The sequence below is a fragment of the Mustela putorius genome, unplaced genomic scaffold (assembly GCF_011764305.1).
Source record: "Mustela putorius furo isolate JIRA1106 unplaced genomic scaffold, ASM1176430v1.1 tig00000083_pilon_pilon_pilon, whole genome shotgun sequence".
Classification (NCBI taxonomy): domain Eukaryota; kingdom Metazoa; phylum Chordata; class Mammalia; order Carnivora; family Mustelidae; genus Mustela; species Mustela putorius.
In genome coordinates, this window is record NW_025421273.1 from 14,273,733 (window position 1) to 14,388,951 (window position 115,219).

Consider the following 115,219-nt stretch of genomic DNA (forward strand, 5'->3'; position numbering starts at 1 on the left):
ATAACAGGATGCTCGGGGCGCCCGGGTGGCTCAGGCAGGGCGTCTGCCTTCAGCTCAGGTCATGGTCTCAAGGCCCTGGAATCAAGCCCGGTGTCCCCGCGTTGGGCGCCCTGCTCAGTGGGGAGCCTGCTTCTTCCTCGCCTTCTGCCGTTCCCTGTGTTCTCTCAGATAAAATCTTTAAGAAAAAAATAACGTGATGTTCAAAATCAAATTGTCCCACACTTGAAGGTGAGAACTCCAGCTGTAAACCAAACTACAGTGAACGTAAGTAACAATTTTCCATGACTTTTATTTAATAAAACCACATTATTTACAATTCAAAAAGTCTTAATTTGATAGACTTTGCTAAATAAAATTAAAGGTTAACTGTACAAGCAGTTAAAACATGGTATGTAGCAAGTATTATCAGGACGTTTCTATCAGCAAACTGTTCAAATAGTCAAAAACTGAGCGGTTAAAAAGTACCTTTGAAAGTGAACATTGCTTCTAGATGGGCTTTCAGGGATAGGTGGGGACACGGCTTTCGACTCTAAAGGGCCAGACACACAAGGGGCCGAACCCCAAGTCTTAGCTCTGGATAGCCGGCAGCTGGGCCGGGAAAGTGCAGACACGCAGGGGGCGCAGCCTTCAAGTGGGCTCCCCGTTTTCCTAAACGATGGCGTCCGACAGAGCAGCCTGACCCCACAGATGGGCCACACAGACCGAGCTCCCGGCCTCTGGGGCAGACACGGCAAGGCCCCAGGCAGCCCCCAAACAGGCCACCAAAACCTCTGTGAGCTAGAGATTTGGTTAAGTATTCTGCATCGGCTGGGAACCCGTTTAAAAACATAATGCCTATGTGGTGCCACGAGTCCCGAGAGACGGACGTCAGCCTGTCCAACGGAGGAGGTTGAGGGCTGGGTCTGAAGGCGCAGATGAGCGGCAAGCACGCCCTGCAGCGGCGGTGCTTCCTGTCCCGACCGAGGAACATCTGTATGTACAGTAAGAAAATATATACACCTTTCAGAACAGAAAGCTCACATCCGGGAGCGACACTTGGCCTGTGCAGGCGGAGGCCCGGGGCTGGCAAGGTGACAGTCAGCAGCATGGTGGACGGCGGGCTACGTCTGGAAGTGTGAGCCCTCAGTGAAGATGGGACACTTCCCCCGAGAGGACAGCCAGGCCAGCACTTCCAGGGTGAGGCAGAGAGTGGGTCCGAGACGCTCCGCAACCTCCCTGGAGACTTCAGTTAAGAGGACAGGGGATGAAGGCAACTACTCCAGAAAACGGGACCCATGGCCATGGTGTGGCCCCTTGCCCCCGCTCCTGCCCATGCTGGCCATGAACATGGCAGACAGAAAAGGTCCCGGGGAGCCAGGCCACCTCGTGGCAGGCCTACTCTTGGAGCTTAGGGCGCTCCCCAGGGCCGCACTGAGGGCAGCCAGGGGGAGTGTGGCTGAGGGGGCAGTGGAGCCCTCGGACCCAGTCTCTCAAGCCCTCATGGACACCAGCATGCAGCCGGGTCCGCGTGAGGACCTGTCTCCACAGACCTGCCTGTCCTCTGGGCTCTTCTGTGTGAAAACCATCCCCGTCTTCGAATGTGCATGACCATGACCAAAGTGCTTTTAACAAAATTCTTAGTTAAGGAGAGGTTCCAGCAGGAAAGTTGCTGATGAACTTGGTTGGGGCGGGGGACCACCTATGTGGGGAGAGGCTGATGGGACAAACACTGGGAGCCCCTGCAAGGCCATCTGCGTGGGTCCGCGTCCCAGCCCTCACAACGCTCTAGCTTTCAGCCAGACGCACAAGGAGGGAAGCACTGGTACTCGGGACGATTCTGCTGCTCGGGGGACACAGGGAAGAGCAGCGTTCTGGGGGAGCAAGGGCGCAGGCTGACCCCGCCAGCCAGGCCTCTGCACCTCTGCACACAGGAGGTGTGGGTCTGAAGGCAGTCTCGGGCCTCCTGGGTGAGCAGCCCTTCCTGCTCAGGAGATGGAGGAAGCAATCTTAGGCGGGGAGAGCAGGGGTTCCCCAGAACCCAAGTGGCCCTTTTCAGCCCTCGTGCTGTGATTCTGTCAAGGTGACAGTGGAGAAAGGCCAACCTGGAAGTCAGGTCAAATCCCAGGTTGCTCACAGGCACACTGGGTGACCACCTGTGAGAGCCTGTTTTCCTTTCCTGCTGTCTTTGGTAGGTGGGCTTTAAAAGCAGGCCCTCCAGCCCTGGAACGGTCCTCTCGGTTAACTAGCTCCACAACTCCTTCCTCGCTCAAGTAGGTCAGTAGCCAGGAATGCCTCCGAGGCTACCTACGTACATTTCTCCCGCACCTTGGCTAAGGAAGACTGTAATGTATTTTCCATCAGTGGACATAAGAGCATGACCATTTAATTAACTTTTGTGAAATTGGGGGGGGGGATTAGCCACCATCTCATTTTTACACCATGCAGCATACGCAGCGTTGGCCGTGGTCAACACTAGCTCATCGCCCCACTGAGCTGCTTAAGGCTAAGCCTTGGCTGAGTTCTTTAAAAGTTGTTTGTTTTGTTTTAAGGCCAACTCCAGGGTTAGGATCAAACGTGCAAAGAGCCTGTTCATCTTGGCTGTCAGCGTGTCCATCAGAAACGCAGGTGCCACCTGGAGATCTGCTCCAGCGCCGAGCACTCAGTGTCTGAGAGACGGGCTGCCTTTCTCCGTGTCGCGGCTGTCCCTCTGTAAGGCGGTCAGCACCTGGGAATCACAGGGGAGACGTCCGTGGGTGATATGCGAACACACTGAACACAGGTCCCGCCAAGCACAGCGACAGGCTGTGCAGCCTCCTGGCCGGTGGCTCTGGCCCCCCACTTCCACCGCTCCCCCATTCTACCCCCTACGCCCGCACCACAGCCCTCCTACTCCTGTGGAGAGCAATCGTGCCATCTCTGGGCTAACATCCTACAACCACGTCCCTGCAGCCACAGTACTGTCAGGACACAGTTGTGGGGCTCTCTTTGCACCATCTGGCTCTGGCCCTGGCGCAGTCCACCCCCAAGCCAGGCTCTCTGCTCCCGGACACTAACAAGCACGCCTGGGCTCTCACGCCCTCCCAGGCTTTCCCAAAGTGACTGAGCTCCCAACTCCATGCTCTCCCAGCTTCTGGTTAACACCTTCATTTTCAGAGACACTACATTCCATTCTGACCACTTAGTACCAGCCGCAGGGGCTAACTAACAGAAGCCCCATTTACTGGCTGCCCGAGTGGAGCACGTCTCTGGGGACCTCTGGCACAGCAGCTATAAGGACAAACAAGCAGCTCAGGAAGGTCAAACCCCCACGGTGGGCACTCACAGGAGCGGCCATTCAAACAGCCTGTACCCATTCAGACCTAGACTGGTGGGAATTCAAAACCAGGGCCTAATTGACGGGTCAGGCACTATGTCACTTGAGCTGAATTACAAATGACGAGGAGCTAAGCAGAAACACTTTATGTCAGTTTCAAACGAACTGCACAGAAAAAAGCCTCCCCTCTCTACCTCTAAGTCGACAGGTCCGCTGAGCAAACAGACACATTTACGTGTTTGCGAGCTCTCCGGGGCCTAAAGTGGAGCATGTAGGAGGATGTGTACAGACTGCAGTTCCCGTGGAGCCTAGCACCATACGAACTCGACAATGCCCCCCGAGTTCCCCATCAGGCGGACTCCCATTGTGATCCCGTGATTAGAAAATACCCTAGTATCAAACAACTGACATAGTTTTGAGCAAACCTTTTTACTTTGTCTCTACAACACAAAAAGGGAAAAAACAGACGCGGTTTTACCCCTGCCCTCTGCGTGCCTGCATGGGGGCTGTGTGGGGCAGGTGGGGCACAAAGTCAGGCCTAACTGAGCTACGTGTGTGACAAAGACCATCAGGAAAGACCTGGGCTTTCCACAGGGACCTGAAAAACCCCGCCAGCCAGTGAGCCATGGAGACCAGTGTGCCCTCCCACACCGGCCATCACACTGGGTCCCCAATCAGAGAGGCCTACATAGCCAGACGGTCTGCAGTCCCCTTTCTGAAACTCTCAGTAATTCTGAACAGTGGTTGCAGATTTCCACTGTGCACTGTCCACTGACGTCCTAACCAGAAAAAGTCTCTTTCTCCCTCTTGGCAGATCCCGGATAATCACACAGCCAGTCCTGCTCGTGCATGAGCTGAGGGCATTCTCCAAGTTTTCCTGAGATATGATTCCTTACCATATAATTTGTCCCTTTAGAATGTATAGTTCAAGGGTTTTTAGTGTATCTGTGGATGTGTGCGATACTACCACGGTCTGTGTCAGGGAACCCCATACCATCCAGCTAACCCCGCCCACTGCCGGGGGCCCAGTCACTGACTTCCTGTCTCCACAGGGGACCCTGGACTTGCCTATAAGCAGAATCACAGAGCGTGCCATCCTTAGTGTCTGGCTTTGTCCCTTCACGTGACATTCTCAAGGGTCACACATTGTCGAGTTCGTAATGTGTGTCAGGACATCATTTCTTTTTATCAATAGAATGTATTTAACAATATTTCAGAAATGCAGATCCTATCACCCAAGCACAAAACAGTGCCCACCGGCCCCCAGTATTACCCCAAGTCCACAATGCAGCCACGCTTCTTCCCGAAAAACACACCCAGGGAGGGAGTCTGCCAGCCAAAGAGAGCATCATGTAACAGGCCAGGAAGGCCAAGAAGGACCAGCTCAAGGGCCAGAATGAAGGACCCAGGTGATTAGTAAATGCTCCAGTTAATAAATGCACAGAACTGTACACTTTCAAAGGGGTGAATTTTATGGTATGTGAATTACATCTCAATAAAACTACTACTGCTATAAAAACAAAGGCAGACAGCCTGGTTGCCCGTGAAGTCTTTAGCTCTAACAGTCACTTCAGGGGAAATACAGCTTTGAGAGTCGGGCTGAACACCACCACCAGGATATACCCAGCAAGATCCAGACTCTGGGAGATGCTGCAGGACACATAAACTCATTTCTTCAGCTGACAGAGGTCGAGGGATACAAAGAGAGGTGGGGTGACCTACGTATTAAAAAGACACTAAAAAGATCTTTCAACTAACGACAGTGTGAACCTTACTTGGATCTTGGTTCAAGCAAGCTAGAAAGGTGCCGACAGGTGAGACGGTTAGAAATGTAAAAACGCCTGCATATTTAACAAAAGCATAGGATCCGTTAACTACTTACTCTATTTTAGTATGCATTTGAAATCTCCCACTAATACAAAGGATCACAGGAGAGTAAGAACCTCTGCAGATAGTCTCCAACCATGATCTGTTGCTTGGACAAGCTAGGAGCCGACAGAGGGTCAAGAGGGAAGGCTTTATTTTTCCTTTCTGGTACTATCAGCACTCGGAGCCAGCTAACACTGGCCAGTCCCACTGGGGCCAAGGCCTACCTAGGCAGGACACCCAGAAGGGCCTAGAAAAATCCAGAAGGAGGTCCAGGCTGGACTCACCTGACTCAGCCACCAGAGGTCCAGTGTGACCCGTCCCAGGGGAACCATCCCTCAGCCCTCCTGTCCCCCACCCACCTCCTGTTTACCAGCGATGGGAGACAATCCCACCACCCAGGCCCCAGACCACCCGCGGAATGGGCAGGAGGCTTCTGTTATCCACCCGCCGTCTGACAGACTCTCGGGGACCAAAGGACTGTCCCAGACCCTGCACAGCAGAGCCAAGCCTCAAACCCAGGCTCCTCGGGTCCAGTCCAAGAAGAACTTTATTTAGAGAGGGCCATTTTCTCAGAAGGCAGCTGGAGTAACGACTTCCTCGGGGAGGCTGCTGAGCCAGGCTACCTGCAGGAAAAAAGAGAACAGAAGATCCGCTTACCTGAGCCCACTTCCTGTTCCGACTCTGCATCTGAATCGTAGCTATGGATGCAAACACCTCCTCTGCAGGCAGGTCCTCCGGCAGCCTCGTCAGGAACTGAGCTATGTGAATGAAGTCCATCTTGGTCAGGATGTCCTCAAACAGCTTCAGGATGCCCAGGGCTGTCCGGAACAGAAACCCTTCCCCGTCACGACAGAACACGTCCCAGACACGACAGGCCAGGTCCAAGGGCAAAGATTTACTATACAAGGTAAAAATCCTGGGGGAAAAAAGTTTTGAGTTTTTCAGATTTTGGATGGCACAAAGAAACAGCTCTGAATTCAGGTCAAATCCGCTAAAATGCTCCCTGACTCGGTCACTTTCATACTTAAAACACGATTGGGGATCGGTTGGGGAGGGGGTCAGTGACGGGCCCAAGGCCTGCATTCATTCCAAAGGCCAATGTTATAAGAAAACATCTCAGCTTTCACACAGAATCCCAAACACTGTACAGTTTCTGAATCGCTGATTCTGATTACATCCATGCGGGACAAATACTTATTGAGAATCCACTATGTGCTTCCTCTTAGGAGGTGCTGGACACAAGGTTAGTAAGGTGGATAGAGCTCAGAGTCTGAGGCGAATAGTAACAGTCAACAATATGTATATGTGTATACATATAATCCAGGCATACACATACTCCCCACTTCTGAAAAACACTGTATCCTTTTCTCCCACTAGAGGTCTGCACAGGAACAAAGAAAACTTTCGAAATAATCTGAATGTAGATAAGAAATGGAACTTATACTTAATGCAAACGATTAGATGAAAAAGTGAAATGCAGATATGCACAATCTTAAAATGACGTGATAATCGCCATCCAAACTACCCAACAAACACAACCTTGGGTGATCGACTACATTACCAGGTTGAAGCATTTCTGATCTGGAATGTGTCTGTGCTGTAGAGCGAGAGAAGCCAGGTTCGGACACAGGCCGAGTGGATTCTCTGTGACCCCATCTTCCTTCCTCGGCTCAGAGACCAAACCTGGGTGCCATCCCCGGGCATCTGCTGACCCCCAGGATGAGCCAGATGCTCCCCTGACCCTGATGTCTCTCAGAGCATGTGTTTGCTTCAGTCCTCCCCACAGAGAGGCCCGACAGCCGGGACCCTGCCTGATTCCCTCCCACCTGCCCCCTCGGCACCTAGCACAGCACGTGGAGATCTCTGCTGAGGAAGCAGATGGGCGGATGCCCCGCAGAGCTGCTCCAGGAGTCCTGGACATTGACGGTTCTACTACCTCCACACCGGTGTCAGCATTCATGAGAAGCAGGGATTCTCAGCAGCCGGGGGACAGCCCCATCCCTCCTGGAAAATCACCCGTCCAGTTCCAGCACTGCCTAGGGCCAGCCCCAGCTCTACAGACAGGTGTGAAGGCACCCGGCCTCAGCTGTCAGACCCCGACTAAAGGGATGAGTGTCCTCCCGCCTTCAAGAGCGGGACCCCCAGCTTCCCAGAAGAGATGTGACCAGAGTCCCCGCCACCCAGGCCGACGTGCTCACGAGGCTCCAGCGCACAGGCTTTCTTGCCTGCTGTGAGCTCCGAATGCTCACCGGGCAGCGTGCCCTGCCCCAGCCTTTCACCTAGGACGCAGAGGAATGGGTCACACAGTCAAGGGCATGTACTGATCACAGCAGCAGGCTGAGACCCCCACCCATGCAAGAGACTTTAGGAAGGCAAGCCGACTTAGATTCCATTCAGCTCAGATGATGACATGGGGAGATGGGCATCACAGAATGTTCCTACATCATGGAGGCGACAATGAGCTTCAACTAGGGCCCTACTATGCACTCTGCATGCCTCCCCGCCCCCACCGGCTGGGCACGCCAGGAGCCAGGGCAGCTGGCTTTGACATACATGGGAACCGAGGGAACTGAGCCCCAGGTCCTGCCACCCGCAAGAGGCAGAGCCAGGCTGTGACCCTGACTCCAAAGCCCAGGCCCCAAATGTAGGACCACTCTGAGGAGTTGGGGGACCCACCGCTATGACCCCGTTAGGACACTTTATCTCTACAAGTCACAACAAGCCTTCAGCCAGAGCCGCTTGCTATCTCACAGATGGAAAACCATTTATGTCATTATTTGGCCCAGAAAACACAGGTCAAGGGATCTGAGGGAGTTTTCTTAAAGTTTATTTTTATTTATTTGTAATCTCTATGCCCAGCTTGGGGCTCGAACTTCTGACCCTAAGATCACGAGCTGAGCCGATACCAAGAGTTGGACGTGTAACTGAATGTGCCAACCCAGCGCCCCACAAACCCAGAAAACAAACCCAGCTACAGGCAAAGGGAGAGATTTGTGTCTCCACAAATCACTCTAGGTGTCCTGAGCTTTGTAAAATTAAAAAAGAGTGTCAGTCTGTGCCTGTGACGCACTTCTGCTTGGCCCTCACAGCCATCGAGGCACCTACCACTTCTCCGTGAGACAACTGCCCAGGCTGGAGTCCCTCCAACGGCCCGCAGGTCAGTCTACCCACCGAAACCACCTGCGGAAGCCCACTACCATGGGCTTACCAGGCTGTGTGGTGGGACAGAGTCCCTGCCCTCCAGGGCAATGTGAACGGTAGGTCAGAGGGTGACAGACCATGAGCAGGGGTAGGAGACAGGGCCTGCGAGCCTGGGTGAGCAAGCACATGCACGTGCATACACACACTTCTAAACAGGACGGTCTAGGAATGGAGCACTGTGAAGTGGCATTTCCATAAGGCCCTGAAAAGAGGCTGCAGGCCAAAAGAAGGGGTCAGGATGGCATCTAGACGGAGGAGGCAAGGAGTTCCCAAGCTCCAAGGCAGCAGTGAACGGGACACAGCCGAGGAGGAACAAGGAGGTCACTAGGCTGAAGACAAGAAGAGAGAAGAACAGAACACACAAACGTGCCCGTGGAGACCGGGGCCCCACAAAGGCGGGCCTCACAGGCTGTCAGGTCTCTAGGTGGGGGGTCCTGCCCACCTCGCAGACACAGGCTTCCCTGGATGGCCACTGCGACAGGCCAGGCAAGGTCGGAGCAGGGAGGCCACAGTGGAGGCGGCCGGAGAGGGGAGGAACCCTGGACTCTGTGGTGGACTGATTTCAGGGACACTAGGTTGGATGGAGTGGTCATGTAAAGACATGTGGCATCTCTGGTTGGGACAGAGAAGTCCAGAGTTGAGTGTGAAGACCTGCTGTCTGAGAGCCAGACGTCCAAGTGGCTGCATGAACTCATCACTTGTGTGTGACTTGGAGATCAGGGAGGGCTCTGGGCTGGCGACAGTGTGGATGGTACTGAACAGAGGCCGTATCCCAGGATCAGAGAGGGAGAGAGGCAAATGCTGACCGGATCACCAACACATACTTCATCCCCGGGGACGGGGTGGGCTCCCACTGGAGCAGCAGGAACCAGAGAGCTCTGTTCTTTCCTGTTTCCAGCCCTTCAGGCGCTCTCACTGTGCCCAGTGCACTTGGCTGCCTCCTGCTCGGACAGTGAGTGTGGGAGGGGCAGGGCCCCAAGACCTGCCCAGGATGCTACAGGCTTCTCCCCGTGGTAGCAAGACAGAGTTCCAGGCCGCTCTTCCCTGGACCGCTGCACGTTATTGCACTGGATGTCAAAAATGATCACTTCAGGTACACATTCAACTAATGCAAAATACTCTATTTCCACACTGCAGAACTAAAGAAGCGGCCATGGGCTTATAGAAGGCATCACACACACCTTAGTGTGCCTCTGCTCCCCCTCGTGATGTGTATGGGAGGAGCAGGTCGGATTCTTCCCCGCAAGCACCCCCAACTTTCAGAAAACATCCCGACCAGCAATGTCTGCTCTAACTTCTGGTCTTGGCTTGTAGGCACATGAGGGGGTATGGGCAGGGGGAGAAGGGGCTCCACGGCTCCCAAAGCCTCCACAGAGGCCAAGGCTCACTCTCAGAAGCCAGCCCTTCCCCAGTCCACTACCGGAGCAGGTAACAGGGCTGCGGGGAGCACTGGCTCCATGCTGAGCACGGCTTCCTACCACCTGCCCAGTTTATTCCATTTCTCCCCACTGCAACTCCACGAGCACATACGCTCATCTATGCTTTATAAGCGAGGAAGGTGCAAACACAGGGAGGCTGTGGGAAGCGGGTTTGAGCCTGGGGTGCACGTGCCATCCAGCAGGCCCCCTGCAGAGAAGCCACAGCCAGATTTTCGGACGGGACCTTCAAGGCCTGATGCCACCGACCCCCAGCCATGCCCCACTTTTCCAGGGTTGCGAGCCTCTGTCCCCCAGAGCTGGTTTAGGAACTGTCCCCGAGCCCCCAACCTCACCAGGTGCTCCCTGTGTTCCCCACAAACTGAGATGAGCCATTAGAACAGATGCTGCTAAATGAGATGATGGGAAATTTTGTAAGAGCTATGAAAACATTAAATGTCAAATACAAACTGCATGTGTGCAAAGACTGGGAGGTAGCGGGGCACCTGGGGGGCCCAGTCAGCAAAGCGTTTGCCTTCAGCTGAGGTCATGCTCTCAGGGTCCTGGGATCAAGTCCTACACCCAGTTCCCTACTCAGCGGGGAGTCTGCTTCTCCCTCTGCCCCTCTCTCCCAACTCGTGCTTGCTTGCTCTTTCAAACAAATAAAACCTTAAAAAAAAAAAAAAAAGACAAAAGACAGGGAGGTAGTTATTTAAGACTCAGTTCCAACTCAGTTCCCAAGTCTAGCCCCTGCCCCAGGCCTGGAAGCAGTCAGATTCCACTCTATGCCCTCAGAGCTCAGAGCTCCCTCTCACTGGGCCCTCGTGCCAGAGCCCACAGCAGGGCCAGCAGATGGCAGGGACGGCTCAGGGCCCTGGCACTGCAGGATAGGCCCCAGGTGCAACCAAGCTGAGCAGGCCCTTCCTGCAAGGGGGCTTGCAACCCTCCCCGTCCCCCTGCAAAAAACAAGGGCCCCAGGGCATGCCAGCCACTAGCCCAGGTGCGTGGGAGCTCGGCAGGACAAGCCCCTGCTCCTGAGCAGCTCATAGACGGACCTGTCACCCCAACATTAAAACCCACAAATGGAATGAGCACAGGATGCAACAGAAACTAAAATCTGCCAACAACCTCACCCGGAACCTCTCCTCCAAGGTGGAGATTCAGCGAAGCAGTGGGATCCCAAGGACCTCCAACCTCACTTCAACAAACACCACTCACGCCGGGGAACATCCTGCCGGATTCTTTTACTAATCCCAGACTGTTTATTACAACATTCGTTCATGCCTCCAGACAATTCTGCCATTCCACAGCATCGGGCAGGAGTCCAAGGAGTCCAGCGAGCGCATCGATCCTCCCACAGGACATGATATCCAACTGAGCACCTGGAACTCTGCAGGGAGACCAACGCTGCCATGCTCTGGCCCTCATGTGTCCATGGCATGCAGAGAAGGGTGACATGCCACCCCAGGGAAGACCCCTCTTTCCAGGAAGGCAGCAGCAGCAGGTGAATCTGACTCTGCACCGTGAGCTCCTGTGCCAGTGTCCCGAGTGCACGTAGACAGACAAGCCCCACAGTGGGCCTCGGGCTGGGTTCTGGCACGGGCCCCTTGGGAGTAAACGTGAGCCCTGCTCTAGGATTCAAAGCCATCCACAGGGCTGGACACCAGGGACAGCAAGAAACAGAGCTGCCCGGGGAGTGGGTCAGTGCTGTGACAAAGACAAGCTCGCGCCACAAGGCGGAGAAGGACGAGCATATCAGGCCGGAATCTCTCTCCGACTATGCTAGGTAAGAACTGACAGCACACCCTGTCATCCTCCACGGGGCAGGGGAACTGTCCTGGGAATGAAGCAGGAACCATTCCCAGCCAGCCTCCAGTGGACAGAAGGCACAGCTGGAAAGGAGATGCTGTCATCTTTGTGCCCATGGAGCTCGCCCGGGACACTCAGCCAGCCAAGCCACAGGGATGCCTGTCGACCCTCGGACAGGACAGGGGGCAGGAACAAGACTTCATCCGGAGGCCACCAAGATCTGCCTCGTCTCCTGGCACACGGCCCCTCTGCGGCAGTGCCCTAATGAGGGTGTGGTCACAGCTTTGGGGAGGCCGGGGAAGCCCAGCGAGAAAGCCAGGGCTCTGGCGTCTGACCGGCCCAGCCGCTGGCTCTGGGTGTGACCGGGCAGTTGGCTCCTCGGTGAAGACAAAACTCTGTGTGGTCAGCTTCTAGGCTCTTTCCCAGCTTCCTCCCTGCCACCTGACTGCTCCCCGCCGGAGCCGTTCCCTAGGAGCACCCCACCAAGAACCCGAGTCAATGCAGCCCACCCCTAAACTGCAAGGAGTATGTTGGGAACACAGGGCTTGGCTGGGCCCAAGACATCTTCGCCGGCCGCCCACTGCTACTGTAAACGGAGATGACGTCCTCCTCGGTCCTTACTCCAGAGAGCAGAGGCCTCCGCAGAGCGCTGGGGGCAGCGTGCACGAGGCATCGGGGACCAGCCACGACCCACCATGAACCCTGGATCTTCCTTGTCCCATAGACACCCTGTACGCTGCATCAGTTTCCATCACGGACAAGTCTGGTCTGGGGTTCAGGCTCCCAGAAGCACCAATGGCGTGCAGACGCGACCTTTGGAGCCCGAGTCCTGGGAGGCAGCTTTCACCTACTCCCCCAGAAGGGCTCCGTGGGCAGGCCATATGAGCCCTGTGACCTCGGGAGAGCCACTAGAGGCCTCCCGAGCCTCAGTCTCACCATTTATGAGATGCAGGTGTCAGGGTTCATGCCAAGGGGTTGCTCTGAGGTTACAGGAGGTCCTGTGTGGCAGCACTGGAATCAATGAATGCAGGTGCCCTTGGCCTCTGCCCTCATCTGGACAGAAACTGTCTCCAGAAGAGAGCAGAGACGAGCTGGTCCTCTAGGACAGTGCTCTTGGTGCTGCCCCTTGCAACCCAGTCAAGACGACGGCACTGTGAAATCAATCCAAGTGGAGGACCACCGGTGGTTTTTAAGTAAGCAGAACAGAACAGGAAATTTCAGAATGCTTTACCACAAAGCAAGAGCTAGGTATTGTCTGAAACTTGCTCCGGTCAGGTACACAGAGGAAGTTTCTGCACATATGGCCACACACCGATGCCGACACAGAATCCCTTTCCTTTTGTGAGTTGGGGAAAGAGTCTGTATGATACCATTCCAGACAGTGTTCTCCACCCTCAGCTTTAGGCCAAAATCCTAAGAACCAGAGTTGGAGGCCTAATATGGGTGAGGTAGAAGCAAAGACTGTGGTACGATCTGACCCTCCCCTACCCCATGCAAAGTCATGGTCAGCACTGTGCAGAAGCCCAAACGGGGCTTCTGGCCGAATGACATCTTTTTTTCTGTAGAGCCCCTCTGTGAGCCAGGTGGCGGACACCGGGGCATCACCTCTTAAGGCCCAACAAGGTTCATCACTGCAGGTGACAGAGGAGAAAACGTATGGAGAGAGGGTTAATGCCCTTCCCCGAGGCCATGAAACAAGTAGCAGAGAGGCCAGACCCAGGTCTGAGGGCTCCAGAACCACACTCCTCCTGCCACAGCCTGCTCTCCTGCCCCCGAACACCGTGTTCTCAGGGGTGACATCCCACCCCTTGCTCCGACAACCACATCCACCTCTGCATAAAGATCTGCCTTGGCCTGCTGCTCCACTCCACCCAGAACTCTCTGGAGCCCCCCGTGTGTATGTCTACTTAGATGTCTAGCAGGTACCTCCAAAGCAGTGTCCAAAACCAAGTCCCTTAAGCACGACGTCAAACCTGATCCCAGCCAGGGGTACCCACAAGCCCCTCACTAGCTAGACGGTGGAGTGCAGATGATTCTGGGCCTTCCCTCACACACTCACAAACTCCTTCAGGGACCTGCAGGTCTCTCCCTCAGCCTCCCAGCCCTGCTGCCCGTCTACCAGCTCCCCACACCTCAGTCTTCTGGCCTTCACATGTCCCTGCCCCCAGGCTCCCTGGGCTCCCACAGAATCTAAAGCTCACTTCTGGATAGAACCCATCTCCTTTGGCACCCCGAGCAGAAGCCTGCAACCATTCCCTCTGGGTCCTGCTATCCTTCCCAACCTCCCTGGCACGGGACCGAAGTCCCACACAACCTCTCACCCCCTCACCACAGGCTCCAGCATCCCCAGGCCAACCACTACAGCCTGCCAATTCTGGGCCTCCATGTGCTTATATCATGCCTCAGCTCAAACTCGCAGATCCCCTCTGCATACTCTGACCCCTGAGCCGGGGTCCAGAGCTCTGTCCATCTTCCCTTCCTAAGAGACAACACATATGACACACCGTACAGCTGTCCGTGGATGCAGCTCTTCCCTTGGGACAGAGCTCTGGACAGGCAGGCACCGTGTCTTGCTCACCGCGGGTCACAAGACCCAAGCAGAGAGCCCCGCACAGACCAGGTGCTCAGTGACCTCCTGCTTAGTGCACGGATAAATGGCACTCTGAAAACAAGTAGGTCCAAGATGCCATTTCTCTTCTCAAGGGAATGAAGAAGGACAATTAGAGTCGCCGTAATCAAACAGATCTCCCAGCACCCGGCAGACGCAGAGCTTGAAAAGCCGAAGGCACCTCCGACGCAGGGCAGTGGGGAAGATGGTAAGATAAGACGTAGGACGATGGTAAGATAAGATGTAGGACGGTTTGGCTGAGCCCAGAAAGAAGCCGGCAGAGGGCAGTGGAAAGAGAGGCAGGGAGAGGAGAAAACACATAGAAAATTCAGTCTTACCAATCAATTAGGTAGATGTCTGGAGTTAAGTTGTTTTTCTTGAAATGAGCAAATAATTTCGGCAAATTTTCTTCAAAGAATACCTCAAATGCAGCAAAATAGGTCAACATCTGGGGAGATAATGTGAGACAGACCAATAAAGCAATTATCAGCACAGGTTTCCATTCTCCAGAAGAAAGGCCACATATGGATATTTGTAGGACAGGACAATAGTCATCGTCCGTAGTTGCTAACATGTCCTGACCAGCACCCCTCTCTGGGCTCAGGCACTTTCTACCAAAGCCCCTTCTCTGCTCCCCATACCAGCATCACCAGCTCCATCGTCCTATTTCCCCAGCTTATAAGGAAGACAGCAGAGGCCCACAGGAGTGCGGCAAGGCTGGGAGAGGAACCGTGCCTGACCCCCTCAGCAAAGGCTGAGTGTTGTGGGCTAGCTCTTCTCCAAGAACCAGGAAAGAAGAACCTGAGAAAGCACGCTCCACCCCCACCCCCATGCACAACCCTGGCTCTTCCCGAGGGAGTGCAACACTGACGGGTGGGGCACAGGCACACCAGGCTGGCTCAAGAATGCAGACCTTTTAATGCAGCCAAGGGAGCAGACGTCAAAGGTAAGCAAGCAGTCAGAGCCTTGTCCCCCGGCATGTGCTTTCCACCTCCTGGAGGGTTTAGAGGACAACAGCACACCCTGAGAGGGGGAGCACTTATGGAAGGGGACCAACAGCGAGGGCGGGATTAGCCATGACATGCATCAGAGAGGTGGCTCGCTTCTGGGCCACCCACCCCTGGCTACACGCAGGCAACCAGCCACTCTGACCCAATGAAGGGACATACTATAAACCAGGGGGTCTCAGTGGGGGTGTGGGGAGGACTCCACCCATTAGGGGGACACCTGACCACCTCAGAGGACGTTTCTGATGGGTCTGCTAATGGGGCGGTGCTATTCGCATTCAGGGGGTTAGAGGCGGTGGGCACTGCGGGCCTCCCCTGCGGCCATGGGCCCCCCACGTCCACAGTGCTACTGCCGGGAGACCCTGCTGTCAAGAAGGCCCTGTTCCACACTGTGATTCTCTGATCTCTCCTTAAAAATATACACAGAAATGCCCAAGCTCAGTTTTTATCATAGGCATCTAAAGAGAAGGGGAGGGGGGGTCTTATCTTCACCAATAGGAGATATGGAGATGGTGATCATTTTATTACATACAGCAGGTACTCTCCTGACTCTGGAAGCCTGTAGATGTTGCCTGTAGAACACTTAAGTAGTACAGAAACAAAACAGGTCATCTCTAAGTACTACTAATACTGTGCACTTCCTTTTATTGTTAAATATGGTAGCTGTTACGGAAAGTGGTCTGTTTCAGACTTTTGAAAAAATAATCAGCTTTTTGGGGCGCCTGGGTGGCTCAGTGGGTTAAGCCTCTACCTTCGGCTCAGGTCATGATCCCAGGGGCCTGGGATCGAGTCCCGCATAGGGCTCTCTGCTCAGCAGGGAGCCTGCTTCTCCTCATCTCTCTCTCTGTCTGTCTCTCTGCCTATTTGTGATCTCTCTCTCTCTGTCAAATAAATAAATAAAATCTTTAAAAAAAAAAAATCAGCTTTTTAATCTTAAATACTTTTCTAGGATATGATGCTTTGCAAACCTCAGGACTGCATCAGCTCTGCTCCCAAACGTTATTATTTCTTATTTTAACTGCAGTACATTAGCACGCAGCAATAACCTTATTTTCAGATGTACGATGTCATGAGGGATTCAGCAGTTCCACTTATCGCTTGGTGCTCAGTGTACTCCTCACCCCCAGCCCCTGGCCCGCCTACCCTGGGGAAACACCATCTTGTTTTCTAGAACCAGGAGTTTGTTGATTTGTCTCTTTTTTCCCTTTCATCGTTTGTTTTTTCAAGTCCACATATAAGAAAAATCATATGGTCTCTGTCTTCCTCTGACTGACTTATCTCACCTAGCACAATACTCCCTAACTTCATCCATGTTGTTGCAAATGGCAAGATTTCATTCCTTTTCATGGCTAAGTAATATTCCACTATAGGTGTCACACACACACCTTCCCCTTAACCGTTCATCAGTGGATGGACACGTGGGCTGCTTCCACAGTTCGGCTGTTGTAGCTAATGCCGCTGCGAACACCAGCGTACACACTGTCTTCTGAGTCAGCGCAATCTCGTTCTCTGGGTAAATACCCTGTAGCGCAAACTGGGTCGTAGGGCAGCTCTATTTTCAGGACCTTGAGGAACCTCCATACTCTTCTCCAGAGTGGCTGCAGCAACCTGCATTTCTACCAGCAGTGGAAGATGGTTCCCCTTTTCTCCACAACCTCACCAACACCCAACACGCCAACACCCGTTGTTTCTACTGCTGAATTTTAAGTAACCATTTGCCTCCCTGAAACACCCATTTTAAAATGTTTTCATCTTCACAATGAAAATATTTTTAAGTTATTACAGTTATAAATAATTACATAACAACCACCTCTGGGCATAATGTTTTGTCCACACCTCAGGATTGATCTGCACAAGCCGAGTTACATACCTGTGCCAGCTACCACTACTGACAGTTGAAACCAAACTGTCTTCCAAAAGGTCTCTGCCAACTCAGAACCCCCCAACAGCCACCATGTTCACAGCAGTATTAAAATGCTACTTTTTTTTTTTTTTTTTTTTTTTAATGTAAGTACTACCTAAGCAAGACATACTCTGGAGGCCTTAGGACAATTGGGAAGAAACATGCCCGAGATCCTGTATTACCGGTGACCATTATCAGCAAATCATCAGCAAATCTAGCCCCTGGGCCCCTGGGTGGATGGCTCTCAGGGTGTAGGGAGCCCGTGGACTTAGGGAGCAGAATAGGTTAGGCTTGCTGCTCTTCCATGCACCAGCTGTGTGTCTGGATGGGTCACATTATGTGGGCCTTGGTTCTTCACTGATGCCCTGCAGAAGACCAACCACTGGGAGCACATGAGGGGCTGCCCCAGGGCAACTCCTGTCTGCTCCTTGCATCTGGTCTGTGTCTAACCACATCCCCTGTCCTGTGTGGGGTGCACCACGTGAGGCAGAGCCCCAGAGTGACAGTGTGCAGCCACAGAGGTGGGCGATACCATGCTCTCCACGATAGGCCCAAACGTGGACAGCCCCCCTGAGCTTCTACTGGGACATAGGGCATGCATGCTCAGGTAGCAGCCGGCCCTCCACCTCTTCCCTCCTTGAAAAAGTGTTTGTTCAGAAATATTTCTGAAAGAATTGTTAAGAAATACATACAAATGGCTCTGAAACGTGTGTTTGGAAAACAGACTCCTTTTCCCTCTGAAAAGACAGCACGATCAGCTACCTGACTGTGTAATAAGACACATATACTGGGGATACTCACAAGGCCATGGTCCACTCGGAAAAACGCCATCTGGCAGGGTTTATTCAAAAGATTAGAAAAAGCAATGAAGGCATCTGCAGTATCTAGGTTCAAGATCAGCACGGCTGCGATAAATGACATGCCCTGGACCTGAGGGAGGAGAGAAGGGGAGTTAAACTCACGGCAGCCACCGTGGTCTGAACTGCTCTTTCACGGGTTCAAAGAGGCACCAAGACACCCCCAAGTTCATAGAGCCCCCCCACCCCCCCACCCACCTCCACCCACACTGATCTGAGAGCCTCGGCGGCACCCACCCACTCCCTCCGGCTGCTCAGCCACATGGGCCGTGCCTGCCTGCTCTCCCTCAGGCCCCGCGCCCCCACCCCGCTACATGGAAAACCATGAGCAGATCTGGCACCTGACAGCCCGCCCTCCAGCACGGATAATGTCGGGGCTGCAGAGCTGGGGTCTAACCCCATTAGTCTACGGTCACGTGCACACAGCTGTAAGCCATGGGGACAGCAGCACAGTGTATCAATGGTTATGCTTAAAGGCTTTTCTGATTTAATGCTAAGAAAAAAAGCAATCACATGCAAAAAATGAAAGTCCAATCGGTTATAATGTGATTAGTGCCGCAGAGCGGCCATGTCAGCTCAGCCCCTTTATGAGAAAGCGGAGGCGACTCACGGACCACAAAACTCTCCACGACCCTCCTACCCCTGACAACAACCAAAAAATGAAGGCACTCAACCTGACGTTTGCAGCTAAGTTGTGCTGGGCAATATTCTGACTTTCTCTTTAAATGGTAACATTATAAAATATTGAAAAGATTCACTTACATAACCCACATCCGGTCGGTAACAAGTATAAGCGCCCAAAATACTGTGCAACATGTCATGATACGGACCACCCTAAAAGGATCAACACACCAAAAAACAATACGTGCGTAAGTCTGGTTAGTACTCGGGATGACACAGAATGCTGCCACCGCTGGCCACACCAGCTGCTCTTGCGGGGAGGACCAGGGACCAAGCATTACGCTTGCAGCTCTATGCGTCCTGCGTGATTCGACGAGTTAACGGCCAATCCACGGTTAATCAGAGCCTGCAGCTCAACCCACAAAGCTGCTTGGGAAAAAGTGGATGGGTCAGGCGTTAACACCCTGCTCAGAAAGCATCCTCAGTCTGGCTCCTGCTGTGTGACTGTCTCCCCTTTAAGGTTCCACAAGCCAGCCAGCCACCCCTGGGCTCTTCAGAGCAGGTGACCCACCCGTCCCCCTGCCCCCCGCCCCAATGATCGTCTGTTTCTTCTGTGCGTTTCAGCATGGCGAGTTTAAGAAATACCCCGTGAGTGTCGAGTCCTGAGAGGAATCATTTAATTGATGCTCTCCCAGTCCTGTCCACCCAAGACCTGAGCTGGAATTTCCTGTTTTCTAAGAGGGCACAGTGTTAGGCACACAGGGCCTCTCACATGTCAGTATGTCTGTAGACACCATGAAAGGACCATCAGGGTCCAGACCCCATAGCCCGCAGCCACAGCTACTGTGTGGGCACAACCAACTTAGGAAAGCGTACATGATCCGTGTGATGTGGAAGACACTCTGCAGGTGACCACGTGTGACTTATGAAAGAATGCCACGGCCCAAACCGTCACATTCTGTTATGTCCGAGAAGCGAAAGAAGAAACACTCTATATCAGAGGGAAAAAGAAAGAAACCCCACATGGGAAAGTAAAAGAGACAGCATCCAGTGCCACGAGGGTAGGAGAAGGAGGGCAGGCAGGGAGCTCGGGGGCAGAGGGCCAGAGGCCCGCCTGAACACTACCGCTGACCGTCACGCAACAGGAAAGACAAGAGCATCAGGCTCTCTCAGCATCAACTTCTCTTAACGGTAAATGCTTCTAACCCCAAAGATGCTCCCAGCCTTCTATGTGCTGAATGTCTTTTCTCTGAAGAAAAGACGGTGCCAGTGGATGGCGGCCCCGTTTCAGAACTCTTGCTTCGGACGTCTCCCCACACTCTCCCCTCCCACTGTGCTGTTTCTTGGTACTACCCACTTAGGAAGTCAGCACTGAGGGCACCACAGACTGAGGGACACACCCAGAAGAACGTAGAGGGAAGAAGAAAGGCCAACTTCTCTGCCATCTGTCTCAAACCGCACCCGAGAGACCCCAAGAGCCCTCCTCTTCTTCTGAACACATCTCCCTGCGCCGAGATAACTGCCCAGTGAATCTCAAAGTCAACGAGGCTGAGTCCCTGGGAGAGACAGTACAGAGATCCCCCTGGGTCCCTGGTTTGGGAACACTGCTCGTCAGTGTCGGGAAGAGGCCAGCACCCTCTTGGGCCACGTTGCGGTTCCCAGACTGCCCTGGTCAGCTACACGGCAGGTGTACCTCGAAGCACATCCTGACGTTGTCCTTCCTCTAGAGCACGGCTGAAGCACACGGGACCCCAGGGCGGCCACCGTGGCCTGGGGGTGGTAAGCAGGGGACACAGTACTGAGCTCCACGCTCTCTGCTCGTTCCTTGAGGGAAGGGGGATCCCTTGCACCACCCACCGTCTGATGCTTCTGTTCCAGTCCTCCTTCCGCCTGGAGGGTCTTTCCCATCGTCTGGTCAGACTGTCACTCAAACCCAGTCCAACACAGTCTGAGGGCCCCTTCCTTAGTGACCCCATTCCCGACACCCCCCCACCCCTGCTGGACCCCCAGCACAGTGGCCACAGCTCCTCTATGCTGGGACACACCTATATTTCTGCCAAGCCCACGTGTGTCTAACATGTGCATCTGTATGCCTGGCTCCTTCCTTCTACGTGGCTGGTGAACTCTCTGTTCTGGTTCATTCCATTATCCTTTCACTGGTTATCCAGTGTGCACACCGCGTAACACCAGAAACACAGGCCTGACAGAATCAGGTCGGGGATCCCAAGGTTGCTTGGCAAGCGCCAAGGTAAGTGCACGGAGGAGGCCGGGGACCTGTGCGGGGGCTGGCATAGATCCACAAAAAGACGGGAATCTGAACCAAGTAAGGGCAATGGGAACAGGGCAAGGACAGGCTCAAGGGCACTTCTTCACAAGCAGACCTGGGAAAAACCGTTACAGACTGGATGCAGGAGGGGTCAAAGAAAACCCCCGGGGTAAACATCCGCTGCCAGAAGAGGTCTCCATACCCCTCTGCTCCGATGACTCCAAAATCCATGGCCAGCAGCCCTGAGCCCCTCCTGGGCCAGCTCAGAGCCCCACGGGAGAGGCCACATTTCTCTTTACTGCCATCCAATCTCCCATGGCTACTCCAACCCATCTCCCATGGCTGGTTCTGCACCCAGCGTGTCACCGCTCTCTCCTGGGCCATCTGCTCAGAAGCCCACTCTCATTCCAGCCCACAGCTGCCAAGGACTTCCGCACACCCTTTCCAGCACCCCAGGCTCCCCACCAAGATCGTCTTCTGAGGGAGGGCTGTGTGTGCAGCCCTGAACACGAAGCCGTGGCCAGGGATACCCAGTCAAGTGGAGCAGCACACGAGGCCCTTCCTGGGCCAGACCTACTGAGGCCTGGCTACATGCACCATAAGAGGGGCCAGAGCTGCCTGAGAGCAGAAGTGTGAGTTACCCTCGTCCATAAAGGTCTAAATGTGATGATGGAAGACTGCCCTCTGTAAAGGTCTAAATGTGATGACAGAAGACTGCCCTCTCCCACCCACACCCCCCAAATCCCAGTGCTTTTCAAACTTGGTTACAAACACAGGCAGCTTGGCACCTGTGATGTTTAGACAAAACACACTTAAAGCAACAAAGAACTCCCACCTACCTGCTGGAAAATGCAGAGATTAGGAAAGGTCCTAGAGATGTCCAGTTTAATAAGCTCCAAGCTGGCTTCTCGGTCTGCGGCGGAAAACCCGGCATCTATCAAAAGACAGGGAATCGGGAATCTCAGAGGTGGGCACGCACAACCACACCAAGGCTCTAAGTGTGACAGGGGTGGTCACGGGCCCGATTACACGGGAGCCAGCACGGTGCTCTGTGGGCTTCTGAAGAGCAAAACCTCAGAGCACCAGCTGAGGCCGGACTGTCATCAGGGATTTCCCAGCATCTAAAGTTCAAATGTCACCCGATGTTACCGGACAGCAGCAAGAGTCCGTGGAAGGGTGGACAAGGAAGGGAATATACATGAAACGCACCTTTCTTGGCTCGTAAACATTAGCGGTGTGAACTCAGAATGTGTGGCAGTTACCGCAGGGAAACAGTCCTGCATACTATTTCTGACAAATATTCACAAATAACTGGTTTTGAATTTTGGAATTCCAGTATGACACGGACAGTTTAAACACAGATCAGCAAACGCGACACCATTAAGCACCAGCAATAATCATTCCTGGGCATTGGGCCTTCTAAAAGCATCACTTAGCAAATGTGCAGGGCTCCTGTCTCCCTGCAGAAGTTCCCAAGCTCCTGTCAGAGCCAACATTCGACCAGTCCTGGGGGCTAGGCTGCTAAAATCACGGGAACCGTGAAATCACAGCAGTTACAACTGGCCCTCCGGCCTGTCTGCACACAAATGCATCTCAGGAATTGGTCTTTTTCATAAGCTTTTCTTCAACTGGTTTCTTCTAAGAAAAAAAAATCCGGTGCGCCTTGGTGGCTCAGCCATTAAGCATCTGTCTTCAGCTAGGGTCATGATTCTCAGGATACTGGGATCGAGTCCCGCATCAGGCTCCCTGTTCAGCAGGTAGTCTGCTTCTCCCTCTTCCACTCCCTTTCCCTCTGCCTGATGCTCCTCTGCTCATGTTCTCTCTCTCTGTCAAATAATAAATAAAATCTTTTTAAAAAAGAAAATAAATCCCTTTTCCCATGAACCTTTTTATAAATGTGCACCAACCACTATTTCAGTGCCAGAAAGTTGGCTGTGTCATAAACAGTGACACACGACAGACCCACGTAGCCTCCCAGGTTGAGCATGGTATGTACCTTCGTTCTCTGCCTCAGAGCCTCCTGTGCTGAAGGACCGCCACCTCTCCTTGGCTCGGGCAAGACAGATGTCGAAGAGCTCTGAAAGAGAAGCCTCAGGGTGAGTACCACAGGCATGTAGGAGTCTGTGTCCCCAAAGCCCGGGCAAGCAAATGACCAACTTGTTCCAATGGTTACAGGTTGGTCTCAAACTGCATACTCAGAAGGCCACGTGAGTAAGTCCCCAACACGGCTTCTGAGGACGTCAGCACATACTAAGGAAGAAGTCACAAAGTATTAGCACGATGCTGAGTGCAAGCTTCAACAACACAACACGCCCCTACCACACTTCTGTTCTGACTCGTGTCTGAGCTTACTGCCTCACTAGACTGTGAGCCCCTGGGCGGGGTGAGATGTAAAGGTTTCTCCCTCGCCTACGCAGCGAGGTCGATCGGCACGGGGACAACAGAGAGCAACACAATCAATGAACACCAGACGATGGACGATGGAGGGAAGCAGAGCCCAGCAGAGACCCATGTGGCTCCAGAGAAAGACAGGAGGTGGCCGCTAGCACGGGGGCCCAGCCTCCCTCAGCTCACTGCCAGACACAGGGAGGGGGCCAAGCACAGTGGGCAGAGGCTTCACAACACTGGGGCTCTTGCTGGCCGCCAATTCCCGGGAGGAGCCCCCAGAAGGATGGCTCCCAACTTCCCCCACCCCTACAACTTTCTTTTTCAGTAAGTCTTCTCTTTGAGGAGCTTAGAACAGTGAAGTAAGAGCTCATGCTCACAAATTCTGCTGTCATAGCCAGCCCTGTGTGGGTATGTCCACGCCTCACTCCTGAAGGAACCCCATGAGGGCTCTACCCACGGAGACCTCCCCAGCCCCCTGGCCGTTCACCCCAGCCCTGGGTCCCTCATCCACATCGGCGTCGCTATGAGCACTGATGGATGACAAAGACTTTAACTGCAGCTACCCAGAGAATTTCTGTCACTTTATTTTTCCCACCATTACTTCTGGAATATACAACAGAGCACCCTGCCTTCCAGAGAGTTCACGCTATTTTATTAAAACATAAGCCAAGTTGTAGGAACCGTACTGTGATCCAACAAGGGAAATCTTGATTAATTACTTTTTCCAGCCTTGTTAAAGATCTGAGTCACAACACGCAGGTCGGCCGGGGCAGAAGAGGGTACAACTGTGAAATGTAACTTCATACTATTATCCCTGAACAAAAAGGTCTGGGGAACCTCTGCCCACTCTCAACGTTCCAGGAGGTGGGCTTGGCTTGGAGATGGATGGAAACCACCACCTGGCCCCCAAACACTGGGAACCACTGGCCAGAAGAGGTATGAGATGGTTCAAGCACAGAAGCCAGCAGCCTCAGACAAAAACGAGTTGAAGCGTCAAGTCCCACAGGTGTCTCTGTCCTTTACTGTGGTGTCTGCTGTGATGAGGGGGCAGCAAACACACCTTCCTCTCAGACCTGGGTACAAAGCCCAAGGCTGACTTCCCTGAGAGCAAAGGCTCAGTAACGTACTACACCGACTTTCTAGAAGTTTCCAATCTTACAAGCATAACCTTCAAGAGCTAATCTCCAGGGGTTCCCAAGATGGAACACAGGCTTCCGACCCAGCCAAGGGTAGCAGAGAATCCTGACTCCAGCCTGCGCTAGGGTGTGGGGCAGTCCTGAACCTTCTCAGAAGGGCTGTTGATGTTAGAGAAGACATCTAAGTAAGCAACAGAACGTGATGCCCAGCCTCACATTCTTATGTTGGCTTAAATATTCAGTAAAACTGAGATTAAGGAGAACCCAAGAAGGTGGCACAGGCATGCACCCCATGGATACTTCCTGAGAGCCTGCCACATGCAGAGGGCTAGGCCGGGCCCAGTGACGGAGCGGAGAGCGTGACAGCTGGGAACGCAGCCTACAGGGCACGTGCTTTCGTGGAGGAAACGGACTCCAGGTAGCCAATCATACAAGAACGATGCGACGTAAATAAAATGAACCGATATCCGCATCGAGACAAACTTTCAAGATATGTAATCGGGGCTGCTGAGCCCCATCTACTCTGACATAGTCCACAGAAGATTCTAATTCTCCTAAAATCAACGCAGGCACCAGTGAGAACCACAGAGACACACCCAGTACCCAGCTCAGCTGTTGCTTGGCTGCTGCTAGAGTTTAGAACATTTTTAAGAACAAGGACTGGGGTAAATGCTCGGTGATTTCTCCAAACTTGTACAAACGATTTCAAAAGTTAAATGTTACATATAATCCTCTAAGGTAAAGAAATTAAAATGGAGCTTGGAGGCAGTCACTAGAAACAGAAACCAGGAACCATCCACACAACCAGCTGATCTTAATCAAGACAGAGAACGCTGCCTGGACAAGGCCACCATTGTGGGGTAAGGTCAAAGTCTTGTAAGATTAAGGAAAAAAAAAAAAAGTAACAGTAATAAAAACACGAACCCTACCTACAAAGAGAAGATACAAATCAGTTTTCCACTTGAATGCCTTCCGTGGGGCGAAAACTGCCACCACCCACAGCAGGAGCACGAAGGGCGGAAGGAAGAGGCTCCTGTCTCGGCAGCCGAGACTGCGGGCAGGCAGAGAAGTGTCTCAGCTCCTGGTGTCTAGCTCCCTCTGGGCACACAGCCTCGTGGGCTGCGGGGCGCAGAGTGGGAAGCCAGTCCAGGGTGCACAGCTGCTAGGGTACGACCACCTGCATGCCGCACGAGGCATCCGGGGAGACAAAGAGCCCAAAGAAAGAGGAATACCTACACATCTCCACCTCCCCCTGGATGGCAGCTACCAGGACTCAGGGACCCCGCCTGGCATGGGAGCTGTCCTTCTACGGTGCTTACAGATCAGCCGCCTGGAACAAAATGCTGCCAAAAACCCCACTGCACCCCAACCACAAGGCCTCCAGAAAGAACACCCGCCTCTCTTCCACTCCCACGTCCCCACCAAGCTGGATTTCCACAGCACCTGGAGGAAAGATACTGACATGACCCAGCCCACCACTGCTCTGCAAACTCTCTGTGCCCCCTTGTCTGTTCCGGGAAGAGGACAGGTATCAGGAGGAAGGCAGGCATCTGCTCAGAACTCCCGGGTAACAGAAGCAGGGAGGAGTGACCCTGGCTGCCCTGCTGTCTCTCCCTCCTGGAGGACCCAGTTACCAGGCCTCTCAAAGACACGACTTCAGGGCAGCAGCTGCCTCTCTTCCTCACGGGGCAGAGGGTACGGGGGAAGCCAGAGGACTGGGGCTGGAAGGTGGCAGGGGGGAAAGGATCCATTCTCCAAGCCTGGGATCAGGCAAGCTACTCACCATGGGTGATGTTTAACTCGTTGCCAATGGCTAAGCTCCAGACTTTGCCTCTCACACTGGGAGGGATCCCCTGCCACCAGAGATCTCGAACTTTCCTAGAGCACCACCTGCACAAAAACAGAAGCATGGATTTATGAGTTTTTTCTCAGTGAAGAAACATCCGACCACCCGTGCACCTAGCCCCAGACCAGAAAATCAGGGGACAGAGTTTTGCACGTACAGTCCCCACCCTCAGGGAGCCGCGGTCCCATGCTCCAGAGGCCAGGAGATCAACGACAACGGTTGTGACAGGGACACCAAGGGCCCCGTGTGAGCAGGGAGGGCGCTGTTCTGGAGCTGAATCCTATGTGACCAGCCCCAGTTTAAGCAGGTAAAGGGAAGGGCTTTCTGAGCAGAAGGCAGGGAATGAGAAACAGCCTGGGCCGCTGCAGGAACTGCAGACAGCTGGGCACAGTGCAGGGAGCCCCGAGAGCCCAGCAGCTGGCCACCACACCCCGCACGCAGGCTGGTCACTGGGAAGTAAGCCCCACCAGCAGTGGAGCCGCGGAGGCCTGAGGGCCACGAGGCACATGCATGGCCCACAGCGGGGACTGCCGCCAGCTGGGGCTAATGTAAAGGGGACGGGGCTCAGCTGGGGCTTCTCGGCACAGTGCCGGGGGGAGAGGGGGGCGTGGGGGGGCGGGAGGGAACAGCAGGGGCTGCTGCGACTGATTCTGCCCTTACCTGTGGAACCCAGAGCAGATTCCTTCTCCCTTCTGCCCTGCAGCTGCTGAGACCCTCCCCCGGGAGGCGTTGTGAAGGTCAAGTGGGACAGAGCACTGGGGCACCCAGCTGGAGCCCTGAACACGGGCTGCTGTGTAAGTGCCCACATCTAGCTCACACCAAGGATCGGGCAGGGCAGGAGGCACCAGGAGTGGAGGGGCAGGAGGCATTTTGTAGCCACACAGGGAGACAGCCCAGGGGTTCTGAGCACCCCCATTCTTTTCCTGGGTCCCCTTTGAGAGAAAATATTTCCTGAGAATGTCCAGCATATTAAAGACACCTAGAAAAGTGGGCTTCAGGAATAGCTTGTTTTCCCGTCAGAGAGCCTCAACAGGGCCGTCTGACCCCTGTAACAAGAGCTAGGAACACCAGAGCGAGGAAAGTGCCAGAAGCAAGTCCCCAACATCCTGACATCTGCTTTAGGTGGAAAGGGACAAGCCTACAGGGAAACTCCCATCCAAGCTCCCCGGTGGCGCCCGCTAACGGACCAAGACCCAGAAGAAGCCACTCGCCTCTGCACGTGGCCCTAGGGACTGCTGTCTGCACACTGCCCCTCCCCATTCTGAATGTGCAAGGACAGATCTCTTGTTGTAAATGGGTGTTAGGATGACAGCAGGTGTCAGGCTCTGCTGGGTACTGGCCACTGGGAAATGTCATCAAAGACCCCATCCCCAGCCTCAGACAGAAGACATCAGATGCTGGAGCAGATGGGTGCAGTGTACCCAGGGGTCAGCCACAGTCCCCTGGGCAGGAATGTCTTCCCCAAGGAAGTACGAGCTTTAAAGAACAAAGAGTTAGCTGGAGGAGGTATTACAGGACAAGGGCACTCTAAGCAGAGGGCATGGAACATGTAAAGGTCCTGCAGCTGCCTAAAGAGAGGGGTCATCAAGGCAGGAGAGCTAGAAGGTGAGCCTAGATGGGAAGTGTTATCTCACAAAAGTTCCCACCAGGTAAGCAAAGGAACTCACACTGTATACAGAGCAGCAGGAAGTCATGGACATTCTACACTAAAGGGCGGGGGATGACACAGACCTGGGCTTTAGAAGGTTCCTCTGGATACGAAGCAAAGACAACCTGGGGGTCGGATGAGGGCTGTCCCAGTGTCCCAGCAGGGAACGGCAGGGGTGAACTGAGGTGGGGAGGGAGACCCCACACCACAAAAACGTGAAGGGTAAATTCACCGAAGGCTGTGACGGGAGCTCCAGTTCACACCGCCGCTAACGGCAGGTTCTAGAGGGAACTGCTAAGCCATCTAGCAGTACCCGCCACACAACAGCTTACATTGTTTCCCAGTTAGGCAAAATCTCGTTGTTCCAGGTGAGGACGGCGTTGCCGATGCTCTCCTCCAGGCGGCACCTCTCCTCCAGCTGCCTTCTCCTCCGCTGGGCCTCCTTCAGCTCTGCAAACGGCGACGGCAAACGAGGATAGAGCATCGGTTAACTGACACCTGCCGCTTGCACACAGGGTGACCTGGCTCAGAGTCATGCTGTGAAACACCCAGAAGACGCCACCAAAGTGGGCCGTGATGCCACCCTCCCAACTACCGTTCTGGGCCTCTCAGGGTGTGGGACACTTAGGCCTTATCCACCTCTCGCTAAGCTTTTTAAGAAGAACGCGCAGACAGAAGGGCATGTGAGTGAGAACAGGGTTCAGCCACCTCAGGAGAGAAACCCAAAAAACTCCCTGCCCAGCCAACCTGGAACACTGCCGACCACCAGGCGCCCCCGGGCCCCCTGCCCAGTCCCCTTCCCCACTGAGCCTCTAGCCTCACCTCTCACAGCTCGGGCACAAGTCATAGCGTGGGAGGAGCAACTTGGAGAAATCTCACGCATCTTAAACTACACGTGCTTTTTGCTATTTCTTCTACTGAGCTATTTCGCAGTTTATCACGCTATTTCTTTTACTAAAACAACATGCAGCATCTTAGCCATTCTGCACGTACAACTGCAGCATGGGGTACATTCACATGGTTGTGCGCCACCCGCCACTCCAGAACTTTCTCATCTTCCCTGACAGAAGCTCACCACCACTCTACTCTCCAGTTCTATGATTCTCACTGCTCTGGGGCTTCAGGTCAGCAAAATCTTACAATACGCGTACTTTAGTGAGTAGCTTACGTCGCTGAGCCCTCCAGGTCTGTCCATGCTCTAGCAGGTGGCAGAACATCCTTCCAGTTTATGCTGAATTAATACTGTGGGGTGGGCCACACTGTGTTTATTATGTATACTTTTTTAAACATGCTGGCGTCTTAGGGTTTTTAAATGCTGCACAGGATTTCATCAAATCCAATGACATCGTCTTGTAAATGAGGAAAGTGGAGGCCAGAGAGGGGAGGAAGTTTGCTCATCACCTCATCACCTCGGACTGAAGCTTTCCCCAGCCTAGCACTTCTGTCCTAAAGGGTCTCTTTTCTCATGTAAATTCATGGTATTACCTCCTTGGAGAAAGTTACTGGGAATGGATAGTGGAAACATGCTTTTGATAAAAAACAAAAATTTCAAAATATTTAGGCATTCACCAAAGTTCAGGATCTAGGGCGCCAGGAGGTAAAAAAAAAATCTCCGGAAAGACACGCAATCTTGTGGTGTCTGACATAAGCAGCAACACGTGTGAGAGCCGTTACCTCGTTTCTTGGCCTGAACCACCATTTCCTCGTACTGCTGCCTGTGTTTCTGGGCTTCTTCAGCTGGCTTCGCTGGGAGATTTCTTGACAAAAAACAAAGGATTTCTACTATTACAAACATCAAATAAAAGTCTTTGAAAAACAAAATTTGAGAATTACTTACTAAAAAAAATGAAAAACTCAAAAGACCAAAAAACTACATTTGTTAAGATGACCCAAGACATAGCAATTTCTTAAACTAAAAAGATTTAATTACAGAAGTAAAACAAGCTCAGTATTTTCAAAAATCTGATGTACAAAGTTAGTAGAAGGAAAGGAACAGCTGCCCATAAACACTTGATCTTCTGGTATTTTTCACCCCAGTCTCCAGAACAACTGCGAGCTGAGCATGGCACCCAGACAGTTGTCACACTTTCTGAGAAGCAGGGACCCCAAGGACAGGTGTCGCACATACGGAGAAATCCGCTCTCCGACCAGTTCCTCCAGGGTGCAAGCTTTCTATTAGCTACTGGCTCATCTGTGTTCTTTTACATAAAATGTGTGTCACAGTTCTGAGCATATAAATGGGGTGTGCAACTTCAAATCCTGAGTGAAAACCTCAAACGCATGGGCTACTTCAGAAAGTCAATCTGCAGGCACTTGACAGCTGGGGCAGCAAGGTCAGGCTGGTATGCTCCCCACACAGCACAGCCTGCTTTCTGGCATATTCCGAATGACTGCCCGCTTTTCTGCCAAAAGCCATGGCACCTTCTCCCACAGGCCCTGTTTCTGAGAGTGCTGGGAGGGTGTTCCCGAATGGGCTCTTCCCGGGTCCCTCTCCATCCTTCTAACCCGGCATTGCAGGGACTCTCTCCCCATCCACCACACGTTCACCAGGCCCAAAGCCCAAGAGTTAATGTTACAAGACTCATTTCTGGGTGGCTCAGTTAGTTGGGCGTCCGACTCTTGATTTCGGCTTAAGGACGAGATCTTGGGGTCATGAGATTGAACCTCACAGCGGGCACTGCTCTTGGCATGGAGTCTGCTTGGGATTCTTTCTCTCCCTCTCTCCCCCCCACTCACACATGTGCGCGCTCTCTAAATAAGTAAATAAATAGAAAAATAAAAACTTACTCCCCCCAAAAAAGACTATGACCCACTTCTGCAGATTTCAGGGTGGGCAGGGACCTAAGAGACCACTGTCTTAACAAGCTCTCTTTCACCCTCTTTCCAAAGCTGTGGGATCGTCCTATTCAAACACAATGTTCACAGAAGCTCAGAACTTAAAAAGAGACTGGCTGTGGCCTGGGACAATGCAGCAGTCCCTTTACCTCACTGATGCCTTCAAACGTGATCTGTAAACCAGTCATCAAAGCCCATCTCATCTGTCAACAGACACTGGAGGCCCTGGGACACCAAAGGTGGGTCCGTGTACAGCAGACCTCCAAGAAGCCAGCAGGCCAGGCCAGGAGCTGACCCACCATGCTGGGGTGTCCCCGCAACACCCCCCCTTTGCAGGACACTTCTCTGTGTTTCTTGCCATTACGAGTCAGCCCATAATCTACAGTGGCTACTGAAGTATTTCTAAATGCTAAATTACAATGAAAAACCATCTGAATGGAAAACCTTGGTCAAAACTTCTGTGTTAAAGGACAGTTTTGCAAACTGGTTATTATTATTATCATAGAACACACGTTAACATAGGGAATAATGAGGAACTGAGGATTTTAATATGTACCAGGGGTTACGCTTCTTCCCTCAAGTGACCTGAGCTCTTATTCTAACACAATGTGATCAACAAATTGTGCTTATCTACTAAAACAAACATTCTAGGGATTCTAAGAATCTTTTGTAGACTCACGCTGGTCTGTCTTCCAGGATGAGAGCGGTAGTGGACAGTGGCTCAAAATCAAGATTCTTCCTCACATTCTGCTTTGGAGAGGGTGGCTTGCTAGGTCGTCCAGCCTTGTCTTCATATTCCTGGGACAAAGAAACAATGGGTAACTCTAGGCCTAGCCAGTTCTGATATTATGAAGTCCCTCCAAGCACAAGAGAGCTGTTTTGTAATGAGGTCCTTTAAGCCATTTTGAGGGTAGCATATTGAAAATATTTCCTTTTTGAAAGGAAACACTGCCAACTGGAGGGGTCGGTCATATAGATCTGAAGTGAGGACTGCAGCTGCCCCTGCTGCTGGAGGCATGGGGGGGGGTCACTGAGGTCCACCATCCCAGCAGCCCCCCTAGGCTCTATGCTTCTCCGGGATAAGAGCTGTCTTCTGGCTTCTGGATGATGCCAACTTCTACTGGTTATTGCAGTGGCCACTGGGAAACTCAGAGCCATAGCATTCGTCTGACCCCTGGCTTCATCCCCTACACGCTTCCAACCCAAATTTCAAACCCCTTTCCTTTTATCTCATGGCATTTTATACGTTTTCGTTAGCCCTTCCAACAGTTTCCAACATGAGGAAAAGGTTAAACGTTTTTTGCAGAAAATGATTAGAAGTGTTTCTTTTCGTAGATCTATTTTTTAAGAACAGCTGACTCAATGTTACCTTAGTGTCAGGTGCACAACATAGTGATTCAGCCAGTGTGGTTGCCACGTCTCACCATGAACGCTATGACAACATCACGATGTTCCCTGTGCTGGGTCTTTTGTTCCCATGATTTACTCGTGTCCTAACTGGGAGCATGTGTCTCCCACTCAGTCCCTCCGCCCCCACGCCCCCCTGGCAAGCATCAGTGTGTTCTCTGTACTTATGGGTCTGCTTCTGCTTTTTGTTTATTCATTTGTTTTGGTTTTTACATTCCACATCTCAATGAGATCAGATGGTATTTGTCTTTCTCAGTCTGATTTCTTTCACTCAGCATAACACACTCCAGGCCCATCCACGATGTTGCAAATGCGGTTCCATTTTCTTAAGAGCGGGAGCATAAAAAAAAAAAATTCTTTAACATCTTTGTATGAAGCCGTCACTGCAAGTGGTTACGTAAATACTGGTGCTACAAGCAGACTCACTAGCACTGGGTCACTGATTTGTCCCATGAACTATAGCCAAAGGCTTGGTCACACCTGGTGACCCACATTCCCAATGCCCAACCAGTGGAGTTCCGGGAGTCAAGTAAGTTGGAACCAAAGAGTCTGGCTTCTGGAACAGCGTGTGCGTTGTGTGCCTGTGCATGTGTGTGCACGTGTGCGTGTGTGTGCACGTGTGCGCACGCACACATATGTGCACGCCCTTAGCCCTCTGCCAAAGAGAAAAACAAAACAATACTTTCTTATTGCCTATGTTACAGAGAAGGCTCTTGGGACCCTCCTGCTCGAGGGAAGACCATCTAACTGCCAAGACAGGAAAACGAATGAGCAGTTAACCCACGATTTAAATAACCATTCCAGATAACAACAGAAGAAATATCATGAGCAGAAAGCCATTAATTGCTAAAGGAATTAAATCGACACTAGCTGCCAAGGGGCTGTTACTAGTAACATTATTTGGCCAGCAATTATTCCCTCAGCCAAAAGAGCCTATAGAAGCCTCTAAAAAGTAGAAAGGCGCATTTGTTTCCTCAAAACACACAGGCAGCAAGATGGGGCACCCGAAGAAGCAGGTGGGTGGGGCAGTTTCTGTGCATCTGGGTGTGCAAGATTACATGCTGTCACCGTCTACCCTGAAATGGTCCCACTAAAACACCAAAATGACTCCTACCTACCCCAAACTGAGAAAACAGACTCCCTCCTTCATGGAGTCAACATCTGAGCACACACGTTTTCAGGCACTCACACAGCCACTGAGCCACTGGAAGCTTCACATCTAGCACCAGGATGTCAGAGTCTTGAATTTTAGAGACAATCTACCCAAAGCTGTGTGTTAAGAAAGATTCTGAGACATGCTGGATTTTAACAAGAGTTAGTCCTGAATGCCCCGTAAGGTGCTACTCACCTGCTGACCACGGAGGCGAAAGATGGCAACCCCAAGTTAAATGTCCCAGAACACGGACACCCATTTCCATTTGCTTTTGTGTGCTTTACACACACAGTCTCATTCTAGCTCTGTGGCAGTCTCACCCCATTCTACAGACAGGGTAATTGAGGCTCAGAGTGAAGTGCCTTACCCCCCAAGTACACAGCCAGCAAGGGGCTGGCGTTGGCCATTCTGCCACTCTGCACCAGCCCAACCTCTTTGTGATTACACTCAAACAGGTATGCAGTTTTAGAGAGAAAAGGCCCAGTTCTACATGGGTTAAGTGCAGCCACTGGAGCCAGATGGGGGTGGGAACAAATTCAGATCCACCGAGAACCAGCTGCGGCCTCCAGCAAAGCCCTTACTTGGAATCCCTGAGCTTCATGTCCACACGTCCAGCCGTACAAACCAGAGAGGGCTATCTAAGGAACAGGGAGAAGCTTTGTGCACAGAAAGTTCTCAATAAAGGGTAGTCCTGGCTGCTGAATGCCGTACCCCTAAGCCTGAAACAAGCGTATAAAAAAAGAAAAAGAAAAACAGAAAAAAAGAGAAAGCAAGCAGGCCACCAGCCCTAGGGCCAAACAATCACGGAGCCCTGCAAAGTCTGCAAACAGCACAAATACAGAAAGGAGTAAAAGTAACCAAATGCCTTGATTTGCAAGGAAAAAATATCAGATCCCTTCAGTTAGTGCTCAGAAACTCTTGTCACAACAACACGCACCACCGCACCGCGAAGGAGCCGAGAGCTTTGCGAGAACCTGACACACACGTCAGCGTGACTTCGCCTTCCCACCAGCCCTCTGAGCCAGGAGCCGCCTCTGTCCCCACGTCGCAGATGGAAGGTGCAGGCCCAGCTGTCAGTGACCAGCCTGCTGGGGAGCGGGGGACCTGGGGACAGGAGACACGCAAGCAGCCACACTTCCCAGGACTCTAGAATACCTGAGAGCCACTCATAGACACAATGCAGAAGTAATTCGGTCATTCACATTCTAAGAAAAGCTTTCAACCATGACAGAAACCTGTAATACTGAATTAAGGGCAGAGGTAGGGCAAATACTTCTGTTTTAACCACATAAAGCACTGCATGATTAAAAAAAAAAGAGAGAGGTGGCTTGTCCTACCCATACTTGAAATTGCAGGGAAAGCCTTTCCAGAACTCCAAAAAGCACTGCTGGTGTGAATGTCGTTGGAACGTTGGAAATGGTCACAGGTCTCGCTCCACACCTAGTTCTTCCAGAGCCTCACACGGAGGTGTCAACAATTAGCTCATTTTCCCAATGCGACAAACTGACTTTAGAAACCAGAAAGGACTGACTGCCCTTTTCTGCTGCCTGACGGTCACCACCACGGGCCACACACCTGCTCCTGAGAAGGGCCCATCCCTACCCACCCTGCCTCACTGCCTGGTGTCCCCACCTGGCTGAGGGTACAGAGGGACAGATGTACACAATGGCCAAGAAGGGCCTGACTCCCTCAGGAACTGGGGTGGTCCCAAGAGGCTCATGTGACCTTGCCCAAGTGGATTCTGTGACAGACACATAAAACCTGGAGAAGTCTAAAGTCCAAAGGACTTGCTCCTGATCTTCCTGAGGATCCCAACCATTTAACTGAGAAAGCTGTGGCTGTCTGAAAGCATCCTGGGAACAGAAAAGATAAGGATGCCGAATTCTGGCCCACTCTGACCCAGAGCTGGGTTTACCAGTTGGCTCCATATTCCTAAGACCAGGGAAGTCTTGTCCCCTCCCCTCAGTTGGAAATCCGAATCACCCACAGCCTCTGTTTGCCCTGATTGCATAAATTTGTCTAAGCACTCAGCAATAAAATCATTGTTTAACCAGGAAAAAAAAAAAAGACAACTATTCACTCCAAGGCTCCTCATCTCCAGAAAGGCTCCCAGGAGGAGGGGAGGTGACGCCCGCTCCAAAGCTACTAGAGCGTGAGCCCCTTCTAGGGGCCAGGCCCAGCCTTAGGCCAGTCTCTCCTCACAAAGTTTCTTCTCTTGTTGGGACCCCTATGGGATCAAGTTTTGATTAGCCCGCAGGGTGCTCAGTACAGATCACCCTGCCCAACACTGCCCAGCCCCAGAGGAAACAGAGAACGGGGCTCTTCAAAGTTCCAGGGATAAATCAGTTTAAGTGGTCATGGTAACATTTTCTTTAAAATCAAACGATAAGAGAAAAAAAAAAAAAAAAGCAGAGTCCACATAATAAGGACAGATTTTTCAGTTCTATACCTAGTTTTATCTCCGTCCAGAGTCTCAACTTAAATTGTGTAAGGCACGGGGGATGGGGGTGTAGGGGGTTGTCAAAAAGGTTTACAGGCCACTCATTAGTCAGCATGGGAGGTCCCAGCCCCTGCCCTGAGGAGTTTACTACCCCACATCCTGCTGGGAAGACCAGACCAAGAGCAGCAACAAACAAACCAGGGGCAGAGCTGTGGGTGTGGTCTGATAACCCAGCAAAGGGTCAGGGTAAAAAGCCAGGACAGTGGAGCAGGGTCCCAACTCCATGCAGGGGCCAACAGCCAAACAGCTTTAGCAGGCAGGAGGAAAATGGAAAGGGCCCTCATCTGCAAAGGGACCACACGGGGCCAGCCCTGAAGGAGACCTAGACCTCAGCCCTGAAGGGGTCTGGGTGGCGCAGTAAGCCGCAGAGCCGAGGAGAGCAGATCAGGAAAACTGCCGTAAGAGAGCAAGGCTGGAGGACTGGGTGTCTACAGCGGCGGGAATCCAGGACAGCATCTCATTGAGGGTGCCTCCCAAGAGAACACAGGACTGGGCAGATTGGGGCTGGACGCTGGAGAGGCATCCTGCCGGCACCAGCCGCAGCCAAGGGACACACAGGAGCAGGCTTGTCCGCGGGTCAGGACCAGTGCATTACATGGGGAATGGTGCTGAGTCCAAGTGCCAAGAGCAAGCTCCCTGGAGCCGGAGGGATGAGCCTCGAGAGAGGAGCTGGACTTGGGGCGACCTGTAAAGTCAACTGTGAGAGGAGCCCGTCTGATGCGACCCGCCACAGGAGCCACAGCCCCCATGTGATTGTGTGATCGGGAGAGCACTGAGGGCGAGGATTAGGGTGACAGACTCCTCAGATACGTTTAACTTGCCATTAAAAAGGAAAAACAAAAGACAGCAGGACAAACAATTGAGAGGAGGAAGAAAAGATCAAGCTTCTGGAATGATGAAAGCATTCCAGGCAGGATGGCAGGAGGGGAGGCCCCCAGGCTGAAAAGAGCACAGCTGTCAGACAAGACCTGTGCTCCAATCCCTGACTCAATTTACACCGTGGCAAGATTAGCCTCTTCCCACAAGAGAGCTAGTGCTGCAGGGACCTCGGCAACAAAGCAAGGCGGGTCATCTCGCGTGATCCCCACAAGACCCACGGTTCACCGCACCACAGTGGCCACACCTTTATGGGCCAAGAGCCCAGGCAGCCTGCAGGGGAAGCACCAGGGGGCCAGCAGCCTAGGTTTCAATCTCAACCTCCTCAATGACCACCACCAGCAGTATGACCTTGAGCACATTCCTTCGCCCTTCCCCTGAGAATGGATTATCAGAGGACAGCCACCGCAGGTGCCCAGAAAATGGCCAGGAATTCTTTCCATTGCCGGGTACTACAAAATCACCCTTCTCAGTATTTCCCCAGCAGGGCCGTGGGGAAACGCAGAGCAAGCAAGAGCCTGGAAAGCCACAGCTGGCTTCACACCTTGCCATCGGTGACACACAGTTCTGGGAGCAGGGGCAGGGAGAGAGGCTCTGGTCTGTTGGGACGTTTAGTGGCCTGTCCAGGTCTCCCAAGGGCTCAGCCTTCCGGGAGGCTGTCCTGGTGACCACCCGCCTGACCTCACAGCAAGGAGACCCCCTGAGGGCCTCCGGGGCTGCTCTCTGGCAGCGAGGTTCCCAGAGAGCATCCCCCTCCTCACCGGAAATGGCATTTGGGAAAGCAACTGTGGGGAACCTCTGTTCAAGACCGTGCTCCTTACAAAACACGCAGAACACCGAGTTAATAGGCGGCCTGGGTAGTGCAATGTCTTAAATACGAACCGGGGCTTCCAGCAAGCCTGGCGGCTGCTGCTGTCTGATCCAACAGGGCGCAGGCTGCCCCCGCCCGCCCCCCGCACGAAGGCTTCCCCCAGCACCCCGGGCAAGGCCCCCTGGCCGGTGAGAGGGGGCCGGGCCTGGCCCGGATCGGAGAACATGCTGCAGTGCCCCGCGGGGCGACAACAATCAGGATGCGGCGGCTCACCCTTCGGCCTCTCACTGCCTCCGCCGATGCCAACCCCCGGGGGAAAATCTCTCACTGCCTCTGCCGAGTCCAACCCCCGGGGGAAAATCTCTCACTGCCTCCGCCGAGGCCGACCCCGGAGGGAAAATCTCGCGGAGCCGCACACACAAAGCCTGCGGGGAGGCTCGCGGGGAACACGACGGCCGCGTGCAAGCCTCAGCTCGTTGGGCAGTGGTGTGCAACACACACACATGCACACGCACCGGGGTGCACCCACGCTAGGCGCCCGGCCGGTGGGCGGGCCGGCCGCACTCACCATGAACGCCGCGGGGCTCAGGGGCGCGCGGCCGGCGGCTCCATGCCCGGGCGGGCTCCGGCTCCGGGGACCTCGGGCGGCGGCTCGGCGCGCGCGCGGGCGGGGGCGGCAGGCCGCTCAGTGGCACGCAGATGCCGCGCCGCCGATGGGATCGTGCGCTCCGCGTCGGCGCGTCAGGCCTGGCTCGCGGGCGGTGGGCAGGGGCTATGGGCGGGGAGGGGCGGGGCTCCCAGCTCCCTCCACCTCCCCGGGGTCCGCCCCCCGCCCGCCGGGACCACGGCCCGCACCCTCAGCAGAGCCGCACCGCACTAGGAAACGCGCGCTCCTCATAAGCAGCGGCGAGACCCCGAGCACGCGGAGCTCCGCTCCCTAGCGCGTCCTGGAATGAGAAACGTGTGTCACCGAACGGAGCTGCAGAACATGTCCGCGCGCCTCCGCTCTGCATAGCGGGCTGAGAGCACACGGTTGCTCATCTTTCTTCCGCAGGAAGGTGCGTCCAGTCCAACGTCAGGGTGCACAGCGAAGCCCATCCCGATGGGAACCTGACGAACGACTGCTGCCGAGAGGGGAAGCTGGGAGGGGCGTTAGGATCCGTGCCGGCAACACCACTGCCCTGTCCTTCAGTGGCACTCACCGAAGCCTGCCGCACAGTGCATCTCAGATGGGAGCATCCCACTACAAACCATACCCCAGCTTACAGGAATCTTTAAAATCGGTGCAGGGGCAAAATTCCTTCCCAGCAGACCATGGGTCCAACGTCCAGGGGTGGACAGACTGGGTCTTGGCCAATGCCAAGACTCCCCGGGGATGGAAATGCACAAGTCTCCGGACTAGGACAAGGAGGCTTCCCCAGCTGACTTGCTGGAGACCAGCATTCCCAAATTGCCACCAGAAACTTCTTCACTGGGAAGAAGCCTAGGATTTCCACCCAGCTGTACTCAAGAAGATGGAGGAGTAACAGGGAGCACGCGCAGACACGGGAATTGCCACAGGTCATTGGCAGATGCAGTCATTTTGGAGGACAGTCTGGCATCCCTCAGGGGCCAGTACACCGACCACACCCCTGGGAACCTGCCCAAGAGAAACAAAACGTCCCTCCACAAAGAGACCTGATGCAAATACTCACAACATGAACTCACATTAACTGAAGACATGGGATGGGCAGGAAGGCTCGGTGCACACGGGCTCTGGACAGGCGAACCCCAAAACATGACCTAAGGTCATCTACAAGATTCCGTTTCTATAAAGTTTCTTTAAAAGGCAAATCTCTAGGGGCACCTGGGTGGCTCAGTGGGTTAGAGCCTCCTCTGCCTTTGGCTCAGGTCGTCGTCTCAGGATCCTGGGATCGAGCCCCGCTTCGGGCTCTCTGCTTGGCAGGGGCCTGCTTTCCTTCCTCTCTCTGCCTGCCTCTCTGCCAGCTTGTGATCTCTGTCTGTCAAATGAATAAATAAGGTCTTTATAAATAAATAAATAAATAAAGGGCAAATCTCTAGAGAGAAAGCAAATTACTGTTTGCCTGGAGCGTGAAGAGGGAACTGCCAACAGGCCTGAGGGAACTTTCTGGAATGAGGAAAACATCCTAATACTGGAGTGCACTGATAGCTGCACAGCTACATTAATTTCCTAAAAATCACTGAACATGGATGAGAAATTGTATAGTAATTATACTTCAATAAAGCTGTTTCAAAAAGTAACAGGAAGATCAAGAGAGAGAGTTTGATTCTGGAAGAAGGATTAAGGAAAGCCTTAGAAATTACTCGAAATTTGGAAGACAAAAGCATTGGAGGGTGGGGTGTCCTTTCACTTCATCCCTGGGCACTTTTAACACATCAGCCAGTTTATTCAGTCCTCCAGGAGGGTGTGCCCATGCTATTTATTACTTTATTAGAGTCCAGAAAATGTGACAGACAACACTAACTTGTAGACTGATGTCCAGTAGAAAGAACAACTCCAGAGGTTATATTTTCTTGTTCCCACCAGGCTGTAGGTTTAAATCCAACCTAACAATCTTGTTCTAATTCCTTTTTTTTGTTTTTATGCCAATAAATGCCTAGTTCTTCAAATGCCCTTGTCATCAATTTTACCATCTCACTCAACTTCTCCATGTTTTAAATGAATTTTTGACCTACGGTCATGAATGAATGAATGAATGAAAAAAAGAAAAAGAGGGAAGGCAGGAGGGAAAGGAGGGAGGGAGGGAGGAGGAAAGGGGGAAAAAGAAAAGGTAAATGTCACGAGAAAACGGCAGAATAACTGTTTTATACCAAGAGAATAAAGAGACAAAAAAGCTAAGGGCAATACACAAGCCTGACTGGATGCCGGTTCATAAGAACAGTGTGGTGCAACTGGGGAAAAGCAGAATGTGGTTTGGTCGTGAACTTGGTCACAGTCACACAGAATTACTGACCATCCCCCTAGGTGTGGCAATAGCCTCATGCTGACCGTAGGACAGCTTCCACTCTGTAGACCTGTATGCTGGCATATTGAGGGGTAAGATGTCACAATACCTGCAACTTACTTTCAAATGGTTCCATGAAAAAAAAAAAAATAGAGGCACGATAATATGAATATCCTAATGTCAGTGACTGTTCCGTCTCAGCGGACTATATATGGTGCTTACTGAATCATTCCTGGAACCCTTCTGTAGGTTTACAGTTTTTCTTCACAAGTGAAAGGGACTATGCAATGTCTGGTGACCGTCCTTCAGATCTTGTCGCAAACAGCAGAAATGCACCCCCTGCCCTGCCCTCCGGGACCAGAACAAGGCCCATCATTCTCTCCCAGCATCAGCTCCCATTGCTCACCGCACTGATCACACTTGTAATTACATGTTTATTTAAAATGCATTTCCCTCGGGGTGCCTGGGGGGCTCCATGGGTTAAGCATCTGCCTTTGGCTCAGGTCATGATCCCAGATCCTGGGATTGAGCCCCGCATCAGGGTCCCAGCTCAGTAGGGATCCTGCTTCTCCCTCTCCCTCTGCCTGCATCTCCCCCTGCTTATGCTCCCTCTCTCTCTCTCAAGTGAATAAATAAAATCTTTGGGGGAAAAAAAAAAAGAGGTGTTTCCCTCAGGGAACCATAAAACCTCTGAGAAGAGTGGCAGGCATTTCCCCTCCTTCCCTTCCATCCCTCCATCCACGCACTTCTGGTGATTGGCCCCAGGAACACAGACGAACACAGATGAGCACAGTCCCTGCCTTCATATCATCCCAGACCAGCAAGCAGACGACTGCTAAACCACAGACGTGCCCAAGACACCTCCCAGATTTCCAGAGCCCCCGGAGGCAGCTGACTGGCCTGCGGGCTAACTGCGGGCTTTCTGGAAGGAGTTCCCAGAGCCAGAGAGGGCTAACACTGCCAGGCTCCCTTCCCACAGACGAATGGGTTCTCAGCTCTCCACGCCTCCTATGACACCCAGGGCGGCATACACTTTAGAAACCAGCCCCTGGATCTCACAGGGATCAAAAGATTACCGAAGAAACAACTTTCAGTCCTAGGGATTTGGTTAAGTAAATCATGTTACACAGAAGGCCACTACTTAGTAAAAAATAAAAGACTATCTAAGGATACAGGAAAATGCCTATGTTGTCATAAAAATAAGAAGAAAAACGCCCACAAAGTGGTATGTTTTGAATTTTGACACTCATTCATCCACTTAACAAATATGTATTAACTACCCACTAAACCTTGGCGCAGTTCCAGACCCTGGAGATAAAGAATGGTTGAGCAAACAAGTTCTAGACCTTGCTTTCGTGAGCTTGTAGTCTAGCAGGGGTTGAGAGGCAGGCCGTAAAGAAACAACCGAGCAAGAACTTAAGATGGGAAACAGCGAAGTCTGTGACTGTGGTGACTGATGGGGGCCAGAAAGGTCATCCAGACAGGAAGGGCAGGGAAGACCTCTCGGAACACTATCTAGGAGGGAGCACTGGGCTGAGACCCAGTGAGTCTCAGTTCTAATGATCCCATGAGGTAGAGACTGTGTTAGGCTGAGCCATGGCTCCCACTTAAAACCATATTGGAATCCCCAGCACCTGTGAATGTGACCTTCTATGGGAGAAGGGTCTTTGCAGATGTGATTAAGGTTATGGACCCTGAGATGGGGGAGATTATCCTGGATTATCTGCAGGGACCCAAAATAACCACAGGTATCCTTAAAAGGGGGAGGCAGAGGTGGGTATGACTACGGAAAAAAGGGAGACAAGAGGATCAGAGGTTGGAGTGAGGTAGCCACATGCCAAGGAATGCCAGCAGCCTCCAGAAGCTGGAAGGGAAAGAAGGGACTCCCTCCTAGAGCCTCTAGAAAGACCAGCCTGGCCAACACCTTGATTTTGGCCTGGAAGACACATTTCAGACTTCTGACCTCCAAAACTGTAGGAGAATAAATGTGGGCTGTTTTCAGCCCCCAAGTCTGTGGCACTGTCACAGTGGCCCCAGGACACTAACACAGGCAATGCCAGTGTCCCCTCCCCCACCTCTTTGTCCCCAAACACGGCACCTGAGGCTCTGAGTGGCCTCCTCGGAAAAGCAGCAGATGGGAGGTGGCAAGGTCCAATCTGAACCCGGGCTGTCCAACTCCAGAGCCGAATTCTCTGGGGGACTGCCCTTGAACTAAGATTTCAGTGTCCTACACTGGCGCTACCTTCATGTGCCCACAGCCACATTAACGATTAGACTCAGCCATGAGACCAAGGAACAAACAGGGCACTTGCCTATTACTTCCGGAATCACCATGGGTAGTTTCCACTACCGTCTACAATGCAAAGGCCGCATCCAAAGTGCTTCCACGCCGACAAGCGGTTTTTTAAAAGTAACACTCTGAGTTCAAGTTAGACAAGTCACAGAGAGGTGTGGAAAATGCCTCACTCTCCACCAATCTGAGGTTTCTCAGAGTCCTACATAGTCGCCTATGAAGGAGCACAGAATATAACACTGCAAACATGCCACTTTGGCACACTATTCCAAGTTAAAGTCTCTTGAGAAACAGTGAGTGCAAGGACACTCTGACCTTCCTCTGTCCCCCTGAAAGCAGGAATAAGTTTCCTGTCCGAGAGGTACCCTTCCTGCATCAGGAGGGACAGAGGAATCCTGTCACCAGAGACTGAGAACTCAAGGCCAAAAAGGCTGCGTCAAAAAATCTTATTACATCTTCACTAATCTACTACCCCAAGTCCAAACCCAAGTCTCCCATACATAAAAAATTAGTTTTTTCCCTGTTAATCTGTCTTGTGTTTCATTACAGAACGGGCAATGGAACCTAGAAGGGGAGAAGGGAAAATTTTCCACGCCTAGCCGGCTGATCAGGTCTCCTCGGCCGCCTGGTGGGCATTGGGCCCTGCACTCCAGGCTGGACATGCAAGACAAGCCAGCCAGCCCTAGGACCCTCGCTCACTGGAAGTGTCTTCCCGCTGCTGTATTTGAGAGACTATAAAATACCTGAGAATCTCAGTTTTCCACTGCCAATTTGATCAATGGAAGAGCGGTGTTCTTCGGCTGTCACTCTTTCCATGTCAACACATTAAACTGCCCAGACAAGGGCAAAAGCATTTGAAAGCTCCCAATGGCCATCTCTCTGGGTCTTCCTAGGAAGCTGCCTCCATTCTGCTGCTACCATGAAATGCATCTTTCTGGTTCTAGTGACAGGATGGGCCACCAGAATGCAGACGCCATTGCCAGAGCCCAAGGTCAGTGGGAAACCGGCTTCAGAATGTGAGTGGTTGGGGTTATAGCTCAGGGGTAGAGCATTTGACTGCAGAACATGAATGGTGCTCTCCGGCTCAGCACAAGCCTACTGTAGCTTTGAGCCGTTTCTTTGTTCCAGTTTTCCCAATACCTAGCATGCGCATGCCAAAGAGAGTGTGTACAGCTCACATGGCCTACGATTCCACGACGAGTGTATTTATGTGGTCGAAATGTGTATGCAAGCAGTGGGGGGGGGGCACTAACCTGTCAGAGACTCCCACCAGGAGGGGCTCAGAAGTCTTGGGGTAAAGAGGGCGTTCCTGTTTTACCCTACCTACATCGATCATTTGTGTCTTTTTTCATAAATTATTTTGAATTTGAAACAAAACATTTTTTAAGCCATTTCAGATGGAATCCAAGGCTGATTTGCCAATTGCAATTTCCAAACTACACTGAACATTCCTGCAGCAAAGCTGGTTTGGTTTTTGGTTTTGATGTGTTTTGGTCTTTTTTTAATTTACCCACCCACAACAGCGAAGGTGTAGCCATGAGGTTTAGACTGGAACAGGAGGAGCCACTGACCTTTACTGAGCTCCCACTGGACGCCAGCCGCTGCCCTGGGAGTGCTTTCAGCCTACTTGACCCTCCAAGCACGGGCAAGGTGCATGGGACCTTTGGAGAGTGGGAACTGTAGTTCGGGAAGATAAAGTCGCTGGCCCAGGGCCACACAACTGACTGTGGATGACAGAACCAAGACAAGACTTGGAGTCCCCTGATCCCAGTCAGAATCCTCTCATGGTCCCCCTGCCTTCCCAAACTGCAGATCTCTCACCCCTGCCCTGTCAGAGGCCCCCAGGAAGATCTGCGGGAACTAATATGTGGGCTTCTGTTCCCAAATCCCTCTCTCTTCCTGGGAGCCACATGGGCAGACAGATGGGGAATTTATCACTTCCACATCGAGAAAAATAAGCAATAGTAAGAGGTACTATGCACTGGAATTTCAGAGTTTATATCCCTGAAAGGCACAAGAAGTACAAGAGCTATACTTCTCAGTACAAGAGCTATAACTTCTCAGAAGTTATAGCAACAGTGGGAGACAATCTATCCAAAGAATAAACACAGAGGTCAAATTCAATGACCTTGTCATTTTCCCTACAGAAACTTCCCATCACTGCTGTCCCGTCTCCTCCAGAAAGGTCTCATGTACAAGTCTGATAAATAATTAACCTGCTCCTTCTCCAAAAACCCAAATTAAGCAGGACTGGAAATTTTGTGTGATCACCTCCTAAGACTCCACTGAAAGGTCTCTATTGCACACAAACACATGCTGCCTAGCACCTTGACAAGCCCGAACTTCCAGAACAGGTTCAGCTTCCAATAAGGGACCGCCACAGCTGTTGAACGTAGCCCTCTCTGCTCTGGCCACTGGGCAGCTCAATGTCTGATCTGTACCATCCTTCTGGAGGGACATGGGTTGTGTTTGGGGACACCCATTCACCTCTGGCTTCATCTTGCTATCCTGGGCCCAAAACTCCTCAAATTTTTCCTCTCTCACTCTGCACGCATTTTTTGTTTTGGTTTGGTTTTTTTGTTTGTTTGTTTTTTTAAAGATTTTATTTATTTATTTGACAGAGCACAAGAGCACAAGCAGGCAGAGCAGTGGAGGGAGAGGAAGAAACAGGCTCCCCACTGAGCAGGGAGCCCAATAAGAGGATTGACCCCAGGACCCCGGAATCAAAACTCGAGCCTAAGGCAGTTGCCTAACCAACTGAGCCCCTAGGTGCCTCTTTTTATATTGTTTTAACAGTTTCTTTTTTTAAAACAGATTTTTTTAATTCTTAAAATTAAGAATTAAATGTAGGGCTCGAACAGACAGCCTCAAGATCAAGAGTTGTATGTTCTACCAAAAAGAGCCAGCCAGATGCCCCTTACACACATTAAAAAATATATATTTCTTAGGGGCACCTGGGTGGCTCAGTGGGTTAAAGCCTCTGCCTTTGGCTCAGGTCATGACCCAAGGGTCCTGGGAACGAGGCCTGCATCGAGCTCTCTGCTTGGCGGGGAGCCTGCTTCCTCCCTCTCTCTGTGTCTGCCTCTCTGCCTACTTGTAATCTCTGTTAAATAAATAACTAAAAAAATCTTAAAAAAAAAAAAAGACTTCTTTAAAAAAAATATATTTCTTAGACTGGGATGGCTGGGGGGCTCAGTCTGTTAAGCATCTGCCTTCAGCTTGGGTCATGATCCCTGGGGTCCTGGGATCGAGTCCTGCATCAGGCTCCCTGCTCAGCAAGGAGCCTGCTTCTCCCTCTGCTTCTGCCCCTCTCCCTGCCTGTGCTCGCCCTCTATCTCTCTTCTTCTCTCTCTCTTAAATAAATAAATAAAATCTTTTTCTTTTTTTTAAAAGATTTTATTTGTTTATTTGACAGACAGAGATCACAAGCAGACAGAGAGAGAGGGGTAAGCAGGCTCCCCATGGAGCAGAGAGCACGATGTGGGGCTTGATCCCAGGACCCTGGGACCATGATCTGAGCTGAAGGCAGAGGCTTTAACCCACCGAGCCACCCAGACACCCCAATAAATAAAATCTTAAAAAATATATTTTTTAGAGTGGACATGCACACAGAACAAAATTTAAAAGATACGAAAGGATATACAGAGAAAGCAGGTCACCCTCTTCCCTATCTCCCACATATCCAGTGCATTCCCCTCTCCAAAGCAATTCGATCACCATCAGCTGTGTAAGCGTCCTTCCAGACAGAGTCACTGCATCTATAAAGATATGCAAGTATCTTTATATGTACAGAGCACACTCAAAGAATGGTTATTTGATTCACTTTTTAGGATCTGCACTTTATTCCACTTAGGGATTTAACCAATTCCCTACTGCCAGGCATTGAGCTTGCTTCCAACCTTTGGTGCTGGAATCAATACCCTTAGCAACCATCATTTTGCTTACATACTGATTACTTATATACTGATTCATCTCTAGGATGAATCCCTAGAAATGGAAACGTGGGTCAAAGGTGCCCTGATGGATTCATTCATTATTCGTTATTTTTTCAAATTAAAATATTTTTGATGTACATAGTTCTATGACTTCTAACAGCTACCGCCACCGCAGAACAGAAAGTTCTACATCTTTCGTCCAGCCATCACCATCACAATCAAGATGCGGAGAAATTCTACCAGCCCCAAGACCTCCTCCCTGCTCCTTGCACCCCTGGAACTACAGCTGTCATTTCCAGTGTGTCACATGTATGGTCACATGTATAGCCTGTCAACTTTTGAAACTAGGTTCCCACACTCAGATAAAACCCCTGAGGCTCACCCAAGATTGTCAATATGGTGGACTACACCAACTGATCTTCAAATGCTAAACCAGTCTTGCATTCCCGGCAAAAATGCCACTTAGTTGGGGCGCCTGGGTGGCTCAGCGGGTTAAGCCGCTGCCTTCGGCTCAGGTCATGATCTTGGGGTCCTGAGATCGAGTCCCGCATCGGGCTCTCTGCTCAGCAGGGAGCCTGCCTCCCTCCCTCTCTCTATCTGCCTGCCTCTCTATCTACTTGTGATTTCTCTCTGTCAAATAAATAAATAAAATCTTTAAAAAAAAAATGCCACTTAGTTGTGGGGTATGACCTTCTTTTTTTTTTTTAAGTATTAATGGATTCAACTTGCCAATATTCTTTTTTTTTTTAATATTTTATTTCTTTATTTGACAGACAGAGATCACAAGTAGGCAGAGAGGCAGGCAGAGAGAGAGAGAGAGGAGGAAGCAGGCTCCCTGCCGAGCAGAGAGCCCAATGTGGGACTTGATCCCAGCACCCTGGGATCATGATCTGAGCTGAAAGCAGAGGCTTTAACCCACTGAGCCACCCAGGCGCTCCTCAACTTGCCAATATTCTATTGGGGATTACATGCATCTTCATAAGGGAGACAGGTCTGCAATCAGATTTTTCTGTACTGCACTTGTCTCCTTTGGTATCAGGGTAATAGAGGCCTCGTAAAATGTGTCAGGAGCTGGGCTCACCTCTAAAACTGGTGTTATTTTTCCTTAAATACTGGCAGAACTCACCAAGGACACTCCCTGGGCTTGGAGATTTCCATTTCTTTAATAATTAGAGGGTGATTCAGGTCATCTAGTCATCTTGGGTGAGATTTGGTGACTTGTGATTTTCGAAGAAATGGACCATTTCATCTAAATTCTCAAACTTATGAATGTGGAGTTATCTGTGACATTCTCATTGTTGTTTTAATTTCTGTGGTATCCCCTCTCTCACTCTCCTTTTGTCAATTTTGCTAGCGTTTGATCAATGTTCTTCATCACTTCAAAGAATCAGCTTTTGGTTTCACTGTTATTTTTCATTTTCAGTTTCACTATTTCTGTTCTTATGTTTATTATCCCCCACCCCTTGGCTTACTCTGGGTTTATTTGCTTCTTTTATGGTTCTTAGCGTAGAAAATCAGATTATTGATCGGACAACTTTGTTCTTTTCTAACATGAGCCTTTTAACACTTTAAATTTCCTTCTAAGCATTCTATCCCACAAATTTTGGTATGTTCTATTTTCATTCAGTCCAAAATATTCTCTAACTTTCTTTGTGACCTCCTCATTGTCCCATGATTTTTCTAGAAGTGTGTTACTTACTTAATTTCCAAGTTTTGGGGTGGGTTCTTGCTATCTTTGTGTCACGGCTTTGTGATCTAATTCCACTGTGGTTAGAGAACCTATTTTGTGTCATTTTAATCCTTTCAGCTTTATGGTTCCTTTTATAACACAGGTTATAGTCTTTCCTGGTGCATGCTGTATGCATGCTCGTCAAGAATGTGTGCTGTGCTCCTGTGGGAGGCCGGAGCGTTCTCCAAAAACCCATCAGTCCAGCCGGCCCATAGTCAGTCCTTCAGAGTCCTGGCTGATTCCATCAGTGGTCTACCGGTCACCATTTAGAGTCGACAACCCAGTAATAACTGTGGATTTGTACACGTGTTCCAGCTCTGCCCATCTCTGCTTCATGCATTCCACAGCTCTCGTGGGTACACACACATTCAGAGTCATTCTGTCTTTATCAGGTGACATTCTGCCTCATCCTGGGAACCTCCCATCCTCTAAAATCTAATTTTTCTTATGCTACTCTATCTACTCCATCTTCATTCCAATTAGTGCTTACCTGGTATATCTTTTCCCATCCTTTCATTTTAACCTATGTAGTTTACATGTGAAGTGAGTTTCTTTTAGACAACACACATTTGGGTCTTTTTAATTTTCTCACCCATTCTGACAACCTGTCAGGATTAGGCCCTCAGACACACAACTGGCGTGTTCAGACCATTTATATTAATATAATATAATAACTGGTATGTTTCAGTTTATTATCTTGTCTGTTTTGTTTTTCCTTCCTCTATTTCCTCCTTCCTGCCTTGGTTTCATTTTTTTTAACTTTTTAGAATTTCATTTTAACGTCTTGTGTTTTTTACTGTTATAATTTGGCAGTTGACCTAGGGATTATAATGCACATTTAATTGTTTTAGCCTCTTACCACCATGTCCCTTTATGTGACATCTACAGACACTGAGAACCCAGATGATGTTCTAGTCTTTGCTTCAGTGGAACACGTTAGAAAGAGCTCACGAAGAGAACAGGGGGTCTGTTGTACCTACCTAGAGCCTCACTCTTCCCCTCCTCTTCCTTCCGAATGTTCCAAGTCTCCTTCAGGTATAATGACCCTTCCATCTGAAAAACATCCTTCAGCAACACAGATCTGCTAGCAACAAATTCTCCCATGCTTCCTTCATCCGTGACCCCTGTGTTTCACCTGCAACCCTGCAGGGTTTTGTGCCCGACACAGAATTTGGAACTGATGGCTCTTTTCCTCCAGTAGTTTTAAAAACCAGGTTTCTGATGTAATAATCAAAGTCATTCAAATTGTCGTTCCCCTGTAAGTAATCCATTTTCTCCGGCTGCATGTAAGAGTTTTTGTCTTTATTTTCAGCAGTTCGATTATGATTCTCTCGGCATGGTCCTCTGTGGCTTCCTCCTATCTGGAGTTCACCGAGCCCCCCTCCCCAAGTCTATAAACTTAGATCTTTTGTTGGATTTAAGCCGTACTCAGACACTATCTAGTCCAATATGTTTTCTGCACCCCGTCTTTCTTCTCTCTTTCCAAAACCCCAAGAGCGCCACTGTTCAGCCTGTCAGCACTGCCCTACATGTCCCTAAAGCTTAGTCACTTTCTCCAATCTTTTTTCTCTGTATTCTTCAGACGAAATGGTTTCTACAGACCGATCTCAAAGTTTACGCACTCTTTCTGCTATCATCTTTGCTCTGCTACTGGGACTATCCAGTTAGCTTTTTGTTGTTTACTACCTTTTTATTGTTATGGTTATTTTTTTTCTTTTTAAAGATATTACTCATTCTCCTGTCAGAGAAAGAGAGCGAGCACAGGCAGAGTCAGAGGGAGAAGCAGGCTCCCCGCTAAGCAGGAAGCCTGATGTGGGCCTCCATCCCAGGACCCTGAGATCATGACCCGAGCTGAAGGTAGACACTTAACGTACTGAGCCACCCAGGCAATATAATAAATTAAAAATAACATGTTGTTGTTATTTTTCATTTAAAAGTTTTGTGTAGCAGCTCCTGGGTTGTGGCTCCAAAGTCAGCTGACTTTTCAAAGCCTTCACGGTGCCTATTGGCTACAATCCCCACCATGTGCATCGCCCAGCGGCCAGCATGGGACCAGGTGTCAGTCTGTTCCTGAAGTCCGGTTCTCAAGTCTACTGTTGCTAGTTACGGTCAGATCCATGTATCCACAACTTGGGAGTCAGCCCAGGAGTTCGTAATAACCTTCAAGGCCACTTTCCTGAGTTCCTCCTCTCCACAATGTCTCCAGAACTTACAGATTCCCTGGGTCACCCCTTCTCTAGTTCTCTAGCCACACACACACCTCCCACAACCTTGGGCCAAGTGGTAGGAGGAGAGAGAAGAGGGCATCAGGGGTCTCCCCCACCATCTTGGGAATAAACCTCCTCTCATCAGGTCCCCTTCCTGAGAGTTTCAGGCTCCTGCTGGCCCATTTCTACTGTTGGGAGACTGCACAGGGGCTGGGGTGTGAGAAAACAGAGAAAAGGAAAAAATGAAAAGTAGGGTTTCTGCTTTCTGAGTGTGAGAGTACCACTCCTCATCCAGAACTAGAAAGGCTTCCCTAGTGCTAACTCTGATCTAACCCATCTCTAATACCTAGTGCTTATTAACACCCATCTCTGCGTCTTAGGATACCTTGAGTTTGGGCTATGGGATATCAGAGAAGAAAAAACTGGTAGGGTCAATCGAGTCAGCAGTACTCTGAACTGTGGTCTTTTCCCGCGGTCCGCCTGCTACCGTTTACTTTCCAGAAGGCTTGAAAAGCTACTCGTATTATACGTACTATGTTCCAGTTTTACAGCTGTGCTCATCAGGAGACAGGTTAGAGTATGTTTGCTCCTTACCCACAACTAGGACCTGCTCTTTTTTGTAATGGGTTCAACCCTATTTTGAAAATGAAGGAAGTTTTCTCAAGTTGTTTTAGAATTACCTGCAGGCCCGTCACCAGCCCCCTGCACTGACCATCCAGGCTTTGTGTTTCCTACAGTTTGTGATGGTTTATGTTTTTCTGACCACCCAGTCTTCACAGAACCCAGAAGTGAGGAGAATGAATACTGCTTTCAGCTGTTCTGGATTTGCCGCCTTCTGGGATTCTCTCTTTCACATCTAAGAGCTGACTGGAAATTCCAGAAGACCATGCAAGTCATTCCAGGTTGCACACGCCCAAACACTTGTACACTTCTCTGCTCAAATGACATGTCTTATCCAGGACATGGGAGCCCACAAGCCGCACTGCCCGTGGCAGTCCCTACCCGTCGGCAGCTGCCTTGGAGCTCAAACAGGACGCTGTCTGAATCCCCGAGTCTATGTACCTGCTGTAAGGTCTCAAGGATTTACAAACTCTGCTTGGAAGCATCTCTCTAAATGTGGGCAGCCCTGAGCTCCTCTGACATCTCAGATTACAGAGACTTGCTTTGACTTTTTAAATGGTCTTTTCCTCAAAATAAATAAATAAATAAATAAATAAAAATCAAAAGACCACGCATGACAAAATTATTGAAAGGAACAATACCAAAATGCAAATAGTGGTTATTTCAGGGCAATAAGATGCCCAGTGTATTCTTTTCCTTAATAGGTTAACATCTTATACATCTTCTACCAATTAACAGAACCAGGATAGTAAGTATTGCTAATTTATCTTTATAAATCCAACCCCCATTCCGATAGTTCGAGCAACCGAGAGACAGTAAACCACAACTCCCGCACGCCAGGCAATGGCAGTGAGATCTTTTAATAAGATTTCATCTGCACAACTTCACCAGAGTACCCAAATTCCCCAGCAAGTCACTACTTCTCAAACCTGGCTGCATGTCAGAGTCACGGGCAGAACGCAAACAAAAGCAAAACGCCAGTCAGGTTGGAAGGAGGCTATGGGAAGAGAGAAGTCAAGAACAACTCTCAAGTCTTAGACTTGAGAAGAAGACTTGAAAAAGAAGGCTACCACTTTCCAAAATGGGGAAAGATGCAAAGGGAACAGGCCCAATGGCACAGAAAAAGCAAAGTAAGAGTCAGACAGGAAGTGGTGGTGGATACCCAGTGGAACATGCAGGCAAGGTCTACAGTTCAAGGATGAGGTCCTGGCTGAGAACAAATGTGGAGGCTGCTGGTAGAGCCTTGAGTCCCACTGAGGTCCCCTAGGGGGTGACCACAGACAGAGAAGCACCTGAGAGGCCCTATAAAATCCAAAGGGCACCCCACAGAGGAGAGTGCAGTGACCCAGAAGTCAAGGTCAGAAAAGCTCACAAGGAGCAAAAGAGAGTTTGATAAGACGTGGGCTGAGGAATGACCCCTGGACCTGGGAACAGGCGGTCACTTGAAAAACCAGTGGTGTGGAAACCCTAGGATGGGTTTCCATCACACCGTTTCTGCACATCACTTCTTTTCACAGGCTTATCACAGCTGCAATGACCTGCAGAGTTATTCTGCTTCAAGCTGTGTGTTCCTGATCTATGGTAAGGTCCAACAAAGGCAGAGGCCATGTTAGTCTTCCCCTTCATTGTAATCCACCCCCACGGTGGCTCAATTTTACGGGGCAAAGGACCACTGAATCCAAGAAGGAAGGTTCCTCTTTCTTCACGAGGCAAAGGATGTGCCGCCCCGAGGTGCCAAATGTGGCCAGAGCCCCACCCCGTACAAACCCAAGGACAGGAGATCCCAACACAGCTGTGTTCAAATGCATTCTCCACAACTTTATTCTCAGGGGCCTCTCCAGTTCACCAGCAGCTGCCACAATGGGCGTCTGGTATATTCTGGACCACTTATTTAACCTGCTGTGGGCAAAGATGGCTATTTGCCTCTTATACCCACCAACCCCTTCTCTAACAGCAGTGCTTCTGCAATGTGAGCGTGCGTGACCAGTACCTAGAGCATTTGCTAGAACACTACTTGGGGTGCCCCCAGCCCCACAGTTTCTTCAGTGGGTCTGAGATGAGGACTGAGAACCTGGGTTTCTAACAAACACCCAGATGGTGACAACATTAGTCCGTGGACCATACTTTGAGAACCATGCTTTAGGGTCATTCTCATAGCTATCCTTGGTCATTTCTGCTTCCCCTGTTTAGAAAATCTCTCTGAAATAATGTAAGCGGAGAGAAAATTACTTTTCAAAACCTTTATGAAATTTGAAAAGATATCTGAACGTAACATTTCCTAAAAATGGCTGCCATGTACCCATACGTCTCAAATTAAGAGACTCTGGCCCAGTTATGAGGAAGTCCAATGCGTCCCAGGGCACCCTGGGCAAATCAGAGGTAGCACCTGCCACTTGCTGGACCTATTAATTAAAAGTCACAACCGCCCCTCCTTGAGTACTAACTCTGGGCCACGGGCTGTGGGAAACATGGGACAAAAATATTCCACATACGTGATCTCTTATAACAATCTAGTGAGTTGGATTCAGAATGCCCTTGCTGCCCAGAAGTAACTGGCCAAGGTTACACAGATAAGGGGAGGTGAGGCTGGAAATCACACGCAGGTCGGCAAGTCCAAAGACCTTGGCTGGTGTGCGCACCTGTCCCCTCGGCTGCACCACAGGCTCCTTGAGGTGTCCCGACCCAGCCACAGGCCCCTGGCCTCGGCACAGGGCAGTGTCTGCTGAATGTGTAAGTGAAGGGACGCATGGAGGCGTCAGGCTCATCCTCTCACACTGTGTTGTTTCTTGCATGTCACAAGAAGGGGACAATAATAACAGCAAACACCTGCCGGCACTTAGGACATTCCGTGCTGTTCCGAGCATGTGATGTCCACTCGCACACTGAATCTTTGCCCCTCCGAGGCTGGTCCTATGGCTCTCCAGATTCTGGAGAGGAGGAAATGAGGCTCAAAAGGGTTATGGGACTTGCCCACCTAGCTGAGCTGTGGCAGAGCCGGGATACCGACTCCTGCACTCTGACTCCAAAGTCCACGCTCTTAAATCACCGTGCGATAAACATATTCCAAAGAGAGCAGGAAAAGGAACTCGAGTCTCCTAAGCCCTTCTTGCTGCTCTGGCTCTAACGGGAGTTGTTGGCACTGCTTGGGCTCACAGGCCCCGAAACTAAGCCCCAGCTCCGGGCTCTCTAGAGAGTGGGAGCCGACACCTGTGACGGCAGCCAACTCCAGCCCAATGCGCGGGGGCCTCTCCACCGCACCAGATCCCCGGCCCAGGATCCCCCACAGACCTTGCCAGCCCCAGGAGAGAGGCACGGAATAAAGGGCCAGAGACACAAAGCAGGAGCAAATAGGACTCAGGCCAGATTGTATGACTCATGCAGGTACAATTACATCCTTTATTATTGATGCTTGAAGCCAGATGGCCCTCTTCTCTGCAGTACTGTGTTACCACATGATTAATGGACCTAGTCATTTCAGTTCACAAAAATCCTTTAGGTTCAAGAACATAATCCATGTTCACCTTAAAAAAAAAAAGGTTCAACAAAGATAACAAAGAAATTCAAACACGATGCAAGTGCTACTCAGAGTCATGGGAAAATCTACAGAAGGACAATGGTTACTTTTTTCCAAAGTGTGGATTTCTTTAAAAATTCAGCTTGGCTATTTAGTTTCTAAGAAATTTATAGCTGAGCTTTGCATATAAATGAATCACCTTTTAATTGTATGCTATTATACTAAGCCTATACAATAAGTGATTCCAATTCAAAATATGACAATCTATAAAAGCGAATTCCAACACCGGTGTACTTGCTAAGTTCCCTGGGCCCAGACAATCGCGATAAGGAGTGTCAGACAACCTTCAGAACAGCTTCAGACCTTCAGTTTGCTGAAGCAGAAACACTTGAAATGTGTGCAGATTCCCCATGCTGTTCAAGCCAGAGCCCCGGCATGCCCTCACCGCCTCCCACGCATGCCGTGCCCCTCTACCCAGCACATCTGGTACCCTCAACCCACAAGAACCACAGCGCTGGGCCAGACCCCACTTTACTCCTCTGGACTAGTCCAAGAGCCACATTCTTGCCAAGGGGACTTTTCACTCCTTAGGTAAGTAAAATCCTCTGGGACTACCCAGAGCCTTCAGGTCAGAGACAGGTTCCAGGCCCAGCACATGACACAGGCCCCAGGGACAGCCCCTCCCACTGCTCCCCAGGTGCAGGCCACACACAGCCCCAGCCCCTCAGCCCTGGCACAGGCCGCCCCCACTTACTCCCGCCCCTTCCTTGCAAAGACTCAGAGGAGAAGCAAGAGCCCTAGGGTAGGGTCTAGCTCTGCCCAAGTCACTCAGCCCATCTCTTAAGTGCTTCTTTGGTAAGATAATAATGGTACCTTCTGCAGAAGGCAGTTACAAGCTTTAAAATGAACTAGAAACCCAAGTGCTGACTCATCTGAAACTGGCACAGAGGAAGCACTCAATTCAGGATCCCCCGTTTTAGTAACTGTGCCACACCTCTGAACTCAACCATGTATGAGGCCTGGCCCAGCAGGCCCAGCCCCGCCCCCACACACACCTACGGTTCTCCTCCTACCGGCCCTGGAGTCCTCTCCTTACCAAAGGGGCTCTCTGGAGCAAATGCTGTGGTCACTTCTCTCAGCCCAGCGCCACACCTGAGGCTGGGCACTTAGTAGGTCCTCAAAAGTATTCACTGAACAACTATCAGTAAATACAAAACTGAGGTGGGAGGAGGCAGCCTGCTGGGGGGCAGTGTCACGGCATTGGGCAAATGGCATTCTGTGAGGATGGCTGGGACTCAGAGTCCAGGGGAAGACGCAGCTGGTAACAGTCAAAGTCCAAGCCATAGATACCTCTGGCCTCGCAGAGTCTGTGCACGAGCCTTCTTTGAAAAGATGAGCACATGCCTCCAGCTGTCGGCATCCCAGTGATGAGATACGACAGGCCTGGCCCAACCCTTGTACCCCACTCCCTTCCCCTGCTCGGAAAAGGGAGCAGCTCCCAGGCCAGCAAGGGGAAAGGGTCCTCCTACGGGAGCGATGAAGGGGATGAGCGATGGCCTCTGCATTCTTGGCCAAATCAGCAATGGAAGGATGACACTCCAAGAAACCCATGGGACCGGAGGGGAGAGTGCTTTAATAAGGAACACAATTAATAAAAGTTTGACAATAAACACATCTGCAACTAGTACTGGAAAAACCGATCGAGTGACATTACACAGAGCGAAGCCAGCTCTCCCCTATGCGCATGCGGGAAGCGACAAGGAATGGAAAAGGTTAAAGGCATCAACTTTCTGATGACAGACTCAGATTTTAGAAGTGGGCATGCAGATCAACACAAAGTTTTCCAATTTCAAAGCCTCCAGAAAGGTCACTTTAGCAAGGTTCATAAATAGCGCTGCACAGCATACTTCTGCGTTTTTGGGTCTCATATACCTTTTGTATTTTCTTTGAATCTTTCTGAGCATTCTCTCGAAGTGGTACTTTTCCAAATAACTTCCATCCCAAGTCATTTTGTTTGTCAAGTCTTGCATTCTGTTTTCTAGCAAGCAAATTCCTATAGGAAGAAAATAAGAGGGTTAGGGAACTTCTGGGTATTCACAGAAACACCAGGACCGCCAAGTCACTCTCTAATGGAAACAAGTAGACCTTCCTTTGAGGGAACACCATGAAGAACCACAAGTTTTAATTCTGCAGACCTGTCATCAGAGAAGACACAGAACTATGCAACCAGGAAAAAGCCCCATAACCACAAATAAGCTTTTTGTTGTTCAACTGTGACATGTGCAAATTCTATAATTTGGAGTAAGGAACTACCTTGTATCACAACAAAATATCCCAGAAAAACTGAGTTGTTGTTGTTTTTTTTTTTTTTAAATATATTTGAGAGAGATAGATCACAAGTAGGCAGAGAGTCAGGCAGAGAGTGGGGGAAGCAGGCTCCCTGCCAAGCAGAGAGCCCGATGTGGGGCTCGATCCCAGGACCCTAAGATCACGACCTGAGCTGAAGGATGAGGCTCAACCCACTGAGCCACCCAGGCACCCCCAGAAAAAGTGAGTTTTAAAATCAGACTAAAGTGAATTGAAACCCTGGCCAAGTTACTAACTGTGTGAATTTGACCAGTATATTCATCTCTCTGAGCCTCAGTTTCCTTATGTTTACCAAGGGTCTTTGTTGGAATTAAAATGACAGGTACATAGTTAGTGCTTAAAAAATAAGAGCTGCGAGGCAGTGGGGGCTCAGTGGGCTGAGTGTATGACTCTTGGTTTCAGCTCAGGTTATGATCTCAGGGCCGAGAGATCAAGCCCCGTGTCAGGCTTTGTGCTCAGTGTGAAGTGTGCTTGAGATTCTCTCCCTCTCCCCCTTCCCCCACTCTCACATGCTCTCTAAATAAAGACATAAAATCTTAAAAAAAATAGCAGTTGCTTTAATAATTAACCTCTAGCTTAGTTGAAGTTATCTATAAGGTAAATCTGCATTATCTCTTCATAAAGAGTCTCCACGGGCCATGAAAAGAAAGCCACTCAGCCAGCAGTCACAAGGTCTTCCCTCCCAACCACATGTAAACAAAAGTCCCGAAGACCATAGGTAAGTCCCCACCGGTAGTACAAAATAAACTACGTTTTGGATTGTACAGGCTGGTGCATTCATTAAAAACAGTTTCCAGGGCTCACTGGAAAGTGTAAAATGACCCTGCAGCATCTCCTGTGCCAGAAAGGAAGAAAGTGCTCAGAGAAATACGGGGACGCGTCTTAAGGAAACAGAAGCCAACGTGAAACACAGACTCTCCCTGGCTAAATCTGGAACAATCTAGTCGTTGAAATAAATAATGAGGGCAAGGGATTATAATCCACTGAATAAAACAAGAATCCAAAAGCCCATATGGATCTGAGCAAGCACAAAGAGGCAGCGGAGGAGGGATGCAGCCTCAGAAGCACAGGCGGGCGCGTGGACATGGGAAAGGACCAGTGGGCGCTCGGCCTGGCAGCTGACAGCTGACGATGATGGTTTCCACCGATTCTGAAAGCATCTCCCACAAATTCCTTGTCAGTACAAAGGCAAGCCTGCTTGGGCAGGTGCTCAGAGCCCGCGTTCCCAGCACAGAGGAGCTGGCACGTGCCTCCCGCTCTGGGGCCCCGACAACAGCCCACTATGCTGATGGCGGCAACAGACAGACCGACTATTGGAGAAGATTCCTGAAACAACTAACGGGATGTGAATACACTCTGTGGACTAGGAAAGAGCACGAGATTTATGTTAAATTTGCTGATCTTGTAACCGCACAGCGCTTATGTAAGACAGTGCCCTTGTTCTTAGGGAAGGTACTTGTACTTCCCACCGGTTCTTCTAATGCTTCCTAGAAATACTTACTTGCTTACACCACAGTCACAGACCAGATAAAACACAGGAAGTGAGGGGAGACCTGGGTGGCTCTGCCGGTTAAGCATTTGCCTTTGGCTCAGGTCATGACCTCCGGGTCCTGGGATCAAGCCCCAGTCTGGGCTCCCTGCTCAGCGGGGAGCCTGCGTCTCCCTCTCGCCCTGTTCTTGCTCCCTCACTCAAATAAATACATAAAATCTTAAAACAAAACAAAACAACACACATAACACATGAAGTGAGACACAAACAGTGAATCTGGGTAAAGGATACTTGGAAGTTGCTTATTTTTCTTGCAACTTTTCAACAAATTTGAAAGCAATAAAAATAAAGTGATAAAAACTTCCCAAAAGGAAACAAACGGTTTCACATACTCTTCCTTGCTTTTCTGTTGTGTTTATAATAGAAACCACTTCATAGGCCAAGGCAATTCTATACACCTTTGTAAGAAACAAACTCTGAGTTGTGAAAACTCAGCCAACAGTGGAGGACACGCGATTCAAACTGAGCGAAAATCTCAACTTCCAGAACTCTCCGCTCACTAATGGTCCACATTTTGCTAAAGAGGCATTGCCTCTGGAGAAGGGAACAGGGCACAAGGGACAAACAGTGAGGAAGGTAATGAAACCTGACCCCATTCTAGACAGATGCGGGTCACCTAGGGTCTAGAGTAGTAAGGACTGGGACAGAGAACCGCACAGAAGTGACTGGTGACTGGGATCCGGGAGCCGGACCAGACCGGTGGAGCTAGTCACACAGACGGCCAGCAAAAGCAGCAGGAGCAACAGAAACCTTGTTTTCTTCATCCCCTGCGAAGGCTTGTAAGTTGTACAAACATAGTACAGAGAGAACTTATCAAAATTCACCATACAAGGGACACCTGGGTGACTCAGTGGGTTAAGCCTCTGCCTTAGGCTTAGGTCATGACCTCTGGGTCCTGGGATCAGGCCCCACATTGGGTTCCCTGCTCAGTGGGGAGCCCTCTCTCTCTGCCTGCTTGTGATCTTTCTCTGTCCAGTAAATAAATTAAAAATCTTTATGGGGCGCCTGGGTGGCTCAGTGGGTTAAAACCTCCGCATTCGGCTCAGGTCATGATCCCAGGGTCCTGGAATTGAGCCCCACATCGAGCTCTCTGCTCAGCGGGGAGCCTGCCTCCCCCCTCTCTCTGCCTGCCTCTCTGCCTACTTGTAATCTCTATCAAATAAATAAATAAAATCTTTTAAAAAAATCACGATACATGATAGGCCATGACTTCTGAAAGGCTCAAGAAAGGTATCCTTGGTTGGGTTATTTGTCATGGATGAGAGGCCGAGGAGCTCTGAAAGGACAGGAAATCCCACCCAAGCTTCAGCTCTTTGTGTCCTCAGCACAGGGAACAGAGAGCCGGCCAGAAAGAGGTTCCGGCCTCTGGCTTCCCTTTCAGATCGGTGGGTCCCTGGAAGACTGGCACAGAGTTGGCCACTAAGCCCAGAAGGCCAGCTGGAGCCAAGCCCCTGCCTCTGGCCATGATGTGCCCAAGCCCCATTCCCGGGGGCCAGGTGTGCAGATGGGGCGGGGAGAGCCCAGGAGCCCTGACTGAGCCCTTTAAACCCTGTGTTGTCTGGCTGGCCCAGAGGCACCCTTGGGGTCATCCTGGATGAGAGTCACACGCTGGTGCCGTTCTCCCCAGTCCAGGAGAGGCTAGAGCCACAGCTATGGGTCCTCAGCAAGTTAGCACCCCCCTGCTGCCATTGCCACCATCTGTGACACTTGACCAGGGGCAGAACATAGGGACCGCTTGATTCAAGCTTCCTGTTTCATCAAGATCATTCCAAATGCACCCATGCCACAAGCAGCTCCAGGAAGCCCTCACGTCTGCCCAGGTTCTGCAAAGCCTTCACCCACCGGCCACCACCAGCCCTAGCAGGGCCTCAGCTCCCACAGCACGCAGCCAGTTACACTGTATTTGCTGGAGGGCCCCTGGCTCCTCTCCACACAGCTCCTCTTTGGGGTGGGGCTACCAGGAGGGAAGGGCAGAGTCGCCTCTGCACCCCCACAATCCCAGCCAGCACGCAGCAGGTGTGCCACACCTGTTGGCCAGCAAACAGAGCAGACACCGTATATGTCTGCAGGGGACGCAGGTGCAGGGCTGTGAGGTGCGTAATGGGACTGCGGCCCAACCCAGCCGCACCTGCAAGCCAACCCACACGGCACCTCTGACCTGCACGCACCCTACCTGGGAGTGGGCCTGGCTTCCCTCCTGACTACCGCCCCTTCTGTGATGCCCGCTCAGGTCCACCCTCCTGTAGCTGGCAGGGGTGAGTAATGACAGGGAAGCACCTGAGGACTCTTCCAGAGGTAACCTCACAATCCCTCAGGAGCTGGCCCTAGGATCACCCTCAGGCAGGAGGCTCGCTCAACAACCCACCAGGCTACATTCATCCAGGGAATTGTTCTGAGGGCCTCAGCTCTACAGAACAACAAAGAGTCAGTCTGATTTGCTAAGAAACCTTCTATCTCTCCTCAGGTTAGCTCCAAAGCTCTCACCTGATCTGACAAGGGTCTGGCCACCCTCTCCAGCCCTCTTCCTGTGTCTTTTTGGGGACTACACATCAGGCCTGCAACCAGCCAGTCACAGCCCATATATGCCTGCCCCAGGCTTCCTTCAAGTGTCCCTCAGGCACAGAACATGACCCGGCAGACCCTGGGGCCTTGCAGAATGCCCCCTGTATCTGCCACAACACCCAGAAGTCTCCTCCACATGGCGGGCAGGGTGGTCTTCTGAGAGCACACACGGATCCTACCAGCCCTGTCCCCCAAATCCCCTCACCGGCTTCAATGCCACATGTGCCTCACCCCTTACCCTCAGTGTGCTCCTGATCACAGGCACATTTTGAGGATCAGATGAGGCAAGGGACCTCGCAGGCCTGGCCTGCTGCTTCCACACACACTCGGTTCACGGGAATAATCGCCATCATCCCCATTGCCGTGGGAGGGCTTCTCTTCTAAAGGACTGCCAGCCTTGCCACCCCCCACTCAATCTCCTGCAGCTGGGCTGGCACTCTGCACCCTGGAGGCATCAGAGGGACCGGGGGGCACAGGCCAGGTTTAAGGGAATGGAGGGCTGAAGGGAGGTGACCCTGCAGGGCAGGGATCTGTCGATGAGGCCTATCCGGATGCACTTTACAGCAATGCTGAGAGCCCTTGGGAAACACATGGGTGGTTGAGGACTAAGCCACGCCCAACTACAAGGACAGAGACTAACCCTCCCATCCTGTGGGGGCAAAAGACCCTTAAGCAGGAAAAAGGAGGCAGGGTTTCACTGGGGTCCTTACCCCTGGCTTACAATATAATTCTTTTCATTTCAAGAGGCAACAACTCAGAGGAAGAGATATGGGCCACCAGTGACAAAGTCATGCTAAAAATAATGGCGTGTTAATTTCTGTCCACCAGCTCTCAAGAAAAGTGCCATATCACAATTAGCAGCAAGATCAGGCATGGACACATTTCACCGGGTCAATATGGCCCAGTAGGACCCGGTTCTCACTAAGAACCCTTGAGCACAGGTTGCTCGGACCCTGACCGCAGCTCCCTTCCCCCACCTCCTCCAGCTGTGAGCCCCCGCTTGTCCAGTGCAGCCCCGTAGGCAGGACACACACAGAAGCCTGACAAGGGGCTGAGTGGGGCTGAGGGAGTGAGGAAACACACAACCCAGCGACCTCAACAGCCCTCATCCCCTGAAAAAGGAGTCAGGCCTATGCTGCCCAGGACTGGGCCACCAGCCACAGATGCTGCTGAATGTGAGAAATGTGCTCGTCAACCGAGTCACCCTGCCCAAAGATGTCAGCTGGAACAAAGCAGGGTTTAAATATGTCACAAAAATACTAAAAACAGCCCAAGGGTTCATGACACTCCCATTCGCAGCACCAAGACGGTGGGGGGGGGGGTGGGGCACTCTTTCAAAAGACTGCGAGCTACCTATTGCTGAAGGAGAAAAGCAAGCTGTGTAAAAGTATAGAGCACAGACCGCCCCTGGGAGAAGAAGGAAATGGTATTGACAGGGCGCCTGCGTCGGGTGGGAAGTGACTTATACGAGCAAAAAACTGAAGAGAAAATGAAAATGTTCAGCTCTACTGGTATAAAAACGAAAACCTTCTGGGAGAGAAAAGTGGAGAGCTACAGAGAGTGCACCCATGAAGGCATCCGGGTGCTCAGCCCGCAGGGCCTACATGACAGCGCAGCTGGGGCACGGGCCGCCCCCCACGGCGCTTCAGGCCACCGAGCTGGGAGCGGGGGCTGAGAGAGACTGGGGACAGTGTGCCATGGAAAATGGCCTACAGGTTAGGCAAGTTCCCAAGATCACCCACCAGGGAATCAAAACCAGGCCCTTGCAGGCCTCCCAGCAGTGTCCCCTCCTCCCAGACCGAGGAGATGAGCGGGCCACCACCAGCCAGAAGAGCAGCCAGCCTGCATTGTGGTTAATGGGGCAGCGCACACGCATTCCCGTCCCTCTCCCAAGCTTCCTGCGAGCCAGCACAGGCAATAAGGCAACGATGGCCAAAAGAGACATTCCAAAGCTCCGCCAAGTGGCCCAGGCTCCTTGCTAACCCCTCACAATGCTGGCACCCCCTTGCTACAGCAGCTTCAGGCAGAGGCAGAACAGCGGCCTTCCTAGTGAGTGGCCCCCAAATCTGAACACAATGGGGTTTCAGGGCTTCCCATCCACACCCCCACAGAAGCAGTGGCAGTCCTGGGCCTGCTGTTCTTCATCTGTAAGCAGAGAGGACAAACCTTCCTGGGACCACGGTGAGGATGAAGCCGGGTGGGTGTGCGGGGGTTCCCAGGGGAGAGGTAACGCCGTGGTCTGTGTTTGCTGCCTACACGGTGTTTTCCAGTTTGAAACATCTGTCAACATTTTGTGTTGATCAAGAAATCACAGGGGGCACCTGGGTGGCTCAGTGGGTTAAAGCCTCTGCTTTCGGCTCAGGTCATGATCCCAGGGTCCTGGGATCGAGCCCCACTTTGGGCTCTCTGCTCAGCAGGAAGCCTGCTTTCTGTCCTCTCTCTCTGCCTGATTCTCTGCCTACTTGTGATCTCTGTCTGTCAAATAAATTAAAAAAAAAAAAAGAAAGAAAGAAATCACAGAACAACCTAGGTTTCTGTCTTTTCCTGAAGGGCTACAGGATCTGGCCCCCAGGGCACGTGCTCTTGCAAGACCACCGGCCGGAGGGAAGCCGCAAATCCCTAGCGGGTCATGCTGCAGTTGGTCCTTCCACTGTCCTCGCTTCAGAGGACCAGCCAGTGCACCAGTCTGCAGGGCCAGATCCAGGTTTTAGTGGGCTTTGAAGCTCATTTACTTTGGGGAATCCTTTGTTTTTTTTTTTAAGATTTTATTTATTTATTTGAGACCAAGAATGCAAGTAAGAGAACACAAGAGGGGGAGTGGCAGAGGGAGAAGCTGACTCCCCACTGAGCAGGAATCCTGATGTGGGGCTCAATCCTAGGACCCCGAGATCATGACCGGAGTCAAAGGCAGATGTTTCACTGACTGAGCCACCCAGGCACCCGGGGGAATCCTGAGAAAGAAAATTATGTTTAACTATGAAGGCTAAGCATCATTAACATCACAAATCCAAAATTGTCATGTTTTGACTTTTAAACTCAAAACCACGTGCTTCCACATGACGGGACTCCAGCAAGGACTTCTACCCAAAGCTCCATCTCTCTGTTTTCCGACAAGAGAGAGTAGAATCCAAGGACCAACTCCCTTTCTTCCTAGATGCTATGGGATGAGGCTGTTACTGTCAGCTCTGCCCCCATGAACTTCACTTCCAGACGTGACTGAGGTCAAGACAGTGACTCTGGGAGCAATTGAAAATGACAGCTGTCAATGGAGATGAGGGGCTGGCTCTGGGTCCCAACACCCGAGTATTTCAAAACCCCTAATGTGTGTGCCAAGGGCATCACTTAGAGCCAGCGCCCTACAGATAGCAAGCCCTTCAGTGTATTTCCTGCTGAGTCTGATCAACTTGTTACTTTCTGTGCATTCATCACCAGAAGGTAAAGCCCATGATGAAAGAATTCTGTCTCTATTCACCACAGTGCCTCTAGGGTCCGGAACTGTTGCCGGCACACAGGGGAACACATGTACTGAATGTGTGCTTTTGGAGGAATGATCACACAAGAACTATTCCTCTCCATTTAAAACAGAGGAAGCCAGGATTCGGAGGCGGGGGAGTCCCGCCCAGAGACACACAGCTGAGCAACGCAGGGCCAAGCCTTGGACCCGAAGCTCCAAGGCTGCTCCCTGGCAGCTGGCAGCACCAGCCCAGAAGGCCAAAGCAGCTGGAGCACAAAGTTACAGTCCGCCCTGACCCGGTAGAGGCGGTTCCACAAGCAACAAACACTCATCGGGTTTCTCAAAACTTCTCTCAGAATCTTGGAAAATAAACCTCCAAAGTCCTTCTTCAAGACTATACATTTGAACTCTTGCTTCTAATTCAGTAATAGTTCCTGGGGCTCCTGGCTCTTTCCCTCCTTTGTCCTGCTGACAAAAGAGACATTCCAAAGCTCATTCCACAGTCATCACAAATAGCTGACACATGTAGCACTCCGTTCCCAGGACAGCAGACAGGCATGTCATCGTCACCCAGAAGCACCGCCGGGGCTTGAACCCCACCGGAGAGGTATTAGAATTGACGTGGTACAGATGGAAAATGGAGTCTAGGTAAGGTCAAGGAACTTGCTCCTGAAGGGACACAGAAATCCTGGCACTCCTTTGGGGAGCAGAGAAGGCAAAAATCTTCAACGATTCCTCTAAAGCCTATTTCTTAGGTGTTTCTTCCAGATCTCCAGCCCTCAAAAACTGGCACGCTCCACTGCTACAGACACTCATACAGGGCCTCTGACTCCACTCTGAGAGCCCTGGGGGAGAAGACCAGCCCACTCCACTGTCACGGAAACACAAAACACAAAACCGCAATCTACAAAGGCAGCCTCTGTGTGACAACCCCCCCCCCCACAGGAAATAGGAGGTGAGTCAGACACACACTGAGGGGTTGTTATTACTGTGACCAAAGAGGGGGCTCAAACTTCCTAGTTCCACACACAATTAAAAGTACCCAAGATCCAGAAACACTTGGTGTCTCTCCTCCTTCAGAAAACGTTACTCCAGTAGCATCTGATGCTAAAAAGCCGATCCCTAAAACCAGAGGTGACAGTCAATACGAAGGCGTGTAGTGAGCACTGGAAACCACCTGCATAAAGAGGCAGGCCTGGGAGCTCCTGGCCCACAGGAACCCTCCTGGAGAAACAGGACCACACCAGCTTAAACTGAGGAACACCAAAGGCACAGCTCTGTCTTGGGGGGAGTGGGGGAGTGGGTGGGCAGGGGGATGTGGCTAAATCCTGCGAAAACCTACACACAGGCAAAAACCAAGCTCCGGTGACGCCTCCATTTACAAAATCAAGAAAGGCAAGACGGCAACCACAAACCTGTCCATTAACAGGAACGCCGGGGAGACCGCCATGGTGTCGACAGTGGCCACGCAGCTCTGAAAGGCCAGCCCCAGAAGCGTGGACTCTCCCAGGCCACATTCCTGGGGCTGGGGCCACCGTCCTGGGGAGGCACCATTCGGGGCCCTGCTCCAGTCTGGAAGATTAAGAGACAGGGACGGGGTGGCCCAGCTGGAAAGGCAGGGGTGGGGCGGGCAGGGTTCTGACTCCTAACTAGTCACAGGGAGGGAGGAGGGTAGGCGGTCTGGGAAGCAAAGCCCGTGTGACCGGGTTCCCGACACAGCTCTTCCCTCACATCTCTGCAGTGACCCAGAGCCACAGCCTGCCAGCCATGGTAGGCTAAACAGCCACGACACTGACAGCCGCTTCTTCTGACTGAGGACAAAAGCAGAATCCCACTGGGCACAAGGTGTCCTGAGTGCCAGACAGCACCCTTTGTGAAAAAGCAATCAGGTATGCAGGTGGGTCCCAAACGCTCTCACATAAACCCCTAGCACAAACCTGCATAAGAACCCTCACTAGAGGGTGCTCCCACCCTTATGACTTCAAGTACTGCGAGGTATAAAAAAAGGACAAGATCTAACGAACAACTCAAGGTCAGGAAAAATGACCTAATGTAAACCCACAAGAAGTTGCTCTAGGTAGGGTGCCTCTGGGGTGTCACGAGGGCATCCCTCAGTCATGTGTCAACAATTAGTCCATGGTAAAACAATTCTTCATGCACCCCAGCCTGGGGGGTGGGGGTGTGGTAGTGGGTGTGTGTGTGTGTGTGTGTGTGTGTGTGTGTGTTCACAACAGCACAGGAAACATCTGACTGCAGAGAGCCAGCAGTGGCCAGCTCTGGCAGGAGGAGACGATGAGGGCCAAAGAGAGAAATTCTCCTTTTACAAATTTCTGTACTGCTTAAAAAAGAAAAGACAAACAACAGCAGCAACAAATGAGCATGTATTACTTTTGCTATCCAAAAGAAAAAAGAAAACAATCAAATGTGCGAGACAGCACGGCACAGGAACGGGGTCTGCGATGGCAAACAACACACCGACCCCAGCACAGCCTATGACAGACAGGTGCCAACTAACCCATGTCCTCTGGCAGCATGGATCCCAAAGTGGGGAACCTGGACTGGAGGCCGCATCACCTGGGAAGGGGCAAGAAACGCAGATTCTTGAGCCCTGCCCAGACCGACTGAATCAAACTTGGGGATAAGGCCAGCGAGCTCTGAATGAGCCCTCTGGATGGCTGTGATGCTCACTCAGGTTTGAGAAGGATTGCTCCGACTAAAAATATTTTTTAAGAAAAGATTTCACAGGGGAATTTTTAAAATACAGATAGACACACATATGCCTACAATGTTAAATGGCCCTTGCGGGGGCAGCAAAAAGTCCTAGTTGAATACATTTTTCTTGGTGAATAATGCCTATAAATGTTTTTATTGAATGATCTACTGTATTTCCTTGGGAGGCTGAGGGGAGGAATAAGAGGCTTGTTCTCTGAGTTTGTGTACTTCCTTAAAGATTTGGAAGAATTCACTAGTGAGGCCATTTGGACCTGAGTATTCTTTGTGGGTTTTTAAAATACAGATATTTTTGGATCTTTTTTTTTTTTTTTCCTGACATACAGTGGAGAAACCCACATATGGCAGGTTAAGGAACTATTTGGAGGGACGCAGGCACATGAAGCTGCAGGTGGCTAGTGCAGGAGAGCACGGTGTGAGGAGAGTGACAGGGAGAGGGGCCAGAGGGCTTGCCTGCTCTATCCTGGCCCCACTCCCCCACCGGGACCTGCTGTTGCACCCAATCAGGTGGTCTCCAGCAGCACAGCAGGAATTTGTAAGTGCATGCATTTAGTCAGAATAGTCCTTTATTTGAGAGGCAGAGACAGTGACAGAGATAGCAAGAGAGAGAGCGGTGGAGCAGGGAGGAGAGAGAGAAGCAGGCTCCTTGCTGAGCAGACAGCCTGATGCAGGACTTGAGCCCAGAACCCAGAGATCATGACCTGGGCGGAAGGAAGAGGCTTAACCCACTGAGCCACCCAGGCGCCCCTCCTGTGAAGCCTTTTTATTATTTTTTAAGTTCATATACAACAGTGGTGCCTGAGTGGCTCAGTAGGTTAAACACACTACTCTTGACCTCAGAGTCATGATTTCAAGCCCTGCGTTGGGCTCCATGATGGGCATGGAGCCTACCTTTAAAGACTAAAAAAGAGGGGTGCCTGGGTGGCTCAGTGGGTTAAGGATCTGCCTTGGGCTCAAGTCATGATCTCAGAGTCCCGGGATCCAGTCCTGCATTGGGCTCTCTGCTCAGCAGGGAGCCTGCTCCCCCACCCCCGCCGCCTGCCTCTCTGCCTACTTGTGAGCTTGCTCTCTCTCTCTGTCAAATAAATAAAATCTTAAAAAAAAAGTGTAAAAAATACACAAGTAAATAAAACTCATATACAATAAAATTGAGTCTTTTGGTGTTTGGTTCTGTAAGTTATAACATATCGGTAGGATCATTCAACCACAAGAGAAAAATCTTATAAAAACTTTGAGAAACAGAAAGCAGAACACTCAACCCAGCATAATCCTGATATCCAAAACCTAAGGGAAATTACAGGTCACATGCTTATAAATATGGACAGAAATTCATAAAGTATTACCAAACCAACCCAACAATAGATATAAAAGGATGATATAACACAAACAATTTGGGATTTTTTCCCCTAAGAATACAAAGTTAGTTACTTAACATTAGAAAAATACACTGTTATTTACTATGCAAAATAAAGGAGAAAACACATGCAAGTCAATAGATGCAGGAAAAAAAGCATTTGATAAAATGCAACACAGTCATGATTTTTTTTTTTAAAATCATAGAACCAGGAATCAAAGGGAACTTCCTTAATCTGATAACAGGTTTCTCACAAAAAGTAAGGTGTCTCATAAGAGGTATCCTATGGCAAACACCACAGTCAATGGGGAAATGGTAAATCTCTCCCAGAGACCAGGAGCCAGGCAAGGGTTTCTGCCCACACCACTTCAGAGCAGAGCTGTCTGGGAGTTCCTGGGAGCAATAAGGCAAGAAAACGAAATGAAAGGTATAAGAAATGGAGGAAGTAAAGCTCATCCACAGACAAAATATCTTCTATAAAGAAAATCCAAAGAATGCAAAGGTAAACTATTAGAATAACTGAATTTAGCAAGATGACAGGATTCAAGTTCTCTACACAATGTAATTGCATTTCTAGCAAACATTTATAGAATGGCATCCATAAAACCATCAGAAATTAACAATTATCTTAGAATAAGTTATAATGAAAGACACACAAGACCTTACATTAAAAACTAAAAAATATTGTGGAGAAATTATAGAAAACCTAAATAAATGGAAGAAATACCACATTCAGAGATCAGAAGTCTTCATATAGTAAAAAATGATCAAAGGATTCAATGTAATTGCAAAGAAAACCACAGATGTTTTTGTGGTAATTGCCAAGCTGGTTCAGTCATTAGGTATCTGCCTTCAGCTCAGGTTGTGATCCCAGGGTCCTGGGATCGGCCCCACATCGGGCTTCCTGCTCAGTGGGGAGCCCGCTTCTCCCTCTCCCTTTCCCACTCCCCCTGGTTATGTTCCCTCTCTCACTTCTTCTCTCTCTGTCAAATAAATAAAATCTTAAAATATAATAGAATAGAATAAATTTTTAAAATAAAATAAAATAAATTTTAAAAAATAAAATAAAATTTATATGGATATGAAAAGTACCTAGAATAGTCAAAATAATCCTAAAGAAGAACAAAGAAATAGAAGGGCTTACTCTATGAGATATCAAGACCTATTATATAAGCTCTTATTGGTGAAAAATGAACATATATGGTCACCTGATTTATTTCAAAGGTTCAGTGAGCAGAATGGTCTTCACAGTAAATAAACATGAACCACCACCTCACACCATACAGAAAATTAATTCCAATGGGTCAGTGATATAGTTGGCAAAACAAAGCTTCTGGAAGAGAACAAAGAATTTCTTAAACAGGATACAAAAGGCACTAACCATAAAAAAAGATTCTAAAAAATTAAAATTCATTACAGTTAAGAACTTCTGTTTGGAAAACAAAAAACACTGAGAGTGAAAAGACAAGTCACAGTGTCGTATATATTTGCAGTATGTCCATCTCACAAAGGCCTCTCCTCCTGAGTACATGAAGGGTGTCCACAAGTCAGTGAGACAAACCACAGACACTCCACCAGATTCCACATGGTCAGTACAATTTGAAAAAATGCACCAAATCATTAGCCAATAGGGAAATGCAAATGAAAACCCAATACCCTTTACTCCATCTATCACCGGAATGGCAAAAACAAAAAGCTAGCAGATTTTGGAGAGGACCCTGCACCCAGAATGCCCACCCGCCGCTAGAAGTTTGTACAACCACGCTGCCCGCCCAGTACACTGGAAACCACCCAGTGGCTGTGACTGACGCAGACTGATGATGGGAGCCCCCCCACCCCCGGGACCCGTGTACTACAACACGTGTGCGAGAGGGCTGTGATGAGCGTTCTCCTGAGTTATCAAAACCAAAAACAAGTCACGTGTCCCCATAGAGAACATGCGCTGGTGTATGTGTACACCCGAATCACACATGATGAAAGCAAACGAATACTGCCATCCAGCAGCCACCAGGTGAATGTCCTGGAAGGGGAGCAAAGCAAGCCAGATACAAAAGGCCATGCTATAGGACTCCAGCTATCTAAAGCTAAAAAAAAAACACACTGATCTACGGTGACAGAAGTCAGAACAGTGGTCGCCCTAGCAGAGTGAGGTCCTGAGAGGGACAGTGACCGCGGGGGTGTGGGCAACACTCTCCACGGGGCCAGTGCGTGAGTGTGCTTCCTCTGTACATGTGACTTTGCGTTCCTCCAGTCACCAGCAGCTCAGCTCAACCACTCCTGGGGCCTCTCTGGCAGACAAGCCCGTCCCCACCATGTCCGTCCTTGGGGCTCTGGGCACCCGTACATCATCTTGGGCGGAGGCCTGGAGAATCCTAGTTCAGGGATCACTTCCCGCTGCATGGGGGTGTGGGGAAGGCTCAGCCTCCTGGGCCTTTGTGTCCCCAGGGCCTGGCATCTAATCAGGATGGTAGACACCTAACGTAACATTAACTAAGCCTGGCCTGCACGAAACTGTTTGCCTCTCACCACTAAGTCACCGAGCTCAAAACAAGCCCCAGGGCTCTCCTGCGTCACCACAGCCTCCTTGAGACCTCCTTCAAATGCTCTCCAACCGTCAAACAGAAGCAGAAGTGACATGGGGACGCATTCTCTAGCGTCAGCTTAGGAGAGAAAGGCAGGGCGAAAATGCCTGTAAGGGGGAAAATACAAATTTATTCTTAATCTCTTAATGGAAAGGAAAAGAAGGAAAAATGAGTTGCTGGCTAACGAAGGCCTGTAAGCATCACAAAGCAAGAGCCCACCGGGGACTGGAGACAGGTGAGAGGTGGCGTGAATGACTAGTTCCTTCCTGTTTTAGGAACCTGAAGGAGTAAGATCTGACCTAAGGCACAGACAGTGTGAGGGGGATTTAGTGTCGGGCAGACCTGGGCTCAAGGGACAGCTTCATGGCAAACTGTGGGTAAGAAACGAGCCACCTTTCCCTTTCCCAACTGCAGAACAGAGTCCCCGCCCCTCAGTGAGGTTTGGGACCGGAAAGTATGCTTATTAATCGCACCAGCAGCAATTCATTCATCACACAGGGCCAACTATCTCACCTCATCTAACCCTAATCCCATGTGCACACACTGGTTTCTTCATTCGACAAGTATGCGCGGGGCACCCACTACACCCTGGGCACCAAAGTCACGGACCGCAGTTACCCGATGACCAGACACAGGACTTCGCCCCCGAGGGGCTCACATGGTCTTCCTTATCTTAACAGAATTCAGAGCCATCCCCTTGCCTACGGTCACCAGACGGACCGCAGGGCTCGGATGGGCTCGGATTCTACCTGAGAGCTCTACCTTCTACTGGCGATTCTCAGTCCTCACTGCACGCGAGAACGACCTGGGGAGCTTCAGAAAAAAATTCCTAGTGCCCAAGTCTCACCCCACTCATCTCTGAGGGTGGGGCCTGGACGCTAATTTCTTTTTTTTTCTGTTTTCCAGACAATTCTATTGTGCAGCAAGAGTGGAAAGAACTTTGCTCTTTAATTAATTAATAAATGTTTCCCTTCCTTGTTTCTTTAGCTGATACTTTAACCTATAATGAATTTGAGATTAACTCCTTTCCAGCAGCTTCTGCGAACAGCACATTACTACCTTTTAGATTTTGCTTTAAACTACTTCAACAACCATACTCACTAAAGCAAAACCACACTGTGAACACCTGCCTTACAATGTGAGTTCTTCTAGTATCTTCCTGTCTTTTTCCACTGATCCAGGCAGTGGTGAGACTCCTAACCCAGGAGTGTACCCTCTCCCACCATGCAGCAAATCTAGACCATGCTCCATGAAGCCAGCAGATCCCTGTTTTCTTGAATATAGAACATGCATAACACAGAGCACGGCAGGAAGCAGGCCAGCCCTCTGTGGATTTAAAAAGCCACTTATACGCGGGTCCAGGAAGGAGTCCATGCTGCAGAAGTGCACAGAACAAGCACATCCAGCTAATCTGCCAGTGCCGATCGGGAACCTGAGCGGGGCTGGAGCTGGGGATCAGGGACGACTCACATTCAGACCCTGCCTTTAGGGGCTCATGGTAACCCCAAGACATACAAAGCTAGACCAGACTATAATAAAGCCACAGGAGAGTAGGCCCGGTGAGGGTGCCCCTGGAGGAGGTCCCCTCTGTCCTGGGGATGCCAGGAAGGCTGCAGAAAAGAGGTGTCAGAACAGGCCTTAAACACATGCAGAAATGGGCCAAGGCGACATGGGGCAGAGGGGAGGCGCACATCTCAGGCAAAGGCAGGAAGTGTGGCCCAGCACTGCTGGGCTCAGGGTCAGTCTCATGAGCCCAAGCAAGGGCCCAGCAGGAGAAGAGAAGAAAACCACAGGCATCTCTTTATTGAGCAAACCGGAGTCCCCAGAAGGACAATATCCCCCCAACAGCCGTTTACGGTAACCTGTGGCCAGAGCTTCGACAAACTCTAACAATCCCTCAGCCTCATTCATAAAACAGAGGCCGGATTTTCACTGCTAGTAAAATCACACCATGGTCAGATAGCTCCAGCAGCTTCACCATCCACGCTCATAGGAGGGCAGACCAGCGGTCAGGACATGGTCACGGAAGCAGGAAGTGGGACAGTGATCACCTGGAATCCTGTTTCAGGAAATCATGGGAATGGTGGATAATGCATGCTGACTTGCACACAGGTAATTTTATCATCCAAAAGCAGGAACAAAATCTACTTCCTTACTGTTGGATCAGTAAATGATTCACAGGACAGAATACCACAAGGCCATTAATAAATGGGTGAACAAGGTCTAATTGCTTGCAGAAATGTCTTCTAGAAGTGAAGAGGGTACCAAACTACAAAACACACAGTTTTAAGTTTAAAATTCATAAAAAGTCTTTAAGGAAATACGGCAAGAGGGAAAAATCAGTAGTAGGTATAAAAGTGCAAAGGACAAAAATAGAATGATGAACATAAAAAAACAAAATTTTCCTGTGTATTTTTAAACAAAGAGAAGCATTAAGAAAACACATGTTAAAAAAAATTATTGTCCTAATAAAAATAACAAAACACATCAACGATCTCAGTAAAAAAAAAAAAAAAAAGAAATTAAATTAAATTAAAATTAAAATAATAAAACTAAGAAGAACATTCCAGCTCTGCAGACAGCACAGGTGTGGAGGCAGTACATGTGACCCAAAAGCTACAGAAGCTGGGTGACCGGAAATGACAGACCAAACTGCTGGGGAGAGACTTCTCTCTGCATCTAGAACAGTAATAAAATTGAAAAGGAAAATATTCAGGTTTTAAAGTATGCCAAATTTACTACTTTTTAAAATGTATAGCCTACCTATAGTTCACTTCAGGTTATTTACTAAACATCTACTAAGGTTCTGCACTGGCTAGGAAAACAAGGAGTAAATGTGGCCCCTGCCTTCAAGAAGCTCATGGTCCAGGGGTGGGAAGGGTGTCCATGCTGTGTCAGAAGTCCAGGGGCTGTGGGATCCAAATGAAGGCCCTGGAAGGGGTTGCAGAGATCACAGAAGGCCTCCCAGAGGAGGTGACACTTAAGTGAAATCCTAAAGGACAAACAGGAGTTTGCCAGGCAAAGGCAACAAAATGGGCTGAGGTGCAGAGGCAAGACACAGTTGGAGAACTCCAAGTATGGCTAGAGCACAAACTGAACTGGAGGTCTGAGGGGCGCAGGGGTGGATCCAGAATGTTCCTTGTGCTACAACCCAGTTCAGAATCCCGCCCATAACTAGTGGGATCCACCTTTTAGGCAAGAGAATAACAATGCATTCCCCTCATCAACTCCAAGCATTTAATCCTAGCGAAGGAGTGAGAGGAGGGAGGCTTGGAAAAAAAACAACGATCCCCAAAAGGGCCAAGGCTCCCGGCTATTGCTAAATCCATCTCCTCCCAGTGCTGGCCACTGGTCCCACTTTCCGACCTCCCTTTCAGGTGGGCTTCACGTGACTAAGTTCCAACCAATAAAGTGCCAGCTGGGCCCTGAAACTGCACCCCCACCAGCCCCTTCCTGGCTTGACGCTGGGAAGCCCACAAAACTCAGGGAGCAATCTCCAGAGCCACCAGATCCCTGGGAGAGCACCAGCCGCAAATGAACTTCCATCCACCTGGGCCAACAAACAGGTGTCAAGTTTGTTACAGCAGCTGTCCTTCACAGGAGTAAACATACATTCATGGGTCTTCCCCACCAACTGGGACCACCACTCAATTGCTTCTGCTTTAAAAAATACCTGTTTTCGGGGCGCCTGGGTGGCTCAGTGGGTTTAGCCTCTGCCTTCGGCTCAGGTCATGGTCTCACAGACCTGGGATCAAGCCCCACATAGGACTCTCTGCTCGGCAGGGGGCCTGCTTCCCTTCTTCTCTCTCTCTGCCTGCCTCTCTGCCTACTTGTGATCTCTCTCTCTCTCTCTGTCCAATAAATAAATAAAATATTTTAAAATAAAAAAAAAAATACCTGTTTTCAAAGGAACTTCTAAAAGGAATAAAACCTACTCGTTCTGGGATAGACCCTTTAGGAGCTAGGACAAGGGCTGACCCAGCAAGCCAGTGTCCCACCCCCACTCCAAGGCCAGGCCCCTTCTACCTCTGCATCACTTTGCCCAGATGTCCCTTCCTGGAGGGAGATGGGTCTCACACACAAATCTGAAACCTGAAAGAAATTAGGACTAAAATTCAAACCTAGTTTTCCAAGTCCTGCAGACATGTACTATTTCCGTAACACTGTGCACACAGAGCCTGGATTTGAGAAGCCTCTAGCTGGAAGCAAAGGGGAATTAACAGGAAAACGGGATGTTGCAGGCCCAGAATGGCTATTAGGCAAATCTGGATGACTCATTACTCTCCCATTTACAGAACCTTACACGAATCCTGAGATAAACCACAACTACTCACAACAAAGAATCAGCAAAACTGCAATCAAAACAACTCTCGGTTACAAACTCAGCTCACTTAACAGCAACAGGAACTAGCAGACTGGATGTGGCAATCTGGTAGGTCCTTGCGCACACGAAAAATACAGAGGGCATAAGAGAATTTGATGTTCCCTATGCCAAATATTCAGGGTCTTCCAAACAAAATAAATCCGTAAACACTTTAGAATGGGCGCTGATGGGTAGAACATAGAGCAGGACAGCTTTAATTGCTCGGGTGTTCTGTGAACATTTTCTTAAGCGGGCAAAGGGAGATCAGTGTGCGAGCAGGAAGCAGCCAGTGGCGAGAGAACCACTTTGTAGGAACGGGGTGGCCTGTGGGTTTCTCCGAATCCCACAAACTGCCACATTGTCCTGCGTTTCCTGATGATCCCCCCCCCCCTCCCAGGCTGACCATAACCTCACCATGGACAGAAAGAAGGCAGACTAGAAAGTCTCTAAACACAGAAATCTGGGACTTCCCATAAAGAACCCAGTGTGTGATTTCCCAATAGTGCCAGCGCAAGGAGGGTGGCGCACACATGCGGAAAGCCGGATGACTCTCGCATGGAACAAATACATCCTCCTTTCGTCCACTGCCCAAAACTATCTTGCTTATAGGTACAAAAGTTTTGTTTTTATTTTTAAGATTTTATTTATTTATTTGACCAAAAATCACAAATGGGGAGAGGCAGAGGGAGAGAGAGAAGCAAGCCTCCTGCTGAGCAAAGAGCCAGACGTGGGGCTTGATTCCAGAACCCTGAGATCATGACCTCAACCAATGGCTCAACCACTGAGCCATCCAGGTGCCCCTGAAATTCCTTTTTTTAAAAATATTTACCTGAGAGAGAGAAAGAGCGTGGATGACTTAAGCAGACTCTGCACCAAGCAGGGAGCCTGACATAGGGCTCCAACTAACAGCCCTGAGATCATGATCTGAGTCAGACGCTTAACCAATTGAGCCACCCAAGCGCCTCATGGCTGTGAGATTTCTAAGGACAGTGCAGCTCCCAGAAGCCAGGGAAGAAGCACTGCAGAGAAATCAGTGTAGCCCGCGAGGTCCACCAGGACACGATCTGGCTCCTGAACAGGACGGGTAAGCAGATGTGTAGGCCGGCGAAGTCCCTTCCTGCTTCAGTCCATACCACTCCTGAATGCCACTGCCTTGACACACCACAGCGAAGGTGCCTGCCCGCCCCACCTGAGACAAACGGGGATTTCAAGGTCTGCATCCAACAAAAAGTGGCTGAACTTGAAAGGTTTCTTCCTCAAACAGAAGTTTCCTAAGCCCCCAAGGGAAGGACAACAGATCATCAGACTCAACCTGGAACACAGAACTTGTTCGTGTTCCCTGGAATTCAACATGCCATCTCAAGCTGGCGGGATCACAGGAAAGCCAGCAGGTGGCCCACTCTGACCCGTCACCAATCAGTCACACAGAGGAAGTCAAGCCCATTCACCCTTTGGGACGGATCAAATCCTTCTTTTCTTGGTTCTCCCTTTTCTAGTGCTCAGCTCCCAGGCAGGCTGGCCCTTGCTAGCATTCACTCATTCAACCACAGGGGTACACGGAGGCCCCTAATGAATTCTGGTGGGGCGCAAATACCACTCACTATGCCAAGCACACTGTATGCTCAGCCTTGTTATTGTCATTTGGGAGAAAAGAAACCAAGGTTCAGGAGAACAGAGCTGGGTGCCCAGAACCCAACCAGACAGGCAGAACAGATACTCCCGTCTCTGGCTCTGAGACCGCACTCCCTGAACGCCCTCTGGGTTCTTGGTCTCCGGGCTGGAGGCACCGCGGGGCAAGTCCGAGGTGCTCACCCCTCCACCTCCCTGCATGCAGCTCCCCAGATGCTAGAATGTGCCCCAGAGCTCAGGGGCAATGTTGGACAGGACCTCGAGTGAGATCCCCAACACCCTGCAAGGCAGTTGCTGTCCCCAGGCCGGACCAGAGGACAGGTTGGTCCTCCCCCAACCCAAGCCAGCCTTCCCAGCAGCAGGCCACCTCCCCTCAGCCTCTGCCTTCCCCCAGGGGTCCTAGCCTCTGGTGCTTTCTGCTGCAGGCTTCCCTGGGCTTTCACTTCCCTCCAGATTAGCTTCTTTCACAAGAACAAAGGCCAAAAGTAAAGTGCCAGCTCATCACCTAGACCAACCAGACTAGCACTGAACAACGGAGCTTCCCATGGGGATGGAAAAGCCCTGGAATGTGGCTCAGGCAGCTGCAGAGTCAGAGTGCCAGCTTCAATTCAGTCTCAACTGCTTCGTGTGGCTAGTGGCAGACACACCGGACAGCTCAGACGACAACTGTGCCCAAACGTAAGACCCCAGATGACAGAAGAGGCGAGACAAAGTGCACACAAGGCACCATGGGACCAGGGACCTGAACCCGCTGGTTTCTGGTTCTCACAGAGGTTGGGCTCCCCCACATCCCTCGTCCCTCTCCAGACACCCTGCAGTTTATCCTTCCCCGGCACTGACACCCAAAGCCTGAGCTGGAGCATCTCTTGCAGCTGTGCGCCCGTACCAGACTACAAGGGGCATCTGTTACATTTACTGGGGGGACAGGGCTGGTGGTGACCGCGTCCTCAGCACTCAGTCCTGGGGAGGTGTTCACCAAGGACATGGAAGCCGTCTCCACTCACCCATCTGACAAATGTTTACTGAATTCCATCTAGGTGTGAGTGTGGGGGTAGGATGAAGGCCCTCGAGGGGCACCCACCAATGGCACCGAACAAGGGGGGATGCTTGGGCCGGGAGCCGGGGACTCCACTCTGCTGGGAATCTTCAGTGGGCTCCTCTCAGGCAGTGTGATCAGCAGCAAAAGGCAGAAGTGCCACCTGCTCCAGAAGGGGGTCACTGAGCCTGGCGGAGGAGGGAAGGAGGGCTGCAGGCAGATGAGGCGCCAAGCCGGGAAATGTTCCTCCTGCTGGAGAAGACCACCAGCACAATTTGACAGCCCGTTTGACATGTGGGACACAGCAACTTGCTGCCAGTGCAGGGGGGAAGTAAGTGGCAGAGCTGGGATGATATTCACCCCTGCGACATGTGGGAGGCTGCACTGTGGCCTCCACAGCCCTCCCCACACAGGGCTGTAGCCCACAACAGCCACGATGCAACAGCAGCCGCTGGGACCTCCCTGTGCGCACTCCACACTGACCTCAAGGGGCTCCTGCTCCAGGAGACACTTGAGGACACGGATGCAGGAAAGGGATCCAAGGACCTGAATACGTGGGAGATCGGGCCCATCAGAAGGACAACAGCCAAAGCCACAGCAGCAAGGCAGCTTCTGGGACACACACAAACCCACCCCCAGTGTCTTCTCTGTGCCCTTCTGGTGGGAACAAGGGTGCCCTGGAGCATACAGAAGGGCCGTGAGGCTGGTCCTCACATGGAGGCTGGAGGGAACCATTCCAACGGTGGGTAAGCATTTACAGCAACAATGCAAGGATGCAGAGCCTCAGAGAAGCATGGAGGTGTTCCTGAGTGAGCGAGCCCCCACCTTCACAGGCCTGGCTCTCGAGAGGCTAGTGCCTGGTGGGGAATGCCAGAGAGACATCAGCTGCGAGCAGCCAGCTGGAGGGATGGCTGCATGGCCCTGTCATGCAGGGGCCCCCTAGAGAAGGCCAAGGACTGAAGAAGAAGAAGTGACAACCCCTGCATGATATGCATGGTCCGTGCTCCTCCGGGACACTTCCTCTTGGCATTTCCTTCCCCTAACGCCATCCTGGCCTGGGCCACTCCAGAGGATCACAGCACCAAGAACAGGGCACCTCGTGGTGGCCTTTCCCGCAGAAGGAGATGCCGCTCGCAAACGGGAGCTTCTGTGTACCCATGGCCAGCCCAGCAAAGGAGCACCCATCCCAACAATGTCCCCGGGAGGGAACTGCTACCTCCCTCCCTCCGCTGGGCATCAGAAAGGTATCCCATGAAGCGCTCTGCCTCCTCCTTCCAACCCCCTGGAGAAGCTACCAGACACCTGAAACAGAACGTGACTTCCTGGGGTTGAGCCTTACCATCAGATTGAGCCGGGCATGGGTCCAGGTGGGGGCTGAGCCCTCCAAGCTCCATGGCCAGCTAGCTGTTGCCCTAAGCCCGTTTATCCACACCATGAAGGCTCCCCACTACCCTTAGGCCCAGATCCCTCAACAGGCTCCTCCGATTCCTCCACCCACCAAGATCCCACTGGTCCACCCTCCTTCGCTGCCGCTTGCCCTCCTGACGTCCCTTGCCTGCCTCCCCTTTCATCCCAACTCAGCATAATCACAACCGTGGCTCACACACATGCCTGGGCCCAGCACACATACCCCCCAGAGGCAGGCTGCCCACTCTCTTACAGAACTAGATCCTGCAATCCCACACCCCACGATGACTCTCGCACCTTCTCCTTTCATCACACTCCCTCCTTCACCCCAGGGGCCCATCCCATCCACAGAGGACCCTGCTTCCTTCCTAGGGCACAAGGAAGCAGGCTTCCTAGAGCCGCAGGAGCCATTGCTCACTGTGGGTGGGCACAGAAACAGGATGGCTGCTCCACAAGGAGGTTTGGCAGTTTCTGCTGAACTTAAACACACTCTTACATTCGATCCAGAATCAGGCTCCCTGCTGTTTACCCGAAGGAGTTGAAAACAACTGTCGACACAAAAACCCGCATGGGGATATTTACAGCCACGTTATCCACAACTGCCAAAGCTTGGAAGCAACCAAGATGTCCTTCAGGAGGAATGAAAAAATAAATGGTCCGTTCCAGACAATGAGATAATATTCAGTGCTAGGAAGAAACGACCTTCATCAAAAGACAAGGAGGAACCTTAAATGTACATTACCAAGCCAGAGAAGCCAGTCTGAACAGGCTGCACTGTTAGGATTCCAGCTCCCTGACATTCTGGAAAAAACGAAATTATGGAGGCAGAAAGAGGATGGGTGGTCGCCAAGGGTGTGTGGGGAGGGAGGGGAGCAGGCTGTCTAGGGCAGGATTCTAGGTGACGATGACGTGTCCACTGACTGCAAGGAGGTTTCACTCCGGTCAGCACGTTGAGATGGGGGAGGCGGTGCCTCGGCTGTGGGTGGGCATTCTATGGGAACGCTGCATTCCCAGCTGGGCATTCTATGGGAACTTTGCCCTCTCTCTCTTTTCTTAAGTGGGCTCCACGCCCAACCTGGGGCTTGAACTCACAACCCCGAGATCAAAAGTCGCATGCCCTACCAACTGAGCCACCCAGACGCCCCAACTCTGCATTTTTTTTTTAAATTTTATTTATTTGACAGACAGAGATCATAAGTAGGCAGAGAGACAGGCAGGGAGAGAGGAGGGGAAGCAGGCTCCCCGTTGAGCAGAGAGCCCCATGCAGGGCTTGATCCCAGGACCCTGAGATCATGACCTGAGCCAAAGGCAGAGGCTTAAACCACTGAGCCACCCAGGCGCCCCAACTCCACACTTTCTGCTTAATTTTGCTGTGATATAAAACTGCTCTAAGACAGTTAAAAAAGGAAATATACCGAAATTTAAAAACTATATTCACACACAGAAAAACAATGACACAGCACTAAAGACAATAAAGTAGTCCACATTTGCTAAATAAAGAAGGCGAGGACTCCCACAGACCCCCACGGCCACATCTGTCCTCCGGCCCCGGCGCCAACATCCTCTGCTTCACCACTTCTTAATCTAGATGGTTCCATGCAGCTGAAGCCAGTGTGTCCCATGAGCACCAGACCCCGCTCCTTTGGAGGCCACTGAAGGACACCCCTCTGCAAGGCCTCCTCTCTCTTGTTACATCAGCATCTGCTCTTTTGCTAGGCTATTCTTTTTATTTTTTTTTTCTTTAAAGATTTTATGTATTTATTTGTCAGAGAGAGTGAGCACAGAGCCACCCAGGCGTCCCTGCTAGGCTATTCTTAACAGTAAACAGAAACCCCTGTTTCTCCAGCCCTAATTCCATGTCTTCATCCGGCTGTCACCTCAGGTGTTTGCTCCCATCTGCCTTTGCTAATAGCAAGTCCCCTCCTCTAACTCTTTCTAAAATTCACCCCACACTGGTTTCCAGGGTGCGCCACTGCCCCCACCTCTCCAGCAACCCTCAGTGTGGGTATAAACCATGACTGTGTCGGACAGTCACTCCCATGGTCAGCTGTCGTATGGCACAGGAATTTCGGGAAAGGGAAGTTTTTCTTGGTTGGCCTCATCTCATCAGTGAGCCCTTAAGAACCAGGGCTCTCCTTGGCAAGAGAGAGTCAAAGTGGGAGAAGGACTGTACACAAGGGGGGGCTCCCTGTTGCTGCACTGAAGACAGTGGGGACACACAACAAGGCACAGCAGAAGCAGCTAGGGACTGGAAGCAGCCCCAGCTGATGGCCATCAAGGAACCAAAGACCATGGGAAACCAAGCACTGCCAATGATCTGACTGAGCCAGGAAGGTGACAGCTCCTTGCTCTCCACTGCTCAGCGCCTGGGTTCCATCCCTGTGAGACCCCCAGAGAGAACGTAGCCATGTGACCAGGGGCCACTGATGTTTTAATCTGCTATCTGGTTACTTTTCATCTGCTGTGTGGCAAACTAGTAGAAGACTAGCACGTGTCCTCTGCCCCATGTTCTGCAGTTCTTCCCCTCGCTCTTGGTCAAGGTAGCTCTTGACAGCCTGCAGGCCCGCATAGGACCTGGTCCCACTGACCTCATCTCCACCCCTGTCATGGCTCACTCTGTTCCCCCAGCTTCCGTCCTCTTCTCTAGTCACCAGGCCTACCCGGGCCCTTCCAAGCCTGTCTCAGTTTCACCAGGAATCTGTGGGGTCAACTTCCCTGCCTCCTTCGTCTCTGCTGAAGTGTCTCCCGCTCGTGCACCAGGCAGGCCCTGCTTCTGTGGGCCCCGCTGACCAGTGTGTTCTAGAGCCCGCCCTGGCCAGTCTCTCCTCCTGCCTCCGCTGCCTTGTTCTCCCCATGGCACCACCCATCACCGTCAACATCTGTGTTCCCCGTACTTACTTCGGGTATTATCCTCTCCTCCCACCAGAACAGAAGCTCCTCAGGGACAAGGGTCTTTGTCTTGTCCACAGCCGAATCCCAAGCACCTAGCACAGTGCCTTGGCAAAGGGCAGATGCTTGGTAAGTATTTTTTTTTTAAAGATTTTATTTATTTATTTGACAGAGAGAGAGATCACAAGTAGGCAGAGAGGCAGGCAGAGAGAGAGGAGGAAGCAGGCTTCCCGCTGAGCAGAGAGCCCAATGCGGGGCTTGATCCCAGGACCCCGGGATCATGACCTGAGCACAAAGCAGAGGCTTAACCCACTGAGCCACCCAGGCGCCCCAAGTATTTTTTTTTTTTAACGTTATTTATTTCTTTATTTGTGAAAGAGAGAGAGCAAGCACACAAGCAGGGGAACAGCAGAGGGAGAGGGAAAAGCAGGCTCCCCATGGAGCAAAGAGTTGGATATGGAGCTCGATCGCAGGACCCTGGGATCATGGCCTGAGCGGAAGGCAGTGGAAGTCTTGCTTAACAACTGAGCCCCACAGGTGCCCCTTGGTAAATGCTTCTTAAAAAAAAAAATAGGCCTGATGAGAAACAGGGTGAAGGGCAGAGCATAGTGCACAGCAACCCCCCAGGCCTGCAGGGAACCGTGCCGGGGCCCACCATCACCAGGAAGCAAAGCTCAGGCAGGCAGCACGCCCTTAGCTCAGCTGTTCAGAGTGAGCTCTTGGAACGGACCTCTCATGGACACTAGCCGCCTGTGGCTGCTGCACCATCCGTGTGCCGTTCTCCCCACCCCCGCCCCGGAAGAACCCCTGGAAATGAAGGTCAGGTGGAGTCAGGGCATCAAGGACCTGGCAGGGGCTGTAACAAGGGCCAGTGGCAGCTCAGCGGGTTCAGCCCGTGCTTGGAAAAGGCAGGCATTCCATAGGACTGGGGTTAAGCTGCTGAAAAGCCACCTGGCACAAGAAATCCTAGAGGGCCTGAAAGCCTGGGAGTGGGGTCATCCAAACAGGGCCAGGGAAAACTCTCCTCACACAAAGGACAGTACTCGGAATCGTCGAGACACCTCACGGATGTGTACTTAATACAACAGCGGCTGCCCTCCTGGCATCCTTGCCAAAATCTTCTCTGCTTCTCCTGCTCCTGGCCGCCCTGGCCTGTCACTGAATCTGCTCTGCACCCCCTCCCGACAGCCAGCCTGGGAAGGCCTCAGGACTCAGTGAGTGAGGACAGCCTTCTCAACCTGCTCACATACCATGCCCTCTTCGCACCGAGACGCTTCTGTGCCCCGAAGGGGTGCCGCAGAGTGGACCCCCTGACCTGCGAGCAGTGCCTCCGTCGGCCCCAGCTACACACTTGCAGACCCTGCCCGGCCCAAGCATAGCGCATCTCCTCTTGCTCTCCCAGCAACCCCCCCACAGCTGATCATGGCACACATGTCCCCAAAGACCATGCAGGGCCACCCCGCTGGCTTGGTCCATACAGCAGGTGACTCTGGAGCTCAGGTGCTGAATCTGAGCCCCACCTTGGGCACAGAGATTTCTTAAAAATAAGAATAAATTTTTAAAAAAGAGGTAGTGTGGTGTCTCCAGTAGAAAGAGAAGGGACTGTGGAGTTGGGCATGTGAGCCTGTCGGCTCTCCATCCTGGGCACCTCAGGCCACAGCGCTTTCCCAGAAACACTGGGCTTTCTCCTGCTCCTATGACTTCATGCATGCTGATCCTTCCACCTGCCAGACACCGTGTTGACCTTGTCCACAAGGAAGACACTCAAAGACCTGCCAACCTCTGAGTCCCCGTATTTCTTTCTGGACTTCTATGTCTGTCTAGGAACCGTCCTCACATGCCACAGGGCCACAGGGCCTCCCTTGCTGCCTGGTGCTTGGAGCCCAGCACCGGGGTCACACGGCTGCTTTTTCTTTTCACAGCTCCATAAGGCAGGTGCCCTGAGCCCCTTCTGCAAACAAAAACAGGAAGCCCCCAGATTGGCTGAGTGCCTGCCTTACCTGGGCCCACACAGCAGCAGACAGCTAGGTCCAGGGAACACCCACCAGGGCTGTTTCCCGGATATCACGTGGCGTGCGCACATGCGTGCCCCAGGTGTGTGTGCACGCATACACGCACGCACACATACACACGCACCCACAAGCGCACGCACACATCTGGGCAAAAGTCAATTAGTAACGTAGACGGTGTGCCTCCTGTGTGCCTGGTGCTTCACACCCATGCACACCTCCTCCCTTTGACACCCGAACTTGTTTCTATTCTCCAGATGAGAACCCTAAGTTTGGAGTCCTGTGCCCAGTGCCGGCTGTATCCCTTGCGGGTTACTCAACCACCCTCTGTCACAGTCTCCCCACCTATGAGTAAGAATTACTCACAGGACTTACCTGAATCCATCAGCTTTCGGCGCAGGTTACAGAAACCACCCGAAAAAGTTTAAGCAGAAAGGATCTAACAATGCAAGGACTGAGGTGATTTCACACTCCCGGTGAGGGCCGAAGTCTTGGGCTCTACCCTGGGCCCCTAGGCCCTCTGCTGCATCAGAGCCACCCCCACCCCCCAACCCTCAGAAGTCAGGGTCAGGACCCTCCCGCCCCACCCCACCACAGCCACAGTGGCCTGGCACTTTCCAGGGGACAAGCACAGGGCCAACAATGGAGAGCTGCACGGCCCTGACACCACCCTACCGGACAATACTGCCTAACTTTCTCCGCCTCCTCCTGCCTCGGTTGGCTCCTCCCGGGAGAAGCTGACAGCACCCAACTCCTATCCAGAATCCCAGCTCTGAGAGACCCAGACGGCACACACAGGAAGGAGAGTGGCCCACATGAGGCGCAAGCCCACCTGCAGAGTCCACCTACCCACACACGCTCTCTCCCACAGGACTGAAGATCAAGCAAGGCCACCATGGCCACGTGCTCCGAGGGGCCCGCAGCGGCCACCGCCTGTCACTCCCCGTGCCTCTGAAGTTTCTCTGCCTAGCTCAAACAAACTCACCTCTCCAAAGAGAAAGTAAGGATGGGGGGCCTAGTGTCCAATTCTTGGTTTGGGCTCAGGTCATGATCTCAGGATGGTGAGGGCGAGCCATGCGCGGGGCAGGGAGGCTACTTCAGAGCTTCGGGTTCTCTCTCTCCCTCTGCCCTCCTCCCGCCCCTCTCTCCCCCCTTAAAAATTAGTTTCTTTAAAAAAAAAGAAAAGGAGGGGCACCTGGGTGGCTCAGTGGGTTAAGCCTCTGCCTTCGGCTCAGGTCATGATCCCAGGGTCCTGGGATGGAGCCCCACATTGGGCTCTCTGCTCAGCAGGGAGCCTGCTTCCTCCTCTCTCTCTCTCTCTGCCTGCCTCTCTGCCTACTTGTGATCTCTGTCAAATAAATAAATAAAATCTTTAAAAAAAAAAAAAAAGGAAAGAAAAAAAGAAAGCAAGGAGCACATTTCCTCCTTAGCACTGTCCATAGCCCCTTCCAAGTTATCAAACCCCCAAAGCCGAGGAGTTGTAGTTGAACGCATTCACACCAAGTCAAAATGCCTTAAAGACTTTTCTCAAAACAATGGTTTCCTCTTTGTCCTTACACAGACCCATAAAAACAGTGGAATCTTATGTGAATCCCCAACAAAAGCAGACAGCAGGCCCACAAAGCCAAGCTGCAAGCTGGGGATGCACTCGGCCTGGACTTTGTCCCGCGGCGTCTCTCTGAAGACTCCATGCGCTCCTTACCAGAGGGGCAGTGAACCCCTGCCACCCCGTACACACGGGGGACCACAAACCAGAGGGGAGTTCTTGGGGTCACACAGGCCAAAAATGGTAGAACAGAGGTTCGAACCTGGGTCAGAGCAGCTCCAGCTCACCCAGCACCCTGCTCACTGTGTCACAGGCCCCCGCCGCTGGGGTGAGCCCCATGCAGACTGCGTCTCCAGGGGCTCCCTCCCAGGGTGGGGGGAGGTGTTTGGGGGGTGGGAGCAGTTCAGAACACAGCCGGGCACCACATCTCCCAGCCTCCCCTGCCCTGGCAGCTCTCCGTCCTCCCTCCTGCTGCAAGCCCCTTCATCTGCTTCCACTACAGCCCAAGCATGGCTCCTCAGCAAGGACACCCAGTCTCTGCTGAGAGCGGCATACAGAGCTGCCTGAAAAAGCCATAAGTGGGCAAAGCGGATTATCACCTTCCAGGCTCCCAGGCCCGTGAAGATTAGCAGCCTGGAAACCCTGGCTTTGTAGAAACAAGCCGTCTCCTGTGGAAAACACGCGTATTACTGGATTCCTCTCGTCTACACAAACACTGTTCAACTACACGGGTGAAACAGGACCCCTTAACACAGGCCCTCTCTCCAAACAAAGGGGATCCTGCTCCAATTATGTGACATCAGTATATTTCCTTCAGGGAAACAGACACCAACATCTACACCTGCCAGCAGTGTGGTTCTCACAGGCTGGGTGATCCTACCCGCCCCTCCCAGCCCTCCCTGCCTGGGACAGAAGGCAGCACCCAGTACGACCCTGTGAAAGGCTCCTGGCATCTTGGGGACATAAGCCAGGGAGGCTGTTAGACAGGACAGCCACAAAGATTCATCCACCCCAAAATGTCAACAGTGCAGACATCCTGATTTAACTTTTTCCATCATAACTTTTGATCAAAGTAAGCACCACATTAGGATAAGAACCAGAGAAAGCTTCAGAACAACTTATTTCCTAGAAGTGGTAACATTTCTGTTAGCATCACAGAAAGCCACTACTTACTACTTCTCAGGGAGTGTGCTAAAGGCTTACTGATTTGATCTCTAACCTTACAGTTTCATGCCCCCATTTAACAGCACAGAGGAGAGTAAAATGACTTGCCCAAGGTCACACAGCTACTAAGCAGGAGAGTCAAAGGCTCATAGGCTCACACCCTCATGACTGCACTCATGCCCCCCACCCTCGCGGTGCCTGCTCTGTCCCCCCCCACCAGCTGTGAGTCCCTAAAGGCCCAGGACCATCTCTCAGCTCAAGGCAGCATCAATACCACAGGGCTTTCGACAGCCCAGATGGAGAGCAGGTCAAAGGGACAGAGGGAGCTGGGTCCACAGTGGTCAGGCCCAGCCTACCATCCTGTCCCATCTCTGCTCCTATCTCTCCCAGACCACCACCATCATAAAGCAGTCAGGGCCACCAACCAGTCTGCCCCCTCTGGCCACAAGTTCGTTTCGTGACTGTGTTCAGCCCCTCCTCTGAGCCCCATTCTCCCAGATGAGCCTTCCACTACTGCCCACACTTCCTCCTACAATTTCCGAGAAATTGACTCAGTGAGGACAAGGAGAACAGAGAAGCACAAGAGTAAAGGAAGTTGCCTGGGTCAGGGGATGAAGCAGGGAAACAGGAGGACTCAGAAGGCTGGGCCAGAAACCCCAGAGCACAGCTCTAGCCCCAGCCCTGCCCTCGACAAAACTCATACAGGCCTTACTGTGAGTAGGGCCCCCTGCATGACTCACCTGTAAAACGTGTAGTGGGTTCCAAACACCCTTGCCACAGAACCCTCTTCCCCCTCAAAGGAATTTGAGATGGAAAGCTCCTCTAACACTTTAAGACTCTAGGACAAAAAAACTCACTAGACTCAGCCCAGGAGATCACAAACTTCGATCCATTTGCCATTAACATTCCACCTGCTTCCCCAAAGTGCTTAATGGCGGCTCACCATAATGTCACAGCCGTTAAAAGGGTAAATGAGGGGGTGTCTGACCAGCTCAGTCAGTGGAACACGCAACTGTTGATCCCAGGGTCGGGAGTTCCAGCCCCATGTTGGGTGTAGAGATTCCTTAAATAAAAAGAATTTAAAAAAAATTTTTTTAATGTTTTATGAAAGGGCTAAGGAGACAAGAACCAGAGAATAAAACAAAGAGGAGACATTTCATTTCTGCAGCACAAAGCTACAAAAGATTTTCAAAAAACAGAAGCTTTACCATACTATATAATTTCCCTTACATGCAGACTCTAAAATATAGAACAACAAGAACAGACTGCGAAATGAAGAGCAACCTGGTGGGGAGGAGGACGGGCCGAATAGGGGAGGGGGATCTAGAGGTACAAACTTCCAGTTATAAACTAAATAAGACAAAAGAACACAGCACACAACACAGGGAACACAATGTAGTCGACACCAGGTAACAGCTTTGAATGGTGACAGATGGTACTGAGATCCAGCTCGACGATCATTTAGGAACACGCGTGAAAGTCCAGTCACACTGTCTTACACCTGAAACCAACATAACAGCGTAGTCCACTATGCATCAATTAAAAAAGAATAGTAGCCTCAGCAACGATCCAAGTAACTGGCAGTGTTTCCTTCCAAAGGGAGAGAAGGTTCCATCCCGCTGAGACAAGGCAGCGGCCAGAGCCAGGCGCAGCCGTGAGAGTCACACACGTGGACCGAATTCATTCCCGTGACCGCCACACGAAGTAGGTCCCAGAAGCGGACCTTGTATATCAACAACATAATGGGCACCTTGGGCTGGGCACTTACTCAATACGATCTAAGAGGTAAGAGAGCCAACTCAGACAGGTGAAGTGACCTGTTCAAGGTCACACAACGAGGACACAGGTGCAGGTGTGTTCAGTTCAAAGCTCAGCTCTTTCCTCTAGGCTGCTTCTCAGCCACCCCTACCCCAAACCACGTTTCCAAATTTGCCAAGAACCCACACATGGTCTCCCCAGCCCTTCTCCTGAGATTTGGATTCTGGAGTTTGGGGACGGATTCTGACGACCCCACGTGTCCCAGGCACCCAGGTGGGATCTACAGACCCAGAATGCTGAAAACACCGACCTAAGAAAAGAGAACAGCTCAGCCATGCTAATCAGAACCAAAACCACTTATTCTGGGGCTATGGCTGCAGAAGGGACAGTGACTGTTGCCCCCAGCGCTCCTGGTCACCTCCCACTGAAGGCAGTCCTGGGTTACTGAGCTCCAGGACCACAGAGGCCTCACACCTGACTGTCAGCAGTCAGAGAAGAGATCCCCCACGAACCACAGCCTGCACCAGACATCTTTTCACTCAAAAGTGGTGTCAGGCTCACTTGGAACGATGTCCACATTCAGACGGTGAGGCAGCTGGGGCTGCGGTGAGTTAGGCTTTAAGCCCACAGCCACAGAAGTCTCCCGTGGATGCCCACCAGCACAGCACACCATCTCTAATGGACAACCGGGTGCATCTGGCTAGCTCGGTCAGTTAAGCATCTGACTCTTGATTTCAGCTCAGGGTTGTGGGATCAAGCCCCAGGTCGGGCTCCACACACAACAGGGAGTCTGCTGGAGATTTTCCTTGTCCCTTTGCCCCTTTCCTCACTTGAGCTCTCTCTCTCCCAAATAAATAAATAAATCTTTAAAAAGGAAAAAGGGGACACCCAGTACCACAAAGTGTCCTCCTTGGACTTTGCTACAGTACACACATGCAGGGGCAGCTGTGCCAACCACAGCAATGGGTCCCCCAACAGGCAGTTAGGGACAAGTCACCACTTCCCTGCACAGCAACTCACACCCCCCGTGCCCTTCCCCACAGCATGGCACAGCCCAGAGGTCCCCGGCTACTTATACGACTGATGTGTCCCCTGCCCTGATGCGCCTGACCTGAAGTCAGTTCCTGTAACACTTCGATGCACACACCCCTCCCACAGTCCCCTGCTAAGAGCAGAGCCCGGGACACACACACTTGTTGGATGAAAGCACAAGAGGACAGGTAAGAAGCAGGCCCCGTGGGAGCTGTGCACCCCAGGGCTAAAGGTGAGACACAGGGGCCCTGCAGGCCCTGGTTTGGCAACCAAGTGGCCTGGTGCCAGCCCGGGGGGGGAAAGCAGAAGCCGCAGGGCAGGGCCAGCATCAGAACACGGGCCCAGCACACAGCCCTGTGGGGGCATGGGGCCAGGGTTGCCTGGCAACACCAGAACTATGTTAGGCCTGCAGGGTCCGAGGGGGGATGTTGGTTCCTAACCCTGAGCTTAACCCTGAGTGTAAAGGGCCCTTCAGAGGACAAGACTGACAGAGTAAGGCTGCCAATCTGTTAGCACTGGCCATTTACGGGTCACCCTCTGCCACAGCCACTCAGAAGCTGGGAAATGACAACAAAGTGTGCAAGGGAGCCAGGGAAGGACACAGAGGTGACGGCGAGCAGACAGTAGGGTCACCTCCAAACCAGTCCTACCCACCACTGCACCTGGCTCCAGGCTCTGGGCAGAAATCACGGTCGCCTGTCGGACTTGGGGTCTGCTTGGCAAAGCAGGAAGCGCACAGCACATTTCAGATGAGAACAGAGCAGCCGGTTTGGAGAACCTAACTCTCACGGAGACAAAGACAGCGTTACCTGGTAAAGAAGCTGCTAAGTGGTCCCAAGATTTTCAGTTTACTCCCATCCTCGGTTCCATCTGCACAGTCCTGCTGGCGGAGCTCACGGGTTTCCTTGACGGAGCTCAAGGTGACATCCGTGAACTGTGGGTCATCGTCACTCTCCAGGGTCACGATGGCACTGGAGCTGCTCGTGACCACGAGGTCCAAGATGTCCTCGTTGCTGACAGACAGTGTGGTTGATAGCTCCGTGCCGAGACTGGACACGCTGCACACAGACACATCATCGCTGCGGCTCAGGGCTTTGGAGGCGGGGCTGTAGAGCTTCACCGAGTCATAGCCCGTCCTGGGGAATGTGGATGACTTCCGCACGCTCTGCTCCCACTCGGCACCGCCGGTAGCCGGGGGCGTGTAGGAAGGCAGTGGGCAAGCACTCTGGCAAGCTCGCTCAGGGACGATCTCTGGCTCCGACGGCTTCCTCTTCACATGGACCGCGCTGCAAGGGACGGGTTCCGGGTTACTGATCTCAAGGGTGGGAATGCCGGAGTCCACAGACTTGAGGCTGTGCCGATCGTCTACAGGACCAAGCTTCAGCCTGGGCCCATACTCTGGCAACGAGAGGGATCGGGGGGCCTTGAGAGTCAAGTGCTGCAGGTTCTGAATGTGGTTTCCTGGCTGACCACCCAGAACGCCCATCAAGGCTATGCCATTTGTAGAGGTGGACAGGTTTCCATCAGTCATCTTGGTCTGAGGAGGAACTAGAAAAAAACACAAAGATGGAAATTAAGACAGTAGCTATAAAAGCCTAAGACATACTCCTCTGCTATAGAGCTCGAATGTTCTGATGCCCTTTTTAGGGACAAATCCTTGAAAAAAGTCCTACATAGCCAAGTTTTAATGCAGAACCAGAAGCTACAGTTCTAGCATGTATCACCATGATATGAAATATAATCTCTTAAAAAATAAAAAATAGGGACGCCTGGATGGCTCAGTTGGTTAAGCAGCTGCCTTCGGCTCAGGTCATGATCCCAACGTCCTGGGATCGAGTCCCACATCGGGCCCCTTGCTCAGTAGGGAGCCTGCTTCTTCCTCTGCCTCTGCCTGCCATTCTGTCTGCCTGTGCTCACTCTCTCTCCCTCTCTCTCTCTGATAAATAAAAAAAATTTAAAAATTAAAATAAAAATAAATAAATAAATAAATAAATAAATAAATAATGGGACAATAACCCCAACAAAGGCTAGGGTAAAACAGTACTTCAACAATCACCTTGCTCTTCATCACCAGCACCCCACCAGTCACATGTCTGACCCCCTGGGCTGACACAAAGGGTGTGAGGACAGGCCCAGGCAGAGAAAGGGTTATTTGTTTTTCACAGTTTTTTGAAAAATGATAAACAGAAGGGGTGCCACGGTGGCTCAGTGGGTTGAGCGGCCAACTCTTGATCTGAGCTCAGATCTTGAGTTCACAGTGGTGAGTCTGAGTCCCACACTGGGCTCCGCGCTAGGCATGAGCCTACTTAATAAAAAAAAATAATAATAACAGAACACCTGGGGCGCTTGGGTGGCTCAGTGGGTGGAGCCTCTGCCTTCAGCTCAGGTCATGGTCTCGGAGTCCTGGGATCGAGCCCCGCATTTGGCTCTCTGCTCAACAGGGAGCCTGCTTCCCCGTCTCTCTCTGCCTGCCTCTCTGCCTACTTGTGATCTCTGTCTCTGTCAAATAAATAAATAAAATCTTAAAAATAAATAAATAACAGAACACCTCTGTCAAAAGTACATGAATTCATAACCCACATGTAAGTCAAGTGCTACCTGTTCCAAGATAGCATTAAAACCCAGGTGTCCTCATCAAGACAGGAAGCAAGATACATTGTGTATGCCACGTGCCGTGAGATGGCCCCAACCACATCCAAGTCAGCCATGGCCCCCCACATGTCCACAAGGCCGGGCATATTACCCCCATTACCATGGAGGAAACCAAGGAAACCTCAGCGAGGTCAAGAAATAGCTCCAAGATCATAGCGTTATTTAGCAGCACAGCCAGGCTGTATGGGACTAAACCCAAAAACAGGCCATCCCCGGTAGATGAATAGCTTAGTATGGAGTCATAAAAACCCAGGTAGAAGACTGCCTCAGGAAGGCAGATAATAAAGGAAAAATAATGGGTCACCTGGGTGGCTCAGTCAGTTAAGCATCTGCCTTGGGCTCAGGTAATGAACCCGGGGTCCTGGGAAGCCCCGCATCAGGCTCCCTGCTCATAGGGAGTCTGCTTCTCCCTCTGCCTGCTGCTCCCTACTCATTCTCTCCAAATAAGTAAATAAATAAATAAAATTTAAAAAGGAAAAATAAAGACCATAAACCTACAATAAAGACTTGAGTGACAAGAGTCAAAGCTGTCAGTGACACACACACACACACCTGCCTACAGTTCTCTGGCTTAAGACACGGGTGGACTTGATGGCGTAGGAGGCACACAGCCTGGACAGCACAGCCCCCAGCAGACAGAGAACCCTGGAGTAGGTTAAGCCACCTTCCACTGTCCTTCAAAACATCAAAACTAAAGAAATCTGGTGGGGTTATTGAAATCTGCTCCACGGGGACACCTGGGTGGCTCAGTCTGATAGGGAGCAGCCCTGAGCTGAAGCTCAGGTCATGATCTCAGGTCCTGGGATAGAGTCCTGCCTCGGGCTCTCTGCTCAGCAGGGAGCCTGCTTCTCCCTCTGCCTGCCACTCCTCTGCTTGTGCTCTCTCAATGACAAATAAATAAATAATCCTAAAAAAGAAAAAAGAAATCTGATCCACAGTGTAGAACAACATAAAGAATGGTACTTTGGGTTGTTTTTTGGTTTTTTGTTTTTTAAGTAAGCTCCACACCCAGCATGGACACTAGTGCAGGGCTTGATCTCACGACCCTGAGAACATGACCTGAGCTGAAGGCAGACACTTAATCGACTACTAAGCCACCAGTCACCCCACTTTCTTGGGTTTTAATGGGACTTTTCCTGGGCTCTAATCCCCACTATACTGACTACCCAGGGAGAATTAAGTCCACTACCATGAGAAAAGCATCTGAAGGCAGAGGCCCCAGCAAGCACTCTGCTGGTGGCCGCCATCATCAAAGAGTGAGTAGGGGAAGGTTCTGAAGCACAGTGGGAACAATGATAGCCACTCCCTTTCGGGTGTCACTGAGCCTTGCCGCTCCCCTTCAGGAAGCCTGGCCCTTCTCCAGTCAACACAGCAAAAGCAAATTCATTAGAAGAACCAGGGAGGGGGTCATTTCCCTCCCTCCCAGAATTCGAAGGAACCAGCCAGCCAGTGTAGCACTGAAGAAAAAATAAAAATATGAAGGAATGTGGGGCACCTGGGTGGCTCAGTCTGTTAAGCATCTGCCTTCAGCTCAGGTCATCATCTCAGGATCCTAGGGTTGAGCCCCACATCAGGCTCCCTGCTCAGCAGGGAGTCTGATTCTCCCTCTCCCTCTGCCCCTCCCCCTGGTTCATTCTCTCTGTCTCTCAAATAAATAAAATCTTTAAAATAAAAAATTTAAAAAATGAAGGAAAGAATCAAAATGGAGAATTCAGAAACAGAACTAAATATAAAATCTTGAAATATGACCCGGTAAGTGAGGAAGGGCTATTAAACTACAATGTTGCACTGATCAATTACTGATTTTTTTCTTACAAGGTAGAACCACACTGCACTACACCAAAACAAAAACACATAATTAGGATTAAATACAGAAACAAAATTATAAATGTATTCCATCGGGCGCCTGGGTGGCTCCGTGGTTTAAGCTTCTGCCTTCCGCTCAGGTCATGATCTCAGTGTCTTGGGATCAAGCCCCATAGCAGAGAGCCTGCTTCCCTTCCTCTCCCTCTGCCTGCCTCTCTGCCTAATTGTGATCTCTACCTTTCAAATAAATAAATAAATCTTTTTTAAAATAAATAAATAAATAAATAATGATAAAAAATAAATGTATTCCATCCAGTGCTTCTCTAACCTACTGAGCAAAACTTCAGTTCATCCTCTGGAAGACTCTGGGCACCACCTCAGCACACATGAACACAGTTTCAGGCCACAGTTCCCACTGCCCTCAGTTTCCTGGGCTGCAGCCACCCCGAGTCCCCAGGCCTGAGCTCCTCCAGCCAAAACCGCCACCAATATTGGGGCCCCTGCCCTAGGAAATCCCTGAACCCAGCCATGCAGTGGAACAACAGGAGTCCCAACAGGGAGACACAGGGAGATTCAAATGCACATACACTTGAGACTTCGACTTTTTTTTTTTAAGGTTTTATTTATTTATTTGACAGACAGAGATCACAAGCAGGCAGAGAGGCAGGCAGAGAGAGAGAGAGGAAAGCAGGCTCCCCGCTGAGCAGAGAGCCCCATGCAGGGCTCGATCCCAGGACCCTGAGATCATGACCTGAGCCGAAGGCAGAGGCTGAAATCACTGAGCCACCAGGCGCCCTGAGACTTCAACATTTTTTTTAATTAAAAGGAAAATACAGCAAGAAACATTTCTAGCACACAGTGAAAAGCTAATCTCTTGCAATGTTGAGAGTTATTAGAATCATCGAAAAGCCATCAATAGTCTGACAGGTCAAACTGGCAAAAAACCAGAAACGCCAGAGGAAACCCTCACCACACATGGCACTGGAACCTGGGTTCCTGGACCAGCTGACATTCTGGCTCCGCTGTTTACCACAGGGAGAAAGTGTAACCTTCCTGGACCTCGGCTTCCCTCCCGGCTGGCAGGAAAGTGGGTGATACAGGGATACAGGGATACAGACAACGAGAGGGCTCGGTGGGGGCACCTGCTCTCCCCTGTCCAACCACAGTCTAGGCCCAGTAGACAGGAATTCCCGCCCCCGCAGTCATGCGAGGAGCTGCAGGACCTGCACAGGTGCCCGCAGACAGCAATTCTGAGATGAGAGAAGTCATGGAACACAAAACGTGTGCCAAGTGGATGCAGGGACCCCTTCCCAGAACCGCCACAAGAGCACAAGGGCGCCGAACCTGGGGTGACAGGGTCCAAAGCCACCTGGCCATGGCCTCCTCTGTACCCCTCTCTCCTCTCTGCTGGGGCCCTGGCCTACAGAACAAGGGCCTCTTCCAGGGAGAAGATGAATGACCTTTGACACCTCCCTCGGTCCAAGTCCAAGTGAAGTTCCTTAAACCCCACAAACAAGGCTGGCGGCCTGCAGGGAAATAAGCTTAAAAGCAAACATGTCCTTCTGCTTGCAGCAGATTCACAAACCAAACCCCACGAGGGCCCAGGCCACCTGTTCTCAAACCTCTCCGCCTGGGGCCACCAGTCCTAGGAAACCAGAAGCCCCTGGCCAGAGCACCTGCCTTCCGAGCATGCCCCAAAGCGGGGCTGCACGCACAAAGCACTCGCTTCTCAGAGAGGCTGCAGGGTGGCTGTTGGATGCCTGCCAGGAGGCCAGCTGCAGATGGCCTGCCTCCAAGTCACACGTTTTCTAAAGACAGGATCAGCCTAAATTCCCTGAGCTGGCACAGAGCCCTCCCACCCTGGCCTTGACAGCCTCGGCAACCTCATGCGGTCACCCTTGCCTCTCTCAAAACCCCACGGCCTGGGCCACCAGCATCCCTGGGGATATGGCAGCAGGTGCCACAAGAAGACACAGCACATTTCCAAGGACACTTCCCCTGAGAAGCTTTCCCTTGCTCTCCCAGGAGGCTGAAGGTCCTCCCTTCTCTGAGGCTCCTTTTGGCCACACCTGAGACAACTGTCTATCCCGCTGCTCCCCTGGCACTCTGCTGCTCCCCATCCACTGCTCCCCTTGGCCCTTTGCTGCTCCCCTGGCCCTCTGAGGGTTTCTAAGCTCAGGCAGGCATGGGGCTAACAGGTTCCAGATACCACTGTCTGGCCAAATGCCTTGCATGGATTAAGAATTCAAAAATCTACTTGCTGAGTTAATTATTACTAACAATTAGGTTCTAAGAGGGCAGGTTTCCGGGACAGTCCGTTCAAGAAACATCTATGGCAAGTGGGTTCTGCTTCAAGAACAAGGTGAGCCCTGGACCTAAGGAGATGAGAAAGAAATGCACCCCTCCCCCCCAATCAAGTTCCCGGCAGCAAGCAGGGCATGACCATCCCATGCCCCATTGGCTGCCCACCACTCTGGGAGGAACAGTCAAAGTGAAGAGAGTTCCTCCCTCTACACCGGCTTCCCAAAGCCTGGGACAATCCCCTCCCGCAGTGGCCACGGCAGACCCCGCAGGCCCTCTAACTCCTCCAGACCCAGGTGGCCAGCCATGGGATACAAGTTTAAGGATGACTAGCTGTCACCTCCCAGACAAAGGAAAAACACATAAGACATCAAGTACAGATCAGAGGAAGGCTTTTTCCCTCCAGGCAGCAAGATGAATCTGCATCTTATTTACTGCCCCAAGAGACAGCGCACCTCTCACCCCACCCGGGGCCAGACCTGAACCTTGCACCCCGCCCGGGCTAGGCCTTCCGGACAAGTCAGAAAGCCCATGGCAGCTCTGCCGGTGACTCTGAATGAGACTTTGGAAAACAAGTCCATCCTGAACAATAGTTTAATTTGCTTCTCTTTAAAAAGCAGTGACAAGGACTTGACCATGCCTTCATAAACAAACAGTTTATGAGGCCAAACCCAAATGACTGAGTGTCCCCAGCCTGCACACCTCTACTTGCGGGCAGCTTCGGGGAGAAAGGGTGCTGCCCATCCATGCAGACATCCTCTGGTGCTCACCTGCCTGTACCTCTTCCTGCCTATGGGCATTCACTTCCCGGGGCCCTCCCCATCCAGGGTCCTCACTGGCTGCTTGCTGGGGGCTGCTTCCTCATACCCCCACCAGCACCATTGACACCGTGCCTCTCCCCGAGCCTCCACAGAGGATGCACCTGCCTTTGCTGCCAAGCAGCCCATCAGCCCAGCTCTGCCACTGATTTCCATACCCCCTTAATCTTTTTTTTTTTTTTAACAGATTTTAGAGAGAGAGAGAGATAGTGAGAGAGTGCACATGCAAACGCATGGAGAGAGAATCTCCAACAGATGCAAAGCCCACCACGAGGCTCGATCCCAACACCCTGAAAGCATGACCTGAAATGAAACGAAGAGTCAGATGCTTCAACAACTGAGCCACCAGGCGCCCCTCCATACCCTTAATCTTAAGAGAAGACAGACACTGCTCCTTTCTGTCAGCCACAGCCTCAGAAGCCATCTCACAGAGCCAAAGCTTCAAGAGGATAGGACCAGGTCTGCAACACCAAAGACCCCGGAGCATCACCAGAAAGCTACAATTTAATGAGTACCAGGCCCTGTGCTAAGCTCCTAGAATGGTCTCCTGCTTTATAGCCCTCATGGTCCAACCGGGGAGGGCTTCCGTACGCTCGCTCTTCCCACTGCACCAGGGCCGAGAATAATGGCTCAGTTTGCATTATGCACAATGGAAATGTCAACCATAAAAGTAATTTGATTTTTAAATGGGTTCTTCTTCAGGATAAAAACAATCCCAAAAAAGGATTTCCTAGAAGTTCAATATATTCCTCTGGGAGGTGAACAGCAACTTTCAGGTGCCTAGAACATAACAGAATGTTATTTAAGTAAGTTTTGGCCCATCAGCAAGCCAGGCAGAAACTGGAGGTAAGTTGTTGAGGGTCCCCAAAGGCTCTTTCACAACCCAAAGGAGAAGACATGTAACTTTCACTGCCCCGAAGCGGTTATGTTTTAAAAAAAAAAAAAAAAGGCACAGGTGGGAAATTTTAAATAAGGACTTTCACTGCACGGGCGGGGGTGGGGGGCTTTGTCCCCCCACTACCCCGAAATGTTTCAGCTACATACAGTGACTTAGCAAAGTGACTCAGCATAAGTATCTCAAGGTGACTGACAGGTAACTGACAGAAGAGGAAAGTATTCAGACCACTTAGCAAAACCAGCACAACTTACAGTCTTAATTATTAAGAGAAAACCATTTATTAAACACTCGCCAGGCAGCAAACCTGCTACGTGTAATCACATGCTCCACTCATCACAAGGCTGCAAAGCTCGGTGGAGAAACTGAGGCTGAGTAAGTCACCTAAGGTCACACGGCGACAGAAACTGGATTCACACCAGGTCTGACATCAAAGCACACACCAGCTTGCTGAAGCTTTGCAATGCTCGATAAACTAAATGCTTAACAATTTTTACAAGTCTCTGTATGTTAGCATTCAGGGAAAAGGTCTTTAAAAACGAAATACACAAGGGGGGAAAATAATGCAGGCTCTGGAGGCAGGCTGCCTGGGGTTCAAAGCCTAGCTCCTCCACTTACAAGCTGTGTGCCCTTGGATTCGTTTAACACCCCTGTGCCCAAATTTCCACGTAGTAAAATGGGAACAATAACAGCTCCCGTCTCCTTAGGCAAATAAAGCATTTTGATTTTTTTTTTTTTAAGATTTTATTTATTTATTTGACAGAGAGAGACACAGCAAGGGAAGGAACACAAGCAGGGAGAGTATGAGAGGGAGAAACAGGCTTCCCACTGAGCAGGGAGCCTGAGGCCAGGCTCCAGGACCCCGGGGCCATGACCTGAGCCTAAGACAGACAGACGCCCAGCAACTGAGCCAGCCAGGCGCCCCCAAATATAAAACGTTTAGATCATGCCTGGCACGAGTTAAACCTCAGAAGCTGGTGTTACTTCTTCCTGGGCAGATACGGCCAGCCGGCTCTGGCCCACCATTTTAGCAACTCATTTGCATAAACAAAGCCCAGACTCAGCCACTTTGCGCAGGCAAACCTCACCCTCTGGTTTCTTCCTGTCACTGACATCTCTCCTCACACCTGCTCTGTGGCACTAAGCTCTGGGCCTCAACTGCCCATCTGTCAAATGAGGTGATAAGCCCAGCTGATCTACCTGAGGTCCTTCCAGCTGGGCAACCTAGAATTCTTAACAATTCAGGCCCTAGAAATTTCATAACTGTCCTAAAACAAACATTAACAGATGACACCCACTCATTTTCCTAAAACCTTCTCTTCCATATTATGTATAAATGCCTATTTTCATAGCAAATCTTCTCCAAGGTCCCAGAGCTCCACAAGCACCCACTATAGGCTGGCATCCCCTGTGTTAAGGCTGGGGACATGACCGTCAGAAGCTCTGACCAACAGGGGAGACAGATTCCAAACTAAGCTGCTCTGATAAGCAGGTCCTCAGGGTTAGAGATGACTTCATCAGAGCACAGATGAGAGGAAGAGTGCAGGCCTGAAAGACAGAACTTGGCCCACTGGACAGAGGGGAATAGGACAGTGGTCCAGAGGAGTAACGGAGGAATGGAGAACGGCGGGATCAACAGAGGCCAGGCGGGGCAGCACTGATGCTGAATGTGAGAGGGTGGACTGGAGGCACACTGTGAAAACTGTTTCACCAGGAGGAAGCAAGCCCAGCTCAGCACACAGCAAAGTGCTAAGCAGGAACTGGGACAGGAACTGGGACCGGGCTGAACACCAAGGGGAGGTGAACCTGGCCGAGCAACCCAAGGCCATCTGAATCCCACCCATGCCTCTCACCCCGCTGGGGGACTGTGGATCAGTTATGTTACCTCCTTCAATGTTTCCCAAAGAAAATACTCACTCAATAACCATGTTCTCATTAGGGCTGAGGATCAGGTGGAGCCCACAATCTACAGGGATCAAATATATACAACTAAGACAGCCTGCAAGGGGTGGAGGGTGGAGGGGGAAAGAGCAACAGGGGCTGGACAGGGAGTTAAGAAGGAGTCAGGAAGAAGTCATTGCCACACTTGAGGCAGGGGTGGTACTGGCCAGAGAAACTGGGCCAGAGGCAGCGTTCCAAGACCGCTGCAAGACCAGCCAGGCCCAGGCAAAGCACCTAACGGTGTGCAGATGTAATCCAGCTGTAAAAGAGGGGAAAAGGGTGCTTCAGCTGGTTGAGCACCTGCCTCTTAGCTTCGGCTCAGGACATGATCTCAGGGTCCTGGGATCAAGCCCCACCTGGCTCCACACTCAGTGGGGTCTGCTTGAGATTCTCTCTCCCTCTGCCTGGCGGTGCCCGTGTGCCTGCGTGTGTTCTGTCACGTGCTCTCCACCTCTCTCTCTCTCTCTCAAATAAATAAATAAAATCTTAAAAAAATAAAAAATAAAGGAAGTCAAGACAACAAGGAGGTACAAACATCTGCTGACAGGGTCCCAAAGGCACCACCCTCCTCAACTAGCCTCAGGAAATAAAATAAGTGAACGCTCAGGACCCTCCTGCACACTGAACTTTCCAAAGCAAAGCTTTCAATACTCTCCTGGGGAAAACGATGCTGTGCAATTTCAAAAAAAAAAAGGGGGGGGGAATGGGGGGCAGCCCAGGAGGGCTCTGTCCACTAAATGCCCACTGCCCGAGCCAGGAGCCTGGAGTCTGTGTGGCCAGTCCTGCCCCTTCCTGAGGCTTCCACAACATGGCCTCAATCTTCTTCCTGGGAGCTCTGTGCCCAGGGAGGACGCCTATGCGCCAACACCCCAGCTCTGGCCCCTCTGTCAGCCTGGTGGGAAGGATCCCCAAGCCCATTCTCTCTGGTCTCTCCTGCACAGAGGAATTCTGTGGCCCAGGAAAGGGGGGGCGTCCCTAAGGTTACCGGAGCCCCTGGCTCCGGGACAGGAGGTCTGAGAACGTGGGTTCTGCGGTCTGGCGACAGCGGTTCCAAAAAGAAAAGGGGTCGGGAACTCCAAGGTAGAGGGGAGTCCCGGGAGTCGGAGACCCCAGATGCCAGTGGCCCCTAAGTGGAGGCCACTTTCAATGATTCCTGGGGTGGTAGGGGCCAGGGGTCGCCCTCCCCACCAGGTGGACAAGAACCTGTGGGGGAGGGGGCCCGAGATGGAGGTGATCCCAAGGTGGAGAGGGTTCCGGTGGTCGGGGCCTCAAAGTGGAGTGGGCTGGGGGTTCTATGGTCCTGGGGGTCGGGGGTCAGAGACCCCGGAGGTGGCGGGGACCCCTCGGGGCGGCTGCGCGGGCCGAGCTAGCTCCTCTCGGGCTCAGGAGCCCGGCGCCTCAGGAACAAAACTTTTCGTCAAGTTCCGGAAAAGAAGCGTGTCAGCGCGCGCGTCTCCAAGAGGCGGAGGAGCCGTGAGCCCCCGGCCCCGCGAGGTCACCCGGGCCCCACGCGCTCCCCGGGTGCGGGGGAACGCAGCGGCCGCGCGGCCCCGGGGGGACACAGGCCGGTCCCTAAGCCGCGCGCCCCGGCCCGGCCCGCCTTCCGCGCCCGCCGACGCAGCAGCAGGTGGCAGCGGCCCCGCGCGCCCCGGTCCCCCTCCCTCCCTCGCGGCCCGACCCCCGCCGGAGGATCCCCTCAGTACCGAAGTCAGCGCGGCTCCGACGCCATCCCCGGGGCCGGCGGGCCCGCAGCCCAGGCCCCCTGGGAGCCGCAACTTGCGCGGCGAGGACGCTGGGCGCGCCGCAGGCGGTGGGCCGGGCGGGCAGGTGCGCGCGAGCCGCCCGCGGCCAACAGCGGCGCGCGCCCTCGCCCCGCCCCGCGAGCCCTGCCCCCGCCCCGCGAGCCCCTACCCCGCCCCCTTCCCCGCCCCGTCCCGCGCGCCCTCGCCCCGCCCCCTGCCGGCTGCAGCTGCTCTTCCGCCCGGCTGCCGCCCCCCGCCGCGCCGCCGCCGCTCCTGGAGCTCGACGCTCGCCCCGCTGCCACTCCTGGGCCGCTCGCCCGCCCGCCGCGGGCTCCGAAGAGGCGTCGCCGGCCCTTTTCTCTCCCGAGGGCCCAGTGGGACCGCGAGGGGAGGCCTGAGAGGATCTTCGGGTCCGCCCGGTCCCCGTGGACACCCGCCAGGGGCCTCCGTACCTGGTCAGCTCCACCCGCGGCCATCTTGGAAGTGGGAAGCGGTCGGGAGGGGGAAGGGGCACGCGCGGGCAGGGACCAGGCGTGGGGAGCCGAGCGGCGGAGCGCATCGATGGGCGCCCCTGCCTCCCGGCAGGTGTGCGGGGCGAATGCGCCCCGGGACGGCCGGTGGCCGTCAGTCCGGTCTGGCCTATGTCTCTTGATCTGTAAAACGGGCTCTGCTGGGAGTGCTTTGCCGAGCTGTTCCGCGGGGCCAGCGCCGTGGTTCTCGCACTAAGCCGCGCTGGAGGGTTTTTTTGAAAATTCGGACGCCGGTGCCGTGCCCCAGCTATGTTAAATCACAGCCTCCGCAGGGGGATACAGTCTGGGCCGGGTCTGCGGTAAAAGCCGCCCTGCGGAGTGGGGAATGAGGTCGCTGGCCCGGATCCCAGGACGAGCCGGAGCCGAGACGGGTCTGAAGCCAGGTGCCCCGCGGGGAGCCGCCTTCCGAGACTAGGCGAAGCCTCCTTGGGGGATATCTTGTGTGCTGCCGTGTCTGTTCCCTGGTCCTGGCAGGGAGTCGGCACTTCAGTAGTCGCTGAACTGTTCTGTTCTGGGGACATCAGGGCAGAGGAAAGAGTTCAGTGGCTGGGACCCCGGAGGCTTGGGGTCCACACAAGGCTTGGAGCCCTTGGGGCTGTCCCTGGCCAGAATGACCAGAGAGGAGACGTCAGAGAGTCGGGTCCACTGCGAATTGGCAGAGCAGTGAGGGAAGGGGAATGTCTTAGAGTATCTGGAAGCCTGCCGCGGAAGATGAACTTGTCCGAGCCATGGTCATTAGTGTTGGGCCAAGGAACCCCTGGCTTGTTTCTACTGCCTCTGCGTCCTAGGTCTAAAAACTCCCATGGGCCACCTGGGTGGCTCCCTGCTTCTCCTTCTCCCTCTTCCCCTACTTGTGCTCTCTCTGTGTCAAATAAAATCTTAAAAAAAAAAAAAAAAAAAAAGTTAACTCTTAACACCTATTCGTTAAGATGACAGGAGGGGTGAGAAATTTTTAAAAAGCAGTCTCTTAAGAGAATAGAATATATTAACACCCCTTACAGTGCTTGGTGCATAATAGAAGTTTACAAATGCTTACACTTCTGGGTGGTTTTAAGGAAAAATGCTGACCTTCCTTCAAACCCCAGCAAGCCTTCCCCCTGCTTTTTTTTTTTTTTTTAAGATTTTATTTATTTATTTGACAGAGATCACAAGTAGGCAGAGAGGCAGGCAGAGAGAGAGGGAGAAGCAGGCTCCCCGCTGAGCAGAGAGCCCCAATGCGGGGCTTGATCCCAGGACCCTGAGACCATGACCTGAGCTGAAGGCAGAGGCTTTAACCCACTGAGCCACCCACGTGCCCCTCCCCCTGCTTATTTTAAGAAAATACTAACAGGAAAATACAGACTTGCTTCAGGGCTTACTTAGTCAGCAATGTAATAAATAGGATTAATAAGTCCACCTTCCCAGTGTTCCTGGCCACTCCCCCAAATTCCCTCCCACCCTCATTCTGAGTCTTAGGGTTTTAAAACCCCATAATGACTAGGAACCATTGTTCTGAATCCAGAACCAAAAAAAGAAAAAAGAAAAAGAAAATTTTTGGCCTTCAGATTTACATATGGCGCCCTCTATCTGCCTTTTCCTCACCTTCTCCCCCATCCTGCCACCCACCCCCTGCTCCCTGCCCCAGCCAAGAGCCCTTCCTCGGGGCCCATCAGTCACTTAATAGCCTCAGTGAGCCTAACAATTAAAAATAAGAAGAGTGAGATAAGCTATGTGGGCGTTTGCACTCCCATCACCTGTTTGAGAACCTTGGCGCCTCCCAGCACCCCTCTGTAATAGGGAGACAACTCTGTAAGGGGGGCCCGTGCTAATGCCAGTGAGCTCTGCCGCTCACTGCTGACTGCCTTGGCAAAAATCCAGCCTCCCCCAGGTAGACCGAACCCCGAGACCCTCACAATGATTCTCACCCCAGTTGTTCCTTTGAGGGCTGGCTGCAAAGCTGTTGCTAGAGAAAGACAGTTACGGGCTGTCAGCTCCTGCGGCTCAGTTCCGGGCCCAGGACTGAGTGACCCATCCTAGACTGTGTCCATAAGGCTTTCCCTGTCTACCAGACTCCTAACACCTCCACCTCCCAAGTTGTGCAAAGATTAGAGACCAAGTAAGTGGCCGAGAGGTTAAATGTAAAAAACTGTCTGGCTTTGTCATTTTCGGGCCTGTTTGGGAAGCTCTTGCCCCGCCCCCCCCCCAAGTAATACGGCGTAGAAAAAGTGTGTTGGTCAGCCCACCGAGGGGAGGGGGGATGTGGGCCTCCTCAGAGAGCCCACAGAGGGACTGCAGGCCTGACCTCTGAGCCTCCCTGGGCTTACAAACAGGAGCAGGCGCCTGTGCCAGCCACTCTTGTGCCAGCCCCATGCTGGGCCCTGGCCACACCAGAGGGACTGACAGCCCACAATTCCTGCTCTCGCAGATCCCCAGTCTTGAGAGACAGGTGGACATTCACCAATTCAGCCCCATCTCCTTGCAAGGAAAATGGTTCACTGACCAAAGGCAGATGTCAGGAGGGTCATAAGCACAGCATCTGGGTCCTCCAGCCCATCCCTCAGAGGGGAAACAGGCCCAAAGAGTAGGGGGTATAGGCAGTGGGCACAGAATGAGGCCAGAGGTCTCTTGCCCTGCAAAATCCCTTTGCATCTCTTCTCAGGAGATATGGGGATCTAGTCTCCCAAACACCCATTTTGCCCCAACCCTCCCCCACCCAGCCCCTAATGGGATCTCCATAAATTTCTGTTGAATGGATGAATAAATTCTGCTCACAGCTGCATCTGTCCCCATAACCTGTCGAGCTCGCACAGTGACTTGAATTTTGCAGGTAAGGAGACAGGCGCTGGGCAGTGAGGCCCCCCGGTCCAAGGCTCACAGCATGCTTTCCACGGTCTGGAAGCCCTCGCCCGTTTGCCATCCTCCCTCTCATCCTCCTGGTCCCCAGCCTCCATTCGAGCCCCCAGGGCCAGACCATCCCCACGGGGCAGAGGCAGATTGCACAGCCCTCACTGATCTCAAAAGAGCTTCCCCTCAGCCCAAGCATTTTCCAGAATCCACCAGAAAACTCATCCTTTCTGCCTTGAGTCCTGGGAGGGTTACCTTCTTCCCCGCGGACACGGGAGTGTTTACTTTTTGGAAACAATGCCTGGAATTTGGGGTTCTCTTGCTGCTCCTGGAAATTGAGCAATAACATAAAAGTAACAAATAAAAAAATAAAAACAGGGAGCGCTGCATGCAGGTCAGGTTTCCCACAACCTCAGCCCAAAGAAGACAGCCAGAGACACAGAGATGGAAGAGTGTCAGAACCAGCAGAGAAGACACCACAGCCTGCACTTGGCTGCAAGAAGCGGCCCTCAGACCCTCACACCAGAGCCATGAACTGGCATTTTCCTCCCAGTTTTAGCAGGTGCACTTACAGGACTGCACTAGGTTAAATTCGATGAACGCAGGGAGGCAGATGTCCTAGTAGCAAGACTTTCATCAATGAGAGAAGGCATGGCTCCAACAGAGAAGGAAGGGAAAGAAGAAAGTGTAACACACAGGATCTCTCCAGTCTGTGCCCATGCTTGAAAGGAGCTATCCTTAGACAGTTACCCCCAAATTCAGGCAAAGACTAGTGTAAAAATATGTTCACCGGTGTTACTTGCAATAGTGAAACGGACATGATGTAGATGTCTGATCAGAGGGGAGATTAAATGGAGAGACTAGTATGCAGCTGTTAAAAAAAGTTTATTATAAGACAGAAGACATCCTTAAGTCATAAGAGTAATACTGAATTTTAAATAAAGTATAAGCAAAGAACATGGAATATGCATCATTCACAGGCATGAACAGGCAGAAACACTGAAATGAGTCTCAGAACACATTTGATGGTCTTCTGTCCCTATGTTTTGAAACTCAGAATTCCCCACAAAAAGTATATGCTGTTTTTAAAGATGGGCAAGGATGCTTGCTGATGGGTGACGAGCAGACTTCGAGAAGCATGGTAAACAGTCCTGTGAGGGCTCCGTGTCCAGAGCCCTCCTTATCAAGAACTTTAAGCAAAGCAAGCCCCATTATGTGCTCGCGCCCCAAGAGGTTAGGGATCCGTGCACAGCCAGGCAGCACAACAGAGCTCCGTGACTGGTTGGTGTGGCCCACCCTCTGTCACAGTGTCTCTAGCTGCCCTAGTGACCCTGTGATGCCCTACCATTGCCCCTTTTCCCGGGAACACTTGAACCCAGCTGGATCTGGCCCAGAATCAAAGCTCATCCATTCCCAGAGCATCCCAAGTAATTGCCTGGGGAAAAAAAAAAAAAAAAGTTATAATGAAACCAACAGACCCTCCGAATTAGGGAATGCCTGGCCTTGCTGGGGGAGTGGGGGAGACCCAGGGGGACCCCCTGTGGCCTTGGCTTCCTGAATATTCAGAGGAGCAAGAGGCCTGGAAGGCTCTAGGTATGAGGGAAGCAGAGTGCCTGGGGGCGGGGCTCCCATTTCCTGAACACCCCAGTGGAATTTTCCAAATAGCCTTGTTTCTTAAAGGCATCATTCTGTTGCCTGCTGCTGTCATCCTCAGAAAGCAAGGCCTGGTTCAGAAGCTGTGGGGTCAGGTCCCACACGGGCGCTTCATGAGGAGGGTGCAGAGGGCAGAAGGGGGCAGGGGGGCAGCTCCTTCCCACATGCAACGATCCTCTGCAGAGCACCCCTCCCGGCCACCCGTGAGGCTCTGTCACTGGGCCTGAGGTCTCTCCAAGTTCACAGAACTACCAGGGTTATCCTCACAAATCAGCCTTGGTACCTGCCCTGCCCTCTACCCAGAACTCCCAGACTCCCTTCTTGCTAGAATCCCTGGTCCCTCCCAGTGCCTCCCAACATTGCCTCAGCGGCTGCCAGACCCACACCAGCCTCACCCCGTTCATGCTCCCCGTTATGATCTCTGGGCCACCCTCCCAGGTAACCTTTTGCCTTGTAGGGTCTCTGCACAGTCCTCAGATCCCTAGCAGACAGCCTGGGGCCCACACTGAGGAGTGCACCATGGAGGTGTCCATGCTAGCACCTGCCCGTGTTGCCGTGAGGAAACTGAGACTCAGGCAGACGGACCTTCCAGCCAAGTACACAGGCAGGATTTGAACCCAGACCCTCCAGCTCCAGAGGCCTGTTCTGGGCTGCTGTACTGTTTGGTGGATTCACTTCCTGTCCCTTGTGGTGGTAGGGGGTGGGGGGTTAGGGGGAGGAGGGCCCACCCACAGGACTCACCCCCCACCCCCCCAAGCCGTAGTTTGTTCATCTGTAAAATGGAGATGCCCATGGATCGCTTGCCGTGTCCTTGGGCTCTTGGGAGGACTTGGGGAGATGCGGCCCCTGGGGGGGGGAGGCTGTAGTGAGATCTGGGAGGAACGGGTGGGAGTGTAGGTGTAGAAAGGGGCCCCTGCAGCCTCACTCCGAGGGCGCATAGACTCAGGTCCATATGCTGGGGGACGCAGAGGCCCCCCAGCTTGCTCATCTCCCTGTCAGGGCTCCAAGTGGATGTCTGAGCTGAAAACAGTCAGGTAGAGATTCAGGACACTGAATGACGATGGGGGCGGTGCGCTGAACACACCCAGTGGGAGGCCCGGATCTGAGGGGTAGAAAGGTCCCCCATCTCCCCTGCATCCACCTGGCCCCAGGGAGTGAAGCTCAGCAAGGCCTGGAACCCTAGCCCTAACCCGGGGTGGAGGGGGCATGGGAGCCTCGCTCTCTGGGGCCTGCTGGGTCCAGAAGAGAGCCTGCTCCTGGCAGAGGGCCAGGGCCCAGGCTGTGCCGCCTCCATCCCTTCTGACCCCAGTAAGGCCCTGCAGAATGAGGCCCCACTGTGGGATGAACACCTGGCTTTCATCTTTCAAACAGTTTTAATGATGGAAAATGTCAAATGTGTACAAAGCAGAGTGCTGGGGGTAGGCGTGGTTGGTGTCCTGCCGCTCCCCGCTCCCTCCACTGGGTCAGGTGTGGCTCCCATCCAGCTTGTCCAGTGCCCATCTCCAGCACTGTTCTCCCCGTCATCCCTCTGTTTCAGTTCCTGCGTAGCCGATGGTGGAGGCCAGTGCAGGGACAGGGGACCCCAGCATGGTCCCTATTTGTGTCACCCTGCTGACAGGGCCTGCGTGGCCGGAGATGGCCCGGTCGGTCCTTTCTGAAGCCAAAGTACCATAATGGGTGTAGATTGGACACAATGAATAAGAATTCCTCAGTATCCCCAATTATTTATTTGTTAAGATTTTATTTATTTGACAGAGAGACACAGCGAGAGAGGGGGAGTGGGAGAGGGAGACACAGGGAGACACAAGCAGGGGGAGTGGGAGAGGGAGAAGCAGGCTTCCCACCAAGTGGGGAGCCTGATGCAGGGCTCGATCCCAGGACCCTGGGATCATGACCTGAGCTGAAGGCAGAGGCTTAATGACTGAGCCACCCAGGTGCCCCCCACCATTATCTTTAAAAATGTCTTTCTGGGGTGCCTGGGTGGCTCAGTCAGGGAAGTGTCTGCCTTCAGCTCAGGTCATGATCTCAGGTCCTGGGATGGAGCTCCATGTCGGGTGCCCTGCTCTGTAGGAAGCCTGCTTCTCCCCCCTCTCTCTCTCCCTCCACTCCTCACCACTGCTTGTTCTCTCTCTCTAATAAAAAAAAAAAAAATCTTTAAAAAATAAAAATTTCTTGGGGCGCCTGGGTGGCTAAGTGGGTTAAAGCCTCTGTCTTTGGCTCAGATCATGATCTTAGGGTCCTGGGATCGGGATCGAGCCCCACCTCGGGCTCTCTGCTCAGCGGGGAGCCTGCTTCCCCCTCTCTCTCTGCCTGCCTCTCTGCCTACTTGTGATCTCTCTGTCAAAAAAATAAAATCTTTTAAAAAATAAATAAAAATTTCTTTTTATCATACAGTTTATCATTCAGTTTATCTTACTAAACTGCACTTGGTAGACAGATCTCTTATACCTCTTTTTTTTTTTAAAGGAGACTGTATATATATTTTTTAAGATTTTATTTATTTACTTGAGAGAGATCATAAGTAGGCAGAGAGGCAGGCAGAGAGAGAGGAGGAAGCAGGCTCTCTGCTGAGCAGAGAACCCGGTGTGGGGCTTGATCCCAGGACCCTGAGATCATGACCTGAGTCAAAGGCAAAGGCTTTAACCCACTGAACCACCCAGGCGCCCCTCTTATACCTCTTCTAATTGAAATAGTTCCCCCTTTGTTTTTCCTGTGCTGTATACTTATGGGCGACCCAGAATTGCTTATCTTGTAGAACTTTCCACATCGTGGATTTGGCTGGCTGTAGCCTGGCGGTGGTGTTAAACCAGCTCTCCCCCACCCCCTATTTCCTATAAACTCAAGCAGTGGTTCTCAGCCAAGGACAACTTTGCCTCCAGGTAACATGTGGCCAAGTCCTCTGAACTGAATCCTTAGGAAGCTCTGAGTGGGGGATGGAGGCAGGGGCCCATCTCAGGGTCATTCCCAGAGTCCAAATGTTTACTTCCTCCAGGTTCCTCCAGGAGGGGTGGCTCGTCTTACCTTGAACGAGGTCACCTTGCTGGCTTATGTCATCACTAGGGCCGCAGAATGGTGAGACCCACTATTTTCAGCATAACACAGTTATGACCTTAATGCTTCATCACACACCGTTTACAAAGGGCTTTTCTATCCAGGATGGACTACCCAAACTCACCACTGTGCTGGAGGCAGGCTGGGCAATCTCGGAATGATTTTCCGCAGACGAGGAGATGTGTCAGAGCGGGGAAGTGGCCTGCATAAGACCCTGAGGTCAGCAATGGCACCTGGCTAAGCCCAGGCACTGTCACCTGCCCAGAGGCCCGTTCACAGGAGTATACAGAGCTCACCCAGGGGTAGGGAAGGGAGGATATGCCATGGTGAGCCTCTCTGAAAAGCTATAGAAGTTCTAGAAGAGTACTGTGCACCAGCTGATTCTGAAATCCCTACCCAGCCATGGAGACCACTGTCTTAAGAAACAAACCTTGCCCCGTTCACACCCCTCGACACTCCCTGCTACCTCCAGGACCAACCTTTCCCAAGAGACACTCAGGGTCCCTCACAGACTGACCCCTCTCACCTCCCTACTCCGTCTCTTCCTGAAGGAACATGTCCACCCCAGCCACACCCACCCGGACTCTGGCAGACTAACTCTATCAGACTAGACTCTCTGCCAAAGTAACCAGAGACTCTGGAATGGTCTGACCGGTGGCTTGGGCAGCCACTGCGGAGGGAATCAGCTCCTATCCCTCACCCCATTCGTGCAGGGACATTCTTCCTGCTCAGCCTGGCAGTTGGCCTCGCTTTGCCAGTTGTACAGGGGAGGAAACTGAGGCTCGAGAGGGTGAATGGCTTGTGGAAGGCCACATGGCAGAAGCCATGGCTACTGGAGAGCCAGGCAGTCTGGTCTTCGTCCCTCGCCCTAGGACCCCCCAGCTGCCCACGCAGCCTCCCTGCACAGGCCTAGGAGGTGGAGGCTCCCCACAGCATACTCCATCTGGCTTTCCAGGCCCCAGGAGGCCATGCCCGGGCAGTGGCTTGCCCCAGCTTCCTGGGGTCTATAGCCAGGCCGGAAAGCCAGAGCCTGCCCTGGAGGAAACCACACTGTTGCCCGTGGCCCATCTGTGGTGATGGGTGGAGACGGAGGCTCGGAGTTCTCTCCGGGATAAATGTGTTAACTGTTCTGCAGAAAGGGCCACGACCCCTGACTATGCGCCTCCCTCCTCCCTGTGCCCCGCCCTGAGATGCCTATGACCTTGGCAAGGCCACCAGCTGGTCAGGGTAGCAAGGGGCCTCATCCACTTCACCTTGCCCCTCCGCCCAGCCTGCGGTCTTCCCGTGGCTCCCCAAGTTGGGTGGGGCTGAGGGCCCGCAAGGCAGGGAAATCGGAGAGGTAAGACGAGGAAGAGTATCTGCACGCCTTCCTTCCGAGCCCCGGAGAATGGTCATGGCTCAGGCAGGCTGGAGAGATGGAAGAGGACCTTGAGAGAGGTTTCTGACCAGAACCAGGGCTGCGGGAGTTTTACTGATAAAGATTAAGCTTATGACCAACATCAGGGTTCAGGCCTAGCACATAGTAGGATCTGGATACTGTCTGTTGAATGAACGAATGTTTCCAAGCCCTACTTATGACCAAGGCCCAGAGACCTCTTTTCTTCCTAATTGTCAGCTTCGTGCCAACATAAAGATACCCCAGCCCCCAAAAGACCTTAACGTGCAGCCGCCGTTTCTATAGTGAGAACTCAGGTTGAGGCATAATAGATCAGTAGGTAATGAGGTCCCGCAGCTCCCGCCTTGTCCAGACAACAGTGTCACACGTGGTGGCAGTAAGCCTGCGGGAAGCAGTTGCGAGTGGGGAAAGTAACCTAGAGGCCAGGGTCTCTCACTTCCTCCCCCACTCAGGAAGGGGAAGCACCGGTGGGGGTGGGGGTGGGGGTGAGAGGTGAGGCGGGAGGATTCCGGGACCACTGGACTAAGTGGGAAGAGGCTCACCCTGCATCCTGGCCCTGTGTGGTGGGGGAGCTGACAGGCAAAGGCAGGTTCCCACGGGTGGGGCACTGAGCCAGGTGCAGGTGTTGGGGAGGGACTGGCAGCAGAGCCAAGGGCCAGGTCTGCCCCCACCGAGCTGTCAGCTGAGGTCCCTGATGTCTCTGAGCAGTTCCCAGGTCTGTGATTGCCGGGCAGGAGTGGGGTCTGAGAGCTTTGGCATGACCTGTGGCCCTGCAGGGGAGCCACCCGCTGGGCTGTCCGTTATCGCCGGCTTGCAGCTTGCAGTCTGTGGGAGGATGCTGGGGGCATGCTTGACATTTGTGACCAGCAGGAACTGGGGCCCCAGGCCTGGGAGGAGAGCTAGAGTCAAGCCCAGAGGGGGCCAGGACTTGCTCAAGGCCCTCAGGAGCCCTGGGGTCGCTTGAGCCTGGGGTTTAGGGCACTCAGGATGAGACTCCTTCCAGGCCGGGTCCCCTCAGCAAGTTGAGAAGGCACCATGAAGCCACCCCAGGTCTGGGCTAGCGGCCTCTCCCAGCAGGCCAGGCCCACAGTGGGCCAGAGTTACCGTGGGGGCTCCTCCCTCTGCCCAGGGGTCCTGAGCGAGGGAGAAGCCAGTGGTGGGAAGGTGGGCCCCAGACTCAGCCTGGGGACCCGGAGACGGTGGGCTTGAGGCAGATGTGCTCTGGCTCAAACAGCAGCAGGGGGAGAGCAGGCTGACTGGCATCACATGTGACACGCAGCCGCATAGCCTCTGCAGGACCGGCCTCCAAGGCAAGGGCCTTGTAGAGGCTCTGCTACCCACCGCTCACCAGTCCCTGTGGGCCGTGGGGAGAAGAGGGAAGGAAGGGGCAGCCTGAGGATGTGATTTCCTTGGGAGTTACCGGACCGGGGTGCAGCAGCTTCTTCTCTGCGCTCCTGGCTTCTTCCTGGCCGCACCCCCAGGATGGGACAGCGTCCCCCCAACTCCGCCTTCTGGCTGCCCCACTGTGTTGTTTTATCCTTACAAACTACCCAGGGGAGGCACCGCTAGGATCTCTGCCTAGCCGACTTTGGATCCTGGCGGTACCATGCGGCAGGTGAGAGGCCTCACTCTCCTCACCTGTCAAATGAGGCAAAGGCACCTACGTCACAGTATTGCCGGTTAACATGACCAATGCCTGGAAGGATGCCCGCTGTTCCTGTTATTAGCAGACACGTGGACCCCATCCAAGGGCTCGGTGGGGAGGTCACTGCCAGTCCCTGTTAGTTCGGTCAAGTGACACAACTGTCCCTGGTGAATCTCCTTCCCCACACCAGTGACGCAAGGCCAGTGGTGGGTTCTCAAGTGGGAGCGCCTTTCTTGGCCTCTGTGCCCATGACAGTGCCCTGCCTGTCATGCCATCCAGCCACTGCCTGCTTTCAAGAGAAACCTGGGGCTGGGCCCTCCTTTCTGTTCCTGGACAGCCAAGCAGACACAGGCCCCTCCGGTATGCACAGCCACAAGGCCAGTGGCTGAACATGTAGGACATCTCATGTGGAGAGGTCTGCAAGTGGCCTGAGTGTCCATCCAGCTCTTGATTTCAGCTTGGGTCACGATCTCAGGGTGTGACATGGAGCCCCATGCTCATAGGGGAGACTGCTGGAGACTCTGTGCCTCTGCCCCTCTCCAAAATAAAGTCTTTAAAAAAAAATTAAAGGGCTTTATACCCCTTTGGTTGAGAAGCACTTAGCTGAGATGTCCCAATTCCTAGGGACAGCACCCCATCTCCAGGTGAACATGAGCACAGAGCAGTGGTCTAGCCCTGCCCCCGCACCCTGGTCTTGCAGGTGTGGGCCCCAGTGAAACAGGCTGAAGACAGTCCAAGGCAGCCACAGGGCACACCTCCCACGGACAACCTCCTGCAGGGGAACAGATGACCACCACCTAGCCCCACAAACACCCTCCAGCCCAGCCTCTGGTACTTCTGGGAGTGGAGTGCAACAGGGCACTGCCGCCATTCCTGGGGAAGACTCGAGCCACATCAGGTGATGGTAACAAATGGTGTTGCAGTAGCTGGCCAATAAGCCAGAAAAAAAAAAAAAGGAGACTGAATCCCTAAGCCTCACTCCTTGTATGTAATTTACATGCTTCCAAGACTGCCTGGCTGGCTCAGTTGGAAGCACAGGTGATTCTTGATCTCCCGGCCATGAATTCAAGCCCCACATTGGGTGTACAGCTTACTTTAAGAAAAAAAAAACAACACAAAAAACTCTACATAAGGTATATGGGTTCTAGAAAAACCACAGAAGTGTATCTTTATACTCTTTCAAGGTGAAGATAGCATTTAAAAACATGCCCACAGGGGCGCCTGGGTGGCTCAGTGGTTTAGGCCTCTGCCTTCAGCTCAGGTCATGATCTCAGCCATGGGGACAGCAAGCACTTCACAGGCCGGACTCTCCCCTCAGGAGCGACTGTACAAGGACACCCACGTTTACAAGCATCTGCGGAAGTGCTATCCAGAATACGGAGCACTCTATATGATGGGACGTTCTATATATGATCAGTGAGGGACCTATTAAATTTCTAGAACAAAATAACATAGCTATAAAAACTTATGTACAGGTACGCCTGGGTGGCTCAGTTGGTTAAGCAGCTGCCTTCGGCTCAGGTCATGATCCCAGCATCCTGGGATCGAGTCCCACATCGGGCTCCTTGCTCGGCAGGAAGCCTGCTTCTCCCTCTGCCTCTGTCTGCCATTCCGTCTGCCTGTGCTCGCTCTCTCTCTCTGACAAATAAATAAAATCTTCAAAAAAAAAAAAAAACAAAACCAAAACCAATCTCTCACATACACCTACAATCACAGCCACGAGTTGACGTCTGAGTGAAAACCCACTTCTGAAGTCTGAAGAAGGGCGCCTGGGTGGCTCAGTGGGTTAAAGACTCTGCCTTAGGCTCGGGTCATAATCCCA

General features: G+C 51.8%; 1 protein-coding gene across 7 annotated transcripts; it reads right to left on the bottom strand.

Annotated features, from left to right (window-relative positions):
* Positions 1 to 269: 269 nt before the first annotated feature.
* On the bottom strand, positions 270 to 102,817 carry TBC1D14 (TBC1 domain family member 14). Of its 7 annotated transcripts, none has more exons than XR_006605340.1 (14): positions 102,752 to 102,817; positions 90,954 to 91,692; positions 56,646 to 56,766; positions 31,381 to 31,499; positions 29,541 to 29,623; positions 28,199 to 28,316; positions 26,156 to 26,262; positions 22,845 to 22,925; positions 21,688 to 21,782; positions 18,724 to 18,795; positions 17,906 to 18,034; positions 14,533 to 14,642; positions 5,175 to 5,784; positions 270 to 2,704 (listed from the first exon to the last, which is right to left on the bottom strand). XR_006605340.1 is itself a non-coding variant. In XM_004772204.3 (14 exons), exons 2-14 carry the CDS (start codon positions 91,673 to 91,675, stop codon positions 2,639 to 2,641), a joined length of 2,082 nt encoding a protein of 693 aa, XP_004772261.1. In that variant the 5' UTR covers positions 91,676 to 91,692; positions 102,752 to 102,816; the 3' UTR covers positions 270 to 2,638. The 7 variants fall into 7 exon arrangements, 6 of the variants coding, with proteins under 6 accessions (XP_004772261.1, XP_044931289.1, XP_004772262.1 ...); XM_004772204.3 differs by lacking the exon at positions 5,175 to 5,784 and adding an exon at positions 5,819 to 6,077 and having other exon boundaries at positions 102,752 to 102,816; XM_045075354.1 differs by lacking the exons at positions 5,175 to 5,784; positions 102,752 to 102,817 and adding exons at positions 5,819 to 6,077; positions 102,261 to 102,418.
* Positions 102,818 to 115,219: the final 12,402 nt, after the last annotated feature.

Coding starts and splice junctions, on each gene's coding strand:
- TBC1D14 (XM_004772204.3), bottom strand. CDS start 91,675: ATGACTGATGGAAACCTGTCCACCTCTACAAATGGCATAGCCTTGATG. Junction 22,926..26,155: donor CGAGTTAAACATCACCCATG/GTGAGTAGCTTG, acceptor CTTCTCTTTCAG/AGCTCTTCGACATCTGTCTT. Junction 18,035..18,723: donor ACCGACCGGATGTGGGTTAT/GTAAGTGAATCT, acceptor CTCCTCCCTCAG/GTCCAGGGCATGTCATTTAT.